At 39.8% G+C, this 144,179-nt stretch overlaps 2 protein-coding genes and 1 gene segment (V, D, J or C); all 3 read right to left on the minus strand.

Annotated features, from left to right (window-relative positions):
• Positions 1–10,265, minus strand: part of LOC103755397 (immunoglobulin kappa light chain) — an 18,995-nt gene extending 8,730 nt beyond the window's left edge. Inside the window, exons 1-3 of the mRNA XM_025895422.1 lie at positions 9,956–10,265; positions 9,529–9,847; positions 64–116 (exon numbers count right to left, since the gene is read on the minus strand). Of these exons, the coding sequence (XP_025751207.1) occupies positions 64–116; positions 9,529–9,847; positions 9,956–9,998 (415 nt within the window). The 5' untranslated portion in view covers positions 9,999–10,265. The remainder of the gene's footprint in view (positions 1–63; positions 117–9,528; positions 9,848–9,955) is intronic.
• Positions 10,266–13,700: 3,435 nt separating this feature from the next.
• On the minus strand, positions 13,701–14,387 carry LOC108640256. The segment is given in 2 exon segments: positions 13,701–14,093; positions 14,203–14,387. Coding segments are annotated over 2 exon segments (372 nt in total).
• Positions 14,388–31,241: 16,854 nt separating this feature from the next.
• Positions 31,242–97,895, minus strand: LOC103755399 (amphiphysin). The gene is made up of 21 exons (XM_029961876.1): positions 97,819–97,895; positions 84,878–84,932; positions 79,064–79,158; positions 76,451–76,546; positions 72,902–73,009; positions 72,439–72,524; positions 70,766–70,841; positions 69,790–69,872; positions 67,045–67,183; positions 65,466–65,594; positions 60,539–60,646; positions 57,238–57,261; positions 55,664–55,687; positions 53,005–53,037; positions 51,588–51,638; positions 49,394–49,513; positions 42,991–43,047; positions 38,864–39,013; positions 37,325–37,591; positions 34,923–35,024; positions 31,242–32,408 (listed from the first exon to the last, which is right to left on the minus strand). The coding sequence occupies exons 3-21, from the start codon at positions 79,154–79,156 to the stop codon at positions 32,301–32,303; spliced, it is 1,854 nt and encodes a 617-aa protein (XP_029817736.1). The 5' UTR covers positions 79,157–79,158; positions 84,878–84,932; positions 97,819–97,895; the 3' UTR covers positions 31,242–32,300.
• Positions 97,896–144,179: the final 46,284 nt, after the last annotated feature.

Genomic DNA, 144,179 nt, shown 5'->3' on the forward strand with positions numbered 1-144,179 from the left:
TATGACCACTCCAGGTTCCTATAGCTTATTGTATGAATTGTATGAATATAACATGCAACTTACCTGACACAACGAGTTTTGTACCTGAGCCAAACACCTTGTTGTAATAACCAATCACAGTGAATAAAGTCTTTACAATATCAGTGCAGCTCTGTTGTGTTTACATGGGTAAATAGTATTCTTTAAAGAAAATCAGATTTGCTATATAATCAATTTTTAGACCCTAGTGAAGTAAAAAAAGGAGCATTCACCTAAAGTAAAGTAAAAAAAAAAAAAAAGGTGTGTAGTTTTTTGAGGGCAGGTATGTTGTTAAATGGACAGGATTCATCTCAACTAATTTGAGTTTTCCCAAAGTATAGGTGGATGATGCAGATTGAGCGCCTTGGCTCCATCTGTTTTCTGGAAAGGGGTATCATCATCAGAAGATCTATTTGATCAGATATTGGCGAAGTAATTTGCTCCTTATACACCCCCCATAAAATCAGACCTAGAAATGGTGAACATTATGCAGAGATCTGCATAGCATGAGACCACCAGCCAATATTTTTGTTGTCCATAACATGAAGCAAGACCCTGCATTGATGGAACCAAAACTCCCACTAACCAGATATACCAGTGGGTCAAAATTAGGCAAACTCTTTTCATCTCAGATGCTTAGCTGAGCCAAATCCCAGGTAAGTATCAGAGCACCTGAAGTTTACTTGAAGCAAAACAGTTCTGATAATTATACCAGAATATTTTGAATTTGGCATTCTTCTTTAATAGCAGTAATAACTACTAGTTTCTGCAAAAGCTAGGAAGAGAGAGCAGCCTGTCAACTATGCCTACTTTAAAACTGTTTTGGACATGCCTCAGATAACACTTTCATTTGGTATAGTCAGATACAGTCCTAAAAGAAAACGTTTTGCTTTTCAAAGAATACGAGTAGCACAAAGGTTGGATACATTTCTTTCAGAATGAATTAGGAATATCACAAAGGTTGAATGTGCATACCTAGAGACAAAAACATCTTTCTGTTCTCCAAATGCTTTCTTTGCTATATTAAAATTCATCTTTGCAAAGAAAATAATACTGGGGTTAGTATACATCTACGCTGCAATAGCCGTTGTACTTCCCCCATTTCAATACAGAAATACAAAACAATTACATTGTGTTCTGCAAATGGAATGCTATTTAAGGGGGAAATCCTGCAAAGAATTCAGAAGGATTAAAACTAGAGGGAATTAAAATAGCAGAGCACTTCATGCCAGCCAATATCTAATTGTATTGAAAAGCATTTCAGAAGTAGTTAAGTTTTATATTTTGTACTTACTTGAAACAGTAAGCTCAGTTCCACTTCCAAATATTTTGACATCAGGATCCCCCACTCTGATAATGCTTAGCAATATCTCCTCTACTGCACTTTTCTTGCGTAGGTTACAGAAAAATTCTCTCTGACCCAGTGCAATAGCTGAATTTTCAACATTTACGAGAGTACCATTTTTAGAAATACTTCAAGTTTTGTAATGAGTAAGAAGTTCAGAAAAATTTTGCTCAAAGTCATGGATAGATAACATTTTAAATTTCCCTGTAACTCTCCTCAGCCGTTTGCAATTTGACTTAATTATAGTCACCTTGATAACACCATGTATTTTCTAGGCATTGTTATATACTTTATGCTGAAACCAGCATTCATCCTATTGGTTGCATAGCTTCACAACAATTAAGAATAATACAAATGCACAAGTAACAAAGTTGCTTTCAGTAGGGCCAGGAACTAGTAATTTATTACATTCAGGGATTTTTTCTTCCCAATCGGTTTAGACTGGACGACTTCTATCAATCAAAAACTCTTTGCATTTCTCACTTGCTGTTCTGAGAGTATACTGTCAAGAAGATTACCAAAACAGAAATTAATCCATTGAAATATTTAAATTTTTACCCCTCCTCATTTTTCCATTCCCCCATCCTTTATAAATATTCAGCACTTGTTCTAAAGGTAATCTATATTAACGAGTTTGATATATTTATGTATCATCAACCCACCCAAATGGGGCACAATGCACAGTTAACAAAACCCCACAATTTATCAGGGAGAAATTAATTTTCCTACAGTCTTTCATTCTTAATTTTCTGAGAATCTGAATGATTCTGCAAAAATCAGTTCAATGATAATGGTACTTACTAGAGACAATAAGCTTTGTTCCCATGCCGAAGTATTTGATCCAGGTGCTCCACGCCATGTTTTGACTTTGCAATAAGCTAGCATGCTCTCTTGATATACCATTGATGAAGAAAATCCCATTTTTTCCCCATCATCCCTGGGAGTCTGCATGAAGGCCCGGCCCTCGGCTGCTGTCAGGAATTTCAGACTTGTATCTGGATGTTCAGCTGGTACCAATGCCCTTCAGAGCAAATCTCTTCCCTGAAGTGTTGCAAATTTGTAAGATAACCCCTCCTCTTAATGCCTTAGAATTAGATGAAGGTTCTTCTTCGATTTTAGACACACAAATAGGTACACAGAGTTCTACATGTAAAAACCCACATACCTTCAGGTGAAAATCCAGCTCTTTCCCAAAGCGTTACACCCCTTCTCACTTGCAATTAAGTGACACCAAGTACTACTAGCATGGAGTTCATTTTTCATTGTCTGAATACAGTTCAGCAGAGGGAAAGGAGGGAGAGAGAGCATCAAAAGCATTGTGAAGGTGTCTGTACGCTGCAGGTTGTGTTTTCTGCCCTCAGGACGTGGTTATTGTCTGCCCGTCTCTGGGAATCACTCCAGACTCTGCTACAGCAACTCACTGGCAGCTTTTCATATACTAGCTGGTGGGAGAAGGACGCTTTTATGCAGAGGTTTCTTATACAACAGTCCAAGATAACATCAGAGGAGTTACCACTTCTGCCAATCAAACAGCCTGCATGCTTAGTTTGACAAATAAAATAAACTGAGTTAGAGTATTTCTGAGATCTCTTGTAGAATACTGACCGCAAAGCTATGTTGAGAAAATACTATTTCAGGTTAGAGGGAGGAACTAGAGGGTGAAGGTCTTTCAGCTGAAGTAGGTGTAAAAAAAAGCAGTGATCTACACTGAAGTCTTCTGGACGGGAACATCCAGATCACAATACAAAACAAGGGCAGGAATGACATAGACAGAGAATAGTGCCAACCAGTGCTTTTCCTGCCTCGTCCTTAGACACACAGTGAAGGAGACCACCACCATATCACCTGCAGTTGCAGGTGCTATTGGATTTATGTTGATGACAGTGAGTAGCTGGAAGGTCTCATTTGAAGTGAAACACTTCATACTGAAGATAGCTTGTCGACTCCCCTGTATGATCTGGGCTTGCAAGTATGAGCAGGATAAAACTGATTTACAGTCATTTGGAGACCTAATACACATTTGAAATTATGTCACTTTTTCATCCCATCAGACTAATATTCTTTAAAGAGTTACACTTCAATGAACCACGAGAGGAGACTTTCAGGGTCTCACAGCAAAAGGAGAATATTAGGGAGAGGCTTAATGGTAGAGAAAAAGCTCTATGGATTAATTCTCAGGCATTAGGGTCAGCATGCACCTTGAGGCAGTAACTAGGATGGATGCATTGCATATGAAACACAAGTAGGAAAAGTTAGTTTTAACTATGGAAAGCCTTGTTTGGTTTTTTTTTCTCCTAACTTTGCTAACTCTATCTCCAATATTTTGGATGATTCAGATCCAACACCAGTGAAACACATACAGTGATAAGCAAGAACATGGGGAAAGGGAATGATACAGCTCCCAAAAAAGAGAACAAAAATGCCCACCTCCAGATCTCAGTCAATAAATAGAAAATCTTCCTCCTCTGACAGCTGCTGACTCGCAAATTAAAAGAACTCTCCTTTTCCTTTGCTTAAAATTTTTAAGAACCTTCAGGCTAAAGCTCTCTATTTCAATTTTCTTTGTCAGGTCAAATTCTTTGAAGAGCCACAGTACAACATGCTAGCCTATTTTCAGGAACAACAATATGGAAAAATGCCCTTTTCCATTAAATAAACCCTTACAACCAGATCACTGATATGACTGAGTGATAAGGAGAAGAATCTGGAATGGAGAGGATAGATTAAGTGTTGAATCTTTACTGTTCCATTTGCCCTTGCTAAGTCAAAATCTTGAGCTTTTGACAGTTGATGCTTCCAAGGGATCAGTCAGCACTGACTATATCCTGTTATTCCACAGCCTGCATCTGCACCAGATGGCTCATCCACACCAAAGGAAGCACACCGGGATCTTTCAAGTTATTTGTTGTTGAGACGCTGAGGGAGCCTCCGATGTCTGAATTTCTACTACAGTGACTGTAACAGTGGGGGCAATAGTCAGTAGCAATGTCATCTGGAACGACATTGTATATTGTTAGAATACAGTTTCTGGCTAGAATTGTTTTCAGTCATGTACCTGTATGCTTGGAAGCCATCATTTACTACTTTTACACCTGAGAAGCAGAAAATCCTATCTGAAGCTTTTTTTGCCTTCTTTTGATACAAACACTGTCATGGTGGTGTGACCAAAATCTTCAGAGTCACCTTTAAAAGGACAATTCCAGGTGTACACTTCGTTTAGACTTGGTGACAGACAGAGAGCTCTCCATGGGAATTTCTTGCACAAAGCCACCTAGAAAAAAAAGAGGAAAAGTTCGTTCATTAACCAGAATTCAGGGATTTGGGAAGATGCCTGTTAGCACAGTCATAGGTGCTGTCAGAGACTGTAACAGTTAATGACTTACACACTCTAAGATCACAAAAGAATTTCACAAACTGACAAGAAGAAACAAAGCCCACCCCTCCCTGAATACTGCCAAAGGACCTTCAGATCAGACAAATGGGTGCCACTGTCCAACTCTCCTGGGTGCAGATGCACACCTGACACTACAAAGTGGATTTCCAGGTAAGGAAAGAGGCTAAGAGGCAAATCCTGCAAGGTGTGAGAAATCCCTCTTATCATGCCAGTGTCCTCCCTTTACATAACTGCCACGGTCCAAGGGGGGATGGGGCCGTGACACAGCACGGATGGGGCCGGAGACAAGGTAGAGGTGCAAATGGAATACTTTATTGAGGGGTGTAGGGGTTTTATGAGTTTCAGGTGGGGAAAGGGCTAGAATATGGGGTGGAGCATGAGACAGACAGACAGGGGAACAAATCGGGTTAGGGACACAGGCAAAGGGGGAGGAACATGGGAGGAATCGGGGAAGGAAAGGGCAAATGGTAACTGTCTCCTCTCTGCAGCTTCTTCAGCCTGTCAGAGAGGAGAGCGGGGAAGCAGGGAAGCGGGCATGCCTGGACATGCCTGGGAGATACAAATCTTGGGAAAACATACAATGTGTATATTTATAAACACATAAGAACTATAAAGTCTGTGCCATAAAGTCCTGTCAATTGCTGTATGTTTTTCTCCATGCCTGGAACCTCTCCCATCCTGAATCTTGTTCCTTCACAGATAACTCTGCGCATCTAGCCTGGGCTATGCATCTCAAATGTCAGACCATGATGGACCATGATTGATGCTGTAGCTGCAGTTGTCTTAGGAGATGCTGAAGACTCAGCGACATGTCCCATGACACTATCCACTGAAAAACTTCCCACCTCGGGGACGCCACAAGGGGTTCCCACCTGAGCTAGAAGTGTGTAATAACTCATAACATCTTTGAGTTTTGTTGGGGGCTTCCCTCAGCCCCAACAGAGCAAGATCATCACTTCAATCAACAGACATTGAAGGTGCAACTACCAACTTTCATCGCTGGATCCAGTGGACAGTGACTATACATATCTTTCCACCCTTATCCTTTCTTTCCCTTTCTCTCCCTTATGCATTTCCTTAAGTGTTATCTTTATGTTTTAATAAGGCCATATTGCTATGTTTTAATACTGTTATGATGCTATAGATGCTTTAATATTGCTATGCTTTAATAGTGCTATATTGCTATGCTCTAATGTTGCTATATTGCTATAGATGATAATACCCAGAACAGCAACATACTTGTTTACCTATGCAACAAAATTTTTCCAAAATAAACCCTACAAACACTGATTATTCAATGCTATTTCACTCTAATCCACCCCAAGAGATTTATTAATAAGAACCTGGGTTGTCCTCCCCTTTCTGGGGCGGGTTGCAACAGGTGCCTTTGAGGAAAGGAAGGAAAATAAGGAATGACTTCCAAGACCAAGCAGCTACGGCTACAAGCATGCCATGCTTTGCTGTTGTTGAGAAAGAGAAGGAAGCCAGCCCTGGAGGAGAGTGAGCAGTGCCACATGAGAAGAAGAGTGGACTCGGTTGTCAGCTAGTGACCCTGTGCATCAAGCCAGAGGGAAGGGAAGGGAAAGGAAGGGAAGGGAAACCGCTGGAAATGGGACTCTTAATGGTCCACATCACTTTCACTATCATATAATGGGTATAGTGATGACACATGTTCTGATGAGGATGAGATCTGCTTCAGAAAGCTTTCTGAGACCATGACAGGACCACAAGGGAAGGTTTCTTGAAAAAAATGGCAATGTTGCCTGCACCACTGCAAGTGCAGTAGTGCTGGATGGTGCAAGCCACTGCATACAGAAGGCAGAAAACAACAGCAAAAAAGTATTCACTGAACTAAGAGAAAACTTTGGAAAGCTGCCATGAGATTCTATGAACAGAGACAGGATGTGGCATTACCAATTCCTGGCTGAGAGCTGTGCATCACACCATTGACTAGCCCTAATGATAACAACAGGATACAGTGAAATATGCCATCCATAGGGATGTGGACAGACTTGAGAAATGAGCCCAGGAGAACAGTATGAGGTTTAACAACTCCAAGTGCAAGGTGCTTATCTGGGTCAGGGCAATCCCAGACATGAGTCCAGACAGAGAGAAAAACGCTTTGAGAGTAGACCTGCAGAGAAAGACTTGAGGTTTCTGATGGACCAATGGCTGGATATAACCCAACAATGTGCACTTGCAGCCCAGAAGGCCAACCATATCCTGTGCTATGAAAACTGCATCCTGTGCTGTATCTAAAGAGGAGTGGCCAGCAAGTCAAGGGAGGTGATTCTCCCCCTCTACTCAGCCCTTGTGAGACCTCAACTGCAATGCTGTGACCAGGTCTAGACTCCTCAGCACAAGAAAGACATGGACCTGCTGCAGTAGGTCCAGAGACTGCAAACATGCTCAGAGGGCTGGAGCATCTCTTCTATGAAAACAGGCTGAGGCAGATGGCATTGTTCAGCCCGGAGAAGGCTCAGGGGAGACCTCATTGCAGCCTTCCAGTACTTGAAGGGGGGGTTACAAAAAAGAGGAAGAGTGGCTTTTTACACAGGCAGATAGTGATAGGACAAGGGGGAACTGTTTTGAACTTGAGAGGAGTTTTAGATTAGATGTTAGGAAGAAATTTGTTACTGTGCAAGATGTGAGGCACTGGAATAGACAGCCAAGGATATCTCTTCCCTGGAAGTGTTTAAGTCCAGACTGGATATCTGTAGAAAAAAAGGTCCCTCACTCTGCACTGTTTGCGGCAAATGAATCCATGGGAGACAGACTTTGTCCAGGAAGAACTCTCTTGTTACTTTATTCATCATCATCATCATGGCTAGGCTTCGCGAACGAAGATTTGGGAAGGCTCTATCCACATTTGATACAGGCACGCTGGTGGCTTATGAGGCCAATACGTGACAGACATATCCGATTGCAAAAGGCACAACAGAAAGACTCCTTAGATGGTGTATTCTGCAATACACGGTTCTTTCTGCGTTGCCTTTTCTCCTCGAGAGTGATCCTGCGTGTGTTCTCGAAGGAGACAGCTGCGTTATAGATGGCGTGTCTCCAGGCCTCCTGATTGGAGGCCAGAGTAGACCAGTTATGTTGATCAATATGGCCAAGGCTGAGATGTTGTTTCAGGGAGTCCTTGTATCTTTTCTTCGGGGCTCCTCTCATGCGGCAGCCAGTGGCAAGTTCACCATAAAGCAGGATCTTAGGGAGGCGGTGGTCCTTCATCCTGGAGACGTGCCCTGCCCAGCGCAGCTGTGTTCTCAGCAACATGGCCTCAATACTTGTGACAGCTGCTTGCTCTAAACAGACTCTATATACAGACTCTCTACCAAGCCCCGGTCTGAACTCTCCAGCCGGCAAGATGTTTCCTTATCTCCCCACATACCACACACCCCCTTGTGACTGCTTCCAGCCACAGAGAACAATCATGCTTCAAGTGGCTTTCCAGCTTGACCTTGTGATTCTTTTCACATACACACTAATCTTAGCTCTGGCTCACTCAGGACCACAATATTTTTGCTTTAGTATTTCCTTCTTCTTTTATCATCCAGGTGGCTGGTGTTGTCCATCCAGCTGCTCCTAGAGATATCATCCTGAGCAACCTGATCAAATGGAAGATGCCCTGTCTATGGTGTGGGGGGGTGGAAACTGGACAACCTTTAAGTTCCCTTTCTACCCAAGCCATTTTATTAGTATATGATTATGTGATTATATGAAATCACTGAGCACTTGTCTGCTTAAACTTTGCATTTAAGACATTCAAGACATGAGGATACTGGTGTGCAGTGTTTATTCACACCTAGCTTGATAGTTCTGAAGTCCCATTGCTCATACTGTGTGATGCCCAGGCATTTCAAGTATCCAATTACGCCCCTCATCAGGAAAAGAAAAGCTGAAGAGTAGGCACACACTTGGCTATAGTCACAAGCAAAAACTATTCCTCTTATGCTTTTCTGTGAAATGCTTGCTGTGCTCAGGGCCATATACTAACTTCATGCAAATTTGAAGTGAGTCCATCATACTTGACAGTTTCAGCAAATATCCTTCTTCAAATAAAATGATGTTTATTCTATTTGTCTTAACACGAAATGAAAGAAGGCAATGGTTATACGTAGCACATCATTAGCTGTGGCGGATAAGAGACTGTAAATCTCTAATTTAAATTGGTCTGTGTGGGATTTTGTGGTATCTGAATTAGGCAAACAGGGCTTACAGTTTTTCCAGGGGCTAACAGTTGCTTACATGTACAACAGGGAAGAATAAAAGGGGGAACTATTTACTCAGATGTGATAGGCAGTGCCAAGTATACAATTTCCATCCGCCAAGGTAGTACTTCCTTCAGTATGTTGTCTTGCTTTTGCTGCCTTCTCTTTCCTAGGGGAGAACAGTGGCTGGACTAGAAAATCAATGTTTCTCTGTTTGCTTCCCTAAAGGCCACCAGACTTCTGCCATGGTGTGCAAACAGCACCAAAGGAGCTGGGAGTGTCCAGCATTTACGTGCTAAGTCCTAAGGCAGTGATGATTTCCTTTGTCCTTAAAATAGTGGATGTGTGTTGAAGACAGGAGTCCTAATGATGACCCAGACTTTGAAAAGAACAGTTGTGCAGGGTTAGCTGCTCTCTTTGGGAAGCAGGAAAGGGTTTGGCCTTTCAGCAGCTCACATCAGATGGAGTGAGAAGACTGGTGGAATGGCACAGTTACAACCTTGTGGTTCAGACGTTGCAGGTGTTTTTTTGCCTTGATGATCTTTGAGTTTCTATCACAGTGAGGATCCCAGTAGGCACAGTAGTAAGTAGCAGCATCAGTTGGAATTACATCTTTTATTGTAAGAACACACCGTCGCTGACCAGAAATTCTTTCAACCATGTATCTGCTTGCTTGAAAGCCAGTTTCAACGGTAGCTTTTCCTCCTGAAAGGAACAAGAGCCTCTTTGGAGCTTCACCCTCCTTCTGCAGATACCAGTGTATGACGGCACCATCAAAATTTGCCCCTAATGTTTGAATTTCACATGTCATTCGTGCACTTTTTTGGAACTTGGTGATGGATATAGGACTCTGCATGGGAATTTCCTGTGCAAATCCACCTAGGAAAAAGGAGAAATAATGTAATTAGCTGGAATTCAGTGAAAGATGCCTGTTAGCATAGCCATGAGTGCCTGTGAGGAAAGGTAGAATAAGAAGGAAGTACTTACAAGACCAAGTGGCTGTGGCAACAAGCACTGCCAGCAGCAGCATGTTTGCTTGCCACACTCTGCTCTTGTTGAGACTCAGAAGAGAGTGAAAGGGATGCCAGCTGGGGAGGGACTGTGTTGTGTGGAAGGAGGAGGTGACTCTTTTGAACGATCTTCAGCAATGGATTTTCTGTGTGCAAGAGGATGGGACGCCTTTTCAGAAAACCCTCTCCAGGCTGCCACATGCTAAAATTGGTTAAAAGCCTGTAGTCCTGTCTGCTTTCCAAGTAAATATGAAAAACATTGGTAAATCCAAGGATGGTGGCCCTATAAAACTCGAGTCAGAGCAACCGAGAAAAGGTTGCAAGTGAGAGCAGCTATGCATTGTGGAGTGAAGGTATCAGCCTGCAGGTCACTCTGGTGGGCAGTGTGTGCGTACCATCACCTGAGGGGTGCAGAGAGGTGCACAATGTCTGAGTGGGTGGGAGGCATTCCCCCATCCTGTTAGGAACCACCCTTTGCTGCTTCACCTTAGTCACGCAGCTGCAGAGTACAAAAGTGCCTGGAGTGCCCCTGTGCAGCTGGTGCCCTCCACCAAGGCAGCTGAGGCCATCAGCCTGCAGCAACCAGGGCAACTGCATGGCAGGGACTTGCCTCCACTTTGGCTTAGGTTGTGGGAGGAAATGCACAGCTGCAGGATTTCAGTTTCTAAGCTCAGCTGAGATGCAAACACTCACTGGAGAAAAGACTGGAAAACAAAAGAGAGAAGCTGCTGTCAACAGCCGTGGCAGAGAGACTTCTTAATGAGATGGTCTGGTGCTGTGAGGGACTCCCCTGTGATTGGTGGGCCTGGGCTGCAACTCACCAGGCACGAAGGAAATGAATTTGTTCAACCTCCCTTCTGCTGGTAGCTGGCTACATGCAGTGAGCTGGTGGTAAGCACACATTGCTAAGTGCTTTGGAAAGGTGCCTGTGAATGCAGGGTTCCAGGAAGAGTCAGGCTAAGAGAGACACCTGTCTCTGTGTGGAGGCAATGGAAAGGGTCCCCTTATTCCCAATAGGAAAGCCTGTTTAATTTTGTGTCTGGCCACCCTGAGGTAGGTGAAGGAGAAATTACTTAAAGACTGGCAGAACACAACAAAGTGACAAGGAAGAGAGAACTGATAAACAGATTTTAAGGTGAAGTGGGGAGGAGGGTCAAGGAAAAGATCATTCATCTCAGCAGCATCCCATGACAGTCTCCTGCGTGGGCAACTGCAGTTAATCAGAGAGAAAACTGCACTGTCAATTGTATGTTGAGGACCTGAAATCAAGCCCGTGTTGCAAAAAACTGCCATGCATGAAACAGTAGCAGTACATTGATATTCTTCTGATCACACAGCAGAATTATCCCAGGTACCTGATCCCAGATGAAGAGTAAAGAAATATGACAGTGATTGCGTCAGTGATTAAATGCCCAATTTACAGACTATCTAGGTTTTGTACTGTAGCTTTCTAACACAGTAAGTCTCCCAGTAGGAATAATTACAGACCAAACATAATGGTGTCTATGCCAAGAGGACACATGCAGTGGCTAGAATAGTGTTCTACAAAATAACTTTCCAGGTTCAAATTATCACTAAATAGACTTGTCAGAGATGAAACGGCCAAAATCCAAGCCTTTGTAGAGTGCTTCAGGATCTAAAGCTATCTAAATAGCTTCCCCTTTGTAAATCAATGCTACTAATCCTGATCAATGAACTAATCCTGTCTGTCTTTATCTTCCTGTGTTTGTAAATGGTTTCCAGAATTAGTTGTTCCATCATCTTCCCAGGGACTGAGATAGGGCTAGCCTGCCTGTAGTTACCCAGGTCTTCCTTTTTATCTTTCTTGAAAATAGGAGTGACATTTGCTTTCTTCTGGTCTTCAAGAACCTGTATTGGTTGTTGTGAGCTTTCAAAGACAAGTGAGAGTCTTTGCAGAGTCATTGGCCAGCTTGCTCAGCACTTGTGGGTGCATCCCATCAGGCGCCAAAAACTTATGTGTGTTCAGTTTAAGTGCTCAGTAACCTCATCCTCCTCCACCAAAGGGTATGTCTTTCTTGCTCCAGACTTTACGTCTGATCTCAGGGGCCTGGGATTCCTGGAGGCCATTCTTAAGTGTGCATACTGAGGCAAACGAAATACTGAGTACCCCAGGCTTTCCCATGTCATTTATCACCAGTTTCCCTGCCCTACTTAGCAGCTTTCCCTCGTCCTTCTTTTGCTGCTGTTGTATTTGTATAATCCTTTCTTGTTCCCTTTTACATCATTTGCCAAATTCAATTCAAGCTGGGCTATTTCTTTCCTGAAATCCCTGCATAGTTGAACAGCAGGCCCTGGATCACCAGCCTATGTTTCTACCTCTTGCACACTTCATTTTTATGCCTAAATTCAGTCAGTAGCTTTTTGCTCATCCATGAGGGAGTCCTACTGCCTCTACTTGATTTTCTAATTCTCAGGATGGACCCTTCTTGAGCTTGGAGGAGACTCTTGAATACCAACCAGCTCTCTTGGACACCTCTTCTCTCCAGGGTTGTATCCAAAGGGATTCTTCCAAGCAGGTCTCTGAAGAACTTTAAAGTCTGCTCCCCTGAAGTCCAGGGTTAAGGTCCTGCCTTTTGCTCTGCTGTCTTCTCTCAGGAGTCTGAGCTCCAGTGGCTCATGGTCACTGCAGCCAAGGCTGGCCCTGACCTTTCCATCCTCAACGAGTTCTCCACTGTCTGTGAGTTGGAGGTCCAGCAAAGCACTTTTCCTTGTTGGCTGCTCAATCACCTGTGTCAGGAAGTTGCTCTCAACTCCGTCCAGAAACCTCTTTGGTTGTGAGAAATCCTCAGATCCAAAGGATACAAAGACAAAAGTTAATATCTGAGTTAATATCTGAGTTAATATCTGAGGTCACATGCAGTCCAACCTGTGTTTCAAATAGTTGAGGAGGACATAAACATCTATAGCAAGACATTATAGACTCAAATCACACAGAAAGTTGAGCAAAAACAGTGTTCAGTTGAGCCTGTGGAGCTGTAAACCCACCACCATGGAGATATTTGGGCTCCATTTTTAAGGTCCAGATGCATTAGAGGAATATCTCAAAGGATATTGAACATGTGCACTCCAACTTAGTTCAGAAACTTGAAGACATAAAAGTATATCAGTGTTCTGACCAGCTGTCAGGAAAATGTCATCTTTCCTAGAACCAATCTGTGATTGTAGAATTTGATTTGTAAAACTCAGTACACTTAACCCAAAGGCTCTGAGAGGCTCTGCTTGCCTGGGGCATAGCTCATGGCTGAGGATTTCAGTTATATCTTGGACACATCAGGTGAGGAATTGTGACAATAAAAATAGGTCTTCTGGGCTATTGTAGAAATTTGTAGTGACTGAAATGCAAAGGAAGACAAAAGAAAAATATGAAGAAGGATGCGCAAGATCATCTGGTCTTCTCTCCCTCTTTCATATTCCTGTCTTTTTTTTCAAAAGAAAGCACTGAGGGGATGGAGACATTGCTCTGCTTGCTAGCATTTTGACAGAGAAGAGATTTATAGCTCCCACACAGAGACTGGCTGTGTTCACTGTCAGGTGAGTGCTTTCAGTAAAATTAAGCCTTCATTTTAAGAGCAGTGTTTCATATATCTACCTTTAAGAGACGGGAAGACTCCAGTTTCTGGATGTTGCAGATACATGTGAGTACTGAAGTGACATAGTGATTGTTAACATTATATATTTAATAGTTTTCATAAGATGCTGTTTTTCCTCTCCTGCTGCAGAGTTCAGAGCTTGTGGTTCAAAGCACGAAGTATCTTTTTGTATGGCTTATCTTTGATCAACTAATGCTGTGGTGTAGTGCCAATATGCACAGTAGTAAGTGCCAGAATCCCTTGGGGTTAAAGATTTTATTGTGAGACCATATAAGGGCTGAGTAGCATCCTTTCGAACTTCAAATCTATTTCTATCATTGCCGTCATCAAAAACAGATGTATGTCCTGACAGGTACAGTATCCTCTTTGGTGGCTCTCCAGGAAGCTGCTTGTACCAGTGCACAATGTCTTCGTTCATCAGTCGGCATGACATGCTGGCAGATCTGCCCTTCATCTGATGGTGCATCTCTGGGGTTTGCACTGGCGCTGACTGCATGTCTCCACCTGGAAGTGGAAGCAGAGAAATTATGTGAGAGATAAGCTCCTGGAGTTTGGAATCAGGACTGTATTCACTGTACACAGGAAGAAGAGGGGAAAGGAAAAAAGAGCTTACGGGACCAAAATAAAGTTGCAAGAAGGACTGGAAGCAGCAACATGCTGCCTGTGCAGATTAAACCTGGAAATAAAATAGAGACAGAATGTTACAGAGCCTTTCAGGTGGAGAGAGCATCAAATGACTGGGAGGAGGAAATGATTCATTCAGCACATCCAATGGTTGTTCTTCAACTCACTACCACCGAGGGTGTTAAATTTACGGACCAGCTAAACCACAGCAGTAACAGTAGAGAAAGGACATAAAATACTCAATCTGAAAAAAATTTCTTCATCTATCTACCTACTACAACTCATATTAGACTTACGTACTGAGCACACACATAAAACCTCAAGTTGTTCAATCTGGTCCATTCCTGGGATGTTGTCCTCTCCTCAGACACCTCAAAACTTCCCAGAAGCATGTTCCATAAGTCTTTCCTAGAATATTATGAAATCATATAATAATAGAATGTTTTGTGTAGAACTTACAGATCATGTAGTTCCCACCTCGACCCCATGGGCAGGGACATCACCTAGCTGGATCAGGTTGCACAGGACCCCATCCAACCTGGCCTTGAATTCTTCCAAGGGATTTGGCATCCACAGCCTCACCACCCTTTCATTAAAGAACTTCTTCCTAGTATCTAATCTAAAGCTCCCCTCTTTTAGTTAAAAACTATTCTTCCTTGTCCTATCACCATCTACCAGCCAGTGTAAAGAGTCACCCTCCATATTTTCATAAGCCCCCTTTAAGTACTGCGAGGCTGCAATAAAGTCTCCCTGGAGCATTTTATAGCCTGTCGCTAGTGGTGTCCCCCAGGGTAAAGTACTGGGCCCAGTATTGTTTAAACTTGTTCATCACTGTCTTGTATGAAGGGACAGAGGCCTCCTCAGCAAGTTCACTGACAGCACAAAGGGGGGAGGAGTTGCTGATATGTAATGATATTTAATGATATCTGTCTATCTATCTATCTATCTGTCTATATGGCTCTTAAAAAGAACATGCAGCTGGTAATTTCACTGTGCGTTGAGGGTTACCAATACATAAAATGCCATATAAATATCCAACTGCACTGACTAGCCATGATCCATTTCTTTTGAAGATCCCTGTGTTCCTTTAACTCTCTCAGGTTATTGCATGAAATAAGGAGTTCCTCTGGCAGTAAGTGACCTGACAACAGCGAGGTGGTTGGGCATGTACTGGATGTAAGTGCCTGCCTTCCTTGATAACAGGACTGTAGCACCAAATAGGAAAAATATAGCTGGTGGCTCTATTGCAAGAGAGTCCCAGTGGCTGTGGCAAAGTCAGGGTGAAGCATGCATTTCCACCAGCCAGCTATTTGCTGCCCCCTGCTTTTTCTTGTGCTTTCCCTCATTTCAGAGCGCTGACAAAATGCCTTGCAAAGACTTTACAGCAGATGGTCCCTTGGATAGCAGCCACCACACATCATACTCTTCCATGAGAAAAATGTCATATTTTCTGACCCAAAAGAGAGAATCCCCTGGATCATTTTTAGGCCTTTGTCAATAGCAGTGTTCACAAATAAATCTCATCTCACAGCTAGTACAGAAAGTTCATATTGTTCTGTTGTCCTTGTGATAAATACATGAATTTGTGTCAGGTCTTGTAGTGCAGACATATCTCTAATGAAAGAACAAAAAAAAGAACCACTTGCATGGACATGGGGTTGTGAATACCACATAAGTGAAATTTCACTTTGGCTCTCCTCACAGCTGTCTGGCTGAGCAGTGCTGTGTTACCATTTCCATATCCCTGCTTCAGTTTGCCATTTTCCATTGTAAAAGGTCTTCGCTATCCTTTCTTGGAACAGTCTTTTCAGGTGTTGCCCAGTGTAACAGATCCTTGCCTATAAGAAGGAGTCATTATATCATAAGCATTAAGATGGGAGTGACTACTGATAAGTATCACCCATATCTGCAGGGTGGTGATGTTCCTGCATGCTGTCAAACACTGCAGGATCTGATTTCGAAAGCAGAGCAGTCTTTGTGCAGGTCCCCTATGGCTTTCTGCTGCTGTGCATCCCACCTAGCGCAGTAGTAGGTGGCGGAGTCTTGTAGAGTTATTTTGCTCACTGTCAGGGTGCAGATAGATTTGCTGAAATCCTTCTCAATACTAAACTTCCCCTCATCCGACTGGTTTTCGAGGAAAATCCTGGAGGACATGTAGGCAACACGTTCTGGAGCTGCATTGGCCCTCTTTCGGTACCAGTGAATGAAAATGTTGCTAAAATCGGAACTGGAGACGTGGCAGTTGATTAGCACTGTTTTGCCTTCTGACCTTGTGATGGATATGGGGCTTTGCTGCAAGTCTTGTGCAGAGCCACCTGTGGCAAAAAAAGAGAAAAATTAGAGGCATGAAGCTGAGATAAGAGAGCATACCCTTTGCCACCGGTGGATGTGCAGGCAGCGGGATGAGCAGGGCACATACAGAAAAAAACAGCTGCCAGGAAGAAAGCGCTTAGCAACCACATTGTCACTGCTCTCCTTAAGGCTTTCTTACAGGGATAGGGTCAGGGCCAGCCTCTGGAGGGGGTGAAGCAGATCTGAGTGGCAGAAAACCATCCAATGAGGCTGTGCCAGCTGCAAGTGTGTTAAATAATTTTGCACACGCCATTTCCTTTGGTTAACACTTAAACCGAAGAGGAAAAAAAATCCAAACCCCACCCTTGTAAGAAGAGAACTCGCTACTGAGAAAAACTTTTTTTATCTTCTTTTTTTCCGCAGAATTTTCAGAATGTCCGGAATTTTCTTGGATGATGAGTAGAGTCACCTTTTTTTTATTTCTTTGCTTGTTTTAGTGTGATCCCTGTTCTCTGAGATGTATTCCCCACATAAGGTACTAGACAGAGATCAGCTTCATTTCTTAACTCTTTTACAGACTGAGCTGATGGAGACTCTAAGTGTAGGATAATTTTTCATCCCATGACAATACCTCTGAAAATCTTCTTCTAACAATTTATCCCATGACTGTACCTCTGAAAATCTTCTTCTAACAATTTGTCCCATTCATTTTGAACCTAGAACATCAAATGTGATCCTGTAATATTGCTTCTACATGAAATCCCTGTTCCTACTGTCAACATTTGGAGTTACCCATTACAGCAAAGAAAGCTCCAGTGTTTTCAAACTTTTACTGATGACTCCAGCAATGAAAAGAACATAAATATACATCAAAAGTATGCCTGACCCCCAAATATCTTCCATTACCTGGCCCTAATGCTGCTGGTTCTCACAGTACCGAAAAGGTGGGATTTTTCTCTGCTTACCAGGGCCACTGTCTTCACACTCAGGCTTTTCTCATGGTCTTGGTACCCTTACAGATTTTAGCAGGAAAGAATGTATGTTTAGCTACCTAGCTTAAATAGTGATGTTTTGCAGTATAAATTTATATGACATCTGCATGCCCTCAGAAGTAATGAGCTCAATTTCCTGTTCTTACATTCTCAAACCTGCAAGACAGCCTTTTTCAGAATATGCTTTCTATGCATCTCATGTAGTTTACTATCTGATTTTTTAATCAAAACAGTGAAGACTCCTCAGGACAAACGCAGCACATGGGCCTAAGTATTTTTATATCAGCTGGCATTAATCAGGCAAACCAGAATCTCTTTTAAAAAAAAAGGTCAATACGGAGATCTGGAAACCTGTTGATGAACAGTCCTCTTCCACAGCTATCTCCCATCTCCACTGCTAACTCATCCATTATACATCCAAATGTATGACAGTTTACTGATACTAGTGCTCTTGGGGTTCTCTTTTTTTAAAGCAGAAATCGGTTGCAAGATATAATTTTCCCAGCACCGCAGAGCAATTCCCATGCCTCCACGCTTCCTATTTCTGCCCCCAAAATTGATTTGAGTTTTACACCAAAAGTCCAAGGAATCTTCTTAAATGTCTCAGTAGGATTTCAAACACACTCAAGTAACTGGAGACAGTCTACACACAGATATTTGTTTTCAGTCTTGCATTACTCCTAATCAGCTTCTTATGAGCAAAAGACTTTCTGCTAAGGAAAGCAACAAACCAACCATTTAAAACCAAACCAAACCAAACCAAACCAAACCATAAAAAAATTTACTCTTTCTTCCTGCAAACTCCAAATTCTAGTAGGGGTTTCTGTCATATATGATATAAAATCATAATTATCATCCATAATGTATGGACCTTCACACAACTCATAGTGTTAAATGACCTATTAGGTACAAGTCTGTCAACAAGCAAGTCTGACTTTGAATAGCTTAATCCAGCTCATTGTTGAGAACCAGCACATGGTTTTGATGAGAACATTTGAGCCTTTTTTGAGACATTAAGGCTCTAGAACAGGTGGAACTGAATTCGGTGTTGGTAGTTGGTCTAAGTTTAGCTTGGAAACTTTAAGTCAACAATTTCATAATACTTTCTGCATTGATACATCTGATAGGTGTATCACAGGAACTATGAAGAGAATGTAAAAGCATTCAAATGCACAGTAATCAATTATAGCGACTAGTAAAAATTTAGGTAGCAAGGATTGCCTTCCAACAGCCTTTTTGTAGATGCTTCTATCTTGACAAAATATTTACCTTCAGGGCTGGATTCTTCCTCTGCTCAAAACTTACAACTTGTTGAGACGACATGAAAATCACATCAGCTGCCTTTCACCAAGGCAGTCAAGATGGGGAGGTGTGCATTGCAAGGAAGGAACTGTAAAGAAATGCATGAGTGCATTCACCAAATTTTAAGAGACTTTACGCCCATCTGGAACACCACCGCCATCTCACGTAAGTAAGGAATCTACTCCACACCTCAGTCACCCCACCCCATTGTTCTCTGCTGCATTGGAGACACCTGAATGCAGGTTCCCACATTCCCTAGTTTTTTGACTGTGTCTTTCTCCCTTCCTCCCTTCCTTCCTTCCTTTCTTTCTCCCTTCCTTCCTTTCTTCCTTCCTTCCTTCCTTTCTTCCTTCCTTCCTCCCTTTTTCTCTTTCTCTTTCTCTTTCTCTTTCTCTTTCTCTTTCTCTTTCTCTTTCTCTTTCTCTTTCTCTCCTTCTCTCTTTCTCTCTCTTTCTCTCCTCTCTTTCTTTTTCTCTCTCTTTCTCTCTCTCTTTTCTTCTCTCTTTCTTTCTTTCTCTTCATCCTTTCAGTTATCTGTATCTGCTACCATTCAGGTCAATACTCAAGACTTCAGCAGAGTCAGCCCAGCCCTTTTCTCAGACCATGAAACAGCCAAGGTGCAGGGAGAGCTGGTCATTTCCACTCCATCTGGAGTTGAACCAAATGGGAGAGTATTGTGGCTGTCTTCTGGCTTACTACAAATGCTACCAAGGTAAGGGGCTCTTCCTCTTATTTCTGCTTGGCTTTGGCTGACTCGTTCACCTTGCAAAGTGCTGAGCATTCTCACTGATGGCAAGTCAGAGAACAGCCTTCAGAAGGGACTCTACCTCCCCTCTGTCATGGTTTGAGATTGCCCCCCCTGGCAGCCGGGGGGCCTAGAGGTGATTGGGTGCCAGGGCAGTCTCCCCTGGAGAGCCAATCACCGTCTTGTTCGCTCCTGCCGAAAAATCGTATAAACACAACCAGCGGAAGTTGTTGGCAATCGGTCTGTCTGTCTGCTGCTCTGTGTGTGTGGGTGAGAGAAGGCCCGGGGGTGGCAGGGCCCCCTTCTTTCCCCTCTGGGGAAGGGGGGCCCTGCAGCCCCACAACTCTGCCTAAGCCAGGGTTGGAGGCAGCATTGGAGTGAGTGTGTTTGTTGTGAGGAAAGAGACTCACAACACAAGGTAAGCGGGAGAGAGAGAGGCAGGCCTTGCAGCCAGGCCCTCTTTCCCCCACCCCACAGAGACAGGCCCGGAGGATGTCCTGCTGTGATTTAAATGCAGGACAGCTGAAAACACGGAGGAGGAATGAAGATTCCAAGACGTGTACTGTGATAAGCTGAACTAAACTACAGCAGCACAGAACCAAGGTATGAGAGAAAGAGAATGACACAGCAGAGATGGCACGGAACCAAGGAGAAAGGACTCAGAGCTATCTTCTTGGACTTCGTGAGGAAGAAAGGACTTCAGCAAACAGCTGGAGGTTGGTGGGGCGAGTGTTCAGGTTCCCCGAACACTCTCATGAGAGAGAGAGACTGGGTGCCTATCAGCCCTGAAGGGCTTTTCCTGGACTGAATTGAAGGAGAAGATTAAAAGGACTGATAGAGGTGTATAATATTATATATATAGTTGCTTTTAGCTTGTATAGTATTTATTTGTGTAAAATAAATGTATATATACTTCCTCTTTCCCCTATAGAAGCCTCTTGCCTGCAAGTTTCTCTTCGGTGTTGAGATAAATTGTGGGAAGGGGTGGGGGAAGCCTGGAAATTGGATTTTGGATTTTTGTGGTGGCTCAAACCACCACACCCTCAGTAGTGAAAATCTCATTACCAATTCAAAGTTTGTGAAAAGTACCTGTTAGAAGTGCAACTACTTCATGTTCGATGCAAGTGTATCAAAACAACTGTTTATTGTTTCATGATGTAGCACTTGGCTTACATAGCTATTAGATCTTTAAAGAAACTTTGCTGGTTTCCTGTATGAATAGCAAAACAGTCGAAAGTAGAGGCCTGTTGCAACTGGAAACGTTTATTGCTTTCTGAGTGGGATGAAAAACAGCCCCAAACCACTTATGTAAGTTTATTTTGTAAGACTACAAAAAGCTGTAGGATCAACGGCAGTGTTGCATTAGTCCAGGGCTTCTGCATCACTGGTGCTGGAGACATAACATGCTAGAATTTTCTTACCTTGACCACTCGTTCCATGTGAGGTGTAAGAGGCAGCATAGGCTGGAAAAAGAAGATGGACTGCTCTAGTAAAGATCCTGATCTACTCTTTGGCTCTTTTTGGTTTATGTAGATGAACACAGGGTACACCTGGGAATGGAGTTCTCTGCAATTCAGCATCTGAAAAACATCCACCCTCTGATGCAAAGAATGATTTTTTCTTTAAATATTTGCTTTATAAACTAATATGCAATAAAGTACTGAATGCTTTGTTCAGAAAGCCTAAATCTACACAGCTCTTAGCAGCTCCAGAGGCATTGACTTCTCTGTTTCTCATCAGTGTCAGTTGTAAATAATATTCAGATAAAGACCCCTTTTTTTGTTAATCTCACAAAGTGCTTTGCATTCTTTAGCTGTTGCAGAAAAAAAAGCTTTTTGCCTGTGGTTCTCGCATGTCCAGACAAAGAAGCTGGCAATTCTCCAAGCAAAAAGTTCATGGTGTTGTGCGATGTTTCCTCTGCAAACACATCGTCATTACCAGTCTTCGTGAACGAAGATCCGGGAAAGGTCTCCACCCACATTCGTTACAAGCGCGCTGGTGACACAGGGCTTTGCAAATGCGGGTTAAGGCCTTCGAACCTGCGCAATGGATTTTTTAGGTGAGACACAGTGTGCACTGAACTGAGCCCACCCTTTAATCCTAAAGTTCATCTTCCAGGGCCGAGCAAGCTTGGACCGTGGCAGCGAGGTCCTCAGGACGTAGGTTTGTTTAGAGTGACCTTCTCTTAGATGGATGGCCTTACAAGGCTGACGAGCTCCATCTGCCCGAGTGCAAACACATTACAGCTGCAGTAAATAGCAGAGGTTAAGGGGATGGTTGTGGGTGCAGCCCCACACTGTGCAGTGATGACTCCTGCTGACTTGGCTGTCCAGCTCATGCACCAGCAGCATGCAAATTTCTTTGTCTGGGTAGACAAGATATTTCTTTTGGAGGAAATCTATGAATCCAGTTAATATCAGACCCAGAAACGCAGATACAGATCAGGGGATGAGGTCCCAGGTGACATTTGGTACCAGTGGATGTAGCTGAACTGAGACCTCCAGTTACTTTGCACATAAATCTGACAGAGTCTTCTGGGAGTGATTGAGCTGTGTGATGGAGGCTGCTCCTGAACAGGTAAAGGGCCCAGAGCACACCTGGAGGGAGAGAAGGGAGACTGTAGCAGGGATGAGATTGAGATTGCATTAAGAAATCCTCATTCTTGGTTTCATGGGGACATCCTCAAATCACAGGGACCCCATCCATGAGGAAGAGTGCCTGAGCTTTACTCCCTACTTCTTCTGGTAAAGGCACAGAATGCTGCACAATGTGAGGAGGAAGAGAAATGCAAAACCTTTTCTCCACTTTGTGGGTTGTATTGCACACATTTCTCAATGATCACATAGGGTAATCAAGATATTTTCCATAAGTTCTGTGCCAAGCATCATTTGAGTTTGGGACTTGGTAATAGGACACTGCAGATATTAAAATGCACGAGTGGGCCAGGGGACAAATGGAAGTGTGATATAAAACCAAAAAGAAATATACTCTGACATCATTAAAAATAACTAATAAATACAAGGCAAGAGACAAGCTTTGAAGGTTTTCAAGATGCCTATAATTTTTTCTAGTTCTCCTGTGGTTCTTCAGAAAAGGAAATTCAGAGGTGCTGGGAGCAGCATCTCAGGGTTCAACCCTAATGACACAAAAAACTGCCAAACCTTGCCCCTTAAAAAAGCAAATGAATTGGTGAAGAGACAAGTAATTTACCATGGCGGCTTAATTTCTTGTTAAAAAAGAGGAAGAGAGGAGTGTGTTGATGTCAAAACTTGGTGATGCCATTCACAAGTGCTGTTTGTACCTGGAAGACTCCAACCAGACCAGGCCACTATGCTCTTGTCCTGCCCATCAGGCACCTCCATCTTTCTCTGCTTTGCCCCTCTGTGCCAGGGTATGGCTAATATCAAGCCCCCTCATGACTGCCCTGGATAATCACAGGCAAGTGACTGAGGGACAGGTTTTTGAGAGCTAGGGAGTACCCACGCAGGTCTCTCTGGGAAAAGATGTGCTCTATTCTCTTGTATCCAGCCATCAAACCTTCCCAAACCAAACCCAGCTACACGCATCTTTGTATGAGCACCATCCTCCTCCCTGTCCTCCAGCCTTTGTCTGTTGTGCTGCCTGAGACTGATTGCTCAGACATACAGACAGCTAGCCTAGGCATTTATTAACATACTTAACACACCTGCAGATCACTATGATACCAAGTGTGACAACATAACAGCAATAAGACATTCTCTGTATCACAATTTGAGTAGAAGAACATAAAAATAGGAACTATGTCCTTATACCAAGTGAGAAATGTTTTGTGCCCAGGATCTTCTTTTTCCACAATACCATTTCACCTCTTCCTGTGAAGATACTGCCTCATCATGGGCAGGAAGGACACAGCTCCAGGTGGCTAATATTCCTTCCATCTTATCAAATAAATCACAGCACAATAAGCAGGCATGGCTTCCCCCAACCCAAGTAAAACTCCTGCACCACCCAGTGTCTGGGACATCAACAGTGAAGACATAAGTGGTGTTTTAGTGAGCAGTAAAACAGCTTTAACAGCTTGGGGGGGTGTTTATTTTTACAGTAAAAAAAAAAGGGGGAAAGATTCACACACACTGTGTAATTGAGGTCTCCATGTGTTGTGTAGGGATGGTTCTCCAGACAACTTTCTCCTCCCAAGGAATGGCTCCATGTTCTGGCTGCTTCCTCCCTGCTAGCACAGGCATGTCTGTGAACAGCCTGGTGAAAGAGCGCTGCTGGAGCCTGACCTCAGCCCCCTCTCCCTATGCCTAGTCTTAGGCTAGTTGCTAAAGCTTGGACTTGCCGTGGTGGAGAATGCCCAGTGAGCTCAGCCAGCACGTAAATGCTTGATGATACCCAGCCAGAAACCACTCTGTGTTGAAGTGCCTGACTTGAAAAAAAAGAGTAATTCTTCACCCTTTCCCTAGTCTTCATCTGTTTCATTTACTGACTGGGAGCATAACTCCCCAGTGATATTGTTTCACAGAGATTACTTCTGAAGCATCTAACACAGCAATGGGTAACTCACAAAGAGACATAAACATGACAGCAATCACAATAAATAATTTCTTGCTAAATGTTAATTTTACTAATATGTAGGATATTGATCAAGAGAGTGGTCCTGTGTTTTGTTTGGAGAGTAATGTGGTTCCTGCCTGGAGTATTGCTAATCAGATTGTATCTAACAGGGCTACTGAGAAAGGGTCAGATTGAACATAAAGAAAATCTTGTGTTCATTGATTGAAAAAAAAATGTTTAGGAAAGCAAAGTTTGGATGTTTTTAGGACTAAAGCAAAATATCTGATCCAGTGCATGTGCTACTTACTCCCTCTGATATAGGAAAAATTTCATTACACCTTAAAGCATGTAAAAGGGTGTAACAAAAGCTTATGCACGTATTTCCAGTCACATTCATAGCTGCAGGGAAAGACAGTAGCATCCTGTGCTAATCTGGGTTCATGAACAGCCATGAGCAATCATGACTATAACATCACTGCCAGCTTCTCCATCAGCACTGAAAGCAAAGGTATTTAACTCTACCCTCTTCAAACCTCTGCAGCCTTCAAGCATTCAAACTGGATGAAAGGAAACAATCAATTTGGAAATCTGTCATGTTAATAAAAACTACCGCAGCATTCCATAAGGTGCTCTCTCCACCTGAATCTACCTCCAGAACCATTGCATTTGGTGGCCACTTGGTAATGGACTCAAAGCAACCGACCACACAAATAAAACTTTCAGTACTTTGAAAGGGCATGAGGGTTTGCTGAAAAGGTAATTTCTAAAGAGTAAAATATTTGATTGAGTAACCAAAGAAATGTTATGTAAAAAAGATGTTGTTTTTATCTGCTCATTCATGATGTGAACATAACTAGATTAAACTTCACTCATTCCGCTTCCTTTCTTTATTAGGTAGAGTTTGAAATCTGTCAAAAAATAGTACCAAGTTGCAAACCTGCTAAGCTCTGCCAAGAGTGTCTAACCCAGAAACCAAGTTACTTTATCAGACTGTCCTTTCCTGTGCTGATAAAACTTGCTGCCCACTGTCTACCAGTGTTCTCAGGCTGATGCAGAACAAAGAGGACTGATGCCAGGCCCCATCTAGGAGCCTGACACTCCTAAGGGGAGCCAGCTGGAAATGTTTTTACTATTCCATCTTCCAGTCTCTGCACCATTGCTTTTCCTAGCCTGCAGAGGCCAGGATGGCTTTCAGGACAGCAGCACTGATCTCTCCCTTTGGCCCCAGCACAGGGAGCTAGGAGAAAAGGGAGCTGTGGAGCTGCCACAATAAGGCTAAGGGAGATGATAGGCTCTGCTGAGCAGAAGGAGACTCGCACAGGTGCCCAGAGAGGCACCCCTTTGGGAACCGGCCCTAAGGATATGTTTGGGGGGGGTCTCTGATGTGTCTCTGATGTGTCCATGGTTGCTTTTTCTGTCTTTTGTATAAAATGCAGAGCAATGCAGGCATTGGGTACTTTAGCATATTTAAATATTTGCAGGATCTTTTGCAGAGGCAGGGCATATTACAGAATCTTGAAGGATAATTTTTTTATTTGCTGTTTTAAAATATTTTCCCACAGTTAATAATTTAGCTATTTACTTAACCACAGGTAGACTATAAACTTATTTCAAGCAGAAGTAGCATATAAAATTACTTTTTCCTCAAACGAACACTGTCACTTCAAACTGAATGAGCTGAATAACTTGTTATTTGGTGCAGATTTACCGTGTTTGGTATACAGCATGAGTTTTAACATGTATGAGATGCAAGGATATGTTGATGTAATGATTTACAATGCAGCTTGACAATATAGTTTTCTGTCTTTGTTTGCCTGTAGGCTGAAGTAGCCAGTTACAAATTGCTTTTGCTTCTGTTATTGCACTGAATTTTCTCTGTGTGTCTGCAGGTATGAGACAACTTCAGATAATGAGAGATATTATTGAAACAAACTCATAGCTGAAGATGGATCCAAATGACAGTTAATTTGGCAAATGCAAATTCTAGCATCTACTACCATCTGCTGGGTATAAAGGAGTAAACCCCTCAGAAGCTCTTTCTGAGCAGCCATGTGATCTGTATAGCATCCATAGGCATGGATGGATGCTAAGAATTCCTACAGTACTCTGAAATTTTTAAGCAAAACAGTTGAACATGGGTCATTTTAATTTTCATGAGTTGTTTTTAGGTGGACAGTAGTGTGATATTCTTTCTTGGGCTGGGAGATACACCAAGATCCTCAGCATTTACACCGCCTCTCCTGTGAAACATATTATAGGCTTAAAATGAAGGGTTCTGAATCTCTACCAATGATTATGGACAATTTCCACTTTCATGTGTATGTCTAAGACACCTTGGGAATCACAGTACCATGCTACGTATGGAGTCTGTCAGATTTTAGCCACTCAGAGAATTCTGCGTGACCTTGTCATTTGGCAACTGTGTGTTAACCTGTAAAGCTTATTCTCAAGATTACATGGGTTTTGGTTTTTTTTTTTCATTCACTGACACACAGCTAGATTCTTTCTTCCATTCCAATTCAATGTCTTTAAATTTAAATACTTTAATATAGAGAATTTGGCTTTCCTATGAATAATTACCTGAATTAAACAAAGTATAGGAAATCTGGAGTACATTCACTTTCTCCATTATAGCATGTACCTTGGAAATGTAATAATTTAAGTACATAACTACTCACCTTTCTGGTGCTTTGATGTTCTTGGTCCAATTATACCTTGTACTGTAAGCAGTCTGTCTAGGAAAATATAGAGACACTATTAGTGATCTGGGGTTAGCCTGGCTTACACCAAAGCCTATGCTCTGATAGCACCAAAAGAAACCCCAGCCTCTTTTTTCCTCTGAAACCGGGTTGAGGACATAGAGGACTTTGCACTTGTTGACTCTCTTCAGCAGATGTGGGTCCCACTAACTCCTGAAGACTCAAGTTTTGATGGCTATGTGGTACTTTGTAGTCCTCTGCATTACATTTAGTGTCTGTGGCTGGACAGAAATCCAGTGGTATTTTTACTACTGTCTGGGTATTTTCTTTCACTAGAGTTTTCTTTAACTGCTGTTAAGCATCTGAATATGGAGCACAATTCTCTTTGGGATAATTTCAGCTTTTCCAATTGATGCTAATTACATGTTTCTGCTGGTTACAGGAGACACCATTCGGAAAATGCTGTAGTTTTCCCCATATGATGCTTCTGTGCTGATTAAACAGGTCAGAATGAAAGAAAAACACAGATGTAATCAAAACACTGACAGAGACATGGTGCACAAAGATAGCATTAGAGCTGAAACCATGTAGATGAACACTTTTGGGAGTAAAGGGTTAAAAGTAGAAGAATGATGAGGAGGATGGTAGATTCACTCAAGTGACCTTGCAGCTAGGAATGCCCAAGGCCTGGAGAGTAACAGTATGGAAAATCAAACATATTATGCCTACTGCTGCTTGTCTTCTGTCTGAGAAGTAGAATATCTGTGTAGAGATAACGCAGGTGTTTTGAGAGACTTGGAGACACTCTCACAGACATGCTTGAGCTCTATGAGAATAGAGTGAAGATCAAAGCTCAGAGATCATAAAAAGCCCAGAGGAGATCAAAGCATGGTGGTAAAATATGCATGCATGAGCCCTTGATTAATCGGTGCAAACAGCAGGCTCACCACCTGCTAGGATGGACTGAGCCTGACGATGTCTGAGTTCCCACTTTTGTGTCTCCGTCTGGGTCTTGCTTTGGAATCATTTGGTTAGCAAGGTAATGAAATAAATTTACTCTGCATTTCAGCTGAGGTTTTGTGGTTGTGGCTGCCTGCCTGTGTCAACTCACACAAACAACTAAGGAAGGAATCTTTGAAAAGTGACTATCTATTACAGATCTATACATCTACATATTTAGTGAGATGCCATGTCCAAAACCATAGTCCACTTCATATTCTCCAATTCTGAACCTGGACAGAGAATGTGCCATTTCCTAAAATTCTTCTTCCCAATTAAACAGGACTTCTTTACTTCAAAAATGACTGGGGTTTAAAGCAGAAGCAAAGGGGCTGCCATGTCGTTTCACAGGCTTGCTTGCACCAAGTCCATTGTAGTTCTCTTATCTGCAACAAATGTCTTGCCTCCAGAAAATACAGAACTCACAGTAACACTGCTTGTTACAGCCAGCTGCAAAAACACCTTCATGCTCTTTTGCACTGCTTTCCCAAATGTGACCTTGCTTGATTAATTGAACTACTCTCTGCACTCGAGGACTGGCTTATCAGGTGGTGTTTCATCAACTGTCATCTTAGTGTCTTAGCTTCCTAAGTACAAAAAGATAGATCTTTTAAATCTGTTGGAAAAGCTAACAAAACCCCCCTGATTTTGTACTTCAAGACGCAACTGGTGTTCTTGAGCTACTGTGGTACTTATGGCTGCTACAGCTTCAATACTTGCTCATGCTCTGCCTGCACATGGGTGTGCAAGAGGGGACAGCCTTCTAAAGGGTCCTAAAGCAAGTGGTTGCTCTTTCCCAGCGCCATCCATCCAACCTACCCATCACAGTGGCTTTCTTTTGATGCTTTTTTCCTTGAGTCAGCAAGACACTAAGTAGTTTTCATTGAGTGACCTTAATGAGACTTTGATTTATTTCAATCAGAACATCCTGGAATCAAATGCCATGCCATCTGAGTAGGACTGTACTCCCCAGTCTCCCCTTCCTCTTCTTGTGGCAGGGACAATTGCACTTAGTAGAAGAGATGAAGCGAGGTAGGGAGGGGAGGAGGAGGTGGAGGACAAGGTGAGAAGGGACAGAAGTGTTGTTCAGCTTATGCATTTTTCATTATTGATGTAAGGTTGTAAACCAGACAGATGAGCTGCAAATACACGATTTATTTGTTCACTCACATGAGATGTTCCTCCATCTTGAGTTATTTTGTCTTTCTTTCAAGGTCACACCATGCATAATCAGTCTGCTGGATCAGGAGATTGGATCCCTAAATCTTTCAAGGGTTTATTTTATGTAGAATTAGAAATTACACCTGCTCTACAAGGTTAGTACTATGTGCTCTCTTAGGCATAAATAAATCTTTAGAGAAACAAAAAGATACAATGGACTATTGTTTCACAATCATTCCAAAAGCAAAAAATTCAGTAATTTGCTAAGTCCAATATAATGTATTAATCCAAAAATCCAAGAAAAGGGAGAAATAATTCTGGGCTAATATAATTTCAGAGGGAAAGGGTATCACTGGTATGTAACAGCAGTACATACTAGAAAGTATTTCCCTTGCTTGTCGTAGAATAAAGTTCTATAGATCACAGAGAAATACACTTACTGTGTTCATCTCAGGAGATGCAGACATAAAAGTGTCTGAGAGATAAGTCTGATTACCTAACAAAATTAGAGTACAAAAAAAATTTTATACAAGAAAAAGATGTCAATCCAAAATGAGAAATACATTTCTATTCATGAGCTCCTTCTGCTAGAAGGGAAAATTAGGAAAATTAACATTCATGGCTAATTTATCAATGCCCTTCCTTTGACATCTATCATCTTAGTATATGGAATTTTGCAAAGAATTTTAAAGATACAACATTAATAATTTTCCTTATCCTTTCTGCAAGACACTTGTTTTGTGGCTCTGGGGTGCATGTGTGAGATGTGAAAACGCACTCGATGTCAGATGTATGGTATGCCATACACACAGTCACCTGCAGCACTTAAATGACACAGACATCATGGGCAATAGCATGGCTTTTGGGACATTATCAGTATGTCCTGTTGCCAGCAAATAATGACAGTCCTTGCAGCAAGATGTGGACATTTTGTAGTTCTTGAATTTATGTTTTTCTTTATACAGAGGTGGAAATAAAAAATGAAGAGTCAAGAGGTATTTCTGAAAAGCATGGCAGAAGAAACTATGAAAGGTCTTTGCTATAGACCAGAGACCTTTCCTGTCTATGTAAAATCTCAAGTGTGCTGCAAACACCTCTGTGGATTTGGCACACTGTGCTGTATCAAGGACATTAGAAGAATCAATGCCAAGGGTGTTGTCTTTGATGTGGATACTTCTAAAACATAATAATGTTAACTGCACACAATTGACACTGGTTAAAGGAATGCTTTGGGTTGATCATAGTGTCCTTAGGGTTAGGACTGTCACACGTGATGGTCTCACTTGATTGTAGGTCCCTTTCAAAGAAGTGGTGACATGGTGTCTACAGGGAAACTGAGATTCCATTGCCCAGTGTTGGTCTCTTGCACTGATCTGAAGAGCATCTATTACTGAAATGCAGTTAAGCAGGAAACTGGCCTAAAGGTCATCAGAGTATCACTGTAAACCAGGTGAAATAGGTTATTATAACCACCTCAAAATGGTGCACTGAAGTCAGGAATTGTAACACGATAGCCAAAGCAAGTTGTATCTCTGGAGAGATTCTTGGCCCTAGATCAAACCTGTTGAGGGCATCAACAGAAAATCAGAGAGCTTTCCTGTAATCTCCTTAGACTCACCGTGACATTTCAAAGCCAAAATCCCAGCTATCACAGTTGAGCCATTCAGCTTTTTCACAAAACACAGCTATCATTAGACTTGCGTTTGAAAGCTATCGTATCCTGAGAAACAGAGAAAAATCAACTTTCTTCTCTTCAAGAGACACAACCCCTCATTTCTTCAAGTGAAATCTAACAGATGGAGTTGGAGTGGAAACAGATATTGTTTGCATACAAATCAAGCATGCAATGAAACTATAATGAAAAATAACTAAATTCTAAGGAAAATATAAAAGTTCCTAAATATTTGCAGCTTCCATTCCTCAGCAAACACAACAGAATAGATTCCAGATTCATGGAGAACTTATTTTCCACATAAAATAAGTGGAAAAGTGAAAAATTACTAAGAGGTAGAGATCTTCAGTTGAGTGATGGTCAAGCACAGACAAGCTCCCTTCCTTAGTGGACAGATATTAGCTGGCGGTCAGAGTCTGGAACAGGAGGAGCAGCAGCTGATCTGGGGTCCAGACCTTTTGGAATTCTGGCCACAACTAGGGTTGAGAGCAGAAATTTAGATGTGCATGTGTTATGCTGTATTTCTTTGGAAAAAGAAGTATTAAATTAAGATTAGATCATATAATACAATGTATAAACAATATGGACTTCAGTGTTAAAAAACTTCGAAAGCACCACAGATGAAACAGGTTCTTTGGACCAAAGGTTTATTTTTAATGACACAGCACTGGAAAACATAAGTTACAGATGACTTTTTGATACAGGATACATTATATATCTTATTTTAAAAGGTAAGCTGCATAAATACATATAGTGAAAATATATTGTGTTTATTTCTTCTCAGAGATTAGTTCTGTTTCTTTTTTTAAAATGTATTCAGCCAATTAAATAAAAAAGTATAGATTAGCATCATAAGAGCTCCTCCTCCAGATTTATCTCATTGTAACTACTGCAGTGAAAGAGGAGACTGAGCCATGCCTTCTCAAAGGTTAGCAGTTTTGAACATGATGTTATTCATTATCTAAGAATGAAAATTTCACATTACAAACACAGATACTGTAATATGTTTTGGCAATGGAGCAGCTAGTTTTGCTTTGAAACAAAACCTTTTCCTGTTATGCCAGACAGTGAAAGAGCAATGCATGTACTGGATGATACTACACAGCCAAAGAACTACCATGAAGTTGTGCAAATGCATATATAGCCATATGCACTTATATATACACATATAAGTTCTTGTGTATATATACTATGCATGTCCAAAAATAACACTGAAAAATGTTGCAGTAGTTAATTATTTTTTTTAAACACATGAAATTTATAATAGTTTGACCTCATAACTACAGGATAATTAATTAAATCTTCTGCAGTGCAACTCAATACAATACACTTAGTGCAGAGAAGTTAAGGTTTTGGTATTCAGGAAGCTAATTTCAGATTTCATGGAAAAGGACCAAATACAGGATCACCATAGCTCTGACAAAGCACAAACAAATCTGTCGCCACATACTTATAAACAAATAAGGACATTTCTTTTTTATTTGATTTTTTTTCCCATGTACTGCTTCAGAAATTGCTAGCTTAACTGTTTGCATTCATGCTCATTTCAGTATGTTCCAACAAGCTTTGTCTGACACCAGTCTGTAAACCATTAACAGCTTAAACTACAAAAAGATGGGCTCCTGTGTTTCAAAGAGGTTAAAAACCTACTGACTGAGCTTCATATCACGGTTCATCTGCCTGGGAGAATTATTCCAGATGGCGTGTGAAGTTCTCTGGGAAAAGTCCTTTATAACTATTTGCATCTCTGTACTGAAGCCATTCAGATTCCTTAATGCCAGTCAACCAGCCAGCCTCCTGCAAAGAAAAAGACAGTCTTAAATTTCATGTCAACCCCATTCCTCACTACGAGCTTCAGACTTGAAGATGTTTCAGAGTGACACGGCTAAAAGATTTGGTGCTTATAATTGTTAGCACATGGTATGGCCTTTAGCCCCATCTAACTCCTAGCTGAACTCAGTATCATAGATGGTGGAAAAATAGTTTTGAATCTTAATTTTTTCCTCACAGATTTTTTTTTCTCTTACTCATGTATTAGCAGTCAGAAGAAATAACAGCTCTTGCAAACTCTGGAGTTACTATCTCTAGAAAATATGTAATAATTTTTCCAAAAACTCCTGGAAACCCAAACCAGAAGTTGACAAGCAAAACTGTAAACAAATCACCAGCAGTCCAAGCAACCAAACCAGAGATTTTTTTTATTGGAAAGGACTGGGTTCTCTTAAGTGTGATAAATTCTACCTGGAATAAAATCAATTTGGTATTTTTAAAAATGATCAACCTAACTCAGTAACTCTGTATCTTTTTCCTTTTAAGAACAGGAGCCAGAGCAAAGCCATGACAAACAGAACTTGTAATGCAGTCATATTATTATTGCACAAACTGTACATCTGGACACAGAGTAGCTTGAACAGATCATCACATACACCATCGAGTCATTATTGCTTAGTGGCTGCATGTGCTGCAGTATACTAGCTGTCTGCCCCCAGATAAGCAGATCATTAAAGCAGATTCAGCTTTATATATGGCACTGGCTGGATACAATTAACTGGGGACATGTTTTTGAAGCACATGAAATATCTGAGAGATAGAGGAACTACAGCTCTCTAGAATAGGCAGCATAGGTTGTATGAAGGAATATACAGTTTTACTGGGTAAACTTCAACTAAAGACTAGTGGAAAAAGCCACTGGACGGGACTGGTTTGCTTTAAACGGAGAACACAGGCTGATGTTACCAGCTGCATTAGAATTATGGCTTTAGATAGGTCAATTTTGAAGGAGAATAAAGACTAACAAAGAATAACAAAGATAAACCCCTCTATATAAATCAAGAATTTGTACCAGTACCTGGCAAAATACAAAAATATTAAGCTTTATGGTGATGTTAAACATGAAGGGCAAAGATGTACTGAGTAATAAAGATATGAACAGAATGGTTTCAGAAACATGAATACATACAGGTTTATTTTCTCCATCATTGCACACAATTTACTTCAATTAATTCTATTGGAATTATGATGCACACCAGAAGAAGAATATACTTCATAGACTCACCAAGTGAAGATAAAGCATATTTAACACCTAATATCCTAGGAAAAACAGTCTGAAGACAGAGATCGTATTTTGCTATCCTAAGAGCAGTGTCCTATTCTGCGAACACTGATAATGAAATCAAGTAAACTACTGATGAGGCAACACATAGCATAATTTGAGTAAGGATAATAGACTCTATCCCTATAAAAAGAGCTAAGTGCCTGCTGAATTAAAAGTATTTTGTTCTGAAATAAGAAAAAAAAAAACCCACCCACAAAAAACAATTAGTTGTCTCTTGAATTAAAAGAATGCTCATCTGAGATTATGAACATTGATTATTATCTGCCTTTGGACAGCATCAATCAGCAAAACAACTTCAAAGACAGTTCCCAGCACTCAAATATGCTTAGGGCATTAGTATTTAGGCCTATTTTAAGAAATATTCTTCATTCAGAGCAGTGCTCTTAGCTACCTGATTAGGCAGAATCCAGTCCTCCACCTCCCAACCCCCAAATCGATGGACAAATTTTCACCAACACCACAGGCATTAACTGATGCCCATGGGGTTGCTGGTGCTAATAGTGTGCAGTACAGTATTCTCTTTTAAAGCAGTGGCCAAAATCAATACACTTCTCTGGAATTCAGTTTAACATATGGAATGCAACTGTTTAAATGTTCACCTGAAATACATTGTTAAAACAAAATTAGATGCCTTAAATGAAATCAAAGTGTTGTTTAATTCAGGTTCAGGCTTCCAGAGAGCAAAGTTATCTTTATCAGAGGCATAGCAGCATCACTATACCTTAAGGCTATAGGACAGCACAATCTGTGTATGTTCTCAGTGCTCTCTGTGGGTGAATTTGTATTATTTCTCCAAATCCACACATAAAAACTCTGAACATCTAGGGAGCATGTAATCAGTTCTACTGCAATGTTATGACAAAATTATATAGAACAACATTACGCACAATTTGTAAGTCATCCTCTGCATTTGAGTACCTCTGTCTGTATAAAATCAATTACAACGTAGCATAAAAAAAGCCCTAGAAAATAAGCTGAGGTCACATCCTGCTAATAGCATATATCTGGGACTTCAAGTGTAGTCAACTTTGCCATTTAGTGTCAAATGACACCAAGTAAAAAGCCAAAATTAAAATCTTTGTGTTTTCTTACAGTAATGACATTTTGAATATGCAGTCTCATTAACTATAATCTGTGAGAAAATAAAGTTGAGACAAAGAAAAATGTCAACAAAAGCAAGAACCACATGTTTTTACCTGATCAGCTGTGGTCTCAGAAGGAATTACTAGTACAATATCTCCTCGTTTTAAATTGAGCTCATCACTGTTAGCTGCCTCGAAATCATGTAGAACTTCAACCTGAAGAAAATAACACCAAACATATAGATGTGATCTAAGGGAGATATATTTTCTCAACAAAATTACCTGTTAGATCTTGACCAAAAATAAAAAAGAAGCCACCTTTATGCAAACATATGGCTATAGACAGGTACGTTCAAATTATCACAGAATCACAGAATGTTAAGGGGTTGGAATGGACCTTAATGATCCTCTAGTCCCAACCTCCCTGCCACAGGCAGGGGCACCTCCCACTAGACCAAGTTGCTCAAGGCCTTATCCAACCTGGTCTTGAACACTGATGCCAGGATTGGGGCATCCACTACCTCTCTGGGCAATCTGTTCCTGTGTCTCACCACCCTTACAGTAAAAAATTTCTTCCTAATATCCAATCTAAATTTCCCCTCTTTCAATTTGTACCCATTACTCCTCATCCTATCACTACAATTCCTGACAAAGAGTCCCTCTCCATCTTCCCTGCAGGCCACCTTCAGACACTGGAAGGTTGCTATGAGGTCTCCACACAACCTCCTCTTCTCCAGGCCTAACAGCCCCAACTCTCTCAGCCTGCCTTTGTAGGGCAGGTGCTCCAGTCCTCTTATCATCTTTGTGGCCATCTTCTACACTTGCTCCAACAGTTTCACATCCTTCTTATGTTGGGGACATCAGAACTGTACACAGTACTTTAGGTGGAGTCTCATGAGAGCAGAGTGGAGTAGATCATCTGCTTTGACCTGGCATAAATTGTTCATGTTGTCATTAATTTATATCAAAGTTTTCTATGCATTTCCTTGGAAGCAGGGACAGCTTAAGTCTTCCTAAGACCATCCAAGGAAAATTAAGGTCCTTTCCCAAGGTTACAGGATCTCAAGGCCAGATGATACTGCAATATCTCACAAATCCTGCCACTTGGACTAGTCCTGCCACCATCATTCCTCCTGTGTAAGGAATTTCCTTTCATTCCCCACTATCATTACGATATCTGAGAGAGAGATTTTGGGAGGATTTTGCAAATAAAATTCAGAAAGACTCCCAGGAACTAATGACTTCAGATTCTCTCACTGTCTTGTTGTGGCCACTGATTTTATTCTTCTTGTGAACATCTGCGGAAATTTGAGTTGGTTGTACGGCACAGGTCATCAAAAAGGTGAGTAACAGGAACCCTACTTAATGCTTGCCCTGGAAGGAGCTCTCACATACTGGCACATGGGTATGCCAAAAATATCTGCCTTTCAAAGGGGTGATTATTAAAACATTGGCATGATCAGCATGTCATTGTGAACAGACCATTTTAAGTAAATGCTATCACTCCTTGAGAGAGAGCTAGTCTAATTTTCTCAAAGCACAGACAGTTCCATGTGAAATGAAAGAAAGTGGCATTGTGAACCAGATGGCAACCATATATTCTGCTTCTCCTTATTTACATCTGACCCAAGAGAGTGTGATGAAAAACAAAAGATGAACTATGTCAGCATGTCTGTCAGAGTTACACGATAATGTCCACCCTCACCTTAACATTACTCTCAAAAAAATACCTGAGCAATGAGAATAGACCAAGAAGAATGGCATACTTATGGAGTGCTATGGGACTAATTAGTCTGAACTATGCAAATTATAATAGGAAGTATGTAAAGTTCATCCATCCTCAAGGAGCTTTTCTGCTGCTCAGTGATTCTGAAGTGAGAGGAATTATCCAAGAACCTTGTGAACCAGGAAACCCTGGGGGTCTTGCCAGCCAAGGAAAGAATTTCTCTAATGGCTCATTAAATTTTTCTGTTTGATTACCCTAACAGTTTATAATTTTACTAAAGTTACAGAATGACATTTTGCCGTCATTATCATGAATTGTAAGTCCCACTGGTTTCAATAGAACAGTACTTCCACTATAGATTTTCAGGCCAGAAAAATGCCATTTTTTAATGTTCATAGATTCATAGAATGGTTTGTTTGGAAGAGACCTTAGCGATCAAATATATTGTTAGCATATCAAATATATAATTAGCATATATCAACAATATTCCTGACTAACTCCATGGCAGAGCAGTTTTTTTCAATATATTAATTTACAGCAGTTGATTGGTGAGATTAATGGTTTCTTGTACTTTGTGAGTCTTATAGCTACATAAGGGTGTGCACAGCAACAACAGTGTGCAGAAAATGTATCTTCTCAGACTTCATTTATGAAGCAACATGTGCATGTATCTTGTTGATAAATTAAGTATCCTTTGACCTCAAGAAATCCTCACACTACCTCTGCAGACAGACATATCCACAGAAGTTAGATCTAAAGGGATATCTAAAAGAAGAACGAAGAAGCAGACCTTATAGAGAAAGCCAGGTGGCATCACAGAACCTGCATCTTCTTCTGGAACAGGCTGATCTTTAGGCGGTACAGATTGGATTTCTTCAGTAGGTTTCTGATCACTTCCAACTTGGGAAATTTCACCAGGAGAAGTGTCAGTGTCCTGAGTGCCCATCTCTGCTGTGGCATCTTTGGACTCATTCATGATGACTTCATGTTCTTCTCCCTCCCCTTCGTTGTTTGATGCCGGCTCTATTACTACTGAAGGGATGTTGCTGACCTTTTCCTGGGGAAAAACAAACAAACAAATGACTCACCCCCCCTGCAAAGAAATGCAAGACTATTTAGTACTTTATTTCAAGCAGGAAAACACTATTGTTGGTATATTGCATGTGGCACATACTGGGATGGGAATTTCTTTTTTCTCCACAGTGGATTCTTAAGACAGAAAACAGTATTTGTGCAAGAACATAAAGGAGTAATCCCTTCCCCGTTTTCACTGTTCCCCTTAGTTCTCTTAAGTCTACTTTCTATGACCAAAAATTATTGCAATAAATACTAAAAGTGCTCTGCGGGTAGGGTTTCATTTTCAGTGTGCATGGAAATTAACAGACCTTTCTCCTCCACTGTGCTCTTAATTTTGGGCAGGTTTGGGTAAAGGCCCTAGTTCCAGTAGTCACTGTCCTGTATTTCTCTGGAAATTCAAGTCAGCAGGATAATAGTGATACAAAGGTGATGAAAGGAGGAAACATGACCTATTTCTTTGACTGATTGAGGGGATTTCTCCTGATTTGCAGCCGTGTAACTGGGAGCAGAGAAAGCAAAGAGGCTAAGTAGGTAGCATCTCACCAGTAATGAAACCTAGTACAAAAAGCATTTAATAAGTGTTATTGGAGCATCCAACCTGAAAAAAACATGTTCACTGATCCCCTGCCAGACCATCTTATTCTGGAGTACAGAAGAAATACAACATGCAATGACAAAAGGTGGCAGCTGGTGCCCAGTTGTAGGGTCTGCTCTAGTAGATGTTCACCAGCTCCTCAGAAACTGCAGAACAAAAGGTGGCAGGCCAGATCTGCCTGATGGCTTGACCACCACGACTTACATAAAACAAAGTAATGCTATTAATATGACATGGTGCCAGGACACAAGAAAAATCCAATCCTTTTTCTGTCTATTTCTCATGAAAGCCCTGTTATGTTATGTGATAAATCTCATCTCCACAGAGGGCCACAGAGAGACAACAGCAGGAGGGGGAGCTCAAACAATACACTGTCCATACTTGCTCCTGTGCCCCACACAGGAGCCATCAACCCATCAAGTCCCATCTCCACAAGCCCAGGGAAACACAGGGGCACAAAGGCAGGTACAACCCAAATTAAGGACTCAGAAGAAGGCATACCCTGTGTGGGCCCCTTCCAGGGCTATCCCAGGAGAACATCAGCCTTGCCACTGGTCAGACTTGGAGGCACAGACATTCAGGAGCCTTGCCTCCCTAAGGCTGCTGAATCTGTCCCAGTTCCCCTAACACTCTCTTCCATGCACTGACATGAGTTACCTGAGACACGTTAGACTCCTTTTCTTCTCCCTGAGGTTTGTCACCTTCAGCAATATCCTCCCGCTCAGTGGGAGCAGTGCCATCACCAGCTCCTGCTGCCATGGCCACACTGTTTTCTGATGCCGCAGCCCCCTCACCAACAGGTACCACCTAAAAACAACAGGAGGGAGGGACTTTTCAGGATATGAGTTACAATGTTTGCTGGAGAGACCATGGACCAGTCTCTGCTCTGTGTCCTCCCTGGGTGATGCTGACCTATGGTCTTCACTGGTGTTCCTCCTGATTTATGGAGGAGATCAGTGCTGGGGGCAAGCTTGTGCAGAGAAGCCAAGTAACAGGCAGGAGAAAGAAATTTATGAAACCTCACTAGGCAACACTTAAAAGAGTCCCCAGGTGGACTAGTTACTAGTGGAGTAACTGTTTGCCAAGGCTGTAGTATTTTTTCCTTCTCTTGTCACCAAGCTGTATTGTGGAAGAAATTTACCACTGGTTTCTGCTGAGGAGGAGGAGCTTGCAAGCTGTCCAAGGGGTCCACAGGACCCTGCTAATGGAAATGTGTTCTTGGTAAGAGGCTCCAAGCCTTCTCCAGCTAGTCAGCTACCTCTGGATCTGGGTTGGCTTCAAAAATCTTGTAATCTTAATTACACACTCCTTTCTAACAGAGAGACTAATAAATCAGGTTATGTCAGGAAAAGTAAATATATTCTGCAGCTGGATAAAGATCAGGAAAAATGTAACTGCAAAGATCTATCGTTATGTCAGTATAAAAAGATACATAAAAGCCCATTCAGTCTGGATATGACTGAACCATTTCTGATCAATCCACGTTGAAAAGATAACGCATGATTTCTTCCAGTTCTTGAAAGATGAATGGAAAAATACCTGCCTATTACTAGATCAATGTTGAATCCTTCATCCAGCAGAAATTGTTACTATAATTTATGTATCACCCTAACATTTGTATTGCTATATACTGCTTACAGTAGCATATTGGGTATATACTTACAATGGATTAGTCTTAAGGTTCAAAGGGTGGGAAGTAAATGAAAAACTTGTTCTTTTAATCTAATTAATTTCTAGATGGAATTTTTAACTTACAGCAGATAGTTTCAGGAAAAACACTCAAGGAAAACTGTTTTAGAGGTACCAGTGTCAAGCCACAGTTAGCTCGATCTCTTTGATCTCCAGTTAACAGTCTGATGCTCTTTGTTTCCTCAGTTTGATCTCTCCCCCATGGATGATGCTAACTCTGCTATCTGAACTCAGCAACTGTTCATGGGCACTCTTTAGGCATTGTTTTTTAGCAACATTTAATATTCAGCACTACTCCTATTCACCGTTATTAACTGATGGGATAAAGAAATTCTCCTAGAGTCCTTGAAGGCAGAAAATACTATATGGATTTGTAGAAATTACTGGGGAACATTAATTTAAATTGAAAATGCTGCTGATGAAGGATGCTCTATTGTAAAAAGAAGTAACATCAAAAGACACGGGCAGATGTTGACATCTTCTCCTATAACGCATGCAAGTCTGACACTTACAGTATTAACAATTTTAGTGGCTTTGACTCAAGAAGAGATACAAATAAATGATGAGTGTAAAAATCCTGGAAGAGGCTAGTAGGAAAGACTGGGAATAGAGTGTACATCAGATTGATTTTATACTATGCATCTCTAACAGCGTGCTGCAAAAATTGATCTTGCTATCTGTTGTGATTAGGATCAACCATTTCTTTTCTATTGATTGGATTTGTATAGCCCATTTTATTTCATGAAGGAGGAGAATACTAATTTACATGAATCAGCTTGCAAATGTCCCATAGTAATGCTCTCACAGCGTGTAGCCATGAGTCACTAAATGCATACCACAGCTTACAATTGCATAATCATTTGTTCTTGTGTCTTAGAGTGCAAAACCAATGCAAGCTAGAAGACTAAACACATCTTTTACGAAAAGGCACGTGAAGTAGCACAGGATGAACCTTACATTCAGCCTCAAATATATTTGATTAGTACAGAAGAGAAAAGAAAAAAAAAAGAAGGAAGCTGAATTCATTTCCAGCTATGCTGAACCACATACTTGCAGATACAAGTATATTACCTTACTTCGTACTGAAAATCAGTCCTACAAATGCCTTTTATATAGGTCATAAATAAAATTAGACATTCTTAGATTATTCCAAGTCAGCTACCTCTAGCAGTATTATTGAAATTTGGACAGTTGTCCCATTATACCAACCACAGAGGGGACAAAGAACAGATTATCCAGGATAACGAGGGCTATGATAGAACCACTTGACTATTTAATTGCACAGATGTGAATTCTTCTTTAGACAGGATGCAGTCAATTCACACTGTTGTACTCCCATTAACATTGCTCAGTACAATGCCACAGATTCAGCAGCAGCAAGAACAAGCCTAGGGTGAGGAGAAGGGGGGGTACCAAACCTGCCACTGGGGTCTGCCAGAGGAGGTCCCTGAGCTATGCTGGTCTTCCAGAGCTGAAGTTCCTGCCCCAAGGCTGCATTTAGAACAGGAACAGGTAATTTTTATGACAGTTGGTTATAATCACAGCTAAGCTAGCTAATGTCAAGAGGAACCAATCATCACGCTTTAGGGAATGCATCAATTACAAAGTCTTGGAAGATTCTGGGGTAGTACTGCAGAATTTGTAGGCAACTTAGAGTACCAAAGGGACCACCCTCCACTGGCAGTCAGATATCAGCTTAGCAAATAGCTTGATCTCTTATGCCAGCTCTTCTGCATACAGTAATACAGTTTTAAACAGCTATTTTAAACAGAACACAGGGTCAAATTCACTCTCAGATAAGAGACCTCAACTTTATAAGAACAAGTAGTATTAGAATAAAGGAAAAAGATTTCAAAGACTTAGCCTTGCTGCTCACAGAACAGTGAGGCATTTCTTGCATGTTTCTTCTTGGACCAGACTTCTTGGGAGTGACGAGCCAATGCTAGAAGAGCAACACAGCACTCTATTGCACTGTGTCAACACAAAGTTGGGCTTGATCTACCACCCTGGACTTTCTTGCTATGCAATTCCACTGTTTTCCACATGGATGTGACAGTGCTGCTGAGGAGCATGGCACCACTGAGTCCTAAATTCACTTCCCAGTGACACTGGCATACTCTAGAGCCACAGATACCTCCTCTACTCTAGAAGAGTTAGTGCTATTTTACAGCAGGATAACAAACCTAAGCTTGGACAGCTGAATTTACTATGTTCTAAAACCAGTGAACAGAGACTAGTTCATGATCTTTTCGTATACACCGTGGCACCAAAACAAATAACAACAAAAATAGGAGGCTGCCAGCACCTTGAGATACAAATCCTGAATGATTAGTAACTAGGAGTTACAATCTTTTTCCCAGTCCTTACTTCTATCCCTGTGTTTAATATGCAACCATTCCTCCTGTGTACATCTGAACACATCATAGTTTCATTTTAGTATACGAAGATTCAGGGTAAGTACTTTTATCACTCCTGAAGAAATATAAGCAAAATGCAATCATTCAAGTCCACACATGCACAGCTTAAAGTATGTCACTGAGCTTTTCATTTGCTTTGTAATTTGATTTTAACTGTATCTAATGATGCCAGATTGCGCTTTAGCAAACCAACTCATAACATGATTATTTTCAAGTATCTGTTTTAGCTTAGGGCATATTGTGGTAGGAAAAAGAAATGATATTCAAAGGGTTTTTTACTTTTTATAAAGAAGTTTTCAGGAAGGCGAGGTAAAAAAATTTACAGAAACTGCAAAAGCTACTAGGAATCTATGCAGTGTACTTCCAAATGTCAAGAGAAACAGTTCCCTCTGCCATGGAACTGCTTTGTTTGCTGCCCTGAAATATTCATCACTCTATACTGCTGCAACAGGCAGTTTCTCAGGCAAATCCTGCATTGAATGAGAAGTGATCTGTTAGAACATATGCCATGGATATAGATATATCTGTGCAGTGCTAGACTAGATACCACAGCTAGGTTGCAGTTGTATTGTATTGGTCTGCCTATTGATGACATGCAAATGACAAATCAATTTTTTTGACATTATTCTCTTGAAGACATTAAAGCACAACCACACTCTTGAGGCTATTCATATGTACCTCATTTTCTTTCTCAGCAACTCCTGTAGTCTCCTTATTCCCCGCCTCGACACTCTCCTGCATGAAGAGGAAATATGGTCATCACTATGGTCATGCTGAGGCAATGGCTGCAGAGGAATTGGTATTAATCAAGCTAATGGAAGCATGCTAGGTATGGGATGCAATGAAATGATCTAAATGGGGTAGTATATAGCAAGCAGGAAGATTCTTTCTGCCACATATAATCTGAAATAGAAGTAGTTACATGCTAAACAAATAAAACCTTTAAGTATGTCATCATCATCATGCTCCAAGAGCTAAGGACAATTTTATTTTTTTTTATTACAGGTATTTTCATAATAGCACCAGCTTTGAAAAATTGTTTATTAAAAAACCTTGCAGTTTCCATCAAGCTCAAATTTTTCCCTATGACTCAATCTGTTTCCATTATGACCTGCTGCTGCTATTGCAACTCACCAGAGCTTCAAGGTAGACTTTGTAAAACACTTACTTCTATCGATGGTGCACTACAACTCAGGCAAAGGAGCTGTTCAAAACAGGTAGGTCACAAAGTTCAGAATTTTTTTTGCCCAATCACCTTTCTTTAGGTCCTTATTCAGCTGGTACCTGACATTAAAAAAATTAGACATCTAGTGGTTTTCCAAAACTGACACCCATTGAGGTGTTCAAAAGATTGAATGCACCGAATGGTAACAAACAGTACTTGTTACTGCACAGATGCCATCCAGCACTAGGTCCTTTTCTATAGAAGGTCAACAGACAAAATCACTAAAATTAAGGCTTTGTTTGGAAAAGCTGGAAGTGTTTTTTTTGCTGTTCAGGTTTGACTCTCTGCAGACACAGGCTATTTCTAAAGATGCACTGCTAAGCAAAAACAAGTCAAAGATATGTTACGGAAACCCACTTTGCTAATAAATTTTGAGGCTGCTTTGCAAACATAGCTAGGTCAGATTTTTCTAAAGAGCTGTAAGGGTGAAAAGAAGTTATGCAAACATATGTGGGGGGCATGGTAGACTGGACCACCTGCTTTAGCAATCAGAAATTCGGAGACCTCAAGTACTCAGGCTCTAGTCACCTGCCTTCACACACCTACAACTGTCACTCCAAAATTTCTTAAAGTTTCAGCTGAAATGGTTGCATGTCTCTTTTTTAATAAAAGAATGCTGAGTTCTATGTAAACTTCATATCACTCATTTTTTTTCTACTCTAATCTTCTAGTATTACTTGCGGTCACCTCATAAGCCCCAAACATGCCCAGATGCCAGGGAAAGGCAGCTGCTGACAATGGTGTTGCCATAGAAACCTCTTACAGCCTTATCACCATTAAAATTGCACTGTTATATAACTTTCTTTTAAAATTATTAATTCCAACCGTTTTGAAGATGCCAAGCCTCTGCCATGGGGTCTTCAATTTTATAGTAAGTTTGAGGAGACTGTAGAGGGTCTTAAATAGAACAAAACAAATATCAACAAAAGCAATATAAATATTTCATACTCTATAGTGATGTATGCATGCACACAACCATCCAGAGAAACTTTTTTCTTTTGTACAGCAGAAAGGTACTGTTGCCTGTAAAGGCTTTATATCCAACTGCAAGTCAGTAGACAGATGCTTTCCCTACTTGTACCATTAAAAAGTGCTGAATTTCTGCCATCAGTTGTATTTACAATTTACCTTCAGAAATTATCATAATCTTACACTTTAAAGTCAGGAATTTTGACACTTTCTTAAAAATTCCCTGGCAATATTCTCTAGTAAGAATCCCATCACCCCAGCTTTGGGTATCTTTGCAGAAGAATCTAATATATACATATACATATTTTTAAATGAGAAGTGGTTTCCAGGCTAACTGAAAGCACAGTTTTGGTTGGAAAGGTGAAAGTAAGGAGAGCTTCTCTTCCTTCCCAAAGCTTGTGCTTTCCCGAAGTTAATGTCACTAGTCAAATTAGTAGCATTTTGCTTTTCTGATTAGCTGGAAATTGGGATTCTGTGGATAGTGAAGTTTGAGAAGAGAGGCATGGTAGCATAAACTGTATAATTTTTAGAGCATGAAAGCCTACTAAAATGGATGACTAAATAACATGTTAGTAAACTAACACCTTGGTTCCAGAGAGAAAAATCTTCTGCTGACTTCAACAGAATGACACTATGCTACATCAGTTCTCTCCTGTATACAAGAGCTGTATACAGCTCTCCTGTATACAATATTTTTAATAGCCTTATGCTGCAATTGTGCACCTGCACTTAGTTTCACCCCCAGAATCTGGACACAGTTGACTGCTCTTCTGTATCTAACCATTGTACTGCACTCTGAAACAATACATGCTCCACTATTTGGGCACTGTGAATTGTACCTACAGTGGGATTCAACCGTAATTAGATACTCTTGAAGTTGCAGGTTGTTTTCCTGGCCTCTGCTGTACTTGCTCGGTGTCTGCAAAGAGCTTATCAGAAGGTATGCTTATACACAGCTTTGACAGTATTTAGCTGTGTGTCTGATTGCTTTAATGGGAGAACTTCAGAGTCCAGGCAGGCATCAGACCCAAAGTACTGAGAGGTCCTTTCCAAACTAATGGAAGTAATGGAAGTAGAAAAGTTGATCTCTAAACAGTGCTCTGAACTGCAAGCACTATGTCTCACATGTAGTTGAAGAAGAAAGGGAAATAACATTTCATAAGCTTTCACTTTATTATGATGTCCTCACGTCATCTTCGCTTGAATGTGAAAAACTGATGTGTTGAGAGGGGTAGTATTATTTGAAAAAGCAATAAATCAGTGGTTAATGCATTATATCCTTTAGACTATCCTTCGGATGTTACAGTTGCCTTTGGGGATGCTATGGGAAAAAGGAAACAACTGTTTCTGTGTGTAGAATTCCGTGCACGAACGTTTTACCATGGTCAACTTTTTTCTGTCGGCACACATGGTCATCCTGTGCCTTTAATTACCAAACATTTTATCCCCTCCCCAAGAAAGATCAAGTGCTGACAGAGACTAATAAAAACTTTATTTGTTCTATGGCATTTGAGACCTAAAGAATCAAGACAAAAATATACAATGAGAACACAGGCAGCAGTTCTGACAAGCTCTTCTAATGGCATTTTGGCAATCTTGATCAGGCAGACTATGAAACAGCACGTAATTGAATTCAAAATACCCTGAGAGGCAAGTGGTGCTCTATCCCCTGGACCATTTTCTCCATAACTTAAATGAACATCCTACCAGAAAATTTACTGTGAAGTTCCTACAATGAAGAATATATGTCATAAATTTCCTGGATTAACAGGATGTGACAAGAAACTTACCATAGAAAAGTGAAACTGAGTAGCGGCTGTCACTCCAAACTGGAAGTAACTAAACTTGATAAAAGATTCCCCACGAGGCAGCATCTATCAGTATTTTACAACTTCCCTTTTAAAGTAAATTGTCATTCATAAAGCAAACAAACACAGAACATTGAGAAATTATGTTTTAATCTTTTGCAACTCAGTGTACTTTTCCTTAGCTTTGATCATATTTGTCATTAATCCTAATCTTCAAAACTCTTCTTTGCAAGTCCTGGAAAGCCCTTCCTGAAATAACTACCTTTCAGAGCCAAATGCAGAATGACTCAATTTTAGGCATCTTTAAAATCGGCACTTCTAGCTTATTTTCCCAAATTAGAAAGGACAACTTCACTTTTAATAAGCAACAAAAAACCAAGAACAAACCTAATCTAAATTCTTTAACTTCTATTTAATGCCTACGTTATTTCTTCTGGGTTGCTCTTAAATTGCCTGTGTCTTGCACTGTGTTTCTCTCTGCCTCTTTCACAACAGCTCTGCAGTCCTGCGACTCAGCCAGAGCAGCTGATGACAGATCATGGACCCAGAACTCCTCAGCAGCAAAATGGATCACCTGAAAAGGTCATGTCAACCAATGAGCAAATGCATGGTGCTGCAGTCACAGTCTGTTTAATTAGTGCTTAAGATGTGCAACAGGCTTCAGAGCATTGCTTTGTCTTTACTGTAAGACAAAAAGGAGCTGGTTTCCTCTTAGAAAAATGGGGAACTTCTTTTACATTTTTTTTTCTCCTTAAATCCTTAGAGATAATCAAAATAAAACCACCTTTTCACCTTCATTAATATCTGTTCTTCCACGTTATTCCCTGACATTCACTCACAGGAAGAAAAGAAATCATCAGTGACTGATTTCCTATCCCTTCCCTCTCCACCTTCCCTCCCTCTTTCTTTATTCCAAACTATCAAATTTACATGGGGCACTCTGCACAACAGTTTGACAAAAACAATGTGCTTCACATAGAAAATTTCATTCTTTGCCTTACTATGGAGTTAACAAGTTATTATTGTGATTTATATCAAGTAAAAAGGAAACGCACAGGAGGGGAGAGCCTGGTCTCCATAGACCACTAAGTTATGTTACTAGAAGGGGATGATCCTGAAGTAATTTGCTCCAGTGTGTACCATGGAATCAAGCAAAAGTGAATTAAAAATATGAAACAAATACTCAAAGTTCATGCAAATGTAATCAGAATTAAACCCTAAACATAGTTTTAGGGAACACACTGGGACTGCTTTCCTCCATACGCGCATTGTTGCTAGGAGTCCACAGAGAAAGGGTAGGGTTGGACAGAGACAGGTATTATCTGCTCTTTTCCCCAAAGTCCTGCAGAACAGCCCACGTAGCACTGCCCACCTTTCCTCACACAATAAATTATTTTTCCTCCATTAGAAAGATAGGACCAAGGGAAGAATGAATTAGGCAGGTGTTACAGCTGAAGTTTTACCTTTCTCTTTGTATCATTTGTGCTGGATACCATTTTTTAACCCTGTGATACAGATAGTTGAAACCACTCAGGCAAACTCATCAATTCATCTTTAAGAAAGTCTTCAATAAACTACTTCTGCACTTGCAACCAATGCTAGTACCTAATTCCTTCTGCTGAAGACATTTTCCATAATATCACATGTGGCTTTTGCGCAGGTCTAACACTGCCAGCAGACAACCAGCCTGTCCTTAGCAGGTAGAGCTAGTGGGCTTAATGCTATCCTCCTAAGTCAACAACACTACCCAACCTGGAGTCATCAATAAATGTCACCATCAGCCTCGTGGTGTTGAAGCCATTGCCATTAATAAAAATGAGTTCCAGAGATGCTCCGAGAAATGCTACAGTAGCTTCATATCTGATAAGTGGATATCTATCCATGCTCTCTGCTGCCACATCTGTATGTGCATCTATAGCTACTTCCACTTTCTTCAGCTAACTTGCATCTACATTAGCTTAATATTGTTTTCCATGCGGCAATGTATCAAGGGCTTACTGAAAACCACCTAATTTTACAGTGAATTGGGTATCATCATCCCTGCTTCGCAGCTGAAGACACGTACGGACTTTCTCAAGGCCAAGTGCAGCTGAGCAAGCTTAAACCTTGTTCTTCTGAGAACACTTACAGCACCAAACTGTGCTCAGCAGTCAAAAAAGCACAGCTATACATCTTCCACCAGCTTCTGTAGCAGAAGAACTCACAAAACCCAACCTCTTTTTTTCATCCAGTAATCTGCATATTCTACCAGCAGCAAGCACTCATTAGAGCCTTTGAACATGTTATTGTCTTGAGGAAAGTATGAAAGCTGTCAGACTACAAAAACAGATGCATTTTTCCTCCAGGGTTTCTTAGCCTGTGGGTATATCCACCACCAAGACCTTCTGACAACAGTATGTAGAAGAGGAACCTCAGACAAAAAGGATATTCACTGAGATACCTGTATAAAAAGGGATGCTAGTTAGCAGTAAAACCCCATGCCTACTGCCTCAGACCACCTCTTAATTTGTAGTGATATTGTGTGCTCTGCTTTGTTCTTCATGCAGACCTGTAATTTCTTCTCCTCTCATCATTTCCTGAATGCTGGCATGTAAAAAATCTCCAAACTGGTATTTGGAGTTCCCTCTTTGATTCACAACTGGCTTCTAAAACCATGAGTCTTGTAGACATTTATATTACAGTCACTTTTTTCTCTGGAATTTTCATGCTCTAGTAAGGACCATACAAGACATACATTGGCTTAGAGCTTGAAACGAAATGAGAAAACTGTTAATAAGGTAGTTTAAAAATGGCATCAGTTCTTTTCCCTTCTGAAGTTCATCTGGAATCAAACCACCTGTGAAACTACAATCACTCAGCTGAACTTCAGTCTAAAATGTGAAACATAAGAGGAATGACATTTTAGGGCTGAAAGGAGGATGAGTGCTGGAGAGGCATGCTGTGACACAGTCAGGCACTGGGGAAACCAGCCAAGGAGGGTGACAATGGAAAGGATGGCTAAAATGCAGCAGGCACATTCACCGTGATGAAAGGTGTCTCAGATGAGGGCCGAGAGGTGGCATCAGGAGAGATTACTCACCACAGCCTGCTCTGCTGGTTCGGCAAGCTCACCAGGGACAGCCTCCTTTTCCATAACAGCAGCAGGGGCAGGGGTTTCCTCGACCTTAAGTTCCCCAGGTGGCGCTTCTTCAGCCTCGGCCTTTTGTTATTGATTTTTAAGCAGACAGTGGAAAAATTGTTGAGGAGCACATGATAGTGGGAATGGAGGAGGGGAAAGGGAACTGTGCCTGGCACAGTACTGCTTCAGGCTCAATCTTACCGAGCTTTGCCCCTGGCAAAGGACAACATCTAAAGGACATTTTCATCCTCCATGTTCTATATGTAAAATGTGCCAGTTTTACATCCCTCCCTCACAAGTAAAGAAAGCATAGCTTTCTGAGCTAAAGTAATAGGTCATGGAAGGGGGAGAAGGCACCCAGAGTTTGCTCCAAAATGCTCCAGAAACACAGCAAGGCCAGAAGTTGAAACTGGCACCCATATGTACCAACTCTGGTTTTCAAATATGAGTTTTCAAAATTATCTTCTACTCCCTAGTTCCATCTGCTCTTGGAAAATACAGTCCCTCCTCCAGTGAAGGTAAGAAGCAATTAGCAGACACTCAAACAGTTTTTATATGCACAAGGGCAAACACTAACTGACTAAATTCTAGCACTTTGAAAATCATCCCTGGTCTTTTATTAAAATGCATTTTCTCTTGAACTCTCAATCGCCTCTCAATCTCAACCCACTATTGGGATTTCCACCCTTTTAAATTCTGGCCTCAGCTTGTTTTTGAGCAAGAGGATCTATCAAATATCACCAGCCCTGAAACAAGTTCAGTTTTGTGGCAAAATAGCTCACAGCAGAAGTGCAATGTCCAATGGAAACATCACCTTGCGAAACATCACATGCACATACACAGGGAAAGCTCCAAGTAGTGCTCAGCATATTCCATTTATAAAGATGACTGACTCAACCAGATAAAATAACCCCAATAGATTAATTTGCCATGAACAAATTGCTCAGCATAATATGGAGCTCAAAAGCAATTGCTTCGCAGTTGATAACAGGCAGCTGGCTAGAATGTGATGTGTCCTGTGAGACATGAAGGGATAGCTTTCATGAAATTCTTTAAAATACTAAAATCTCCTCCTGGTATTTTTCAGGAAAAAACCCATAACATATCAATTCTTTACTCACATATACCTTAAGCAGACTAATTTTTAATGAGGTACAGAGAAGTTCGCCTATGCAAGACCTTCAGGATTTGGTGTAGCATAAAGAAGCATTCACTATATTGTGTCAAGCTGTGCAAAAATCCCTCTGTGCAGTGTATAATTACAGCTCTAGAAAATTTCACAAAGAAGAAATAGGACTGAAATAAGAAACACAAAGTAGATTTATCCCAAGTAAGGTGACTAATGAGTTTCGTGAGATTTAATGCTGGAAGATTCTTTCAGGCTTAAAATCACAGGTAATGTTATAAAGCAGATTGCATTGATGTACTTCAAGTCATTTGTTGACAAGCAGACTTCAGACGAGGTACCACATTTCAGCTACAAGTAAAAATACTCTCACCGTATTTAGTAACCATCATGAACACAAACACCACCAGAGGCATTATACAAAAGCCACATTAAATAATATTGAACATCACTCTGCTGCTATTAAGTAACTATAGCACTCACCTAGCAATGCTGCTATTCACATCCTTACTTCAGGCTAACCAAAGATTGTAAGAGGAGCTAAGAAACTGCCCAGGTGTGATGACTTTCAAAAATATTGTCCAGTCCTTAGAAGTAGATCATTCCTACTATTAATATGTGGTGAGTGGGTAAAACTACAGCAATATTGTAGATATTTAAACAGTCATCACATAGTATCACCTGCTTGCTCTACACTGGACCATAGTATTTATTCTAGTAATTTCTTAAACGCAATAAATGAACAAACGGTTTAATTACATCTTTTTAGAGTAAATATATCTTAGAATATTCTGGTTTTCTTTTCTTTTGCTCTGTGCTATCCTTGTAAAAGATTGGTTCAGTGAGTATGGATTTACAAACTACAATCATATCACCCACCAGCTCTTCCAGGTAGAAGAGTTGTATAAGCTTTTGTGATTTAAAGGATGGAAAGCACACAAAAACCAGAAAATCTCTTCGCCCAAAGGAAGAATAAAAAATGCCTTTTCTTACAAGGCATTTAAAAAGTAACCAAAAGCCACCACTTACCAAAGGCTCTGTCACATTCTCACTTGATTGCACTGTAAATACAGACATATCCTAGATATGGAAATGAAAAACAAATGCAAAAAGTATTTGAGACAGGATATTTGCAGATGTCTATCAAAGTACATTTACACAGAATAAGATGACAAATACAACCTAACTAATAATTATTTTTAATACTTAGATTATCTAAGTACTATTAATATTAAAGACATTCTCTTTTCAAATATATTCAATTATATTCAATCCTTCTAAACCAAGAAGTTTTTCACCTCACTAGAGGAAGTGAAAAACCCTTCATTAAATACATGTGATTTGCAAGGACTTTGTTTCAGGTACAATGCAATTCCCAGTTGTGAAACTTTTTGCAGACAACACATGGCTGTGCTTGGAGATTACACTAGCTCTAAGCTACTTTCTTATGTTCCTGGGCTTTTATTTGAATAATAACTAGAGTAATTACAGATACAAAATTTTACCTGCATTAAGGAAGTAGAAATATGGAGGTGTTTTCCAACACCTCGCTCATTCAGAACCAATTAATTTGCAAAATATTGTTGGGCCAAATTATTTTCCTACTGCAGTGGGGGCAGCAGATATTTATTTCCTCCAGACCAACATTTTGCCTTAATTACTAGAGGTTGTGCTTTGTGGTTTTCCCCTTCCTTCCAGATCCTTTACTAAACTAAATGTCCTGGAGCAGACTGTTAAGCACTGGAAGACTCATATCTGTCCTTGTATAAGCTGAGTCTTTTTGGGTGCTTTTAAAATATGGTGTACAGCGTGTGCTGTGGATGAGCCAGTCTCTAAAAGGATGCTGGAAAACACTGAGGTCCCAGGTTATCCACCTGAAATTTGGGATCTTGACACAGCCCTGAAATTTGAAAGCATAAACATGGTGTCTTCATGTGCTGTATCTCAGTGATGGGTAACAGTCTCACTATCAGCACAGCAGCAAACAAATACTTTACATTTAACTTTGAGAGTAAAATATATCCTAACTGAAAGTAAAGATGGAGGAAAAAAAACCCTCATTATATATATACCTACAGAATCACTGAAACTATGTGAAACTGGGGAAACTGTTCTTTACAGGATTTGGGGATTGTGAGAAAAATTCAAAAAAGAGTGCAATAATAACACTAAATCAGTCCTTTTAGGAGGAAAAAAATCCATCCCAGAAAGGTAGTCAGATTTTTTGCTATTAAATTCAGTGAGGTCAAGAGTCCTAAGAGTATTAGAATCATTCTAGTAACATCTAAGTAGAATTTCCGAGAACAGACAAGGTCTGGATTTGAGACAGTATGACACTGCTATGCAGCTTGTCTGTAGAACAGACTTCCTGAAATTGTATAGCCAGTTCTAATCCCCTCCTAATAGCACAGAAAAAAAATTATCTTAACACCTTTTTATTTCTTACCTGTGCAAATCCATTAAATGCTGTGGTGGATGCCTAAGTAGAAGCGAAGATCGGAACAAATTATAATTTCTTTACTAGATCAGAACATGAGTCAAAACATTTTTATTTGCAAAATAAAAATGTAGGCCAAACATAAAAAAAAAAAAAAAAAGGGTATGGCAGCAAGAAATTTGTCAACCGTGCTATTTTACAACAGGCATCACAGGTTTAAAGAAAACAACAAAAATAAAGAGAAAAAGCAGAGTAACTTAAGCATTTTTACAAAACGATAATAAAAAAAGACTAGGTGCATTTAAAGATATACAGATAAAACACAAAAGCTGCAAGACACAATGTGCCTTCACAGTTCAAAGTTTCATTCACCATTTTGAAATGCATTTTTGTCAGCCTGCTTCATTACATGGCTGAAGGGTACCACACTATGAACAGTTGCATGGCAATTTTTCAAAAAAAGAATAGCACAGGCTTAGGAAGGGCAGTGGGAAACACACAAATGGAATGTTTTTAAACGACAAGGTTATGCATGGCCTAAGGAACTCTTTGTCTAGACTAAGCTACACACTGGGGTAGGTACCTCTTCTTTATCAGCCTCAATTTCCTGGTACAACAATCCATATCTCCGGTTAGCAATTTCATCTTCAGATAAATCTGAGTTGTTGGTCTCATTGTCTTTAGGACTAGTTGAACTCTCGGTGCTAGCATTTCTGGAATTTCCCATTTGAAACAGAGCCAAGGGTCTAGCTATCTCCTTGCTCAGTCCTGGATTGTTAATGCCTGCCTGCTCCCCAGGATGACCTTGTTTTACTGGTGTCTCCTGAATTTTATTGCCTGTGCTTGCACCTATTTCTCCCCAGCTGTTATCAGTACCTCCTAAGTCTTGTGTAGACCATTTATTACTAATGCCCAACCAAATATTTTCCATGTTACCTTCCTCTGAGTCTTGCTGCTTGGGGAAAAAGGGCCAATTATCCAGTCCATTGGCTTGGCTATCTGACAGATTAGAAAAACCCCAGGAATCATTAGTAACTGTTGGATCCCAGTTTGCCTGCCAGGGATCAGTTTCCAAGGCTTCAGGAACACCACTGCCACTAGGATGCTCTTCAGTGACTGCTGCTGCTGCCCTACCTGTCACTTGGTCTTCTGCATTATCTAGGCAAGGATTACCACAGCCTGTGCTAGCAGCATCGGCTGTCTTGGGTTGCAGTGCCCAAGACATTTGGGCATGTTCAGCATCAGCTTGACCTTCAGTACCAGGACTACCATTTGGGAGGTGGATGATGCTATTGTCTTCAGTTCCTTTACCAGACTCTTCTGCACTGAATAATTCAGCATGACACAGATTGCTCACAGTATCTGTAGAGTACTTTCCTGTGTCGTAAGTTATCTGTAGGTCAACACATGTCCTCATGTTTATACACTCTATGGATGTATTCTCTCCAGCACCACTGTCAGTTTGGTCTAAGGCATCCTTAGATGTTCTTTCATGGTCCTGATCCCAGATACCAAGGATTCTCTCAGGTTCAGTGCCAGTGCTTTCTATAGTTTTACAGTTGTACACTACTATTTTGTCCCCGCTTTCCAGCCCCGTGCTCAACAATGGTATTTCTCCATCTGCCTCCTCAGTGACATTGACCTGTTTGAATTCTTCTTCTCTAGGGTTTTCTAGGTTAGCACCACTAGCTCTCCCAGAATCCCCATCATTATCTTCAAGCGCATGTAAATTTTCTACCTCTGTGCTGACTATAATTTCAAGATCTGATTTTGCTAAACCCTTATGAAGTTCTGCCTCCCTGTTTCCTTTGGTTTCACAACCCTGCTCTTCCAGTTCCTCTGTACCTTCTACCTCCTTGTAGTTAGCTCCGGTCTCTACCTTTTCACTTGGCTTGACACCTGCCCACTCGTCTTCCTCATGCTCTTCCTCTGCCTTTTGCACATCACACGGGAGGGATTCATCCAACAAGCTATCAGTTCCCAGGATGGGTGTCTCAAAACTGGTTATGTTCTCTAAAGGCTGATTGGTCACCACATCTTCCCACAGGACATTTTTGGCATCCAACTGGTCCTCCAGTGAAGTCCTCTGGTTTTCGTTTACAGAAGCTGACCCTGGTGCAGCATCCTCCTGCTCACCTACTGCAGGCCAAACACTAGCAGGCAGAGTACCCATGGATTCGCTTGAGGTTTGCTCTGCCCCATGGGAAAGCAAAGAACCGCCTGCAGTAATTTCCTGGCTGACACTGGGTGTGCTAACATCTAGGCCCCAGCTGAGTGAACCTAGATTAGTTTGAGATCTGTTAATATCTTCTGATGACCCACTGTTTGGGGTTTCCTCCATGACCAGGTTACACAGGGAAAGACTTTTTGAAGAGTCAGGCTTTAAGCAGACAGAAAAGCAAAGAAAAAACACAAGATGAAAAAGATAAAGGCGGACTTGATGAAAAAACACAAAATTTATATTTTACATGAGCAAATTTAATTTAAAGAATGAAGTGACTAAATTAAGCCATTTAAGGAAAAGCTATGTGGTTTTCAACATTTGGAGGCAATAGATTATAATGCAAAAGAGCAGCACTGATAGACAAAACCAGAAAACTATATATTACACCACACTGATTAAGCATGTCTCTAGAGTGGTTGCAGTTTTGGGGGGAGGTTTGCTTACCGGCTGCACCAATTCACTGCTTGTCTGTATAGAATAAAGTCATACATATAAAGTCATGAATATAAAGATATACGTATAAATATATACATATACAGAAAAGAAGACCATGATGTACTTTGTTACAGCAGCAGTTCATTAATTAGCAGTTCCCTAACCAGGAGTTACCAGTGTGGGGAAGGAGCAACAGGTTCTTTCCTTCCACTCCACAGAAGACTAATCCCAGGCCCTTGAATTTTAACCCTCTGCATTACATTATTAAAAAAGTCACATCTTGCTTTCCTCTGTGAGCCACTGACATTTTTATCGCAGGAATCCTATTACATCTCTATTGAAAAGAGAAGTTGCTCTGTGAGACAGTGACAAGGAAGGAAGCAATGCAAGTAGTAGTGGGGCTTGTATTTACACTCAGGCATCACTGCATCACTCAGGCAATAGCGAGGACCCTGAGCATGCAGCTCTGATTCTCCATTATCTATTATTTACATCCACACAGAGTAAGGCATTGAGTCACAAACCTGCTGTCTACATTGCCACTTTGAACAGATACAAATGTTCCCAGGAAGTTCAACAACTACTATGCACTCAACTTATTAAGAGAAACTTTGCAATGAGTATCCCTAATTTCAAACATTTAGCTGTGAAGTCCACTACTTTTTTTTTTAAACTAAAGCAAAGATGAAAAATAATTACAATCTAGAATACTTACACAATATTAAAATATTATAAATAAAACTGCAAAAAGAAGACATTGTTAAAGCTATCTAATGTAAGATTAGAGCAATACATTCACAACACTTCTCAATATTTTAGCTGATCTAGATATTTGCAGCCTTGAAATTCTGGGTAGTCTACATATGTGATTTTTTTTCAGGCTTTATTTAACCTGACTCGATAGAAAGAGACGAACATTTAATATACATCACATATGGTATTTGTTCACAAAACAGTGCTGCAAATCTTAATATATGACAAGCATTCACAGATTTCTGTGCTGGTTGAAGCTACAAAAGGTCAAAAATGAAAGTACCAGACTCCATGTCAAGTCAACCCAGCTAACTCCATGACATAAAGTCAAAAGAAAGCTCACAAAAATGAGTTGTTTCCTTCCTGCAGATCATTGTATCTGATTTGGCACGAGGAGGAAGAAGGAAGAATTCATACAATTTCCTACAGTAGCAGGTTTTTTCTGTGAATAAGTCCAGTTCACTGTATGCACACAAACAAAATTCTCACTTCCTTCCTGAATTTTGAGAAAATGGTTGTCCATTGGATTAAAGTCCTGAGGAACTACACCTTCAGGTAATTAAAACAAGTGATTAACATCCATTATTACACTCTAATACCTGTAATTCAGGCATAGTAAAAGCAACACACTTAGCTATAATGACTGAGAATTTTACTAGCCTAGATTACTGACATCACTTAGGTTTTGTAGGCCAAGCAACAGTGGCTTCATATACTTGAAAATATCATCCTCCATAAATTCTTTATCTTGTCTTTTGGTAGAATCATTGCAAATTTGACTTCAGGTTATTACAAAATCAGAGGCACGGAAATATATACGTCAGGCTTACCGTCCATAGATCCCATGGCAATGTCTGCAAAAAGGAGTGGATAAAAGAGGCTGTGAGAAAAATATAATTCATACACTGTATATCCAAACATTGTGCATTAACTAAGAAGATAATACTTATTTATATGCATATTTATAATACATACATATTACATATTACATATTAGCACATGCGTGCACATGTGTGTGCATGTATCTGCATAATACTCTTTTTGGTTATACATGATGGGCAGTATGCAATGCATTGTGTTATTTCCTATTTCAAAGTAGTTGTTGCTTTCCAGCAAATTCACATTGTCACGTGCATGAGTAATGGCCAGATTCCGAGCTGGTGACTGAATGACTTTCAACACGTACAGGAGCCTCTGCAAGGTGTCAGCTTTAACAAGCTTACATAGGTCAAGTTTTCTAGCCAGTAAAAAAATGATCCAACTATCCACTGGTGTTTTTTCTCACTACTCTGGCACCAGAAAGGAAAACAGTATACTTTTGGGGAAAGAAAACAAGAAAGTTAACCAATATTTTCTTTTTGTCCAGTTGGTTAATTAATGTTAGTGACTTTTAACAGAAGAGCTAAATAGGCAGATGAAAGAAAAGCAGCAGACTTCATGCCAAGTATTTATATCCCACCGCATAAGAAGGAGTTCTGCTGGTTGGCCCCAAAAGCTGTCTGAGATGCTTCAAAATGTATCTACTATATTCACACATAGGTTAAAGCCCACAAAACCTCAAAACCTAAAGATATTCATAAAATAAAATGTGAAACTGAAACATTTGCAAATGTTGAATGTAACATCTAACATTTGTGTGAGAGAAAGGATTGATGCATTTAGCTTCTTTTCTCTCCTGCTTCATATTTTATAAGGACAGAATGGTTCTCTGAACAACTGCTTTGATGAGCAAAAGACACAGTAATAATTCACTACTCAGATTTACAGCATATTAACATCAAGAGCCATTTCACATTCATTTTAAATTGGTTTAAGTCCAGGTATGTGCTGCTTCTGCAGATGCAATTCAAAAGTGTGTGTTCTTACTTTGCTGTAACAGTATTAGCTGAGCATTCCAGCTTTAAGGAAAAATGACAGGTCTGTTCTTAAAGGGCTAAATGGTACAAACCCTAAATGTCTAACTAACTTCCATGAAAAGAGAGATTGCTCATTTTCCATTTTTTCATTTTCCTTTCAACTTTGAGCACAAGGGGGAAGGAACAAACTGAGGAAAGGTGAGACAGAGCACAGCTAGAAAACAGAGAAGAGAGCCAGGCAGGTTTAGAAAGGTCACTTCTGAAGCAGCCATAGAAACAGAAAAGCAATCGAGGAAGGGCTTGCCAGGGCTCAGTTACTGTGGTTTGATCACCCTGGCAGAGCAGTGGAGGGAGGTAATTAATTAAATTATTAATAGAGAAGTCACACCAGGCCTCCCAAGGCATCATGCACAGATGACTACTCGTGTCTTCACATCACTTCTTCAGCAGTTTGCTGAATGGAAAATATCCATGACTGAGGCAAAAGCTACACACACACAAAATATATACACACCACTTAATCTCTTCTTAATCTCTCTATAAGCTCAGGCTCTCCAAAGTCTGCAACCACAGGTTTCATTCTGTCTATGTTGCCACAGCACTGACCCTGTCAAATCCAGTGAGACCAAGACCCAGACACAGGGTTGTCTTCCTTTCTAAAGACATGGTGCTCTGACTCATTCATATGCTCTTGTGGATGCAGACCATCCTTTCTCATATACATACGTTAGGGGGAAAGGTGAAAGAAGAGGAGAGACTGAAGGGGCTCAGTGAATGCTTCTTATGTACCTAGATGAAAACTTACAATGTACTTTTCTATACAGAATTATATGGTACAGTTGAATCTAAAATAACTGTTTTTCACTAAACCAATAAACTCTTCTACAATCTGTACAATATGATGTCGGAACAAATGTGTTCTGTCACAAAAGTTAAATATCTTTTGTTTAACAATCCCACTGCTCAAATAAGCGTTATTACAAAACATGCTGAAAGGGTAGTTAGCAAAGCTACACCTAAAGGTTTTTTGTCACCGGTAAATGCCAAGGAAATTCATTCTCCTTCCCCATTCTCTTCCCTGTTTAGAGGGAGAAAAAAAAAAACCCAAGTAAAATGCACAAAGCTTCTGCTAGAATGACACTTCTAGCAAATCTCAGTGAGAAATTTCAGATAGCATTTGGAATGCTGACAATGCATCATTTTTCTGATAGTGCATATCCCATGAGAGATCACTACAGACCTCATTACATAACTAGCACTGCATGCCAAATAAGAAATTAATTAACTGAGGAAGAGATCAGCAGAGAATCAGGACTATCTCAGCCCTAAACCTGCTTGTCTTCTCACTCCTTTCCCAATGCTGCACTCCTGAACAGCTGATTAGTCCTCTCACATCTCACAGAACAAGCCAGATTAGTGATAGCCACAGGGATAATAGGTCTTGCTAATGATGTATTAATATTGTCTCTTTGAGTACAAGACAGGGATACAGCGATTCTGGCCAGGAGATCTTCCCCACTTTACTATCTGCCCCCTGGGCAGTGAGGGTGAATTCTGGACTTTAAAACAGCAGGTCCTGTAGGGTAAGCCACTGAATACCAGCAACTTAATATATCAGCCTTTTTTATTAATTTTCACATTTTTTCTTTTTTTTTTTTTTTTTTTTTTTTTTTTTATATTGCTGCAAGAAACTACCATGGCAAATATTACTACTAAATGCAGAATTTCTATAATACAACATTCTACAAGGAAACACCCTATTCCATATCCTCAATTTCCTTGAGGTTAGGTCTAAATAGATTTATAGTAAAACCATTCAGATCATTCCACTGCCTGGTACAGAAACTCCATCACAGCAAAGCAATTGCGTGCTGACTCCACGAGACCTAGGTCCCCCGAGGCATCTCTCCAGACATGAAGAATCAAGGTCAGGTCAGAGAAGTTGTCAGAAAAACAAGTACTGGAGAATTATAATGTTTGCACTAAGAGTTATTCTATAGATGGAAAATAACAGCATGCCAAAGTCCAGGCCAAGGTACCAGCAACCATTCTCATCGGCAGACATCTCATTTTACCACCTGACAATTTACTCTCATTCCAGTACATTATCAAGTACAAGGTTACTGAGGGGGAAATATAGATGGTTGAACAGAGCCTCTGAGGAAGATAAAGTTTTTCAGACACTGCAGATACACTGTTAATACACAAGACAAATCTTTGCTACCAAACACAGCATGTTGCATTCATGTGCTTTTGCCTCCAGGCAAAGAGATACCTGAGACATGGGTGAATGACTAACTCCTGTTGGTACAACTTCTGGCTTGAAAGGGTCAAAGTCCAAATCTAGCAAAGATTCCTCTTTCTTAGCTTCAGGTACTTCGTTCTGTTAGAAGAGAAACATAATTCTTGAAAAACTTATCTTTCAAAAGCTTCCCTGGGCAGTAAAATATTAAGAGGCGCAAGAAGAAAATAATTATATCACAGACTTACTAGCTGTTGTGCATGTCAGGAGGGGAGAAGCTCTGAAGATTATCCTGAGCTTTAGTATAATTTTTAATTTTAGGAGATTAACTCTTATGATGCCTTTGATTTCTCTGCAGTACAGCTTTGCCTTTCCAGCCTAAACAATCACAATCCTTTCAAAAAAGTGCTGAGTGTACACTATTTGACTGTGAAGGTCCTTTTAAAGTGCTTTGAGACAGATACCAAAACTAAAGACTACATAAATGGCACACAGTGTTCATACATTCTAATAAGTGAATCTCCCCCCAAACACAAACATTAATAAAAAGCCAATACAGAAGGACATAAATGCCTTTGAATTAAATTTCAATTCTGAACATGAGCACTTACTTACATTTAATGTTGCCCTTAGCTCTAAACTTTAGGAAATATCTCTTTAGAACAGTGAGGCACTGGAACAGGTTACCCAAAGAAGTGTGGATGACCCATCCCTGGAAGTGTTCAAGGCCAGGTTGGATGGGGCTCTGAGCAACCTGGATAAGTGAAAGGTGTCCTTGCCCACAGCAGGTGGGTTGAAACTAGAGGATTTTTAAGGTCCCTTCCAATCCCTTCCAACCCATACCATTCTATGATTCTACGATACGTTCTCACTAAACTGGATTACATGGTAGAGTCTTTTTTTGTTAGCAATTAATAAATTAGCCAAGGCCTCTCAGGTCAACAGAAATATATATATTTTGTTTCAATGGGATACAGGTCTTTCCTGCTGTAAAGTAACCTGAACAAACCTGTGCTTCGATGTAAAATATTAATTAGCTTGAAACTGTAGCTGAGACGCAATTATCACTAATTAAAAATATTCTAGGTAAGCATCTTGGTCTTGGTAAGGAGGCTGGTACTGCTAGTTGTTCAGTTTTTATTAAATAGTGAGAGAAGCTTGTACAACAGGGCAAGTCTGCAACAACAGGGCAGTAAACCAGTAAAATTAGGAGATAATAATAATGATGATGATGACAATGATAGTAAAATAAATGAACAAAGCCTTTCTATTATTAAAACACTTAAGAATATAAACTTTCCAAATTAGTTTTACTATTGGTAAATAGATGTTCAGAGTTAGGTAATAAATGGCTTCCATTATGCCACAAAACACCCAAGCTCTCTGTGTCACCTACAAGCATAGTCAAAATAGCTCCTCAGCCCCTATGTTAGGAAAGACAGAGTAACCTGGAACTTTTCAGTCTGGAAGAGGTGTGCTAGGGATGATATGAGCAGGGTCTATACAAGCGCGAGAGGCACACGGGTTTGGCTGCTCGCTGATTCTTCCAAAGCAGGAAGGCTGATGGCAGCAAAGTTGATGGGGACAGATGCAGAATAAAGAAAGGTGGTGGTGCTTCATGTGGCACAGAGTTCAGCTGGGGATCTCCTTGTCTTCAGGCAGTGTGAATGCGAAAAATGTACACATGCTGAAAGATTGAATAAATTTGTGGCAAAATAGTCTGTTGAGGCTTACTACATACGTAAAAATCATGTTGAAGAAGCCCCTGAGTTGCAAATGACCAGAGGCTGGGAGAATATAGTAGAAGGGCGGGTCAAGAGTATCAACTTTGCTTGCCTTTTTTTATCTTCTTCCCTTGGCCTCTGCTTTTGGCCACAAGTGATGAGGGATAACTGCTCTGACAAACTGAAGCCAGTGTGATAGTGTAGCACTTTAAAAAGTCAAACCCACCATTCCCACCAGTAACCCTCATTATATTCATTCTGACATGCCTTCCATCCAGTGCATTTAGACTTCATCACATACACCCTTGGGGCACTAATGCTCATATGATCATACACCCTGATGAAACAACACAGCATTTGCTGACATATAGTCAGAAATGGATGGAGACATGTTATTTATCTTTCAATGAGGTCTGAGAAAGAAGTTGCTACTTTTGAGGACTGAATCCAATGAATGGTCTTACTTAGGCCATGCGTGATGACAGGTAAGGTATCTGTAGTGACAGGGTATTGACTGCAAAAATTATCATCACCCATAACCCTCAGAACAAAATGAAGAGAACACTTCTCTTAATTTTAGTGACAAAGGCCCAAATAAACATATAGAGTACCTAAGATATCACATTACATGGAGATGTAGGAGAAACAGGAACCTTGGGAAATCCCTCAGTAAGGGAAAAAGCTGTGTCAGGGAGGTCTGCGAAACATCCTGTATTTATTCCACCATAGCATGACAAAGCATGAATAAATGAAACATTCGAAAGAGGTGGCTGTGGCAGAAGCAAAGTTGTACACCTGCGAGGTATGTGCAAGGAATGGAGAAGGCACAAGAAACCTGCAGGAAGTACCAGAACTGCTACCCCCTCTCTGCACACAGTCTGTAAAAGGTTTAAAATAGCCTTAGCAGTTCCCTTCAGAGGAGTCTGACACACTCAGACATGTTAAGTATCTGTAGAGGGCATATAGAGGCCTACAATGTCCAAGCTAGTAACTGGACACTAGGGAGAAACGTGAAGAAAATGAAAGAAAAACAAGGAACACTCATTTCCAAATGACTCTTTCATCCAGTCAACCAGATATCTCATCTTCTCACCTCTTTCTTTTATTTAGCAGTAATTAAATCCATTCTTGACAGTGAATAACCTGGACATGTGAGTTTCTTTGTTGAATCGGTGCAAAAATATTCAACAGCATCAAGCAGAACTGTCTTTCAGCATCTTGCACAACAGCAAATGCATTAGTACTGCTTGGTAAAGAAGGAGGAACAACAAAAATTACAGAATATTTATGTTCCAGAGAAGAAAAGTCTTCTGCCTGTTCGTAATCTGCTCTGAAACACTGGATTAAAGCAGCAAAGCTCTATTCTTCAGCCTGTTGGGTTTGTGTCTCTGCATGAGCAGTGTCTGGGACACCAATAGTGGTCCTTCGGGAAGTCCTGCACCATTAGCGGGCTTCTGCAGGCTTAAGCGCTTCTTCCATACTGCCCAACAGGGGCTTTGGGAGTATAGGAGAAGCCATAAGCACCAAGAGGAATCAGTCAATGTTTCCTGTGGATTCCATGCTATATATTTTCAATAACTGGTTCTCTTACAGTAGGATACAAAATCTATACATCATTTTATTTGGGTATGTCTGTACATACTCAGGGACCTCAGATACACTAAGGATGTTTTAGTGATGGGGGTGGGTTTTGTGGGGAGAGATATGCAGATGATTCACAAGAAGGTGGCCAGGGAATGAACAGTTTAGGTCATTCCCAAGTCATTGACTGCAGAGGAGGGAAGGACATAAATTACTCACTGAAGGGAGATCCATTTTTCCTTGAGAGACAAGGAAAAGATTTCAGTTCTCAGAAGCATGCCCCACCTTTATCATCCCATTCCATTTTTATGCCAATCTCTTATAGAAAGGATGTAAATATTCTGGAAATGTGACTTACACTCATTTAAAGCCCTGTTCCAGTGTCATCTCTTAATGGAAAAGAAAACCAGTTCCATTTCTGCTTCCCCAGCCGGTCTGACATATGAATGTTAGTTGGATACAGTATTTAATGCAGGGAGACACATTTAGCACAGGTTACACCAACTCTTTACCACTGATGTCCAGGCTCATGCGAACAGAGTAGTCAACTCAGGGTACAATGGTGCAACAGAGCTGCCATCTCCCTTCAGAAGGAATGCCTAGCAGCAGCTGCATTCTAGGAGTTGCCTTTAATTCTTTAATTGCATGGGGACTTTACTATAAATAACTTTTTTCTCTTCCAAATAGATCCCTACAGACAGCAATGCCTCTTTCTCCCCTCCCCAAGAAAACAAAGCAGCATATAGTCAATTTGTATAAAATAACTTTTTCATTGCTGTGCCTACATTCTCCTGTGTTGTCAAACAAATTTGTACAAAACCAATGATTCACATGAAAATAAAAATTCATAAACATTCTGAATAAGCTTCAGATCTACATATTTCTCCACAGTCTATCAGACACAAGCTCAGATTTCAGAGTTGCAATTACCATAACAGAAAGGGTCCATTATTGAACAACCAGCAATTAACCATAACTATGTAAAAGCTGAACAGTTGAATACAAATTTTACAGACTTACTTGACACAACTCTGGCTTTTCTGTTTGTTATATGCAACTTTTAAAAATTTTGGAATAATGAGATAAAACTAATTTTGATTACTTCTCGTCTGTGTAATGTTTCAATGAACAAAACTAAGTGAATGAATAAGCCAGCTGAAGCAGCCTTTTATGCCTCTAAAAACCAGCCAAGTTCCATTTTTAAAAAAACACTCAAAAGAAAAAAGGAATATTTTTAATGATTTTGATGAAGGAAACAGAAATAAAGAAGGATCACTGTAAAGTTCCATTGAGATGCTTAGGATTAGAAAAAAGCATTTTAGATAAACTCTCAGCTTATAATGCCACCTGGATGTATTTAAATCTCAAACACAACTGTTTCACAGTATTTTTAGTCAAGCCTCTCAGGAGATGTCTCATTTTTTTCAGTATGCTAGCAGTGTTAGCCCTTTTGAGTGATAATGTGTGACTTGTTCAAAGATAAAACACCATATGGTAAAACACCCTTTCAAGAATACAGAAAATGATAATTATGCCTCTGTCTTCTACTTGCACCCTCGTCCTCCCTTCTACTGAAGATCAGCCCCAAGGGCACTACCTTGGAGAACTTAGGGTGATTACAAGGTTGGACCTGTAAACCATTCACTGAAGCTTACCTGTGATGGGGTTGTCACATTGATTTCTGGGACAAAATTGTCATCAAATAAATTAATGATGTTCTCCTGTTGCAACTCCTTCGTGGGTGTGAGCTTAGGCAGTGGTGGGACTGGCGGACCTTTCCTCAGCTAGGCAGACAGCAAAAATGTCACAGATTAGTTCAGGGATAAAAGCTATAAGATAGGCCTAAACAAAGTGTTTTAGGTTTTTATCTCCACTGCTTCACCCTAAATAAACCATGGGAATAAGCCATATGTTGAAAGGAACTGTTTAGTTGTTCACCACCAAATGCCTTGAAATAAACATTGTGGGAAGAGCAAAACAACTCTATATTTCAAACTGCTTCAGACTCAAAGTATCAGAGTTCATATAAAAGCAATTCTTGGTTTTTTTTTCTGCTGCAATAGGGCACACAGTGCAAAACACTTGCTCTCCTATGCAGCCCACAGCTGGAAGGATGATACTGCACAGAATCAAGTCTCTGCAGCTTTTCAGCTTCTTGAGTTCATTTGTGTTTAGCTTTGGTATTTTGTCCCTGCCCACCTGTTGCTACTTTTAAAGCATACTTAATGCTAAGACCATATAATTTCTAGGAACCAAAGGTGCTTAGTTTACTAATTCTCCCTGCTCTCCAGAGATTCGCATAACTGTGACAAACTAATTGCTTGGAATAATACCAAATAGTATTGGATAATTTTTAAATCTATCAAAATATCAAGAAAATAAATCCATAAAATAATCCTCAGGTGGTATGGTGATATAACACCATTGGCACCAATGAGACTGAGTCCTACCAGATGAATATTCAGACAGTCTCTTTTGGGAGACCAGAGAAAAGAAGCATGCTCATGAATGCAAAATTAAACCTCTTCTGATGTGTGCCCAGCATAGAAATAGCATTCATCACAGAAGCTATCCCAATTCCAAAAACATCTGCAACAACAACACAAGTCTTTGATGAAGTATCACATGTACACTATAGATGAAACTGATGCATGAAACTGATTATTCTTTTACCAGTACTGGTGAGAATAGTGATTCCAACAGTGTCAAACTTCTCAATCCAGTTAATAACAACAAGTATGACTTTAATTATCAGTATTTAGCACAGCAGTATTTAAGCTAGCTTTATTATTTACTGTTTTAGAGGTTGGCCAGACCAGTGATATCATTGGCTAATTTTTCAGAGGGTAAGCATAAATTTGAAGATGAATGAAGAGTAGAAATATATAATGGACAGAAATTCACAAGGAGGTTTTAGAAACAGGCTTTTCCAACTGTCACTGCTGGGATATGGGTCCTTAGAGACAATGCAACTTTTAATGAAGTATTTTGCTTTGTCACCGCAAGTCCCACCAATTCACCAGGCACCTTAAAAATTCTTCATTCCCCCTTATATAAAAACCATTTTCCATTCACGTCATGACACAGGCATGAACAACTAATGAACAGAACAGACTGCAACAGAACCAGTGGCCTCCCTGTCATTACTCGGTCACAGCCTAGATAAAAAGTCCACCATCTCAGCTATCTTTCACTGCACAACAGGCCAGCTTCTCCTGCTAGGTATTCGCTTACCTGTGTGGGTGACTTAGGTCGGGCTGGTGCCGGAGATGCTGGTGCCAGCATATGATTGGGACTAGCAGTAGGGCTAGGCAGGGGAGAGACCTCCTCTGGTGGTGACGGTGTTTTTGCAAAGCGGAGTGGACCTGAATCACTAGACAGAAGCAAAGCAATATATATCTTGCTGATTTATCCTTGACAATTTGATGCAACAGTTGAACTGCATCCCTGATGTAATGCCAGTGACCACAAGAGGCAGTACACGCTGGAGATGAACTAAGTAATTTTATAATGATTGAAACTAAAATTGCAATTAAATGCAATTAAAAATCAGTTATCTACAGTGTCAAAGGAAGCTTTAATTTTGAATCATCTTGATTTTTGGAACATCTGTTTACCTGATCATTATAACTTGAAGGAAAAAGCATACCTGCATTTTTTCAGATTCTGTACTTGAAATACCATTTCATTTATAAGTTTATAACTATCATAAAATGTGAGAAAGATTTATTGTCTTCATTTCACACGGTTCTCAGAATAAAAGACTCTAAAGATTAAAAAGCCCATAGGAAGGCATAACAATGAATAATGCAAATAATTTTAAAAGCTCAGCAACTTCAGAAAGGTTTCAATAAAACACAGCCAAGATTACTATAAACATATCACAATTTAGAAGAACAACTCACCACAACTATAAACAAGCAGCAAAGTGACTTCAACAGAGCTCTGCTGATACTAAGAAAAGATCTGATGAAGTCCTAAGAACACATCTGCTCCTTCTAATGAAAGAACCTGGTGCAAACACTGAGATAATGTTGAGCTACCTAAAAATGCTGAAAGCTTATACTCAGGGAGGCTATAAACTACAGCACTCAATGTGTACTTGGTAAGAGTGACTTCTACACATCTTCAGGGAAAGCAGAAGCACTACCTGACTGAGACCACAGCATAAACATAAGTCTAACACAAAAAATTTGTTCTTTGAAAGGACAAGCTTAGCTCACACTCACCACCTCTTTCTGTGGAAATATTAAAAGAGAAAAAATAATCAGTCATTAAGAAATTTCTTTCCCAGATACAATATTTACCTTCAGGACATTCAGTAGCATACAAGTTTTTAGGATCTTTCTTTTTATACAGTTCTTTAAAGGAAATATTACTGTACTTGTCTAGTATCCAATTCTCATGCATCTAAAAAGGAAAGCTGTTTTATCTTATGAAGACCCACTCCATAATAGACTTTTAGAGAGTCATCACTAATAATGGAAGTCAAAATCTATCCAGAGTTTCACATAAGGCTCTGTGAATGGTACAGCAAAAGAGAGTAACATAGAAACTGAAAAAATAATGCATTTTTAAAAAGCATTTTTAAAGTAAGTTGAGATAACACTGCGTTAATGTATGTCTAGTTATTTGCAGCAAAAATTATCTTCTCATTAATGGAATAAGTAATTCAGTAGGAACAAGCATGTGCATGTTGGACGTGGTCTAGGAGACAGGTGGACAAAATATCTGTTTTTTTACAAAAACTGTTTGAAATCTCTCAACACTACATTATTTTACATCTCACAAAAGTATTTTACAAATCCTTTATGGAAACATAGTCCAGTTTGTGAATCCATCCTAAAGGGGCTGGAAGTGTTTATGCATGAGCTAACAGCTCTGGAGGCACTATGTAAACACATATTATCATGGATTACCACTGAAATAATCCAAAACACAAATTTTTGTCATGTCCTTATAAAGTAGTTCTAAATTTTGCATTAGGGAGGAAGGTTCAATATTTCACTCTTTGTTCTTCCAAAGTGAGATTAAAACAAATGTAGGAATAACTGCCATATGTTTGAGGCAGATGTTATGTTGTTTGGTCAGTCTTAATTGTTGCTAATTTAAATACAGTTTGAGAGCAAATTAGCAGTAGCTATAACACTGTTCTGGTTGCTTCTGATTAGCTGAGATTGAATGGAAATTCAGGCCTTATGTATTAACTCCAAATACCACTGCGTCTTGGTAAGTCTCACTGTTTTACAATTTTAACCTTTTCTGCATATCACTATTAGAGTACTGCAAGATCAAATTATGGCAGAAAGGCTATTTGTCAAAAGCAAAAAATCAAAATACTGTACTGGCATCCACTGACCTCAAGAAAGCACCATCTTATTTTAAACTCTTTTTGCTCATGTGCTTTAAGATAAGATTTCTCTTGAAAGCCTTTAAAAATATGGTATTTTGTGACATTCTCTTTACTTCAGCTTTTCTGCTTTTATGATGCACCCTCAGATCTTGACTTTTCCCCATGAGCAAAAGAGATAAAAGCTGACTTTCAAAGGTTGGGATTCTCACCTATAATAGGAGCTATAAACACATCTAAATATTTCAAGGCTTTAAAAAACTGTAAGAGTTAGCAACATTGCTGTAAACCAAGTATCTGAGAATAAATAAGCTGCACACTTGGTTGCTGCAAAATTGGTGTAACAGTCTACAATGAATTAGGCTATATTGAAACAGCTTTCATTCCTTTTTTTTTTTTTTGGTGAAAGGCCTTTTTCAAAAAAAAGTTGGTGAGAAAGTGTGCTTTGCATTTTTACTCCTATTGATAAGAACTTCATCCAAGGTACCTTCATCTATCATCCTGAACAAACAACACTCATCACCACATTGTGCAGCAATCGCTACACATGGTGTAGGTGATTGCTACATATGCTGAAACCCACAAAGCCTACTGCAATGTAATTCATTAAAAAAAAGCAGTAAATTCACCTTGGTGCCCCTTGAATGGTGAAGGCCTTGTCTGCATGCTGATCCCCCAGCTTTGTCATCACTTCATATAGTTTGTGACATAGCTGTGAAAACAAAACACTTGCCTGAGTTTACGTGAATGACTACAGTCATGATTAAAAACACAGGTGATAAATCTGGTCTGATAACTCATAACCTGGTAATATATAATCTGATGGCTTTACACTATAGTATAAATCCTTTCAAAAATTCTCAGTGCCATGTACAACAAAAGCCTAAATGGAAACCTAGCAAAATCCATAGAATCAAAAATAATAGCAGTTCTTCAAAAACATAAGTTGTTTTTCAGCAAACAAGTTCATAAGTGTGCCTGACTGCTATGTGAAGTCTGATGAAGGAGGTCACTGGAAATTTAGAGCAACATGGGTAGCCAAGAAAATTCATGTTTTCCGGTCAAAAACCTAATCCCAATTTACATAGCACTTCCGTAAAGCCAGTTTTTAAAAAAAATTTTGGTTCCAATTAGTAGGTTACTATAGATAATACACTGCCACTTAGCCAGGCACATTCAAAAGATCCTCACTGAAACCACCTGATTTGCCTAACAGTCACAGATATAATGCTGCACTGCTGACAATATATATAGCAGACTTGAAGGGAATGCTTGACATGTTTTTCTTGTACTGATTAAAGCAAAGAGGTGATTAGAAATTGGACATGGTAAAAATACTGAAGGCAACAATAAATTAGCAAAGTAGAAAGTGAATTTAGTGCTACAAGTGATAAGGCACTATAATCCAAAATTGTAGGGGCTGCTCTTCCCTTAAGGAGAGAACAAATATGACACATAGAAATAAATACAATGGTTATACTACAAATCTGTACTTACGGCAAATTCGCACATGTGCCTCTGCTAGATTTTTACCACAAGACATCTGTTTGCTGTCATGCATATATATCATAATCCATTATACATGAGATAGTAATTTTTACTCACTAAAGCTATTTCCTTGTGAAACTTGGCTTCAAGGCTGGATACATTTTTGAAGGTGTTCACATAGAAGCCAATTCGTCTATAAAGGATAGCACAAAGAAAGGTAAAAGAGAATAAAAGATATGAGTGGGAGGCCCACAAAGGTAAATTAATTTCCAGATTACAAGCAACATTCTTGACTATTACTCTCAGCAAAGTAAATAACTGAATGAAATGTCAAAATTTCAGACTAGTTTGTTCATGATTATTTCTGTTCATGTTGAGAAACATCATATTTCACACCAAACAGTAAACCAAGTTGAGACTACTACAGACTGGGAGGCCTTCAGCGTGTTTTAGAGAAGGGAAGAGTGGAAAAGGATGGTCACAAGTGCAGTATGAGCACATGGGAGGCAAGGTGCTCTGGGCAGCCCATCTCCCACCAGACAGCACACTAGATGCTATTGCAGCACCAAGGTGATGAAGTTGCTTCTGGGGTCAGCTTTAATGTATACAGCTCAGTATAGCCCAGGGCTGGGTGTCCCATGCTCAGTCCTCCTTAAAGAAATCAGCCCTGAAACACATGCACACGTATGAAAGAGAAAATACTTTAATACAGATTAGACATTTTTGCACATATAGTCAAAAATCTTCTACCTTTCAGAAGCAGAAGGTGTTTTCTTAGGTTTTGTATTATTCTTTTTCCTATTTAAAACTTTCATGTGTGATTTCCCTCAACTTTTATTAAAAAAGTAATCTTTGGAATAAAAATAAGCCTGAAAAATGTCAACTCAATTTTCTTCCTGAAGAATTGTAATAACTAAAATAAAGGACTCTGAAAGCAACTGGTTTCTAAATTATGCCTATTGCTCAAATTAAATTGTACCTTTCCCTGAGACTAGTTAGTGGGCAACACATATTGAAACAAAAGGGTCCTTACTCTAAATCATTCATATGCAGTTTTACTCTTAGTAGGCCCATAAAACAAATATCTTGAAGTGCTAAGAAGATTTTCAACTGAAATAGGCAGAAACACAGCAGGAAAACACTCTATTGATCTGAAATTAAACAGGATTTCATTTAGAAGGCATAAAAGACAAAGGATACTTCAGTGACTCACAATACATTTCCATTCCAGATTGTCAACTGTTAAAGAACACAGGACACTAATGAGATGCTTCTTTTTCTACCAATTTTGTTCTCCCATTCATATTGTCTGCACTTTCTGAATAAACACAATTCATGACTAAACATCTTGAACGAATGATCTATGCCATCAAATCCTTTTACATCACAGACATAATCAGTGCAAAAGTATGACGTGTATTCTGACGTAGTTATAACAAAAAGTGACCTGTAAGTAGACCCAAATCACCGTAGACTATTCTGTGCTCTATCATAGTTATTTACTCACAAAACGTAGACCCTTTTGCACCTCAGAATGAAGATATGGTAATGAATGTGAAGTGATGATGAATCTGAAATGTGAATTCAGTGATACACTGAAGAAAATCAGCACTTACAGTAAGTATATTTTGGAGCACTTACATACAGTTTTCCTTTTATTATTTCAAAAAGACAATGGATGCAATCTTTAAGAATCCAGCAATGCATTTTCTATCGGCTCATTAAAATCCCCTCATTCCCTTTCCTTAGTCCACGTTTAGGCCTTGCAGACAATATCTGTCTAGGCTTACCGTGACCACAGAGATGGTAACTCTTCTTGTAAGTCAGTGTTAAAGTCTTCAAACACTTTCTGTGCTTTTTGAAATTCTTCTTCTGCCTAAACCAAAATGAAAAGCGTTACTTCTGCAATCACTACAACATAGCAAAACCTGCCAAAATTACTTTTGTCTGTTTTTTTTTGGTGGGTCTTTTAAAATTTTTATTTAAAAAGGATGTGATTCAGTCTCATGCCATAGAGGCCAACATAGGATTTGCTGTGCCCTCAGTCTCATCAAGAGAGACAGTTAAGGCTCAAACAGGACTCATTTGTAGAAGACATTGTGTCCACAACATGCACTGAAGTTTTCAATATACATTTACACTTCAAGATATCATTTCCACTTCTAAGAGAGCAAATTGTTCTGTCTCTGCACAGACAAAAAAAGCCACCGAAGTTCCCTAAGTCTTTTGCCAGCATGTTTCTGTTCGTGCTACCTTGGTAATTCTGCCTTCGTCTTTTCTTTTTGAACTCTGTAGGGCTTCTAGATGATGCCTTGCACTGTCATAGTCCACTAGCTTCCTGCTTCGTTTTGCAATGCGAGTCTGCACAGGGATAGAAACGAAAGTAAGGATGAAGAGCACTTTTTTAAAAGCTACTTTACTTACGTTGTCAATTAAATTTTAGACTTACTTTTATTCTCCCTTATTTGCTGTTCATATCAGAATTATTATCACAGAATATGCCCAGTTGGAAGGGACCACAAGGATCATTGAGCCCAACTCTTACCCCACAGAGGACCATCCCCGAAGTCACACCATGTGCCTGAGAGTATTGTTTGAACGCTTCCTGAACTCTGTCAGGCTTGGTGCTGTGACTACTTTCCTGGAGAACCTGTTCCAGCACCCAACTACACTCTGAGTAAAGAACCATTTCCTAATATCCAACCTAAACCTCCCCTGACACAACTTCAGGCCATTCCCTCAGGTCCTGTCACTGGTCACCAGAGAAAAGATCAGTTCCTGCCCCTCCTGTTACCCTCATGAAGAAGTTGTAGACTGTGATGAGGTCTCCCCTCAGACTCCTTTCTCCAGGCTGAATGGACCAAGTGACCTCAGCCACTCCTCATACAGCTTTCCCTCAAGGCCCTTCACCATTCCTTGCCCTCCTCTGGACACTCTCAAACAGCTTAATATCTTTCCTATATTGAGGTGCCCCAACTGCACACAATATTCAAGGTGAGGTCACACCAGAGCAGAGCAGGACAATCCTGTCCCTGGACCAGCTGGTGATGCTTTGTCTGATGGCCCCCAGGACATAGTTGGCCCTCCTGGCTGCCAGGGCACTGCTGACTCATATTCAACTGGTCACTGACCAGGACCCCCAGGTCCCTTTCTGTGGCACTGCTTTCCAGCATCTCATTCCCCAGTCTGTATGGACATCTAAGATTGCCCCATCCCAAATGCAGAATCCAGCACTTTCCCTTGTTGAACTTCATATGGTTGGTGATTGCCCAGTCCTCTCATTTGTCGAGGTGTCACTGCGGGGCTTCCCAGCCTTCAAGGGAGCCAACAGCTCCTCCCAGTTTTGTGTCATCTGCAGACTTGCTCAGTATCTCTTCCAGTCCTGCATCCAAGTCATTTATAAAGATGTTGAGGAGCACAGGGCCTAAGACGGAGCCCTGTGGAACCCCACTAGTGACAGGTCACCAGTCTGATGTTACCCCATTCACTATCACCCTCTGTGCTTGACCCATGAGCCAATTGCTCACCCACCACATGATGTGTTTATCCAGCTGCGGGCTGGACATTTTGTCCAGAAGGATACTGTGAGAGACAGTATCGAAAGCTTTACTGGAATCCAAAAAGATGACATCAACTGGCTTCCCTTGATCATCTAGGTGGGTTACCTTGTCATAGAAGGAAATCAGGTTCTTTTCATGAAGCCATGCTGGCTGTAACCAATGACTGCATTGTCCTCCAGGTGTTTTTTCAATACCTCCCAGAATAATCTTCTCCATAACTTTACCAGGCACTGAAGTGAGACTGACAGGCTTGTAGTTTCCAGGGTCCTGCTTCTTGCCCCTCTTGAAAATTGGGACAACATTTGCCAGCTTCTACTCAAGCTGGGACCTCTCTGGATTGCCAAGACTGCTCAAAAGTCATCAAGAGAGGTTTTGTGATGACATCAGGTAGCTCTTTTAGGATTCTTGGATGAATCCCGTCAGGGCCCAAAGGGATCCAGCTGGAGCAGGAGATCCTGCACAATTTTAGCATTGATCGTTCTTGCAGTCATGGTGCTCCAGCTCAGGGCACTGAGATCCCGTTGGTCTGTCACCCACGTTGAAGACAAAGTGTTAAACACCTCTGCCTTGTCTCTGTCCCTGTTTGTGAGGTGACCATCTTGATCCTGTAATGGGCCAATGATATTTCTGTACTGCCTATTGACATTAATATATTTGAAAAAACTCTTTTTAGTGTCACCAACATTTCTGTCCAGCTTCAACTCCAGTTGAGCTTTGGTCACATGAACTTTCTTCTCATGTCACTTGACCTTGCTACCTTTTTGCCTTATTTCCATGAGAAGATTCCTGTTCAGCCAAGCCGGCCTTCTGCCTCACCTGCCTGACTTTCAACATTTGGGAATTGCCTGCTCCTGTGCCCTTATGAGGTGATGTTTGAAAAGAGACCAGTGCTGATGAACCCCAGCATCTGCAAAAACATTTTCCAGGGGACCTTACTAATTCCCTGAGCAGCCTGAATCATGCAGGAATATGGAACAGTAAAAGAGACAAACTAATCACCTTATTTTAACTAATCAATTTATAGACAGTTTGGAATGGGGGTTTTGTGGGTGTAGGGCTTATAGGCCTTAGAACTAAGATTCCAACGTTATGTAAGACTTTTCATTCTCCCGAACAAGTGAACCTGGTAAACTCATGGTAATACAATCTTTTTCCCTTATATATAGTGTGGAAAATTAGTAATTAATGCATTTTTTTTAGAGTTGGAAAAATGCTAAAATATTATCCCAGAATATTTTGAATTGGAAGAGATCCACAAGGATCATCAAGTCCAACTCATACAGAGACTGAACACACAACCCTGGTATTATTAGAACCATGCTCTAACCAACTGAGCTAATCTCAGGGTATACTTCTAACTTTAGTTGTTTTGACACATAACTAAGACAATTGGAGTTTATTGTATATATATACTTTGATATAGACTTTACAAAGCTATATATTATACGCAAATTTCACATGCTGAGAGGGCATAAGCACAGTTGGATTTAAAAGCGAGTTTAGGACTGTACATCAGTAATATTAGTATTTTTTAATTAATTTTTCATTAGTCCCTGATGTACAAGACAAATGTGATGACTGTGTGATACCTATTCAATCACAAACCATCATAAAAAATTTCCAGCTATGTCCATAAAGTCATATTCAAATATAAAAGTATCTAACTGTCACCTCTAATAATTCTTTATCCCCACACATTTAATTTACAAGTCATTTAGCTGGTCTGTATGCCAGACAGGCATCTGGGAGAGGCTAGAATCTGCATAACATTCTCTACTGATGTGTATTACAAAATCTTTTGATCACTAATTAGAAGATAGAAACCATGGCTTAGATGCGTGAAAGATACTTGCAGGTGCATCTAGCCAATAACAAAAAGCCTGTTTGCCATATAATTTGTCTAGCATTTTAACAGCTGAACAGCTTAATGTGTCCCTATTAAAGTCAGTAAAAATTATGTCATACCAAAGAAACAGGAGCAGGAAAAAAACATAAAAGTTTCCTCTACAAAGGTTAATTTACTTCCAGGTACTAATGCATGAAAAATATTTTTGTTCACTTGAAAAATCAGCATGGCCTAATATCAGGGATTTACTTACAGAACATCTTGTACATTACAGGAGAGAATGATTTTAGTCTTCCCCCCTTTCTCATTTTTCTTTTCTTGTAATCTCATCTTCTATTTATTTTGCAACTCAACAGCAATTTTACAAATTGTCTTTATAGAAAATCATTACTCTACTTTGATATCAGGAAATTGTCCTAGATATGTATCCAAGGTTAACAGCGACCCATCCACCAGTTTTTGATGGAAGTCTTCCCAAAGTTCATCACATTTCTGAAAAGGCAGAGAGAAAAATGTACTTAGTATTTTAATGTCACTTTAAGCCCAGGAGAAATAAAAAATGTAATTGGCAAAGATAAATATTTCTGAAGTTTTAGAATCTTCTTTATGGCAATAAATCAGAGCACACTCATAAGATGAATGAAAAGGAATACCTTGACATTGAAAATGTAATTCACAACAAAGTAAGATTTAGCTTAATAATTAGTTTGTGTTTTCATTACTTCAAATAATAACTGCTATGTGAAAATAAGGATATCACGAGTTCAAGGTGTTCCTCAGGGTTTCCTGAGGATTCCTGAGGTCAAAGGCGCAGATTCTGAACCTGCCATAGTTCTTGCATCTAAGTATATTTGCTGATCGTGAACCTTCCTTACAGAGAAAGGAAGTACAACTAAAAATAGAAGAGTAAATAAAATAAAGGGAAAGGTCTTTCCAGTTCTTACTTTCTTGGCCATTATGGTTCATATGATGATATGGTTGATGCATAGACAAGAACTCTACTTCGCACTACTGGAGAACTGGGATGACAGATATGAAATATCCCAACATCAGCAGGCAAAATAAACAAAATTCACACCCTGCCCAGCACTATCCACATCCTCGCCTCCCCCAGGCCCTGAAGGTATTGTTCTTTTCCCCAGTTCCCAGCCCCCTTTGGAGCTCTGGGGTAGTCACCAAGAGAAATCCCTTGTAGTTTTCTGGTTTTTAAGAGTATGTTAATGCAGCTCATGTGACAAGGACTTATTCCTTACTAGAAGCAAATTCTGTTACATGGACATAGTGCTTGGGTTCTCAATTGAACAAGTCATTAGCACGCATGAAACATCCTGATTCCCCCTTCTTTGCACATTTCTAAAATCACTCAACATCCTCCTTTGATGGGAGGAAGGTTAAAGGGTGTGAGCACTGCTCTGCAGTGCTGGGAGTCTGGGAGGCTATTCCCTAGTGTTCATTTTATCATAAGCTACTATAGGGCATATTTTAAATACTGTGTGATGCCAGTCTTCAGTTCATTTATCTCCTACTCTAAAGGAGTCCCTAATGAATTTTTACAATCTATTAAACATGCTTAAAAGAAATACCTAATTTATTAACACAATATTTAATCAAAGTGGCCTACAGAGTAGCATAGCATTAGATCATAGCAAGCAACTGCCAGTTTTGAGCATTTGCCTTTGTACCTTGCTGATACATATTTTGGACAAATTAAAGTAATGAAGGTTTTCTGAAAGCTAATGGACTCAAACAACATTGCTGAAGGGTCCTTTAAGCTATCATCCTTCCTACCATACAGAATAAGGTCAATTATGTGGATCCCTTTTGGAATGATCATTTATATCCTAGACTGAACAGATACATAATTCTTCTGTACTCTAGGTTGAAGGATGCATAAATTCGCATTTGTGACTATGTAGGTAAAAAAAATCAAGAGATTTTGTAATATTGCTCATGAGTTTCTTATTAAGAAGACATACCTAACATTTATCTTTACATCTAATAGAGCTTAAGATCCAAATTATGGTCCTTTCACACACAGCTACAAATTTCTGAGTGCAAAATCTAGTAGTCTCCAGACACAAGATGAGGTGCTACAGCAAGATGCAGCATGAGATTTTCCAGCTGTTTAATCTAAAAAAATATAAATGGTATGGGATCTAAAATTATACAGTTTGGAAGTTGTGTGCTTTTCAAATCAAAAACACGTCATGTCTTCAGCAGCAGGGAAAGGTAGGAGATGGCAGCCACAGAGAAGCAAAGCTTACAGATAAGCAGATTTGGTAAGACTGTAAGTTCTGTACTGCAGTTTCTTGTTAACTATATTATCAAGGAGGCCTTGCAAACTGAATGCCAGTTGGCTAAAAGCTTCACTGACAAACTGTTTCAACTTCCTTGTCACCACCAGCACATTTGCTGACAGGTTTCCCCCAGAATTAAGGCTGTTTAAGCAAGCAATTCAGAGCACCTCAAGTCAAATTCCTGCAGTGTCATCTAGAAAAGCCTCTTCTCTAATCACTGGAGGAAGTTACAAAGGTGAAAATGAATAATGTCCTGCAGCCTAATTTACCCTTTAATTCCATAGTCTTTTCAGAGACAGGTGAGTATCTCATCAGATATCCTGTTTAGTGCCACTAGCTCAAAAGCTGTTACACACCACACAAGGATAAGCAGATTTGATTATTTTAAACATTCATTTGAATTGAGAATCCTGATTGTAAAACTGCACATAAGATACCTCTGTCAATCAGATGCTATCAGGACCAACTCTGCGCACACTGACGTTGACCTCAGTGGGAGCTTATATGAGCTAGTTTGTAAAACAGACACTTCAAGTGCTGCTTCTGGTCAGCAGGAGCTGCATTTCACAAGACCAACAATTTATATGCTGAGAAAACAGGATTTAACATGCAACAAAGAATTAAGGTGACTTTCAGATACACACTTCTCCTCAACAGCTCAGATAATCCATTTGCAGCTGAAGTACCTTTTCCCTCTTTTCATGCATCTTACCTCTCCAATCATTTTCACATCTTCACGCCCGTACCAGTCTGGCTCATAAACTTCATGAAGAGACTCTGTAAGCTTCTTTGAGGCATCTTGCATCCCTGCAATCAGACAGAAGGAGGAACATATAACTGCAAACTACAAGAAACAGTTGCTAAATATCTTTATTTTCACCCACATGTACCACTATTCTATTCCCTCTGGCAAATTAAGAAAGAAATGCCTGAAGTTGGGGAGAGTACTGTAATGGACCAGATTTTATTAAGAATCTTGTATGCTCACCCAGTAGCTTTACAAGTTTTTGGAGCCCAGTGCTTATTTAGGCTTGCAGTGAGGTGGTGCTTGCAGAGAAGCACCACATGCTAAGCCAAACTGATCAGTCACTTTTGGAGCTTTTGCTACCACAGGTGGAACAAGGACAAGGACTACTGATGATAATCACTCTGTAATACACAGAGGAGCTGGCTTAAATATGAAATGGTTTCAATGAAATTATGAGAAGGAGCCTAAGTCTATCTTCAGTGAGATCCATTTGACCCCAATGAATATAAAAAACACCCTCAGTAAAGGCACTGCCTTTCTATTTTCATGGAGCACCAATCCATCAGATGCTGAATATGTTTCTGAACCCAGTGAAACCAAACAGATCTCACCTAACTTGAAAAGAATTCAGAATCAGTAATTTTAAAATGATGTCTTTTATTTCAACTTCTTTGCAAAATCCGAACAACGCTGTTAAATTTTTTACTTAGCATTAACTTTTTTTAAAAAGGTACATTTTTTTATCTAACCAAAAAGGATTCCTGAATAAAGGGGATTTTTTTTCCTTAACAGATGCCAAATTACAGTAAAATACAGATGATCGCATATTTCCAGGCAGAACTCATTTAAAATCTTTAATGACACTGCAAATTAATCAACTCAAGAAGTAAGACAAAACCAGCACAGCATCACCATGTTTAAAAAGGCTGTTTCTCTCCACTCAGGGTGAACACACAGACCAGGAGGGTTCACTCATCCCTGTTTGCGCTCAATCTTTTATGATACCTGAACTTCTGCCCTTCAGCACTGTGTGATAAACCTGCCATGTATTGTGGCAGGCAGGCTGGCACAGCTGCTAGATAATCCCTCCTGCAGCTTCCACTCAGCTCGGTCACAGACCAGGCTGGCACAGAGCACCTTTCCTCTGCACACTTTCTTTCTGAAGTACTACAGGGCTTGGCCATATATCTGCTTAAGAGAATAAGTAAAAGACACTTAATACCCCGTGCTTGAGTCATATCAAAACTGCACCAACTTTTACACTTTTTTCAGTTCTGAGAATCGGGTAATCCTCCATTCCACTACATTCCCGTAAAAAACATCAGCCAAATCCAGCTGCAGTTTAAAGCAAGTGGGCATTATAGTACTTGGTTTCTTCAGTCAGAGCCTTCAGTCTGAAATTTCCAGGCCAAGATCATCCATTGCACTCCTTTCCAACTGCACCCATACCAGGTTTACTGCACTACCCCAAATGAGTGCAAAGATAAATACCAATCCAATGAATTCCTGTTCTTTTTCATGTCTGTGGGCATAAACTTATAATGCCCAATGATATTTTTATCTGGCTTGTTTTCATATAGAATTATTTCTTATAAACTGATATGCATTATTCAGCACTAAAATAGAGGATTAGTGTCTCAGTCATAGACTGCAGGCTGTTTCTGCTGGTTTTAACTGCTATCATTGAGAAAGATAAATTGTTACAAGCAAGTCATTAAAGTACTAAGAAATGTGAAAAGAATTTTTACTGCTGATGAACAGTTAGAAATTTATACTTAATATCAATTGTTTCATTCAGTACTGCTTCTTGGTAATTGGATCATTTATTCAATAACTAAAAATGCCAAAATATTTTAATTGCTTAGGAAAAATTGCTAAATAACCCAATTACTGAAGTCTGAGCCTCTTGGATTAAATCACCCTCTTTCTCTGGCAAAGAGTCCCTGTTTCCAGAACCCCAAAAAACTTCTAGAGGCCCCCATGTGATAGGTGGTGGCAGTGCAGAGACATCCCCACTAAACACTCTAGGGGTAGCAGAGGGTAGGCAACTCTTTACCATCACAATTCCAATGTACTCAAGCTCCCGTTTAGACTGGCCTGGGACAGCATGTGGCTGTAGAACTTATATACTGTGGGGTCTCCTTACTCACCCTCAGGGTAATCTAGGTTGAATCACGAAGAAACTTCCATTTTCCTAATGGGGTGAGGCATCTTGGACTGGCTCTTAATATTTAATTACTTACGTGGTTCTCCAGGAAAATTACCCATCCTGCCATAAGGGATTATTTTAACAATAATTTGTTATTGTTACTAACCCATTAGACTTTCCACTGGAACAATTCAATTATTTCATAATTCATGAATAAATTTTGCAGAAAGATGATAAATAGTTTTATTGCTTTCAAGAAATTACATGAGTGACTTTAAGATTCATGTGTCTGGAGGATACATGTAGTTCTGTCAGCCACAGACTGACACAACTAGGCAGGAAAACTGCTTACAGACTTGCAAAACCTACCCTCTCCTTCCTGTAGACTAGTTACTACATTAAGCTACCTGAAAGGTATGGTGTTTCTTTTTAATCATGCAGGATTCCTTTTAATCTTTGTCACCTTGCCACATGCATGAAGATCAAGGTTTTTATCTCCCCATCTGCACTGGTACTTGCAAAGAGCTTGGGGTAGAGGACAGGAGATTGATTTAGGGTTTCTATAACAATTGGTCCATAAAACCATTCAAGTCACTTACAACTCTCAATAGATTAAAAATTAATCAAGAAGTAGAGAACCCCGATACATATTGCCAAGGAGACTGGGAAAGACAGAAGACTGAGGCATGAGATGACTAAAGCTATGGGGGATAGTATACAATCTTGTCAGTACAAACAGCATATATTAAACTATCATGCAGGCGAAATAAAACATCACATAAAAGCCATTCACAAGTTCAACAGCTTTATGACATGGTTCCTCCAAGTCCTTGAATAACCAACAGGAAAGATCAATGTCCAGCTAAAACTAAGAAGCACCAATGAACAAAAGAAAGAGTCTGAATACAGCAAAAATTCTTTTAAGGATGTGTGATACTAAACCTCAAATTGTCAAGTTTATTAAAATGAAGGGACAGAGAGTCATAATAAGGCTGAACTGATCATTCTTTGCTTAAATCCCCACCTGGAGTACTGTGCCAAGTACTCAGCACAAGAAAGACATGGATCTGTTAGAGCAGGTCTAGAGAAGGCCACAATGATGCTCAGAGGAATGGAGAACCTCTTCTATGAAGACAGGCTGAGACAGCTGGGGTTGTTCAGTCTGGTGAAAAGAAGGCTCTGGGGACACCTCACTGTGGCTGATAGTACTTAAAGGGAGCTTCTGAGAAAGAGGGAAAGCAACTTTTCACACGGGCAGACAAAGGTAGGACACAGTGGTAGGACAAAGGGGAATGAATGGTTTGAAACTAAAAGAGGAGAGCTTTAGATTAGATGTTAGGGAGAAATTCTCTGAGGGTGGTGAGGCACTGGAACAGGCTGCCCAGAGAAGTTGTAGACGCCCTGCCCCTGGAAGTGTTCAAGGCCAGGTTGGACGCAGCTTGGAGCAACTTGGTCTACTGGATGGTATCCCTGCCCATGTCAGGGGTGTTGGAACTAGGTGATCTATAAGGTCCCTTCCAACCCAAACATTCTGTGATTCTATGAAATCGTGCCTGGATTTCTACTTTTAACTTCCAATATTGAGTCACTTAGAAGTCATGCAGTGAAATGAAGTTTGTTACTGGAGTTCAATTCCTGAACCCCCTTAAAATGAACTGCTTCTCTCATACCTCTAAGAGTATAAGGATGTCAAGTGTATTATTTTCCAGTAATTCAAATATATGCAATTATATGATTGTCCTTTTTTCCTGCAAAATGAGCCCCTGATGACAGCATGACTCCAAGGCTCTGATGTCCTTGGCACAAAAATATCACTCCAGTGCCTAAATATGGGGGTTCCCATGCTTTTGTGCATAGACACCCCAAAATCTTCTAATGATGGCAGTCCTTCAAAGAATATCAACAAAGAGACTGTAGCAGCTGCTTCTGTCATCTAAAATCTGGAAAGGTCTTTAGCATTGCTGACCTAGTCAGCTTTGAGGAAGCCCCAACCAGAGCTGTGTATTGTGGTCTACTGTCTCAGGTTGTGTGCTCTCTCCACAGCACCAACATGTGTGCCAAGGATGCCCACTGGTGGCTTGTTGACTTTGAAGAATAACGTTTTAAGGCTCTTGTGAGTTCCTTATGACCGGATCTTTTCAAAGACATGTAGATAATATGGTGTTAGCAAGCACTTTTCATTCTCAGTAAGAAGGTCAGTCTGAATGAATTACAGGCTGAACAAGAGAAAGGTGCTGAACAGAAAAGCATGGCTATAAAGGTAAAACCTGAACAATGAAATATTTTACACAGAGATAAAAACAAAATTTGATGCAAAGAGCAGCCCAATAAAGGGAAAATGAGCAAAAGGATCATGAGTGTAGAACACTAGGAAGAGAAAGAGAGAAAGAAAATGAAACTGAGAGGAGTGTTGTTGTCACCTACATGGAAATCAAAGTATCATGTAAACAGTCAGCCTACATGACAGATAAGTCATCCAGCCAACAAACAGCCTTATCATGCTGCTTCTGAGTAACCATCATATAATGTGTGTGGGGAAAAGTGAAAAATAAGAGAACAAAATAAGCATTCAGTGGGTCCCCAAAAATGACTGATGCTAAAATTTCCTCTAAGAATAAGAGACATTGCTCAAATTTGTCTGGTATGGTATTTTCTTTGGCCAGTCCATCCAGAAAATAATACATGGTCAAAGACATTAAGCTACTGCTTTGCTCCCCATTTTACATTTCCTATCAAAAAGAGCTTTCTTACCTGTCTGTGAACAGCTGCTGAAGCCTTATTATGACAGTGATTTCCAGGGATGTTAACACTCATTTGCAACATTTTCCCTACTGGACTGGAGCCAGGTTAAAAATACATACACACATATATATCTATCATATATATATATATATATATATATAAATATATATATATTTATCTCAAGAAGCCACTGTCTCTCTATCAGTCACCAACTCCCATTCCCTTCCCTTAGCACCTCCAACTCCTCCAGAGAGAGGTGGCATGAGAAAGAGAACACTTTGCATACAGTGTGCAGTTGAGTGCTGGATTTACAAATGTCTAGTAGGATTTAAATGCTATTTACTTATCTCTAATATTTAAGCTCTGACCAGTGAAATTCTACTACTTGGATTTTCAATGTAGTATCAAAAGACATCATATTTGAGTTTTAAACTTAAAAAAAATGGATTAAGCACTCAGAAATATATGAGAAATCACATCATTGCAGGGAGTATGGTTTTGGAGGAAGATCGTCATCCAACTAGTAATACATGGCAACGTTACAGTTGCAGAGATAAAGCAATCCCTTGATTGGGATGCCTTGCACGGGGTATTTAACATTACAGCATTTGCAAAGATGAATAACAAGATGTGTAGATTTTGTGGGTGCTGAAAATGCATGCAACATGAGAATCTGAGCAGTGCTTCTGCACACAAAGGACAGTCAAGGATAAGCTGTACATGCAAGACTGTACCCACGAGTTGATGTTGAAGCTGCAGAATACCTAGCAACAGGCTAAAGAGAATTTTATGTGTATTTATCTTTGCATAACTTAAACAAGCCTACTTGACTCAACTTTTAAAAAAACTTTGCTTTATGAAAGCATGATGTAAAACTTAAAAATCACCTTTAATGGCTGCTAAATATCCTCTCAGTTCTCTCTGGAGTCTGGAACCCTCTGCCTGGAAAAGAAAAAGAAAGGAAGTGAAAACACATTTCAGTTATGTTTAATGCCTTGAAACATGCATACAGGATGAAAACATAACTACAAAAAGCAATTTCAGGAGTTATCTGATACATAGTGTCACATGTTGCAAGCATGCACAGATTCACACAGAAAAGGAGTCCTGGCAAAGATGTTATGCATAGTGTACTGTCTAGGCTAGAATTTCTGGGTTTATTTTATCAGTCATCTGCACAGGAAGAATTCCACACAAAGAAAACCAGGTATATTTTACAGCCAAGATCCAGTTCAAGTCAGCCTGGCCAATGGCCTAACCTGAAACACAAAGAGAAAGGTGCACTTCCACTGGAAACCACTCAAATGAGGCCACTCTAGACTTGCAGAAAATCTATGGTCTTACATAAATTGCTTACTATCTTTGCAAACAATTTACCAAGAACTTTAACATTTTAACATTTTGCAAGTAAATAACTCCTAAAATACAATAATTTTAGTTACTTGTTTTGTTTAGCTAGTGTATGTTGCAGTTTATTGTGAAAATTCAACTGTTTCTTTGGCAAATACATCAAAATTGTCTTTCTCATATAAATGGCCTTTGAAAAACTCAGAACAGACAAAGCACTTATCTTTGACTGTATCACAAGTTGGACTTCACAGCTCCTAGGATTTGCAAAGAAATCTGTGCTACACACATCCTTTATTGCTAAAAAGCTGCTGTCCAGGTCACCTTCAATAGCTTGAAGATTTTTTAAACACTCTACATTTACCAGTTCCCAATATTTTTCAAATTATTTATTTAAGCAATTGGAAACTACAGGAATTTCAGCTTGCAGTCACATTTTGTCTCTTACAGCTACACCATATGGAAAAATCAGCTGCAAAATATGACTGACTGCTTTGGAGTTTATCTTGTATTTTCATGTGAAAGTCAGAACATGAAGGTTGCATGTGAATAGTGTGAATACTTGAGAAGGCAGAAGGTGTAAGATGTTATAATCCCACTTAAGTCAAAGGACTTCTGATGTCAGTAAAGTCTGCATCAGCGACTGCAATGCTCAGAGCATTCAGACACAGAATCATAAGAAATTCAGGTTGAAAGGGGCTATCTGGCACTTAGAATCCACCTACCAGCAGCCACTTGAAAGTCCAAGTTATGGTTCTGAAAAAGACTTACCTCACCAGTACACACACTGCAATGCAGAAAACATCCACCAAACTCACTTGCTTCTCCCAGCTTCCTGAAGGGAACTGAAGGCTTTTAGAATGGGATCAACACTATTCTTTACCCCTCTCCCTCAAATTGTATTGATAATATGGACCTTGGTGATATGGATTGATGATATGGACCTTGATGTTCAAGGTCCTGGAAATAGTAAGGAATTTGGAAGGTAAAAATGCCGGAGTGGGTCTAGAAAGTAGACTGAATTTACTTTTCAGATTCAACAAAGAGAAGAGAGTTTTTACACTAATTTGATCTGGAGCAAGTCACCTACAGCTCTCAAAGCCATTAATCGACTAAATTCCAAGCACAGGCATAGACCACCTGAGAAGCTGCTGAGTAACAGCAAGTGCACAGGAGCAGCCAGCCCACCAACCTTTCTCTGGTTTGGGACCATATTCGATGCTCCAAAGAAAGGCAACCCATTCCCTTGCTTTGGGATCAATGCTGCATATCAAAACAAGGGCCAGACAGGTGCAGGTTGAGTATCAGTGGATTAAACCTCAGGCTTAATTACCTATAAAGCAACTGAAAGTTCTGAAGTAGTAGCTTGATGTTGTGTCCTTTGAGAAAATATACATGCATACATCTTAATACTCCTTAGTGAAAAGTACTACCCTAACGCATCATTACAACACATTATATCATCTCACGTAACACAGTAGTTGCTGACCTCTTTCTACTTCATTCTGTGCTAGAAGGGGAGGAAAGGATATGACTGCTTTTCATGGACCAAGGCATTAAGTCATCACTGTTGCTACAGACAAAAGAAGATTGTACCTGGGAGCAAATTTCTCAATCTTGTGTCTGAAGAAGAGTATCAGCAAACTTTAGGCAGAAAGAGAAGTTCCCCTTTTATGCATGTCAGTCTCCTCCTGGAAGGATCCCTTATACTCTGAGAAGTCACATGAAGGTACAGAAATTATCTTTCCAGTTTATACCTTCTTTAACCTGAGCACTTGTGGTGAAAACAGAAGATACAGCAACTTTGTTCTTCACCATGCTCCAGCTGAACAGGTGCTCATACAATAAAAATTTTTAGTTACTAAAAAATTTCTGGTGCTTCAGGAGCAGAAAACTGCAGCTGGAAGGTTGAGAAACTTATTAGCTGACCTCATGTCCAGTAAGAGGTCTACATTTACTCATACAAATGTGGTTTTGTCTCTAGGACTAACTAGCACACCACAAATGGCATGTCTGGGAAACACTGCTGGAACACTATGCTTATAACAGAACTGCCGTGCAGTTTTATGACTGGTACCCTAACCCACTATGAGATCTATTGTGCTTGGTTAGCATCATTCATCACTAGCAACCGCTGCTCAGGAAAACGTGTAAGAAAAAGTCAAAGTATGATGCAAATATCTTGCCATATGTGCTGTTATGAGTTCTGACACTTCATTCAAAAGAATAATTATAACATGCATCTCTTTCAGTCTAGGTTATTAACAGGCCAAAAACCACTGAAATATCCAAGCACGATAGAGCCATAAGAATTTTTCCTTGTTAGCAAATGTTGTGTGACGTGACATTAAAGCACCCATGAACAAGGGTCAGCTCCCACTGAATTTGAGAGATAATATCTCAATTTCAATGGCAACAGAACTAGACCTTTCTAAAAATACCAGAAATAAAAATTAGCATCAAAAGTCCTCAGCCCTGTGAATTCTGCAAAATGTGCTTCTGGTCTACACACTTTCTATAGTAAACTCACTATTACAGAAGACAGATATACTTTACGGCCTAATTTAATATTCACAGGATGAAAATACTGCACTGTTGGTTTTGCACATCTTGCAAACTGTGATATAAAGGTTTTAAAAAGTACTATTTTGAAGATTGTCACATATTTAATGTTGCCTCTTTGTGGTGTTTACTGGTACATTCTTTCTACTTTCTGGTCTATCAGATGAAAGCATCTGGTGGCTCTGAAACCACTACTTCAAGTATTTTAATTAAAGCCATGAATTTTGTTAAATGAGATGCAGCTTCTTGAGGGAGAATGAAAAGTAGGTGCCATTTCGCCAATGTCATGTTCCTTTGAAATGGAATTTCCCAAGACAGCACTGATGCTCTGTTCTACGTGAGGAAGCAAAATGAGTTAGAGTTTCATAATATGTAAGAAACTCCAGAGAGAAATCTCAATAGCATACTTAATAGCAAACTTTTCACAATCAGGTTGTTTGATAACAATATGCAAGTTCCAGCAGACTCCAGCACCAAAAATCAGTGCTCTTACCTCACCTGGTCAAATTCAATATACAAATTTCCAAAAATCTACTACGTAATCCTATTAAACTGCACATGTGAGCAAGGGAAGCATGCTAACAGCCTAAACCAACATCCACCTTTAGGAAAGTCGACACATCTCTTCACAGCAATGTTCCAAACAACAGTTTGTTGCTTTGAACATGGTAGCATATCACCTTTCTACTCTCTAGTCTCATTACATGGTCAGTATTATATAGTTGTTAAAGACACATGCACTCAGTGAGATAACGAGGTTCAGTGTTTCAGAATCTTGTCCTCTACAGCCACAGGTCTTACATACCCTTACAGCAGCACTAAGCCTTTTCAGCACTACTGATTCTTGCGTATGTTTGGTTTTGGTTTTCTTTTCAAATAATAGCATTTGGATCAGCTCTATTATGTCACAGAATATTCTGAGTTGGAAGGGACCCACAAGGATCACTGAGTCCAACTCTTAAGTGAATGGCCCATACAGGGATCGAACCCACAACCTTGGCATTATTATTTAAGCATATCTTAGCACTGGAATTAAGACAAAGAGAGCCATATCACTGTTGGCTGTGAGACTGATGAGATCTAAAAAAAAGTTAATGACTAAAACCATAAAAATCATGGTTTCTGTCTATCACCTTTTGCCTCCTGATGCATTAGAAAAATTGTTGCATCCACTCAGAAATTAAAGGCCACCTTGCCTCCACAAAAGTTGGAATGAATGACCTATTTGCCAGGAATCATTTATTTATTGCTTTCCAGTCAGAACAGAAGAGTTTGGTTTTTCTATCATGTCACATACAGGATGTAAATACAATACATCTTTACAGGAAAGGTCACCACAGCATGTCCTTGATACAAAAATCAAATATATCACTCCAATTTAGTGAGAGTCAAGAGCATTAAAAATGTTGAACCTGAAGTATAGGCTAATTAATTACCTGGCCCCTAGAAAAATGATCATTATTACTGCATCTCTAATACTGGAATTTTTTCATTCCATTATGAAGACATCAGGGAAATAGATAAAAAGAAAGCATTTTCTGTATCACCTGGAAGACATGCTTTACTGTAATGTGCTGTTACTTGCCACAAGTGCTGTCTCTCTGTTCATAAACACTTCAGGTACTATTTACTGGTAGGTCTTTTAGAGAACTCTGATGTAGGAATGAAAAGGACTATTGCATTAAGAGAAGCTTAACAAAATAAGAGGTTATTTGGACAAATCTTTCAGTAATTCAGTAAGAAATCTATCTGCTTACCAGATTACCCTATTTTACCATTTATCAGGTTCCTTATAGTTCCTAGAACCGTCTCCCAAATTTTGGAATCTTTTCCTTAAAGAAATGGATTTTTTCTTTTCTCTCACTACAATCTGTAAGAGATTTGGGGTTTGAAATATTTCTCTAGAGCATCACTTGAAAAAAGTTGAGTTTGCAACCTTCTCTGGAAACACAGAGGTTTTAGGCATGCCAGTATCTTCCAGGACAGTGCCAAATTTGCAGCCCAGTCAACTAAAAAGGTTCAAAAGTAAGAATTTCATTGTTCTAGTTACTAAGTAACATGATGAATTGAAGTAAACTGCATCAAACTGGCTTCTCAGATGATCTGGACGAATCCAAAAAGAGTTAACTCTAAAGGTAAGAAATAGGGAGCTCTGTCTTGTGTTAGGAATGACTCCCAGTAGGCAGGGGAGAACGCTCTGTGCCTGCAGGGACACTAAACTAACTAACCCATTCACTGAACCATTGGTTTCTGTTTCAGATGAAGACTGAACAGAAAATACCTGGTACTCACCGTAAATGAAATTCCAACCTCGCCTCACAGCTAAACCTCCCCCTCCCCTAAACTGGGATTCTATATTCACACCTATTGCATCCTCCTACAAGCATACTCATGTCCTCAAATTAGGGTCCAAACTAACGGTTTCAATGAAAATTTTGGATCTGCAAAGGTAGTAAGTGTAGAGTCTACAGGTCCTATGCCTAAAAGTAATCTATGCAAGCTTAATGTTGAGCTAAACTTTCTGAACTTTTTTGGGCCTCTGTTTATGCCTATAGCTGCATATCCATACCAAGATTTTTAAATAACATATATAAGTTATGTATTAATAGATCTAGTATAAAACTGTCCAGAACTGTTGTGAACTGCTCAATCCATACGTTAAATCCCAGAGCTGGGCTATGTCAACTATCCTCAGGGTCAGTTATCCCAAACGGTTCCTGAAGAAACTTATACCAGTCTCCTTTAAAAATAGTCAGAAACAACTTGAACATTCAACTTCACTGCCTGGAAGAAAACAACTAGTACAGTTACTATAGCTCCAGAGGCATAACAGTTTATGTCCAAGGGGCCATCAAAACCAGCACAGTGTGACAATGGTTTAGACTTTGGATTTGGAGCAATTAATAGGCAGAATCAAAAAGGCAAAACATCAGATCACTCGCTCTCTCCTTTGAAGTGAGGAATTAGTTGGAATGGATCTAGGCTGTCCCTGCAGAGATAATTTTGTAGCATAAAACAGAGAAACTCACCTTCCTGCATATCCTGCCTGATCAGAAATTAATGAGGTTGAGATGAGATCTAATAGTACACTATTTTTGTTTTGGGAAAAATGGTTCTTCATACATAAGATAATTATTAAACACACATATCAGGACGGAATGATAATGAGCAGAGAAATCCCTCCCACAGCCCCAAAATAGTTTGCACATTGTATAGCTTATGTTTGGCTTAGTGATCATCCAGTATCTGAAGTACACTTTTGGATTGCCCCAAATTGCTCAGTCTCCCTGAATGCAAACACTTGTTGGCTTGCAGAAAAAAAAGCTCCATCACACTAGCCTAGACTGTGTTTTCCTATGTCTGTTTTACTTCGGAATATCTACCAGGGACAACGCTTGACATCATCTTTATTTAGCAAAGGAGTCTCCTATGGACAGAACTATATTGAACACATAGTATGTTGCAGCTTAACAAGTACCAAGAATCCCCTGCAGTTTAATATGAGATTCTACAGACAGTCAAGAAAATCTGAGTATCAGCTAAGTAGTAATGGAGTCTCCTATTCATAGTAATTTTAAAGTTCACACTTTTTGTTTTATTGCCTGGATTCTTTTATCTGTCTCAAGACCACGCGCAAGACAGTAAAATGAGGGGAGTCTAAGAGGAGGACGTAAGGTAGGTTTAAAGATGTTCAAACAGATACACAAGATACCTAATAATTCCCAGAGAAAATAAGATTTTGCAGAATACAGATTGAATTTCACATTATTATTTGTAATACATATTGAAGCTCCCTTTCTTCATCATGTCTTTCATTCAGCTCTAGATTAAGACACCTATTACTGTCTACATGAGTTGGGTGTCTCTCCTTGTCATAGAGCCAATTAATATCTCTTCAGTGCAACCTGTGGAGTCAGGAGAGCAATTAAGAAAATCCAATAGTTAAAACCATTCACTTAGCATAGCCATCTACAAATGACATCTACAAATGACAAAAGCAATTGGTCCTTAGGGACCTGACAGCTTTGGTGAGCAACATTTGGAAGCCAAGGAGGACACACTATGGCCTTGCAAATGGCAACCAATGCAACATTTAGACTTACAACCCTCACAGCAGTTGGTGGGGCTGTACCAGGAGCCACAGTGCAGGCTATGCCCTCACTGATGAGTGCCATCCTGTGGGGTCTGGGACAGGTTGGCAGAGACAGGGACTGGTAAGAGGCTTCACTGACAGCCCCCAACATAGCAAGGGTTTGAATCAGATCCAGAGTCTGTCTGAGAGATCCAAAAGGAGTAGCAGGAGATGCAACTGAAACATGGGTCTCCTAGGCATGGGGATGAGCCTACGATATAACTTTTGCCAAGGGCTGAGCTTATTTAGGACTCCTGGGTCCATGTGCAGGATTAGGGGACCCAGATAGGGCTGATTAGAGACATTAAGGCCTACAGATGCCCCCAGGAAACTGATGGGTTTCTGTCTTGCACTCCAGACCCCACTGCCCAGTTCTGCACAAGCACTGGGAAACCTCCAACTCCTGGAAACAAAGACAATCTGAAACTGGATCTCTCTCCAGGCACGGGGCTCAGCAGCCAAAATACATGTCTATTGCAGCTGGAGACCACAGACTCACAGAATCACACAATACACCCAGTTGGAAGGGACCCACAAGGATCATTGAGTCCAACTTCTAGTCCTGCATATGACCATCACCAAGAGTCACACCACGTGCCTGAGAGTATTGTCCAAAGGCTTCCTGAACTCTGTCAAAGGCTTGGTGCTGTGACTACTTTCCTGGGGAGCCTGTTCCAGCACCCAAACACTCTCTGAGTGAAAAACCTTTTTCTAATATCCAACCCAGACCCCCCCACCACAACTTCTGGCCACTCCCTCGGATCCTGTCACTGGTCACCACAGAGAAAGATCAGTTCCTGCCCCTCTTCTTTCCCTCATGAGAAAGTTGTAGACTGCAGTGAGGTCTCCTCTCAGTCTCCTCTTTCTCCAGGCTGAACAGACCAAGCGACCTCAGCCGCTCCTCATACAACTTCCCCTCAAGGCCCTTCACCATCTTTGCTGCCCTCCTTTGGATGCCACAAGGTGTTCAAGAGAATCACTGAGCCAGTTTGTATGATACAGGACTGTGGTCAAAGCCATGTGTCTCTGTCTGAGCAACAGCTGGGGGCCAGTGGGATACTGTGAGGCATATCTGCTGCTTATGTGTAGGTGGTGAATCTCATCTTGGGTATCTAAATTCATGAATCAGTTTTAAAAAACCAGTGTAACAGCTGATGCAAAAAGAGCACTTCAATAAATGTTAACTATGTCAGAGACCAACTTTTACACAGTGTCATGACAGAGCTGTAAGGCATCTGAGCATGCTTGTGTGAAATGAAGATCTGGCCAGGATCAATCTTTTCAGGACCTCTAAGAATTACACCCAAGGAGCAGCCCTTACTACGAGGTATGTGGGAGGCGTGTCTGAAGGCACGAGGGATATGCCAGGGCAATGGGCCTGAGAGAACATGTGCGGTCACATATAACTCTATTGGCTGAAGAAGTCACATGGTACACAGGGATATAAAGAGTGGGAATTTTGAAATAAAGTCTCTTTGTCCACACCACCACGAGGAGCTGACTTATTCCTTGTTATACAAGGGCCTCGCCGTTACACATGGCGCTCAAACAGGGACTCTTTTAGCTTATATTAAGCCAGATATTTATCCTGAATCAGGAAATCAGCCGGTGGTTCTGGTATCGTCTCATTTCTCAGAGACGGGAGCCTTTACCGCAAAAAACTTTGACGTCAATAATCCCGTGGTCTTAGTGGCATCTAAGAAACGGAAAGTTAGTTTAGGAGCTCCAAAAATTAGGATAGTGCACGGAAGAAGAGAAGAAAGAAGTTGAAGAAGAAACCGAGAGGTCAAAGCAGCCACCGGATAGAGTGGAGAGGGTTCAACGCAACATCAAAAGCGGTGAGTCTGATTGGGACGCATTCCGCATGCCTAAGACTGCTCCCTGGGCGATAGCGTGCCTGCAGCTCGGAGACTCAGGCCGCGGAGCACCTTAGGATCGTCAGGGAAAAGCCTGTTGGTTCCCTGTGCATCGGTCATCTGGTAAAGGCGGTCTGCCGCTGCCGACTGCTCCGGACCACGTGCGAGAAGCGGCTTGCCGCTGCCGCGTCTTAACAGCCCCAGCCACCGCTGACCCCCACGGAGCCCCCGTGCCAGTTTTTCTGTCCAGCAGAAACTGGCCACGGCTCCCTGTCTGCTTGCCGCCGCTGAGGTACACATTAAATAAAGCAGTTCACAGAAGCAGGTTCTGCTCACTCAACAACAGCAAAAAAGGGCTCTTCATTTTCACCTAATTCTATAAACTAGCAACAACAGCACTTGACATTTTGCTTTTTTCTAACAACATGCCATACGCAGCTGCTTTTGTAGTAGCAATCACTGTATCTCTTGTGTGTACAATACAGTACATAAAGTTATTGGGTTTAAACACTACTACTGTAAAGTAGAAGAAGTCTCATAACTACATACATAAAAATAAGAGGAAAATATGGATATACATGAAATAGAATATTGCTCTCAGAAAAATAAAGCCAGTACTGTGAGTCATTAAAATATACATGGGCATAAAGGAAATTGCTACTTTCTGTCAAAAAAAGAACGTGTAAGATGCTTAAGCCTCAAGAAATTTCTTGCAATACACTGAAAATCTGTGTCATACTGCCATATATGAGTTTATACATTTTGTTTGTTCCACAAGCTTTGATTTAGAGTGGCAATTTGCAGTTTTCAACCTAAGTGGAAGGTGAAAAACAGCTGTATTCACTGCTTAAAATCTAAATGTTTTTATTGTTGGCATCAGCTGCAGCAGCTTATTGCTTCTGATAGAGAAAGTCCTGAGGCTCTGCAAAGCAACCATGCTCTGTTCTCTCTGGACATGGGATGACTCAATTTCTCCATGGTGATTCATCTGGGTAAATCAACTCCGAGTTGTCAAGTCCAGAAGGAGCTCTTACCTAACTGTATTCAGAAGGAGATGGGAATGGATCACTGGGGAATCTAAATGAGCTTTTTATCCAGATAGATCTGCTGCATGCATCCTTACACATAGCCTTCTGCTGAATTTGGTACCTAACCACCAACTGATCTGCTATTCAGGCATCATGTTAAGATTTAAGGTTTTCAACTATCTATTTCCTGGATAATGAGCACTTTCCTTTCTCTATCTTTTCTCTAGCTGAAGTGAGAGTCCCAATTTATTATCTTTGGAGAGTATTAATAAAAACATCATTCTATACTTAAGATCAGCTGACCCCCCAAGTGTTGCAGGCTCAATATGGCAGGGGAACAAGAGAAACAGACCATTTTCACATCTTCCAGCTTACCAAGGTGCCCAGAGCACACAGGGTACCAGTTGCAACAAAGAACTTGCAAAGAGACACAGAACTGAAGTGATAGTGTTTCTGAAAATGAACCGTGGGTAGGTGAGATGGTCAGGGAACTCACTGCTAAGTGAGATTGCAAGAAAAAAGGAAAGTTTGGATGTCCTCTCAAACTGCCTCTGCCATGGCCTTGTTTGTCAGTGACCACCATGGAGACAAATAATCCTAGAGGGAAGTGAAATAAATGGGAAGCCTCTACCAGGGGTGGTTCTGCTTGCAAGCCTCCTGATTGGCCACATCAACAGTTTGGTGAACCTCAGCTCAAGGATCATTCAACCAGACAGCCTTTTTACTCTTCAGTATCTAGAATTTAACTTTTCTTTTTCCAAAGGCTCTAGAGTATCAAACTAACCTTGAAAGCAGAACTGAATGTAAAGCAAGAAGAGATGGCTGCCTGAGTTCACAGAAGACAGCAGTTCTGCAAGGCATTCATTAGTAAAGTAATAATTCAGATGCACATTTTAATGTTTCATATCTTTGCATTGCTAATTAGTTGTATATCAAAGCATGGACTAAACGTAGAAAATTTAAGCTATTTATATGCTTCCTATTGGTGACCATGGCAGAAAGAGTACTTTTGCAGCATTTCCCCCCCTTGTACTGGAAGAGTTGAGCACAACTGAACTCTTTGAAAGCACAGTAACCATGTGCAACTAGTTCAATAAATACAGAAACAGTCTCTCTCATTTTGTGCCAGTGGAACTAGCCTAATCTGCATGTGCCTCTCCCAAGAGTTGTAGTGGTTCCCTCTGCGCTCCCTACACAATTGTCTCTCTGGTCTCAAGTCACATTTGCATCTAGATTTAACATCATACAGTTCCTGCAGAGTCCTTGACTGTTTATTACTGTCTCTCTGTACATCAAAGGAGGAAGAAATAAAATAAAAGTAATACTAAGATCCTCCTTAGCCCTAGGCAAGACTTTCAGCTGAAAATCACCATTACAGAAAATTTTCTCTAAAGGACAGAAAAAAACCAATACTTGAGACATAATTTTGCTTAAAAAAGATGTGTTTTCTCTTTCACCTCTTTTTTTCTAAATTTCTCTCAGAATTTTGAACTAAAAAAAAAAAATCCCACAAACTCTGTTTCTTCATGGGGATGCTCAAGTTGATCCTTTTACACCCAAAATACCCTTACAGATGTACCTTTCTAAAAACACAGCTACTAGCTGCGCAAAGAGCTGAGATACCAACAGCAAGGATAAGCAACAACATAAGGACAATCAAGAAGTCAAGAAGACTTGGAAAAGTGGAAGGGGAAGAAAAGGGAAAATATAATATGTCTGCAGAGTTTCAAAGCTTCTTCAGACCTATTAATTCCCACTACCTTCCTGACCTCAAGAAATTTGAGGGAGGAAAAATAGATTCTTTTACTCTCAGAAAAATAGATTCTTTACTTCCCAGCATTTTCCTCTTTGCTGAAGAGGAAAGATCTAGACAACAGCTCAGTGGCAGCTGAAACTTCCCTCTCTACTACACTGAGAGAGGAAAATAAAGGCTAAGTGACCATAAGATGCAAAAGAGTTAATAATAGCAGTCAGGATGCACGGTTTGTGTTTACATGAAAAGGAGAAAAGTGCACGCAATGGATAGGACTGATTCAGAGGAGACATTGCAAAAAGTGACATCGGCCAATTTTTACATTGTGTAAAATATGTGGGAGTAGTTCTTACCCTCCAGTGCCTTTGTACAGGAGCTCTCAATGACAGCTCACAAAGATGACAGATACAACAGTTCATACTTACATAAAAAGACTATTTTCTTGGTGGTATTACTGCAGTTCGGGCTAGGTATTAATTTGTACTAGAAAGGCACTATATAATTAGTTCCAATTTATCACCTTGAAGCCAAAAAGTCTGTCCAACAAAGCAATAAATAATTGGGGTTAGAATTTAGGATTGCATTGGAAGTAGATTATGAACTCTTTGGGGTACCTTTTTTTCGTGTATTGTGTTTACAACACTAAGAGGAATTGAGCACTGCCTCCTTGTAATGCTTCATCAGCACTGCCACCACAGACCCCAGCACCTACAGGGAATGTTACAACACACATGCATACTGAAACTACTAAACTATTCACTTCTTATAAAGTATTATGATGTAGCACTGATGAAAGTAATCCACAAAACGAAACCAAGGAAATACTTCTCTTCTTTGTAAGAAGGCAAACACTAGGCTGCATTTAGTTTGGGTTAGGTTCTGTTCTCAATTATATTGGTGAAAATCTGCTGTCACTCTGTTAATCTCAAGTAGATCAAGAATGATGTTGCTACAAGTGATTACAATACATCCTTTTATTATCAGACTGTTTTTAGCCCTCTGCATGCACAAATCCAACCGTTATTTCTGTTTGAAAACAGCAGAACGAAATCTTCCACCCACCAAAAAAAAATCCTACCTGTTACCTTGTAATACCTTCAAAATCAGCAATTCTTAAGACACAATTAAAGAAACTGAAAAAGTAACTGACCTCTTGCCGTTTGAAATTTTGAACGTATTCTTCAAATTGTTCATCTTTAGTTTCATCTGCTTTTCCTAGTTTTTGAAGTACCTATATTGAAAGGAAAAAGGAATAATTTAATATTTATGTCACAGAACAGAAATTCTGCTACTTTCAACACTTCTTTTCTTACAGTTAGGCTTAAATAGCATTTTATTTTTGGGTGTGTTCATGCACTACAGTTTCTACAGTTCACACAAGAAACTATTTTGTCAAAATAAAAAAAGATAAAAGCAGGAATATGGGGGGTGTGTGGAAATATACTTCAAAGTATAGAGTCCTCGGTGGGATGTGGTTTTTCGTAGTGAAGTAACTTTTCTTTTAGCAAAGAATTCCATGGTTTCAAAGCAAGGAAGAATGAGAGAATTTTGCTGGCACTGCAAGTTTTTCTTCAATTCAGACAAACAAAGAAAAAAAAATCATTAGGTTTTTCTTCTTTTTATGTTTCATTACATCGAACAGTATTAACATTATTCTTATCTGCATGATTTTCAACACAAAGTCATAGAAAATAAAGAAGTGTAAGGTTGCATGAGAAATTGTTACAGCTGATGCTCATTTAAAACTTGGTGTTCATTTTTTCTCACCTCATTAATTCAGAAGTGGATTGTCATCCACTAGATAATAAACATACTGTAAGAGAGAGTCAATCAGCAATCTCAAACGTAATTTGACACAGCTACACTTTACACTGTATTTAACTACAATACATGCATTCTATTATTAAATCCCATCGCTATCCTCTCATTTTAATACTAAAGACTTACACACAGTTGCAAATAGGCTTCACCCTGCTTATTAAGCAACCCCTTAATCTTTATAGAGTACATGTATGTGGGACTGAACCATGTCACAGAGCGATGTTCAGATTGCTCTTCTATGACAAGTTGACCAAACTTTCAATTTTCACAGGAAAAACCAAACCCAAACAAATGCAATCAAAACAAAACTCACCAACCCCAGGAAATTGAAACAGTAGTAATTAACAGATACTATGAATAACGATATAAGCATCACATCATCTGTTCTTCTCAAAACAAAGAACATGCAGCTCCAGTACTGTTACATTCTCTATCTGACCACCTTCCTCTCCCAAGCCCAGCCAGCCCCACACCACAAAATCAGTCTGCACAAAGGTGTGGTGAGCATTGCTACAGTGGAAACCCGGGGTCAGGGTGATCGTGAAGGTGATACAATGCCACCTTGTAAGACCCTAAGACTGGAGCTACAAGTTCTCCCAGGGAGTTTTACTTTAAAAATATATAAGGTTCCAAAAATTAGACCACCAAATCTTCAGAAGAACCCTCAGCTCTTTAACCATGTTAAGACAGAGCGTAAAGGAGAAAAGCTCCACATTTTCTCACAGGGTGCTTTTACTGGTAAACTTTTGGCAAAAGTTTAAAGGGTAACAGGCAACCGAAACAAACCATTCCACAAAGCATTGATTTAGCACATGCTAACCCATACAACTTAGCAAAGTCCAACCCATTCAGTCCCAAGTTACCCAAAATATTAAGAAAGTAGTAAAGAAAGAGCAGCAGTAAGAAGAAAGAAGAAAAGAGCTACCACCAGGAGTCCTGTGTAAGTCCAGCTTCCACGAGGTCAGGTCGTAGGTCTCAAGCCAAAATGGAGACCAGGTTGCTGCTGTTTTTATATGCTCTGGTCCCCTGTGGCCACCCCCCCAGATGGGACTCCCAGCCCACTGGCCACTCTGGGGCTCCGAGGTGAGGTAAGGAGCGGTGCTCCCACTGTGCCAGCCAATCCTGGGCTAGGTCAGGGGCCCTGAGGTGGGATGCGGGCAGTGCTCCAGGGCTGCCTTTGACTGACAAGTGCTCGGGGGTTGCCCACTGACTGCAGGGGCTGGGACAGGGCATCACCTCACTTCTGTGAAATTCGACCTGTCCTTCCCCCCCTACATACACACACTTGAGTTGGTCCGAGCCAATAATTAATATAATAATCCAGTCTCTCACATACCTGTGGACATGGTATGTGAAACATCGAGGAAGTTTTGACATATTTACAGTAGAAAGATAGAAAGAATGATATCTGAGAAGAAAAAAAGGTAAAGACCAGCCTTTTGCTGCCAATAGAGATGTTCATTTTCTGGCATATATGGGCATTTTGGGTTGCTTCTACAACTGCTGACTAGTCCCAGAAACCTCATGCACTATCATGACCAACTTCTTCATAAAATATTAATAAATATCACAGATAGTTTTACAGAGGAATCATTTAATTTAATATTTTGAATCACCACATTGCTCCTTGTCACCAGCAAGACTAACAGTCTGCCCGCAACTTTGATCTGCATCAGGTGGCTTTCTGAAAATCCAACATCTCCTCTTCAAAGAGCTGGCTGCTAGGTAAGCCTCCTGATCACGGCAATACATTCAAACTATGTTCACAGTAAGAAGTAGCAGGCATGTTAACTGTAGTCTGAGCAATTCATAACATAGATAACAAACTAAAGCAAGAAAAGTTGTCATGATAGACTCTTTTTTACCCAAAATATCAACAACACACATCCATGTCTCCAAATGCGCACTCAGGCCCAACAGTGAAAGGCTCAGAAGGGAATAACCTCTTACAGCACCTACCTCCTACGGTTTGGGTTTTTTTTTTTTATCCTATCTACAACTTACAATTTCTCTACAGGTATTTAGCTGAACTGAGACTAAGACGCAGTGTTACAATTTAGCCTCTGCAAACACCAACCCTAATCTTAAACCAGAGCTCCATTAAACAATCATTAATAACATAGTTTCTCAATTTTCCTAATGCAGATCAGAACTACAGATATGTCATATGGTTGGAAATATAAGTTCCAAGCCAGAGGCTTGGAATTAGCTAAAGAAACTTACTCTCATGGAAGTCCTGTAGCCCATGCCATGTACACAGATAACTGGGGTTCACTTACTCTTTTCCTAAATGCAATCCTAATCCCATGCCCACAATTCCATATGGAGACAGTGAAGCAGACTGGGGCTAAAATAAACTATTCCTCACAGGTCCATCCCATCCATATAACTCCATGCACCACTGAATGTATAGCTCAGCTTTTTACAACCAACCCAATTGCAACCACAACTTTATCACTTGTAGTCTAAACAGAGAAGTTGCCAGGCTGAAGGTAAGTCTCAGAAACTGACCCACCTTCCAGCAGTTGTTTGTGCACTTCTTTCTCAAAGTGGAAGTCTCTTGTCAAGAGAAGTCTATAGTTAGTTTATTTTTGTTTAGTTAGGCGAACACCTATAGGGTGTCTCTGGAGTAGAGTTAAGGCCAAGTGAAGGCTTGTCTGGCCTACATATGGGTTCCTCCAACTGAAGGGGTTAATAGCAGGTCTACAACTCCACCCATCGTAGACAGGCTGAAATAAATTTCAAACACATTCATCTTGTTACATAGAGTACCTCAGTTAGAGTCAAGGTTTGGTCTAGGACAAGGATTAGGAAAAGGACAAGGATTAGGAAAAGGCAAGTAGACAGCCTACTAGCACTAAGTTTAGAACAAGAGAACTAAGTTTAGAACAAGAGAAAACAGACTTGAAACACTCAAGTTATTGGAAAGCATCTTATGGCTCTTAATGGTAAAAGGAAGACTGTGCTCAGGAGCAGCACATGCCTAACCTCCCCCTTAAGCCTCACTTCAACCACCCTTATAGATAAGCATTAGCTTTAGTAACAGGAATAGCTCAGTTCATTGTGGCCTATGAGGACAGGAGAAGGGTAGACAGACAGTACCAAAGAAAGGGGATCTGTACCGATAAGTGGCAAATATTTTATTTTAGACTCATGTGGTAGGTAACCCATATTATGGATTTGTATGCAAGTATTGGAAAACAAAAGCAGAGGAACCAAAGATGTTGCTAAACATTCCGTGGCCTGTAGGGCTTGAATGAGGCCAGAACTTGTGAAGGTAGGTGGCTAGCATTTTTTTTTCTTAGCATGCCCATACAGAGAAAAAACATTTGAGGTTAGGTTTGAGAACATTTATCAATGTGTAGGAACAGCCTGTACCATTTACAATAAAATAAATTTTAAAAATTAAAGAAACAGACACGAACGGAATCTCAATAGTCAAGTTTTCTGTAGTCTTATGAAGATTGTTTAAAAAGCCGATCATTCTATCAAAAAAAAAATCCAGGATAAAAGTTGCCTCATTTAATATAATGAAACTAAATCAGCTACCAGTAAGTTTTCCCTTAAAATAACATAAAAAGATTTAAAAACCAAAAGTATCTAAAATGGGTATCAGTGTTGACCCAGGTATATATTATATATATTGCTAAGAATACAGTTGAGTTCAATTAGCATTGAGAATGAAGTAAAAGCTAAATTTGATATGATAATAAACCTAGATGCTGTCAGGTAAATACATGTAGAGAGAAATTGCTAGACAATGTGGTACTGACATAACATGGCAGATTCCACACTAACACATAACATTTTGAGTAAGAACATCAAGCATGTCTGATATCATTTATAAATGTCATCAAGAGTACACTTCTAGATACAAAATGCAAGAATCCCCATTTGGGGATGCTGCATCTTCAACAAACTTTCAGAAGATATAAGACTAAACAGTTCCCCTTTAGTCTTTTAAGTGCTTTTATTTATCAAATAATACATTCAGTTCTATGAGGAACTTGAATTCAAATGATCAACTTCAGAGTGATTGTAATGTGAATGTTTCCAAAGAAAGGAAACTAATACAATAAAATAAATTACAGATTAGCTTGAGAAAGCTTGATTGCATTGAAAACTCTTGTTTTGAGGCAAGAACGACAGTGTTTAATAGCTGCTGAGACTAGCACCCTGACAGGCCTACCCATCCTCCCCTAAAAAAGTTTTCAAGACTATCGCAATTCAGGGAAAGGAAAAAACAAAAATAAATAAATAAATAAATGAACAAAAGCCCAAACCCAAAACCAATGCAAAAAATCCTCCAAGCCCCCCCAAAAAACCCCAAACCAACATCAACCAAAAAACCCTGAAACGTATTCTCTGATGTAGCCTGTGGCCACCCAGGAGCTGCCTCAAGAGCAGCTCAGCTTCCAGCAGAGCAGCAGCTGGCTGGACAGGAGCTGACCTCATCAGCCATCCCAACATACCTCATCTCCAGTCACACATCACACACAACCAACACGTTCAAAACCACTCAGGTTAGGAAGACATGACTGCTCAGACATGGCTATCAAGGAGAAGACTTCATCAGAAATTCCCAGGACTGTTAAAATACTGAAAAAATTAAGCTAATCTAACTTGCCACAAGTAGCACTATTTAAGGGAATTTAACGGAATAACGCCCTCATGAAAAGCAAAACAAACACTCACAACAGTCCAAAAACATTGTCATGGACTCCCTGTCCAAAATCTTTTGAAAACAGCAAAGTGCTCTGGATCTCAATAGATGCAAACTCATGCATCTATAACACTATTCTGTAATACTTTGACAATACCATTCCACAACATATTTTTTTTCCTAGTACTTTACTCTTCTACAGCCTGTAAAAGAAATACTAGGGCTGCACGACTAACGTGCAGTTTTCCAGGGACACCCATGATTAAAAAGACAATTTTTTTTCATGTGATGAGATGTTATACAAAGCATCCAATACCACAAAACCATAAAAAAAAGTGTCAAAATAGAAAAGTTAAGCATGATCCATGATACGCAGCCGGTATTTGAGAACTGTAGAAGCAAAGTTTAAGAAACCTTGTTTATTCCAGAAATAAAAGCTAGCTAGGAGGACAACATATTGAAGTATGAAGCCTGGTGCAGAACTAATTTCAAAACTTATCTACTGTCTCTCACCCAAGCATGACAGCAGGGTGTTAAGCACAAGAAATAGAATACTCAAGACTTACTGAAGCCACATAAGATTACCACCTCCTCATTGTTAGCACAAGGGTAGTTGAAGTGAAATCAGAGAGAGAATCATTACAAGGATGCTACTTGGTTGTTCCACTGCAAAGAGGGGCAGGAAGAGACAGCGGAGTGGATTAAAGATATGTAAGTATAGAGCTTATCAAACTATTTGTTTAGTCCAGTTAATACAAAGTCTCCTCTCCAAAGAGGTAACATTCATATCTAACTACTCAAGATCTACTTGGGTGGCATTTACTAACAAAACAAATCATTTTTTTTGTCATGATGTCACCTTCATTTCACTTCAGCACTGAAATCTCAAAATATGGTCTGCAATAAAAGATGGGCAATGAGATATTTTTCAGTATTGTTACATAGTAGGATTAAAAATTAGATGGAATTTATAATTAGAAAAATAATAATATAGGATTTTTATAAAAACTGCTTATTTTTTCTCTAGTGCTAAACACACCCAATAAGTATAAATTAGCATTATATAATGGAATTAAGATGCCTGTATCTGAGATAGGGTAGTGTATTACTCAGTTTCAATTCTGCTATGAATATTTCAATCCCAACATAGTTCTGGTGCAACAGGCTCAATTGCTTCTATTTTCCAAGTGGTTGACTAAATTTCATATTTTCCATGCTATACAGTCATATACTTCCAAGAACTCAGCCTTACACTTGTACTGCTGTTGCTATTCTACCCTTGTGTTCCTGCAGAAACAACAGCTGAAGGTGACAAATGTTTGCCTGAGCCTCTATTCTCATTAATATCTGTTGCAGGGTTGTGAAAAAAAAATTCTTTTGTCATTGACAGACTCGAAAAAGCCCGAAAACCTGATTAATACAGAACACTGAGCATTTTACTAAGAGATTTTTACTACAGAAAATGCAGAAAGACACTGTAATAAAGGTCATGACTGATAAGCAATTACTTTGTGTGGTGTTGGTTTCTGTAACTGATCTTATAAAATGACTAAACTTAGCTGAGGCTTCCAGATCAGCTTTAGGTCATCTGTAGTTACCACTCCTTTTTTCTGTCCACACTTGCATTACTAATGCCATATAGAACAACTGATCATTCATCAAATTACAGGTAATCTTCACTGTCACATAATGTATTTTATATCTTTATTATTGTACTGGTAATTGTGCCCCAGCCTCCTTCAAAGTCTTCTCTTACATTGGGCACAATAATGCTAATTTGCCCATCATTTACAGTTGAATTTCATTGCTCAAGTTTGACACAGTGGATCACATACTAGAAAAAAGGCCATCACAGTAAACTGCAGTTGGGAGTGTAGAGGACTGCAACTCCACAATTGCTATCGTAATATATAACATAGCCAATTTCTGTTGTACAGTGTCACAAAGCCAAAGAGAAGTCATATCCTGAACTGCATGAATGCATGAAATATGGCCCAAGCAATAGAAAAGGGCAGCTGCTAGGTACCAGGCACTTTCCAGTACAGAAGAGCATAGAGATGGCTCTACAGGCCAGACCAATTGTCCATGTAATATACTAACCTCTCTCCAAACCCCCTCAAAAGAAGATTCCTAGGGAAGATACATGACAAGAGCGCAGTGATGCTCCTCCAGAACCCTCTCCCAACCACTAACAAACTGCATTTCAATGAATTCCTGATGTTGCCTCTTTACATTTTATAGATCTGATGGATTTTTCTTATTGATGGATTGTCCTGGTTCCTGTCCTGGGGAAGCTCTGATAAAGTATTTGATGTTTAAAGAAGCATGAAGGTGCACTTCTCTTATAAATGCTTTTCTTTTGTTAAGTTTTTGTGAGCTTTCGCTTGCTGATGCTTTGAGTATTGTAAAATACCATGACACATGGGAACAGTTTGCTTAACAAACAAGAAGAGTATTGAATAACATCCAGACAAGCATAAAACACTGTGATAAGCTATATTCTCTTAATCAAAATTGAAAGAGGTAAATGTGGTCTTTCTAATGCAGCCTAAATGACAGATGTGAACACTATGCCATGAGAGATGATTATAGTAACCTTTCCACGAATTACAGAATCTAATTGTACATCATTGCCCAGGTAATGTAAAAAAGCTCTAAAGTGAGCCGCAAAATAAACAAGATTACGACTGCTTTCAGAATGAAGCCACAGACTTCTACATTAGTCCTTGGTCATTTGGTTAAAACCAGAAAGTACTTTACAGAGTACACTGACTTGCACATTGTAGTGTGCCACAGTGTCTAGGCAGACCTTTGCTCACCCTTTTCTTTGCAACATCCAGCAAATTTGGTCTACTAGAAGTATGCACCCTTGCAAAATTTAACACAGTAGTAGGTGGCTACTGTTCTGCATTAAGTGTGATCCTAAGAAGCCCAGAGCAAAACTTAGCTGGGCAGTAAAAATTTAAGGAGACTGAAGGATGAGCTTTCAAGTTCGCAAAGGCCTCATTTCACTTATGAGAAGGGAAGGAATACTAACAGCTACGACAATGTACTGCTAGGGACTTCTCCTGCTTTGTGTCTTAGGAACTTCACATGGCTTAATGCTATGAGGCTCTCCCACGTGATAAGGTGGTTCATCAGACACTCTCTGCATGTATTCTGAAAGGTGCTTATCCCCAGTGGATGTGAAAACCTGGCAGAGCTTCAAAGAACTGCCATGTATTTCAAAAAATTAACAAGCTGTTCCCTAGACTATACAACAGAGGACCAGTCAATATAACATAGGACAGAATCAAAGTAGAGATGCTGGAATGGTGCTCTTCATGGAAAGTAGCTTAAATAGGAAAACAGAATGGAAAGAAACAATAAACAACACAGACCAAGGTGTAGAGAGAAAAAAAGAGTGAGAAATCAAAGGAAGAACTAAGAGGGAGTCAAACTATTATGAGAGAATAGGGACCAAGCTAAAACCAAAGAATCAACTTGAGAAAACATGGGTTTGATTCGTTTGTCTTCCCGTAGGCATCTCAGATGGCACAGGATGTCTCAAACACGTCTGTGCAGATGGAAAACACGACATAGGACCTGTGAAAGTGTCTTCTGGAATAGCAGCTTGAAGCAAGACAGGATACAACTCAAGTAGCCTACAACTCAGGCTGCTGAATTGAACTACGCTATTAGCATAGCAACATCTATGATCCTCAAACTTTTGAATGTTCTTTTTCCTCACAAAATTGCTTAAGGGTTCATTCTTTGTTCACTTTACCATCGGGTAAAAAAAGTACAGGAAAGGTTAGTAACTTCTACACCAAGTTCAGAGGATATTAATTGTAAACCAAAATCTGATTATTATAGACTAGTATCTTAACCTCTGGGCTGTCCTCCTCTGAATAGTTTTGTAGTACAAAAATTTGCTGTGCTCAGAATATTTGCACTAGAGCTAGACAGAAGAGCTAGACAAAAAGGCTGCTTAAAGAACTGGAAAGACAATCTCTTTGCCCTTCTCTGGCTATTGTTGCTCTCATACTTCTTGGAAACATTGATTAGTTCTTTTGGTTGAACACGATCTAAATTTAACTGCCTGAACAATTAGCAGTAATATCTTTGGCTGAATTTCTGTGTCCTTTACTGCATCCCAAAGTAATCAAAACACCACTCTGCTGAATTAAAAAAAAATAATCCTGCCAGTTTTTATTTCTGCCTATACTTTACTCATCTAGTTGAAAAGTACCTGAATAACTTTCTAGTAGTGACCAGCATGTCTCAGCCTTCTGGAAACAAGCTGTGCACTCAGGCTTACTTACATTTTCCTCATTATGTTTTATTTCCCTCTTTCTTACTAGTTCCTTCGCTTCCTTACTCCCCTTTGGTTTACCCTCTATACTTACTGTAAAGCAGACACTTTCCTTAATACTGTTCCCTCCAAAAAACATCAACAATCAAAGAAATATTTGATTTACTGCCTTGATAGTATTTCACTTTGATAGCATGTCACTTCATGTGACAACTTCATTTACCCAATCTTCTACTTTGGGCCCCATCTGGGTTGCAAGCTTTTCAAAGCAAGAGACTATTTAACTCTCTGCCCTTCAAAGCACTGAAGACAAGGGGACGATCATTTTGAGTTGTTTGAAGATCCTACCAAAAAGCCGTGATTAATAATTTAACCTCTGATACCTATATTCACCTGGTGACCAGCTAGTTCTTTTGCTGTCTATTTACTTGATAGTCCTGGTCCCTAAGAACTAGGGAAAAAAGGCTAAAGCAGCCACTTGAAAAATTTTTTTCACCATATTTCCAAGGAAAAAAAACCCCATAGAATCAAATATAAAACAATTGCATTAACAAAACTTCAATTTGAAAGTATTCAAACTAGATGTGGAACATTATCTAAAAATGGAGTAGATTGCCTATAGAACTTCTTAAAAATTAACTTTTGAGATCTCATCAATAGAACATTAAAATCAACTACAAAAACATTTAGCACAACAACCTTCTTAAGCTGGAAGCAGCCACAACACAATAAACAGTTTTTCTCCTGTACAGAAAGGCCACTAAAGTTCATTCTTCCAGAAGGAAACTAATATGATTTATGGTACCAAAATCCTCAGCAGTCATCCCTGAAAGGCAATCTGTTATCTCAAAATTAATCAAATTTTTCCTGGGCCAAGAAGAGAGATATCAAATATAAATTTGTAATTTATTTGTTGCTACTACAGTTTCATTTCTTAATCAAACATTTAAATTCTACCTGGAAAAAGACAACTTTGTCTTTTACACACTGTCTCTCTGGATTTTTCACAGCAATTATATGATGTTCTTCCTGGCTGCTGGCAGTCAAAAAAAATAAAAAAGACAAAAAGTTTTTAAGTCACATGACCAAATATAAAGATCACATTCATTATAAAGGACTTTGAATTCAAAAGTGCACATGCATTTTCCCACTGTCTAGTTCCATGGGTTATATATAGCAAAGTCTTGTTTATTTAGCTCTGATGATATGATTTCATTGGATCAGAAAATTTAAGTAAATTAGACTTTAAGTAGTTATGTTTTTCAAGCTATTTCCCCTTATATTCCCACTGCTGCATCTGATTTTCTCAGTTCCAAGATCCAGTGACAATATTTCCTATTGGTGTTGATTAAAATCAAATGGAACCAATTTGTAATAAAATATATGGATTTTGGCACTAAGTAGATAAAGAGCATTAGTGGCAAAATATAATGTCCCCTCAGTAGGATGATATGAAGATGATAAGTCTCATTTGATAGCTTTATAGGTATCTCTAGGCTACTTCTCATCACAGAAGGCAGATAAAGATAATTTATAAATTAAAACGATTTCTTCAATGTGGAGGAAAATCAGATAAAAGCTTTAAAATATTTATCAGAGTTGCTGGGAAGAAAGAAAAAACCCTGATAAAGGAGATATTTTTATTTGATATGTTTTTCTAATGATTGCCTGTGAGATTGTAATCCACATCCTTAAACACAAAATTTCATTTATATCAGGAATTGTGCAGACGTGATAACAAACAGAGACAAGGGTACAACCATCCATGACATGGGTAATTAACAGAGCTCACTTATTTCTTATCTCACAGTGTCAGAGAGTTAACAGGTGAATATACTTTCCTTCCACTTACACCACTATATCTACAAGATAGGCTACTAGTGTTTTTGTGTCTTCTCAGTTTGGCTTCTAAATTAGTCCATATGCTCTAAGTAGCAATACAGATGCCTAATCTTGACTGCCTCCTCCAGTCTGAGCTGTGACATTTTCACAGATACTTCTTGGAAAGGAATTGTCAGAGGCTAGAGACACCCACATTTCATCCAGCACGCACTGAGGTGCAGATGCTGCCCACCCTGAGGCTTCTTCATGTTCAGCAGGGATAGGATTTCTCTCTGCAGACTCAGGTCAACCTTCATTACAGGACTGATATAATGGAGCCCTGGGGAAACAAAACCAAAAGTTTCCAGCATGGTTTGGTGGCTTGCCAACAGAATATTTCACCACCTGTTAAGACAGTCTCATGTCCTGCCACTCATAGCAACACAGTACATGAAGATAACTTTGTCTAGCACTTTGCAAAACATTTTCCAGATTGATGCTCATCTGTGGAGGATGAATTTTACTGTTTCTTCACAGATAAAGAGTATACTGCACACTAAATATCAGCGATGTGCCTGACATAGCAACAGTTGCTGATGAGACACTTTTCACCTTTGGGATGCTCCAAATCTCTCTCATCTCTCCTCATCTGAGGGATGTCAGTGACACTGACATAACACTTCCACATGAATTCACTCTTCTCTAGATGGAAGGATAAATAAGTTTGTTTCAAAAAACTGAGCTCCCAAAAGCAAGAAAATTTAGATAGAGCATATACACTTGGTTCAACAAACCTAACTTAGGAAAATTTTGAAGCCACGCAGGTCTTTCTTTTTAAAAAATAGCTTTGTCAGAAATTTAGTGATGCAAAAGAGATATATTTCAGACTTATTGGAAGAATTTGTGAACACATAACCTCCTAACAATCACAAGTTTCCCAAGGCCATCTCTATAAAGAAATAATTAAACCAGCATAATATGGTTACTATTATGTGCTAGTCAGATATTTCTGAAGAAAGTTACCATGTTTCCTTCTCATTGCTATTCAGAATTATTCATCATTTTTGCGTTACTGAAGGTCAAACAGTATCTCATAACACTAAAGTATTCTAAAGCTGCTCAGCTAACACACTGTATTTCTACTTTTGTTCTGAAGTGCTACTAAGGATAAGTCTGACTGTTCTCAGAACTTTATATGCATCATTTCTTCATGCTCGCCACAAGTCATGGCCTTTTAGTTATTGAAAAGGAAAAAAGTTCTTAACTGAAGCTGAGGTCATCAAGGACTACCAGCAGTGGTTGTGCCAGTGCTCCTACTTTGACACCTGAGACATCCTAAACAAGTAGGGTTTCATCCTCTCTTGCAGGGCTTGGGAAATGAAACTCCAGAATTAGCCCTCAGAGCTGCTGAACATGGAAATAGATGTGTTGCTCCCTAGCACATGTTAGGTTCCTCTTTCCAGGGAAGTATATTCTTTGCTGAGCCAACATCAGTCCCCTTCCACTCAATGTGCTGCTACGAAAACAACCCGTTTAAGAACTCTGTAACAGTCACACTTTCCAGGTAAAAAGATGTCCAGAAAAGGAGCCTGTCTGCCAATGCTAGAAAATAAATGGCAGATGAGCACTGTTTTAATGCAAGACAAGCCATGTTCTTCTGAAGGTACTATTCATCTGAAGTAAGATTCTTATGTCTTTCAATGGTCCTCATTAAGATAAACACCAAATCAGGGAAATGTATCACTGTGAGAGGAAGATTGACAAGGAGAAAAATTCAGCATCAGGACAAAGAACAGTTTCAATACGGAAAGAGCATTAGGACAGGTAGGAAAAAATATCACAAACTCTGTTAGGTGTAAGAAGATTTAGAAAACAGCACTTCCAGAACTGAGAGAAAATAACAGTGGGATGCTGTGGCCATACAACCTGTTAGTGTAGTTACGAAGGCATGCTGGAGAAACAGCAGCAGCAAAGACAAGCTGGAGGGACCTTCATCAGCAAGTCCAGTGCTGTGAGGCCTGTCATACTCTTCAGTAGCAAACTGTTTCCACTGAGGTTGAAGCCATACTTCAACAGAAATCTTTCATTGCACATAACATGGAAGGAAGGCCTTCCACAGGAAACCAACACATGTAACAGACTATGAAAATCACTGGGATACAGCACATAGCAGAATTCAGCTGAAACAAAGTGAACGCTAACTTGACAGTCTTTCACGCATTAAGTGTCACGGAACAGCATGGCAAACAATTCTAGTCTTTCTCTTGAAGATCAGCTGTTCTGGCATCCAGTGACAAAAATGTAAAAATATCACCATTCTCTTTTAATAAGTGTTATCATTCCCACCTTCAGTCTACTTCTTTCTACACTGGCCAAACACCATGACTTCAATATTCCCTTATGGTCAAATTTTCTAATGTTCAGTTATTTTCTTTGCTTTTCTCTAGACACTTTCCAGCTTCTCTTATAAGATGTCCAAAAACACTTGATATATTTTAAAATCGGTGGTAGAAAGAAATGTTTTAAGCACTGAAAATCAGCTTACATGTGGAAATGGATCTGAAAATGTTGCTGGACATGAAAAAGCAGCAAAGGAGATTAAACTGCAACAATTTGGTACCCAGGACTTAATCATATGAAAAAAACTCTTAGCACATCTCCCATCAAAAAGTTACACATTCCTCAGTGTCTTGCTACATTTGGAGCTCAAATGTACAGTCAGCCTAAATACTCCTATCCACCATGATCACAGTAAATAGCTATCTTCCAAGCACCTCTTAAAATCACTTCAGGATTGGATTATAACACCTCCATTTCTATGGGGAGAAAACTGAGGCACAGGAATTGATTAAGCAGCTGTGCCAGCCTTTAATTAATCATGCAGTATGCCAAAAGGACAGTTTTAATCTGAATATGTAGATGTTGTGCCTTAACACTGTGCCTAAACAACTACTGAGCAACACAAAGAAGTAAAAAAGCACATATAACAGAGTACAAGAATATAAAAAGGTCCAAATCTCATTTATTTCACTCAGGTAATTAGATTTGTGGATCTGAATGTGTGAGAAAGATGAGTAGGATTAGTTTCTCTACCATTTCCAAAAATAAACTGATACATATGGCAACTATTACTTAAAATTGTCTATCATAGCTACTCAAGCTGTCATATTTCTTGTAGCAAAAGTTAAAATTTAAAGATACTGGTGCAAAAATAAGTAAATCAAAACTTACCGGGAATAGTTCTTTAAGTGTAAAGATTGATTTTTTTTTCCTTTGTGTCAAATGCAGTCCCTGAAACTTTCAGCTGTGTAAAATATCTTCTGCAGCAATTTCAGAACAAAGACATGTTTTAAGTGATTTTTATTATATGCTTTCATAAAAGAGGTTTTTCAGATAATGAACCATATTGACTTTAAAAGGCAAGTAGAACAGTAGGTATTAATAAATTTAACTTCTGGCAGCAACTAACAGATTAGAAAGGCACCACAGCCATAACATTTTGTTCATTTATGTGAATATAAATGAGATCTTCTAGGAATACAGAAGTATTTGACACCCACAGGAGCACTTTAGGAAACTTGTGATGTTCTTAAGTGTCTTAAAAAACATATTGTTTTTGTTATTTAAATGTACAGAGACACTGTTTCTGACAAAGAAAGATCACTCCGTGCATTTTAATAGCACACAAGCTTGTTTAATGAAATAACTGAAGTTGCAGGGATAAATTGTCTGTCCAGAGATGTTAGGTAGCTTCAGGATTCCCTTGATCGAGCAAGATCATATCTTTAATAATGTAAATCTCTTCAAAGTCAACCAGATTTGTCATGTAGGGGGAAGTATACTGTGGTGTTTAGGCCTTGGCCCACGTGCAGCAGAATCATAGTCTGCTAGTCTTGTTGGAGAGCTTTTGGAAAATCCAGTCTGCCACCAAAGACTTTCTAGCATTTACACTCAGGGTGCTCCTCTTTATAAAAACCTAGGGCTCTACATCAAAAGCTCATAATATGCAAAGTAATAACAGGACAGAGTTATTACTCTTAGCTTTGTGTCTTTTTATAACTTTTAGCCATTTATTTTCCTTGGGAGATGAATTTTATGAACTAGATCGATAGTCACAATGGAAATTCTGGATGCTACAAGAAATCATGTTAGCTCTTCAGTAGATGCAATTGCTTCCGCAGATTTAAACTGACGCCATTAGAGATGCTACATTTCCATAAAAGTAGCAAAGTGAAATCTTACTAGTCCCAGGTATTGGTCACAATGTATTTTTCACAGCAGGAAGAATAAACCCATTCAAGTAGTTCTGTTCTACCTTTTTTAACTTTGTCCTTTCTCCTCTTCCAGCCCTTGGCTGTTGTCAGCACTGTTACGGACTATGATACATTTGCCACATCCTTCAAAAGGAAGCTGCATTTCAGTAGTGCCTGAAATTATTTATGCATAAAACACTGCAGTCCGCACAGATGAAAAAGCAATATAAATTCAATGCTGGTGACTAATGTAAAACTGTGTGATTAAGTGCAAGCCAGTGTGATTAACAGGGCTACAAATACGAGTTCTATGTTTTCTCTTCCCGTAACTACCTTAATTGTTTCTAAATCTGCTCTGAAATTAAGATGAGATGACATTATTTAAAGTGAGTTTTTCAGATAGAAAGTACCACGTTGGTACAGAATTTATCATTTTAATCCTCAACTATTTATACTTTTGTTTCAGAATAAATATGCATCCATGAATGCTTGAAGATCTCTCTTGGTGTCATAGTGGCAGGTTTCTGGGGAAATCACTGTGCATGGATTACAATACTGGTCTAAATATAAACATTTCAGAGATTTTGGGGTCACATTTGGGTGAGAAGAAAATAGACAGTTTTACCACAGTGATACTGTGGTAATACTCCTTATGAATATGGACAAGGAAGGTTTTTCATTATGAGCTATGAAAGCAGCATCTGAAAGCATATAAAATCTATTAAAAAAACCAGACCAGAGCAAGAATTTCTCAGCATCTGGAGAAAGACAGAGAAGAATCCAACTTGAGCATTCAGAAATCAAGTTAATGGACAGACATATACTACTTGAAGCAGTATCCTTCTAAAAACCAATTATACTTAACAGGAGTCAAGCTTGGTCAACCAAAAAGATTTTTTTTTTTCCTTACAACCACTTTCCCTACATCCAGCAGGCTCTCCACACAGAGGGAAAACACTAAAAGGTTACTCTGCTGCAGGCAGCACCGGGCACCACTGGGCTCCTCGCTCACATGACATAAGTCAGAGGCAGCTTTGCTGAACCCAAATCACTGCGGACTCAGAGCCTTAGTTAATGGCATCAAGAGACCTTCCCATCCCTACCTGCTCACCCTCACCCTTCTGAACAGGACCTCTCATCACAGCACCCACAGTCAAGTATTAACAGCCCAAATCAATAGAAAGAATCAGTAGAACACAGACCAGAAACATAAAAGAGATCCCAAGAGGGGCTGCCTTTCCTTCCCCTTCCCTGTTTTCCCCTTCTTTTTTTCTTCTTTCTTTTTCTTTTTTCACCCTCTTTTTTCTTCCCCATTCCCTCTTTTTCCTTTTTCCCCCCTTCTTTTTTCTTTTTTCCCTTCTTTCCTTTTGTTATAGGTTATAAATCCAATAGGGGAATTTTTCTTCCCTTGCTCCACTGTAAGAAAATGGAGTGAGTAGGGGGAAGGGGGTCAATTAGCCTTACAAAAGAACCTAGCTGGCCAGACTGCATTCCTAATGGATGGCCCATCAGAGGTTGGGAGGAGAGGGGAGGAGATTTGGGAGGGGGTGGCTGGTTCTTTTCAGAGGAGAGAGATCAGACTGCAGAGTTCTCTCTCTGGGACAGAGACAGGGTCTGTCTCTGGGTATTTTTGGAGAAAAGGCCTGGAATCCGGTCTTTCTGGCTTTTTGTCCTGGTGAGGCCTGACCACCAGCCTCGATCGGCTCGCACACTGCCTCGTGACTCCAGCCGGGACCTACTGGGTTTTTTTCATCGGAGAGTTGTGTGCTTACTGGGAGAGAAGGGAGGAGCCTTGAAACACCGTCATCTGAGAACAACAGTGAGTCCCGTGGGGGTGGACTGTTTTTTTCCTTCTGCCCTTCTCCCATTGGGGGAAGGGTCTCTTTCTTTTCAGCTTCTCCCCCGATCCAAGACCGCCCCCCAGATCCCCCCCCCCCGGGAGGTGACCACCAGAGCCCAACAGCGCCCCCTGAAGGTCAACACAGAGTACTGCAGGCCCTGCACCTCCAGTGATCCAACAGGGTCCCCTGCCGACCATGATTAGAACTGCGCTAAAGACAGAGAAGTATTCAGACCTTTTTCTTTTGTTTGAAGGGGACTTTTTGGGTACAGGACTATTGTCTAGTTATTTTTTTTGTGTTCTGTTACTATTCTTGCCAACATACATATATCTTTTAATAAAGGGTTGCTATTTCTTCTTTTTTTTCCCCCTTGATTAAAGCCCCCTTAATTTTGAATTCACAATTGCTGAGAGAGAGGAGTTTGGTCTACCTCATAACTCATCCTCTTTAGCAAACTCATCCTCCAGTCTCTTCAAACTGAGACACCTTTTTTTTTTTTTCTTATTTTCCTTCCCTGTTCTTCCCTTCCCTTTCCTTCAATGCGGAACTTAAGACACATGAATAAATCATGACTGTGCAACTGCATAAAAATCAGTGCAAGTAAATCACATTTATTGAGAAACAGTATGAGAAGTGTGGAGATAAGAACAATTTAATGCAAAATGCAGGACCCTGCATCCTAGATAGCATTAAGCATTTGCAATACCACAAGAATTTGCACTTCGAATGCAATACATAGGATCAGTGCAAAGATTTTAATACATGAAGATAGATCCTGGTCTTTGCACTGTATTTTCATTACAAAATCAAGCACTCTGCATCCAGAGTACCTAGACTAAATTACCTGTCTCAGACTCAGTCCCCCAGAAGGGTTTTTTCTGGAGAGAAATGGCTCTTGTGCTGTCCTACCATCTTGCTCGTGCTGCTCAGGAGCAGTTGGGAAGTGCTGAGCATATTCAATGATATGATGAATAACTCCTAGGAAATCTGCTAGTCTCTGGTCAGAGCAGATTTTTTCTAACACTCCCACACTGCCCCTTGCTAGTATGCAGTGCATGCTCAACGCTATTTTATACTTTCAGAAGGAAAAAAGTAGTTAAGAATATCTGGGTATTTTTCACAGCGGTGAGTCTGTCCATTCTGATAAAGAATTGGGAAAAAAAATGGAGAAAAAAAATCTCTGAGGGATATTGTTTAAATTTAAAAGAGAACACAAAAACCCCCCAGTAAATCCATTTTTAGCATAGAGGGGACTCTGCAAAACTTTCCCTCTAAATCAGGACAACTTGGAAAGCTATCACTATTACACTTAAGGGATATCAGAAGGGAATCAATCAAGTAATCAAAGAGATTAAGAATATGAATGCAACTCTGCCATCAGGACAATTTAGAGAAGAATTTGAAGTAGCTACAGGGGAGTTTACCCTGTTACCTTGTACAGAGTAGAAAGCACAGGAAGTAGTGGAAAGATTATTGCACAAGTGAAAGAATAAAGAGTTTTTTCCACAACATGCCATAAAATGTAGGGGTTTAACTTTACAACACTTTACCCTACCTACTTTCTGCCCAAACAACCATGCAATCACTGCCAGTTACTTTGAATGCAATTATTTCTCCTGTGAGCAGATTTTACATTACAAAAATGCCAATAAAGATACCAACAAAAAGAGATGAGGACTGAAACATAATTAGACACAGTTTTATAATTAGGTCACAGTTCAATAACCCTAAAGTTGAGCTGCATTAAGAAATATTTAGGCATTAAACTGCAAGGTACCTTAATTTCATTATGGACAGAAAAACCTCATCTTCGCATAAACTGGAATCTTTTAGCCTGTCCAAAAGCTATAACATCTTTTGCCAGTTTTCTATGTCACAAGGCAAATTATACTCAAAAGGATTTTTCTATCAGTTTCATTTCAGAACATACTGCAGCAGAACTTACTGTAGATAACCAGCCATAGAGAAAGTTAATAGTCTGTGAACAGAGATTTTTAACAAGGGTTAATCTGAACCAACAGGGCCATTCTAAACACTTCCTTCAAAAAACCTATTATTTGAGGAACTTTCTTTCCTCTTCCCCATATCATTCCAAATCACAAAGTTGGAAGCTCATACACAGCTTTCAAATAGCTGAAGAACCTTAGCAGTAGCTGTGATATGAAAAGTAATGAGCATTCAACTTTTCAGCGTTGTCACTTTGTACCTTGCTTAACTTAAAGGAAATAGATATTCCTGAAGAGAGTCAGGAGATGTCCACATCAGGAGAATACATTGTATACTACTCATAGCAAGGGACAGGGCAGGAAAAACTCTAGCTTGCTCCTTGTACACCAACGGCAGTGACATTTCTTTCAAGTTTGCAGGACCTAGATCTCCTTTTGTAGCCAGAGTTCCTCCTTTCTCTTTTTGGGAAGTATTACAGTGTACCATAGATCAAATATAAATATGCTGTCACATCCCAAGCACACCACAGTCTAAAAAAAAAGCTCCCTTTGCCTCTCAAACACAAGGATAGAACAATTTTCATTAAATAAAAGAGATATGATGGATATGGTACTGTTCTGAAGTACCAGCTCACACTGCTTCATTGCTGTGTGTTTTAATTTTTTTCTGTGGGATCCAGAAAGCCTGATCTTTGTATGCTGCACAAACAGGCCATTACGTTGACATCTCCAAATTTTAACTGGAATTTGAGGTGAGAGTTGAGTTATTCATGGATGAAATTCTTTTGAGAACAACTAATCTGCTCAGTTAACTGATTTCATACAGCTTAATAATCTACGCAAGAAACTGAGCAAGAACTAAGAAGAACCAAAATTCCCCAATTCCCCTATTCAATGATGGAAAATGTTTTTTTCTTGCCTGTCTCCTAGGTTTGCACTTTTGAAGTCCACTTTTGCTTAAACTGACCTTTTATTCAGTAAGTACAGCTTCTGTGTAGTTAAAAACCCATTATATAAAAATACTCCCTTACTTAGCAGAATAATTTCCAATGACTTTTAAGGCGTGTGTCTACTATTGGTCTTTAAAATACAGTTATTACACCTCATTTTGTTAGAATTGCTGTGCCAATAGGGAACTGGATTTTATTTACATTACAATTCCCCACAGAGAGATGAATTCTGGTTGAAAAGTCCTTGATCGAGTATGACAGCAAGAACTAATTTAATTCTTACATTTTGGGTTGTGTATGCCAAGATATCAGAACAGAAAAATTTTTGTGGTTTTTACCTTTCTGAAATTGTAAATTGAAACACTTCACCCTTGAGAAGTATAGTGAAAGACTTTGCCATTTCTAGAATTTATTTCTTATCCAGATTACTTCAAATTTACAAGCTTTTCACATGTAGAGGGGAAAAAAATAAATACAGGAGAATGTTACTGGAAAACTGAAAACGTATCTGGGCATACAATGAAACTTCTATTATGTGTTCTCACCATTTACTGGGTAATTTACAGGACCTTGCTTGCAGTCATCAGATTAGAAGGGTCCTCTGATATTTCTGTAGTGTTTGAGCTGGTATCAGAACAGTGTAACTTAATTTTCTTTATCTTTTCCTTAGAGATCACAGAAATGCTTCCCAGATAATAATATAGTCTCCAATAGGAAGATGTGGTTGCTTCTGTAAGTCAAATGTACTCTTGGAAAAGAAATTTTGTTGGACTGAAGCATCTGTTTAGTTGGTTTTCCCCTTGAAAAATAAAAGGGCTTTTTGTAAATAAACATTTTTTCACAACCATGCACACCCAGGATCTGCTGCTCTGCACTGAGCTGTTCTGCTGACTCACAGCGTCCCTGGGCAAGGTGAGTCCCCTTACTGCCAGCTCAGGAAAAGGCTGAGCATGGAAATGGAAATACACGCTCACTATCACTGCTTGAGAAAGTGGTGGGAAGGAGGATGCTGCCAGAAAGAAAATTTATGAGCAGCTGAGTTTAGCTGGAAGCCCTTGCTGAAGGTTACCTGTGTCTTATGTGTGTTTAATATAGCACAGGGGAGCACAAAGACACATACTGAGAGCTCTGTGCACCTAGGCATACCAGTGACCCACAGGATGGACTATTTACACTGACTTTTGGCAAGAACATAGAGTATTTTCATCCTAAAAAAACGTACTGGCTGCACTGTTAACAATATGTAGCATTCAATTTATAGTCATCCATTAAGTATATATAGTTATATTACTATATATAGCTAATGGACTATATTTAAAAAAATCCCCCAAACCATTTCAGCTATTGGAAAGACCAGATTGCTGCAGAAAATTACAATCCGAAAGATAAATAATTTTTTAAAATTTCTTATAATTTGATATTTTAATTATCCTGCTGTCAAATGTCTGAAGTTATTGCTTAATTTATAGGATTGGAAGCTGTTGCAGCAAAGCAAGGAGGCAGATACGACAGCTAAATGAATACCAGATGCCTGGTCAAAAACTGTAAGTGTAGGGATGTGCAGAGACATCAGACCTGGGTGGATTTGTGTGGTTTTGCTGGAGCAGGAGCTCCATCCTGACTAATGAAACCCCTCTTCAGCACTAGTGGGCATGCTAACATGGCTATATAGCTATTGCAGACATAATTTTGGTATCACTGCATTGAGTTTATTTTACCACATAGACACACTTGGCTACAAATTTGGTTGAGTGTTAGCAATAGAAGCACTTCCAAAAAGGACTGGCAATTGTAAAAAGCAAAGGCAACCTTAACCAGATAGAAAAACACCCTTGGGAAATTAATACTGTCATTCTCTGTGTTGTAACAGGCTTTAAAGGAAATTATGAGGACTGGGGTTTTTGCTAAGTTACCTTTGCTAACTCAGAAAATTATATTTCAAGGAGCCCTTAACAATACAGCACACAAATTGTTCCTGTGAATCGTGGCTTTATTTGTTAAAAGTCTCATTGACAACAAACAGTGTAAGAGGTTACATCAGGATGTTTTATCCTTTTATAAATACCCCTATGCAAGAGTGAAACACTGCATCAAGCCCCTAAAGTATATCACGTGAGAAAACAGCAAAACTAGTCAGCATTTCTCAGAGAAAAAACCTGTTATTCTCCCAAATTAAACATGCGTACATTAATCAGTGATGTGCAAGTGATGTACAGCTCTGCTTTCTGCCCCTTTCTGTGCACCTGCAGCTCCATTATCACTGTCACTTTCCTTTGAAACATTCCCTTTGGGTTTTCACTTTTATTCTTTGTTTTACCCTTTTATTCTGTACCAGCATTTCTAAGATTTCTGGTTTCATGCTCTGTCCTTAGTCCAACTCATTCCTTTCTCTCTGAAGAAGTTGTCTCCTCAACTTCTTTTCCCTCCATCAACTTGTAATCACCTCTTCTTTTACGATAAGTGCTCTTGACCTCCAACTAAAAACCTCTACTGCGCAATCTACTTTGGCACTACCTCTTAGATCCACTGTCTCAATTAAATAGAAGCTTTGGTCATGACCAGAGACATAATTTTTTAGCTCTTAGTTACACACGCAGCTCAATGAACTTCTCTTTCCAGTTTAAATCCACGATATTTTTGTTTCCTACTGATAATTTATTCAAGCTACCTGATAAATTAATGATAATTAAAAAAGCTGTATGACCACTTAAATTACCTTCTTAATTCATTTTTTAAAAAATATAGTCTGTGTATAGACCAGGCAGAGTGACAACAGAATACAACAAAAGAGAGAAATTCAATCTGGAGGTTAGCAAATCTGAAAGAAAAATAACTGAAGAGCTATTTAAAAAGTGCACTAGAGTAACAACTAACTTCAATAAACTACAAACTGTTCTAAAACATGCAAGAATAAGATAGATTAAATTTAGAAATAAATATTATTTCCACATGAATAATTCCTTCAGCTGTAACTAGACACCTGCTCATGCTTTGGTATCATCATCTCCAGCTACGTAGAGACTTCCTTATGCAGTCACAGCAACCGTATCCAGCCTCTCATGACTGGGAATCACTCCCATATTGATGCAAGAGTTAAACAGTTTCATATTCCTAAGGTCTCTCTTGGGAATAAGTCGCAGGAGGCTCATATTTTTTCAGGAAAAGCCTGCCAGTGTTTGATTTGATTAACTTTCAGGAGGAAACCTTGCTTTAGTGGTTTTCTTTCTTTGCATCTCTCACAAGAGATACTTGGGCAGGACAGTGAAGACAACTCTAAAAAGAACAGCTTCAGCATTAATCCCCCCCAGTAACAATCAGTACTAATAGCATCAAATAATAAAAACTACCTGATCTGGAAATTGCATTACAAACTGTGGTGAAAACTTTAATCAAAGAATTGATTTGCATTATTTTTTATCTTCTGCACCATTCCTTTTTTTTTCCCTCCTCTGAATATGAGGCTATGAATAAATAAAATCAGGGCTTGAGGCTCTTCATCTTGAACTTAGCAGACCTCAGAATGATCAAGGCTGGCTGTTCATAATGCTTTCAAATCCCTGGTAGTGATATTCAGCTTCTACTCTTCATTACGTTATGGAGCACTAATAACTAGTTCATCACATGAAATGTTTATTACCAGTGTATAAATCAGTCAGGAGCGGCTTGGAAAAAGTAACCATAATAAATAAAAAATAAATGTTCCAATTAACTTATCTCAGTTTTCCTTGTTTATCTCAACATTTTACTATTTTACTGTTAAAAAGCCTATACTACTTCTCGAAAAGCATTTATTTCTTTAAATATAACCTCAACCTAAAGTAAACGCAGAGGAGTATCTAAACCTATTTAAAACAGAATTTCAAAATACTGTTGTTTGTTGGTAATGTAACCAACATTTGTTTGTTTGTCTATGCATTAACCTTTCACATACTATATTTTTACAAATATTTTTCATGTAATTACATCTAGGTATAAGTGATCAGTCCTTTCTGAGGAATGCATATATGGTTTCTTGGCAAGTTTTCTTCCTTCATGTAAATTAAAATTTAGCAAAAAACCAACAGGAACACATCAAGGTGAGCAGAATGTCTCACAAGGCAATGCACATCAGAGTCCAAGGCTTTGAGGAACATGGAAGAGAGGGTAGGGAAGACAGTCAGACCTGTGACTCAAATTTATATACTTTCAGATAACAGTTTTGCTTTTGAGGAATTGACAAAGGATATGAGCCAATACTATAAAAGTGTAAGCCTTTTGCCATCAATGAAGGATTATACTAACCAGAATATACGGGCAGCTGTGTAACTCCACTCTGATATTTCAGCCATGAATTGTAAGAATTGCTCAAAAATATGAATTTGAGTGAGTTTTCTTCTGTGCCTAACAGTGTGTTTCTCCTGCTTACAGAAAGGGTGCACTTACCAAGCATATTGCAGAGCTGTACAGAAGTACTTCGGCAAACCTAGAGAACCAGAAGCACGGGGACTCATCCCCATAGCTCATGCAATGCTCAAGAGCACAGAACAGATATGCCTAAATGGACTAGTTCACTTGATCTCCCAGTGCAGATGCTTCCTCCAGAGAAACCTGCAGCTAAAATCACTCCTTTATATTAAAACTCACTAAACAATGTGTTAAAGGCCTTAAAAAAACCAATCCCAATCAGGTATTAGGAACACACTCCTGAAATACCAAGCTTGGACTCCTGTGTTTGGTACACACATATCTGCAAGCACAACTTTGGACCACCTGCTCTGGAAGCTAGTAAGTGTGAAAATATTGAAGAAAGACTTCAATATCCTTCATCTGAATACAGTTTAAAAAAATTGTATTTCCAGCCATAAGCTTACTAGAGATGCTTTGATACATGCAGAACCTTGGATGTTTCTAAGCTCCTGGAAAAACACTGATGACAAGGTGCCAGATAATTCAACTTTGTGATGCCAGGTGGAGAGAGAGCTTGATATGAGGAGATTGTAGAAGGTGACACTTTCCTCTTCCGTTTATCTCCACCAGTTCCAGTCTTTGTGCTTTACACCTCTGATTTCAGGCACAAGAGAACCACAGTACTCCAGGCAGAGCCATATAGCCCAGTCAGCACACAGTACTGATTCAAGAGTGTGTATCTGAACTCCAAATGCATTCCACGAATGAACTGTTATTCCTCCTTATTTTCTATTGGATTCTGAATATTTCTGGTTAAAAACAGAAAGAAAACTCAGATAAATCAAATTGAGGAAGACCTGGGCATTTGAAAAGAGGCATACAAAATTATTCAAACTACTGGCAAATGAATCATCATTTATATAGATAGCTGTTTCAAGATTATCAGATTCAAGATTTTATTCAGATACACTCTGAAAGTTTGACTCACTTTGCTTTGATGTTTAAAAGAAAGGGGAAGAAAGTGGCAAGTACTGTAAACTACAGTGTAAAAATTAACACTTCTGATTCTATTTCACTTCAGTAAATATATACAGTAACATAAGACTCACAGAGTTTCTCCACAAACCATTGCTCAAAGCATAATTGTTCCATTATGTTTACTATTTCCACCTGATTTCTACCATGGTATTTTTACTCAATCTCTTTTTCCATTCAGGAGGAGATCATCTAGGGATGCTAGAAAAATATCTTATGAGTAACAGGGAGCTGTGAAATAAACCTCGTTTGGAGGGGACCTGAGTTAGCAAGACCATACTGTGGTCAGGAAGCAAGCATGCCTAGTCCTTAAGCAAGCTGGTACTGGGAAAACATGTTAGTTTAGTGCCTGGAGCATGTTTGCTAGCTAAGATCACAGCCATTTAGCAACTTTCAGCATGGGGTCATCAGCTGGACCCTCATAACTACATCACTCCACTGTGCTTCAGTGAAGCAGCATACGTATGTCTGAGCAAAGCAAGACTCATTACAGGCATGTATTTAGTAATCTATCACACACTTTTCCTCAGCTTATCCCATGGTCTTTACAACAAAGGGAGTATTTGTTCAATAAATATCTCAGCTGGCTGTGTCTACAGATTATGCATTTAGGTGCATCCTGTTCCTGCTGCCCACGCACTGCTCTCTGGGAGTTAACACATTCATTGAAATTAAAGTATGTTCCCTGGATTCAGACATCACAATCAAAGCTTGAGAGCAAAACTGTAAGAAGTCAACAGATAAATTCATTCCAGCCTTGGTAGAAGACAATGGAGTTCAAGTCAAGAAATAATTAATATTCAAAATAAATAATTAGGGGTTGTATTGTGCTTTGAGGTAGAGTCCTATCCTAGGAGTAACTCACAGATACACCACCAAGCCTGGTGTCTTCTGCGGCCTCCAAGGGCTGTCAGAGCATGGCAAGCTGATACCAGGCTTGGATAAGTCCTTTTCTCCCCATAATTTCCTTCCAGAAAGCTAGAATCTTACCATTAGCAGTGCTACACTCTGTTCTGTGATAGGAAACCAAGTGTATGCCACCTGCAAACTACACAGGCTGGTTGTAAGTGAAGATAGCACTTGTAGCAAATGATACCTTGAGCTCGGAAATTTCTATTTGGAACCTCCCAGTGGTCCCCTGAAGAGGTCCAAAAGTCAAATCTTGACATCATGATTATGTCATGTCACAACAGATCAAGTTCAGTGACATTTCTCTAGCTTTGCATAGCAACAAGTAGTGAGAGACATTAATATTGCCTAACAGAACAAAATTTAGGGAGCAATAAGTGTTATTACAGTCTGTCTCTAAATGAAAAAAATGTCATAAATGACAGGGTATTTTATGTTATTGTTCTATTCCTCTCCCTTCTACAGGAGCACGGGAAGCTACAGTCTCCCTGGGGATGCTCAAAAGTCTGGTCTAGCAGGAAAGAGCATTGCATCCAAGGAAGGAAACAGTTCAGAAAAAGTCAAGAACTTGAAAAATATTTAAAAATGTTTCTCTGCAGGCATTAATGATTCCAGTGGCTCATATTTTGCCTAAAAGCAGCAAAAATTTAATTTTGTTCATAAACAAGTTTATGCTGGGATTCAGATTCAGGACTGAGCAAGATAAATATTTATAAACTGGCTTTTGCAACTTGTCATATTCTAGAACAGACCTTCATTCGCAAACCACATCAGTGCTTCAGGGAACAAAGAATCCAGAGCTTCAGAAGATACAACAATCCCCCTTCCATTAATATGGCAGTTGCTCTATTTTGGATTTTAAATCCATCAAATGCACACAACTGTTCATGCTATGGGATGAAATCCAATCTTATTTCAGTCTCAAATTGGTGAGATTTAAGTCCTTCCCATTTAAATCACTTCAGTGAATTCACAGGCCTTATGTAAATATCCTTAAGTCATGACACAACTTATGGACCAAAATTTTAATATGTGATGATTAAACTTTACATATATGCTCTTAAATAAATGATAATCTAGAAGAGAGTTTCTATGAGTTGAATGGACACCAAGCTCTCTCCAGACATACCAAGTAGCCTGTAAAAAGTGTACAATAAAGGTGCCAAATTTTAGGGAGGATAGGTTTTTAATTTCTATTCTGGTTTAAAAATTGCTTCCAGAAGAAAACCAGAAAACTTCTCAGAAAGCACAATAAGCAGAGATACTACTTATAAAATGAAAATATTCCCAAATTCATTATGACAGAAGACACAAACTTTACAATGCTCCTAAGGGACTAAAGAGCATATGCAGCTGTGCCTCTTAGAAACAGACAGCAAAGAATCGATACTAACATAGAAAAGCATTTTTCTCCCTGAACCTCTGTGTACATCTTCTATGTATTTTCAAAGAATTGTTGCCAAAAGCTATACAAGGGACAACAGCTGAGATCTCAATATCTGTGGCTTGAGAAATTTATTTCCTACATTTCCATAAAAATTTCTCCACTAGCTCTTGGACATGTGACATGTGTTGGTCAGGCCTGTTGTATAAAACACAAGTAAATAAAACACAGCCTAGGAAATTCCATACTCAGTAGCCCATTTCAGTGCTTTGTTATCATTAAAGGAAACATTTTTCTGAATAAACATCCCAAATTTTTCTTTCTTCTCATAAGCTGTTCGCACCTTGTCCTACAGCCAGATGTTCATCACCACCATCTTTAAAAGTAAGCAAACGCAAGTAGTCTCACACATGAGACTTATCATATCTGTACTTAGTATTTTCTGTTCTAGACTAAGAAAACTCAATTTCCTCAATTCCTTATTAAGTGTCATTTTTCTCCCTGAACCTCTGTGTACATCTTCACGTATTTTCAAAGAATCGTTGCCAAAAGCTATACGAAGGACAACAGCTGAGATCTCAATATCTCTGGCTTGAGTAATTTATTTCCTACATTTCCATAAAAGTTTCCCCACTAGCTCTTGGACATGAAAAAGTGGAGGTCTTCCTTGGACTGGCCTTTTACTGTTGGCTTTGGTTAATTTTTACTTAATTTGACCTTGTGGGTTCTGTTTGCAAGATTACTTTGGCTTATCATCCCATCCTCCATTCCGCCCTGGGAAACCCAGACCAGTCTGAAGTCAGTCAAACACATTGTCTATTCCATTAAGGACTGATAGCTGCAGGGCCAAGTTAGCATGATGTTGGAGATATTTGCCAGAGCCTTTCTTCTGTATTTGCATCTTATCAGTGAACGTCTGCACCAAACTTCTCTTCATACAGATATGCTCTTTGATTTGACTTGCTCTTCCTTAAAACCACGATTTTCTGATATCCCTACTTCCTGTAACACAATTACGTCTTCTTTACAGTTCAGTAACCAATACACTTTCATATATCCTTTTAGGGCTGCATTTCATAGGTACAGGGTGTCAATGTAGTTCGTTTCTCTTGTTTCTCTCATTGAGTTGTTGTATTCCAAACAAATCCAACTTCTCTGTCAGTTATTTTCAGTACTACTATACATAGGTGGATTTCAAAAATATTGGTGTGATATTCAGACACTGTTCCCCTACACTACCTTTCCACCTGTCCCCCATAACTCATAAATTGAAGCAAAGTCATCTTCTGAGTATTCATAGCAAAAGTGCTCTAGAAGCAGCAGGTGTATTTGCCCAAGATTCTGCATACATTAGGACATTTGTTTGATTCATTATGTTGCAACTCAGCATTTGATTAATCTTTCTTTTTTTCTGCTTGAAACTCCCTTATCGTATCTACACTTTTTTTATGAACTTCCCTTGAAGTTGCAGCTGGATTCCTCTGTGGAACAGCTGTGATGGGCAAGCCTCCTGACTGAACACTACTCAGAACCGTCTCCTAAGCCAAGCACTTCAAAGTTTCATTGGAAGTGTTAGAAACAGTAAAGATCAAGGAGCTGAGCATATTGCAAAAGAAACATAGAAATATTGTTTTTAAAAATGTAAGACAAATAATCAGTAGGGGCAGAATGGCAGACCTTGCTTCACAATATTACGTAAGATAGCAGAAAAGAGAGAGCTACTTATATTTTGAAGTAGGCATTTGTTGAGCTTCTACTACTTCCCTAAAAATGTCTTATTTGAAAAAAATCAGCAGCTTTTCTTCAAAACTTTCTGACTTAAAAGGGGGAAATGATTTTATTATTAGTTTTGATAATTGATGTTATTCTGCTTTATGTCAATTAGGCTGCTGAAGTATTTTGTTTAATGCATAGAAGTTAAATGGAAAATTAACTTCCAGTAGAAATGTTTAATAAAAGTTACAAAAATGAAATGCTCTGACTTTATGCTGGAGACTCAGACTTTTTAAATAAGAGGCTCACTAAACAGTAAGAAGTAAAATTAGTTTTGTTGATTTTGGTGGGAATTAAAAGTACAATGAAAATAATTTCAGGACAGGATGAAAGTAATCGACAAACAAATTATTCTCAATGCTTTATTCATTAAGGGGAACATTGCAGTAGAAACTTCATTTTGTTCTCAACTTAGAAAGGAATTTCAATGGGAAAATTTCTACCACCGATAATACTTTTATTTGTGTTCCTCACAATTTATACCAGAGGAATTACTTGTAGAATATTCAAATTACTTTGTCACTGTGCTGTGTGACTAGAAAATGCAATTAAAAAGATTTGCACATCCCAAAAGATGACCTACAGAACATTACAAAAATAGGGCTCACAGCTAGGGGGGAAAAAAAGTGACAAAGATGTCTTTCTAAAGTTGATGAGATCTAAAGATTTCCGCACATCCCTGCACTGTAAGGGCAGAATTGCTGACATTAGCTTTTTATCATCTGGGCTGTGTAAGGTTAACAGATTTCTGTTGCCTCTTTTGTTCTGTCCATAGAGAAAAACATTGAACCCTAATGAAAAATGGTTGCAAGCACACAATACCAGAGGTATTTTTGGATTGTCACTGGACTCAACCTGAGCTTTTCATATGAAACTTCAGAGAAGGACTGACAGCATTCCTTAACAGAGGAGATAAAAGAAGTTTCAAACATTGTTTTCTGTGCTACCCTAGTCTTAAGGGTCTTGTGCCCACTCTTTCCTATCCTCATATACTTTGAGAGTGGAGAAAAAATAGAAGATAGATATGACCTACCCAGGAAAAAGAAATTAAATGCTATGTTCTGTTTTATGCTTTCATCAAAGGGGCAAAAATATGTATAGCATGCACTTAACAAATCTTTGGAACAGTTTCAGAGATGACATATAGACATTTTTATTTGTAAACATCCTAAAGGTGAAAGGATACCACAGACTACTTAAATGCAGATCTATCCTACAGCAGAAGAGAGCTTTACCAGTGGATTTACAGTTGGTCTTTATTTTGCCATTTAATATGCTAACTGAATATTTAACACCAGAAACACCAGAAACTGCAAAGTACATGCTGCCTGTGAAGTCAGTTAGTAAAAAATTATTAAATAAAGAACATATGGAGTCTATCATATGCTTTAGAATATCTATTTGATCAGGAAAATAAAATAAAATAAATCAAAAGAAAAGAAAAGGAACACAGAAGTGAGAAAAATATGCTGCAAAAGCACGAATATATTAAAAATCTAAACATATAGATAAAAATACATAGTTAAAAGTCTATCAAGGTCTATTAAACAGGAGGTTATACTATCTGTCACAGGGGAATGGTGGAGGGGGAAGTACAAGCATTCTAATACCCTTCGCATATGTTTGCTCAGGCACCTATTAAAGACATAAGTATTGTGAGCCATAAAGTCTTGGTACAGAAAAACCCTTCAGATTGTGCTTAGCTTTAAACGAATCAGATGAGCATAGACTAATTTTTGTTTTGTGGTTCTTTTGTTTGTTTTTGGTTGGTTGTTTTTTTAGTATTTTGATTTATTATTCCTAAGCTGAAGGCAAAGCACATCTTACTAAGGCTATGCTTAGGACCCATATAAGAAAGCAGAGGAATATGAATTTTTGCTGTCTCAGGTTCACCCTTAATCATGATCTGGAGTCCTTCCTGGGATTGGCACCTTCCAGAGAAGACTTCTCCGTAAGAGGCTACAGGTATATCAAGAGCAGCTCTGTATGACAATTGCAGGTAACACTCCCTCCCTGGATGGCTGAAGTAACATGCAATCCACTGCCATATTGTAAAGTATAATCAGCCACATATCAAGTACCACTGCAACTGCATTAAATATTGTAAATCCCTTGTCAATAAAGAAGACAAAGAAGAGATGGCCCAGATCCTACATGTGTAAGATGAAAATAATACAAGTAGCAGTAGACACACATAAAAGATGGATAAAAATGTTTTCAAAGCCTTTAATCAGATTTTGTTTCTGCCCAGGCGGTGCTCCCACCTCTAAGGGAGTTTGGTGGTGTCAGGGCAAACAGGGTACGCCATGAAGAGGTCTGGGCATGCACAGAAGCAGGCTGGGCAAGGACTGTAAGGTCCCCCCAGGACCCTGACAGTGTGAATTACACTGAAACAGCAACTAAAATTTTAGTTTGGATGCCTACTTTTTGAATTTCCTTTTTTTTTTTTCCCCAATGCTTTTGGAATCAGGAACATCTCTTGCCTCAAATGGAATGTCTTTGTCTACCTCTCAAGGCAGCATAATCCTTAGAAAGCAGGTAAGCAGGTCATATGTAAAATGATACATGCTGTATTTGCATATGGGATGCTTAAATACATTTTCAGCAAGGCTCCACATGTACATGGAACTCTGCCAGGGCACATGAGCTTACAGCAGCTGAGAATAAATCCTTGTATTTCCACTTCATTTGCACCACATTACCTTCAAATTACTAGTTTTGATACACAGGAAAAGTTTCCATAGCATAAACTTGGCATCACAGCAGGTAAGGGCAAGATCTAAAGAAACACTTGATCTTTCCAGGTCCAGAGTTTCAAGGCAAGAAGGTATGTGCTCCTGAGTTGAATACATCAATACAGCTTACATTTATCAATCAGTCATACAGTACACATGGAAAAAAAGTCCAGCCTGAAATTACTCCCACACAGTAAATGCTTCCAGGAAATTTCAAATAAAATGTAAAAAATCTAACATTCTCCATATAAAGTATGTCTCTATGGAAAAAGAAGGGTGTCTGGGGAGAGCCCTTCCTCCCAGCTATGGGAAACAATAATATTTCTACCAGGTATATCACATGTGCAAGGATGTTACTTCTTGTTATTGGACTCTCCAGAAACCTTATGAGAGCGTAAGACACCAGAAAGTTGATAGGAGCTGCAAACATGTTTAAGTAATTCCTAAGTTTGCCTAGTCAGTGTACAAAGCAGGGTTCTGGTATTTACTCAGTCACTCCATATAGTCTGTCCACTTAGAAATTTGACCACACAATGGAGTGTGGGTCTGAATCCTGATCTTTTCTACACAGGCATTGCTATTGCTTTGCTTCTCAACAGAACTGTTTAGGAGGCCACTAATAAAGAAGGACCAACTCAGGTTTTTAAGCAAAAGCTGTTGTGGAGATCAATCAACATGAAAAAAAAAACAAACCACAAAACCCCAAAACAAAACAACAACCTAGAAAAAATAAAACCAAACCAACCCACCCCCCAAACCCACAAACACTATCAGCTAAACTGTCGTCCCGAACTGTGTCCAGAGAACTGGCATACCTGAGCCAAAAGCTTGGTCAAGGGGCAGCACAGCACTTGAATTTCACTTAGGCATTTCAGGGACCTATCTTAGGAAGTCAGCCCTAAAACCATGAATGACAAAGAGGTATTGAGGTACCCAGTAGCTTTTGCCCTTCTCCATGTTTGTGTCTCCTTACTCCCAGTTCTTCCAACCAAGGAAAACTGCTGCTGTTCTCCACTGCTGTGGATCACACCCCAAGAGTCACGTGCTCCCTTGCAGGGACAAAAGTCAGAACTAGACTCTAGACACAGGTCAAGGGCAATGATTCTCCTTCAGTATTTGGAGTATATGAGCCTGCATTGGGAGAGCTGTCGCTTCCACTTCTGGGCTACCCAGTGAAAGAAACACATGGGAAACCTAGAAGGAAACCAGCAGAAGACCACTGAAATGCTCAGTAGGCTGGACCAGTGGGCATGAGAAGGGAGTTTTGCTTCTTCACCCAGGAAATGATGAAGATAAGGCAATGAACCCTGATTTCTATTTCCAAACACCTAACTAGTCATTACAGAGAAGACCAAGCCAAGCCCTACTCAGAGGTTCACAAGAGAAAGGGACAGAGCAAGTCATAAGCTGCAACAAGCAAATATGGAGTACGAAACAAAGCACCATGAGATGATGAAATGCTACAACAGGCTGCTCAGAGAGGTTGGGCAATCTCCAGCCTTGGAGGTATTTGAGACACAACTGGATACAGCCTTTAGCAACCTGACCTAGCTTTGACATTGTCCCGGCTCTGAGTTGGAGGTGGATGAGTCAGCATCCACAAGTCTCTTCCAACATATATTATTCTACATTCTACTCTATTCTTAAATGAAGGATCAGTTGCTGATTTGAATGGAAGAGAGAGGAAGGGGCAGGAATGGGAATGGGGACTGTACAGGCTGTATATGTGATTGAGGAATGCACTGAGAAATGCTCATGAAAGGGAAAGGAGGGGGAAAACATTTGCTCTCATTTTTATTAAACCAATGTTCGGTCTTTTTATTTTGTAAGATAAAACAATTCCAACCTCACTTTTTTTTTTGAAAATATGAAAAAACCAGCCTGCTACACTGTCCTTTTCTGCTTTGATAACAATCATGGGAGGTTATGTGGGTTTTCTATTATTTTTAATTGAACAAATCAACATGAACAATTTGCATTTATTCTTAAAAAAAATCAAAGCAAGGGAAGAAGGACTGTCTTTTAGGCTGATGACTGGGTCTGGCATACATATTACACACCTTCAGCCAGGCCTCAAATGAAATGGAACAGATAAAATAAGGTATTGATGTACAGAAAAAGAAAAGGGAACAATCAAACTGCATCGACATTCCAACTGATTGGTACAAACAGGCAAGTAAAAATTAGCAAGATTAAAACCAGTGACAGACAGTTCCAGTCTGATCTATTAAGACCTCTGTATTTGTACATAGGTGTTTGTTGCAAAGGGAGCAAGAAAACAGCTTGAGCAAGTGAACTCCTGCAAAACATTGGCACAAGTCAGTGTCAGGCATTTCCCCCCAGTTGGATGCAGTAGCTGTGCAGGTTTCCTCAAATTTGTTGAAAGAGTTAAAATTAGCCACAAAACTCATAGTATCAGTAACTTAGAAGTATTGATTTATGCAGGCCAGGGAAGGTCAAACAAGAAGTTTATGATCCCACAATAGACTTGCTGCTGGCATAGCCAGGAAAACTCTCTCAAAGCAAGGAGAAACCCCAGCTTATAACTGCTCAAGATGTCACAATGTGGCTTCACAACATTTACTTCCTCAAAGTAAAAATTCCTCTTGCCTTGGAATATATGTACGCACATTACTAGACCTATAAGCACAGGTGTAATTTGCAGAAAGCTATGCAACCAGCTACAATTTAAATCCAGTCCAATGTACAGCCAGTACAGAGAGTACATGTAGTATTAAATCCTGTTAACACAGTGAACTGGATTATATTTAATCTGCAGAGCCTCATCCTGCTGCAAATAAAATCAACATGAGTAGAATCAGATCTTTAAAAGATTTGATTTGATAGTGAATTCATCACCATTTGCAAGAGGCACAAATACTAAATACTACGATGGATGTAATTGGCGTTTCTTAAGAAGAGTCTCTGATCTGAATTCTTTTTTAAAAGAAGTGTTTTGTATTAAAACAACTTAAAATATTAAAAAAAGGCAAAGGGAATAAATGGAGCCTTACTGGAAAGCTGGTTGATATTGTATTTTTGCACATTTCTTCCTGCTATATGTACATAGAAGTAATCTGCATAGTTCCATATATTTCCATAAGATTATTGATAGAGTAAAATACCTCTTGGTACAAGTGTGAATCACAGAAAGACTTATGTCAATGAAAGATCATTCCCCTGATTTTTCCAATACAAGTCAACCACAGCCTTTTCTTTTGAGGAGGTGAGGAAGGAAAAACATCATTCCTATGCTCATCAGAGACCAAAGGATCAGTCAGACCCCAGATGGGAGGACAGGTATTTTTTCATGTCTCTGGTAAAATTAGCTATTGCATATGTTAGGGACCAAGCAACAATACACACTCACACACCCAGGTTTAGAAAAAAAATACTGCTTTGAAATTATTATGCTCTTTCCTATAGCTCATGTTTACATAACACAAACAATAACTGGATTTTATATTCTACAACAGATATGGTCTTATGAAAAATATGAGATATTAATCATAAATTTTAAAAATTTTGTCATTTTTTTCTCTAAAACATTTTACGTCAGACACATCAGTGTTGATTTTTGTCCAGATTTGAACGACCAATTCTCTCTTTTCTTATTTTTTAGCACGTGGAAAGATAGTAAGAAGCTACCAATTTTCCCTTTAATTTTAAATAGGTAGCCCCATCAAAATTTAAATTCTCACATGGAGGCACAGGCCTTTGTTAACCATTAGTCCTGTTTCAGTACAAACTTGTGGTATCGTACCCAGCTTCTTTATTGTTTACTAGAATAACAATGCTTTAATGTTGAGTTCTTTAATTCTCATAGCATCACACAGTTACCGAGCCATCTGTCTAGGTTCATTTTATAGGATTATATGATAGACATTTATCATGTTTACATGAGTGTGCTTACTCTCCATACTGGAATAAAGTTATGACAAAATTCTCTTAGGACTGCAAATATGAAAGACAATTTTTTTAATCTTAATACCTAAATAATATGAAAAAGGTCATTGTACAGGACGTGTAATGTTCTCCTAAAACTTTAGATAGAAGTTACACTTTGTTGTGGAAGATCTATGAAGAAAATCTCTGTGTATCCCTTTCAGGATAGGCAGACCCTCAGAGCAAATGTGGTAAAGCACAAACAGACCAGTGTTCAATTAAGTTTCCCAATGATTACTCTCTTTGACTACAATGGATGCCCAGCCTGACCATGTGTCAGTGTCAAGTGTATGGCTTTTACACGTCTCTAGTTTGTAACTGTTCAGCAACTTTATTGTTCATGCATCAAAACAGTCTGGTCCTAAAGTCTCTGTGCACAAAAGCATTAGGTTAGGGATAGAAAACAATGTGCTCTCAGTTTATTTTGCTAATACTGTAAGGACCAGGCTGTGTTTAAGATGCAGATCTGGGTGAATACAAATGCAATCCCTATCTCCTGCAATGCAGAGAGATACATCCGGCTCAGGCATGGGACTTTACATCCTTCAGGTGAGACCTCACCTCATGCTACACCAAATGAAGGCTTGGAGAGCTTCTGCTTTGGTAGAGGAGAGACTGAACGGAGATGAGAATGCAAAGAACACAGCATGTTTTGCCAAAGTAACCTAAAACTGTACTCTTTGAGTCTCCCCAGAGTCATAATTTCTAGATAACTGAGGGGTACAAGGTGGAAACCCTTCACACCACAATTAAAGAGGTGCTAGCAGTGCAGAAAGGCATGTTTGTGAATGAGGAACTGAGTTACCAACAACTTGAAATTAAATGAGGAAGTCAGTGAGAACTGAGTTCTTTTGGAAGTCTTAGAGCTAAAACCCTTGGATGAAACTTACTCTATTTTTAACATGTTTTAGTAGTTCAACAAGTAATTTTGCTGTGATCAGCAACATCCTGCTCAGTACTGGTATAGCTACAGCTGGTTTAGATGTACACATAACCTGTTGGTATACATATCTTAGAGTGGAAATGAGTTCGTGACACTTTTAGAAAGCCTTCCCCCACCCTTCTCCTATTTCCACTTTTTTTTAATAAGACTTAAAAAGAACCCAAAAAATGGGGATCCAGTACAATTCTCCGGAAGTGTTTGGGTATTTTTTTTTCAACATGTAATGATAGCACCTTCTCTGAAGAAAATCTGAAAATACTCTGAGTTTCAGAAAGACAGAAGTGCTTTACATTTGAGAATGACTTCACATTGCCTTTTTTTTTAGATTCATTAAATGTGAAAAAAATTCTAAGATGCATTAATGCATAATCAAATTTGCTTGATCTGTGACTGCTTTCACACAAGTAAGGAATCTTTCTGTATAAGAGAGTGTAAAAAATATCCTTCTTTGAGTCAGAGAAGAGTTTATATGGCTACTTCAATCCCACCAACACTTCTGATAATAGATGCTACTGAGCACCACTATTAATCAGCATATTTCATGATAAGCCTTTGGTAGGATGGGGACCAGTCTTTTTACTTCTTTTCCAGATAAACGTTGCCTATAGAAACCAGCCCTCACTATAGAAACCAGAACTGAACAGCACAATCCGAGTTGAAACACTAAGAAAAACACACTGTATTCAAGTTTGTATTCATCCTGCAGTCTGTAAACACGTGTTCTTGATCCAAAATATTTTTCAGTCCATATTTGAACCATATTTGACAAAGCTGGTTCCTCCCCATCGTCCCATGTTGCCAGTCATGACTCTGGGAGGAGTGACTCATTTAGGAGTTAAGATGCCCTTCAAATAGCATGCGTTTGTCATCTAAGGGTTGCCTAAATTTCTTCCTGATTTGTTTCTCAGCTTGGCTGTCAAATCAATCTAGATTCTCAGCCACCTTCTGAATTACTATTTATTTTTACCCTACTATGAAACTTTGCATAAAAGATGTTGGCACTATGCTTGCAACAAATATGTTCTTCGATTGATGCTACAGGAAAATATGCCAGGGTGGTGTTAAGAATAAAACCCTCTTCAGCTCTGCAAAACATCAGTGAGGTTTGCCTTCTCTGAAACAGGCTTTTCAGACCCTGGAAGCACAAATTTCATAGGAGGGTTTTTTTTTAGGACAAGAACAGAAAGCAGGAGTAAGTTCAAAAGCCCTGGGATACATACAGCACCTTGACTTCACTGAATCTGGAGTGACAGCACTGCTGGACTAAATCCTAAGGCTACCATTTGGATGAAGTTCCTGTGGACTCAGCTGAATCTCCTAGTAAAAACACAGCTAATGAATGCATCCCATTGCAGGCTCCTTCAGCTTTCACATTTGCACTTCTGGCACTGTTGTCTTAATTACCAGGCAATTTTGCTCTCCGTTTCTCCTTTCCTGTCTTTCAGTTTTTCTACAGGTACTTAGCACTGACTATGTGGGGTGCTGTCACTTTATTCCCAGCTTTCCCATACACAGGGAGGACCTTGGTCAGCGCTGCAGACCCTGAGGGAATAGAGCCCTCTTCCAGCGGTACCATCTGTCCCTCCTCTCATGCACAACAGGAGACAAAGAAAACAAAACAAACATTCAGTATTCTTTGATAGCCTACAACATTTGGAGGCCGAGTACTGATTTTTAAACCTCTGATGTGTGCAGCTAGGTTCACCTATGAAGTAAAAGAAGTCAAATAATTTTCTAAATGTCTTTCCTGATTATGTCTGCAACAACTTGTTTGGTTAGACATACAAGAGAGGAAGGGAAATAATAAGCATCAAGTAATGTGTTGCGTGCATCTAACACAGGCCTAAATTGTACCATACCCTCTGCTTAAGATTAGTAAACTCCAACTAGCAGAGACTCAAAACAACAAAATGACACAATTGCTTTTCCAAGCTGGTCACTGGTTTATGATTCTGGCAACTATTAACTAACTAGCTACTCATTAAATCTGGAATAAATAATTTTGCATTTGAGAACAGCAAAGATTCAGTGATGCACAGCAGTGATGCTGGTGCTGCAGAACATTTAGGGAAGAGTGACACAGCATTGGAAACCCTTTGGATTGTAGATTATCATAGAATGATAGAATCAACTGGGTTGGAAAAGACCTCCAAGATTATCAAGTCCAACCCTTGATCCAACACTGCTGCGGTTACTAGACCATGGCACTAAGTACCACATCCAGTCTCATCTTAAAAACATTCAGAGATGGTGAATCCACCACCTCCCTGAGCAGCCCATTCCAATGCCTGATTACTCTCCCTGTAAAAAATGTCTTCCTAATATTCCACCTAAACCTCCCCTGGCACAGCTTAAGACCATGCCCTCTTGTCCCTCTTGTAGGCTCCAAGTAGCTGACTTTGCAGCAGAGCTCAGTGAACTAAAGCAAATGACAGTTCTCTAGGGAAAATGCCCTCCATGGTGAAGCAGCAGAGCCATCTGCTACTCCTTCTCACCACACTCTGCAGTCCTCGAGGTAAATGAGTGGACTGGCATAGCGGGTAGTGACTTTTGCCTGATCAGAGGTTTTGGTAGGGGTGCATCCCTTTGGCTATATTTTAGGCAGGTGAAAAAATCCCTCTGACATCTTCAGGCGAGTTCAAGGAGCTATAGTCCTCTTCATGTACACAAAAAAAACTGTTAAAGGGCATCTTTCACTCTTTATTTTCATTTTCTCCCAAACTCAGTATACTGTCTGCCATCCCACACCTGCTTTTACTACTTTGCAAGCCAGTAAGAGAGGCTCCCCACAGCCTGGACAACTGTGCTGCAGGAAGGGCACAGGCATGCTGATCTCCCCTCCATGCTCACCCCCACCTCATACTTACCCTGCTTTTCTCTGCCATTTATCCCCACTGAAATATTCTGATATGACAGATGGGCACTTTTCTTCACAGTTCCTCCTAGCCAGTGCATAAAACTTGGGCCACTGAGGTGAAAGTCACTCTGTATTCTCCTTTCCTGCCCTAATTCACTGCTCTCTTACCCTCACTGTCTACAAAGCTAGTTGCACCAGGGTCCAGTAGTACATCCTAATCGAGGAGGCAGGCATTGGTGATCAGTCCAGACCACGAATTCCTGTATTTTCCAGATACACAGGTTATCACCACCCCAACATCTCTCCACTATGAAGTCACAGTCTTAATTGTGCCACAACAGGAAGGTGGCATTCACTGTGGAGTGGCTGCAGACCACTGATGACAGCTTCACTGACAGCCAGCATGGGGCACTCCTTGAGTCAGAAACATTAGGGCTTAGAAAATACGACAGTGCAAAACAGATGATCTTCTAAAGGGGCAAGATGTAGTGAAGAAAGCAGTCCAGACCCAAACCTAACAAATTAACAGTAGATTTTTTAAAGAATTATTTTATTTTAAAGAGAGAGTCTAAGTGAAGTGTAAAGAGAAGAGCAGAGGAAGGGACATGTGTTCAAGAACTAAAAAGGAGATAGGAAAGAATAAAAGAGAAAAGATAAAATTGTCAAGTAGGCACAGAGGAGGAGGCCACTTTGATACTAATAATGCTTTGATAAGTAAACACAGAGCTGGTTCCCCATAAAACTTAAGAAACAGCACTTTCTTGACCTGTGGAAGCTAAGTGACAATGAGGAAGAGTGTATTACATAGTAACTTACAGGATCATGGTTAATATTGCATATGGGGGGGGAAACTGGAACAGGAGAGACAGATGATCTTTCTTTATGAAGCAGGGAAAATACCATATAAGAACGTAAAAGGAAGGAGCCCTGGGGCTTTTCTCTCCCCTTTTTTTCCCACGCTTGGCACCCAGACAACCAGAATCTACCTTTATCTTTTAATATGTACATTAAAAAACTAAAATAATTGAAAGCAATCAAAAATAATTGAAAGCAATCAATATTTTAATAAGAGCTACTTTTTACTAAGAGTTTGGCCAAATTGGGAGGGTCATGTAATAACTCCAGTTAGATCATAGGGAATGCTGACAATAGAGGAAAACCACTTATAAATTTTGAGGCAAAAAGAAAGAAAACATTCCTCTACAACGAGGAAAGCTAGAAAAGGGAACAAGGGACTTGAACTGCGAAAAAAAAAAAAAAAAAATTTATATTCAATGAGAAGAGAACTTTCTGACCAGAGATGCCTAAGCACAGGCATAGATCAATTTAGGGAAGCTGTAAAATCTCCACCATTATAAACTTAAAAAGGCTGGCTAGAAAAATCACTCCTAACATATAATTTTAAGTACAGTTGATTCTCCTTTCGCTTGGAAAAAGGGCCAGATGGCCACTTGCACTCCTTTTCTACAGTTTCTATTAAAAAAAAAAATAACTAAAGAACAAAATTCAAGTTTTCATTACACTGACACCTGAAGCTAGAAAATTCTGATCTGCATAGTTTAGACCATACCATTCACATGAGAAATTATTGTCTTGTAATTGGTTTTGTTTGTAAACTCAGAGATTAAGAATTAGCTCTTCAGAGATGAAGTTGCCACATCATTGTGTGTGCTTGCACCAGCAGGGCCTCAAATACTGAGGTCTGTTAGAATACTGTAATGACTTCAGCGTAATGGATTTTGTAATATCTGTGGGGTCAGTTTTAAATCATTAGACTAATTTGCTTTTATGAACCGAGGTTGCTAGAACCATATCATCACATTGCAAACAGGTCAGCACAGGTGTAATGTATGTAACATGCCTTTCACAAGTATATTCTTGCAGATACCTATCTCCTACCCCAGAGCAGACATCAGTTACAAAACATGACCTGTATAGAATCACAAAATTCCCTCCCAGACAGAAGTTTACCTTTTCCCTTTAGGGAATCTCCTCCTTTACAACATTTTAAACCCTAGTTACATCTCCAAAGTTCTCATAAATTGGAGTACTTACAGTTTAACTTTCAGATGAAACCAAATATACTGCTGACTTAGAAGTTAAACATAAAAAAATGTATTAGTTGGATTTTCAAGAGCTACACAAGAAAGGTCCAGGAATAAGCCTTACTGGAACAGAGTTTCAGAAGCATTGTGACAGCAGCAGCTGGGTTTATTATGAGAAGGTGGTCAAACCCTGGAACAGACCTACTGCAGAGGTGGTCAATGACCCATGTATGTCATCTCAGTGTTGAAGAGGCAATCGGACAGTGCCCTTAAAGCCATGCTTTAACTTTTGGTCAGCCCTGACATGGTCAGGCAGTGGGACCAGATCATTGTAGGTCTCTTTTAGCTGAACTATTCTATTCTACTCAAATATAGTCTTCTTCCTACCTGCTTCTTTCTCTTCTAGTACATGCTGAGGAAATCTCTGATGACTTTTCTTTCCAGCCCTGCACTAGCAGAAGGCAGTAAATACCCATAACCATCTCCCAGGCTAGGCATTGGCTCTGTCACCTTGTGGGAACGAGGCATGGGTCTTCTGAGGGAGGCGGGAGCTCTGGATCACCTCAAGACAATGGGACCATCTGCACAAATTTGCAAAAACCAAGCGTGACGTGGTTTTCGAAAGTCTTCTGAGTTTATCCAGCTGAGATGAGTTTTCACAGGATGGCAAAACCCACCATTCCTGACATTAGCAAGGCTCAAAGATCAAAACCTCAGTCTGATGTAGGATATGTTTCTCATCTAAATGCAAATTGTCTTACAGTTGAGCAATACCTGTTCATTTTCCCATGGATTGTTTTTCCTCTCTTTGTGCTCATTTTTTGAGATGCCTGAGCTGTTTCCCTTGGAAAAACATACTAAAACAAAATAGTCTACGAACAACAGTACTCCATCAGTGAAAAGGTCCCTGTGGCCCAACACTCCGTCTCCAAAGTGGCCAACCATCAATATCTAAAGGAGAGTACATGAGCAGTGCAAGTCTTTCTCTATCAGGGTCCTGGGAGCGCTCACAGGCCTCAGTGGCTGCCACTGGACTCCCCTGGGATGCCCACCCCCACCAGCTCCTGCCAAGGGGCCAGTGGACGTATTCCAGCTCAGCATGGGGCCTTCAGTGCCTGCCTGAGCCATGCTGGCAGTGTGCCCCTTCCTATCCCTGTCTCCTGGATTGGTCTGGGACCTGTACTGCAGAGAGCAGCTCTCTGGGATGGAGCCCTCAGACCTGGGTCATAGCTTGTTGTGCAGAACTCTGGGTGTAACATAGCATAACTGTTCTATTTGCTGTACTTAGCATGAGTCAAATAACAATGAGTCTGTCATTTGTCTGACACAACAGGGGGCTTTCAGCTGCAAAAACATTTACAAGGACACATAACAGGTTACAGGTTACAGCTGGAAACATGATATTTTAATTTTTATTTTTCTCCATCTGTTTCAGAGTTGATGTTCACAAGCACTAACACAACATGCATGTGTAGCCAGAAGCAGGCTGATGCATTTCTTAGTTTAGCTTGAAAATACATCCTCTGCAGTCTGGCAAACACAAGAGACACAAAAAGCAGCAGCAGGAATATAGGTCAGAAGAAGAGTATGTAGTACTGTGAGGTATTTTCCAGTGTATGACATGTATCAACGACAGGCACAATTTTGCCTTCCAAAACTTGCTTTGTTGCTGTGCTTCCTGGCTAGGGATGCATGAAAAGCATTCTTGTGTCTGCCCTGTGCTTGTGTTGCAGGCAGGGAGAGCTGAAAAGTGGCAGCTCTGGATGGGGCAGCAAGCCTGGAGTCCTTCCAAGCACAGGCTGTTTTGCACAGGCAAGAACCCCTGGGGAAATGGAGCCAAGGGAAGAGCAGAGCTCGCTCCCACTCCAAGCTTACAATGAGCAAGAGGCCAGAGAGAGATAGGGCATGAGTGGTGCCTTGGAGGTATGAGGCAAGAAGAACGAAGCTGCAGGGGCCCAGAGGAGCCCTGACAAGGGGCTGTGCTCAGTGCTACGAAGGACAAGAAGCAACATCCAGGGACCACACTTGGGGTCCACCCTGGGAGTCTAGAAAGCTTCCTCCCTCTGGATGAGGGGCACGAGGGCCATCTTCACGGTGCAGGAGTAGTCAGCACCTGGTCAAAATGGCCCGAAGGAGCCCTGGCAATAGGCTGTGCTCCAGGCTGCAGAGGAAGGTAAAAAACTCCCTAAGACACTTGCAGCTCACCATGGCAGGGAAAAAAAGCCTTCCTCCCCTCATCTACAGGCCATCTTCGTGGTGCATGAGCAGCAGGCAGCAACCCACCTAAAAGGGACTGGAGAGCCCTGACAAGTGGTCATGCTCAATGCTGCAGAGGAAGGTAAAAAAACCTTGGGGACTAGCATCAATCTGCCTGGGGGAAAACTCCTTCCTGATCATAGTGTCAGCAATCAGCTGCCCTGAGCATATCAGCAAGACCCGTCTCCTGTCCCACAGGCTGGTCACACCTTCCAGGATATCACAGAATCAACTAGGTTGGAAAAGACCTCTGAGATCATTGAGTTCAACCTTAAGCCTAAGCCCAATCTCCCTCAACCTGGAGTCATCTCAGGGGTTTCTGAGAGTGGTCAAATGTCCTCAGCCTGATCAACCTGAGGGTCTAGAATCCTTTCTGCACCTGGCAGGGCACCGGTGGGTGCTACAAAGCCCTAGGACGGCTGGCAACATCTCTGTATACCCCTACTTACAGCAGCTGCCCCTGGTTCCATGGAAGCTGAGGACAGCAAGCTCTGCAGTGCTCCTCAAGAAGGTATTCACTTGAACTTACTACAGCTATCCATCTGAAGAGGCCTGACAGCCTCAGACACCTCCAGGGGTTGGTGGTTCTTCTCCTTATGTGAGGGGCCTATATCTGTTTCCCAAAGGCTGAGTGCCACTGACAGCTGGCCTTGCTTCCAGTTTTCCTCCTTCCAAGTAATTCCACCGGCTCCTCGAGGACTTCCTCGTGGATGTCTATGGGCTGGCTCCATGCCAGCTTTGACAGTGGGACATGGGAGTATGTTCCCTTTTATCCTGCTCCCAGAGCACTGCTGCATTGCAGGGTGGTAACACTGTGACATGAGGGTGAGAGAATCCCCCATGTGCAGCCCTGCCTGCCACTTCCCCACTCACCAGCACTCCACACAGCATCCTTCGGAGGAAAGCCTTTGGGGTCCTGGCCCCAAGAAAGTCCTGTGCCCAGGGTGCTGCCCCTGCCCTTGGTTGCCATGCACTGGGCAAAGCTGCTGAGCATCCCTGACACAGCCTCTGACACTTGGCTTCCAAGAACAAACCTCGTGCTGTTACTTTTCTCTCAGGCCATGGAGGAAACCAACCCGGTAGCCCAGAAACCACCCATAATAGTGGTCCTCTCTGTGTGACGGAGCTAATGTCCATGATGCTACCTTGGGTTTTCAGAGGACCATGACTGCAGGAACACTAACTTTCCATTTGTGGACACTGAAATTGTAAGGGACCAGTTGTATCAACTGAATGTTACTAAGTCCATTGGGCCTGATGGGATTTATCCCAGAGTACTGAAGGAGTTAGCAGATGTTACAGCAGGACCACTCAGTCATCTACCAAAGGTCTTGGGAGGCCCCACCAACTGGAAGTTAGCCAATGTTACATCCGTTTACAAGAAGAGCATGAGAGAAGACCAAGGAAACTACATACCTGCTAGTCTAACGGTTCCTGGAAAAAAATATGGAGAAAATCATACCAGATTCTACTGAAAGACATTTAAAGAACAATGGAGGCATGGTTAACATGGGTTCACAAAGGGAAAGTCCTGTTTAATTTAATAACCTTCTACAATAAGGTCACCTGCCTGGATGAAGGGAAGATGGTAGATGTAGTTCTTCTGGGTTTTAGAAAGGCTTTTGATACTGTTCTTCCCAGCATCCTTCTGGAT

Source organism: Manacus vitellinus, unplaced genomic scaffold, assembly GCF_001715985.3.
Source record: "Manacus vitellinus isolate BGI_N305 unplaced genomic scaffold, ASM171598v3 scaffold_3_pilon, whole genome shotgun sequence".
Classification (NCBI taxonomy): domain Eukaryota; kingdom Metazoa; phylum Chordata; class Aves; order Passeriformes; family Pipridae; genus Manacus; species Manacus vitellinus.

Bases quoted from the DNA above. Each gene is read 5' to 3' on its own strand.
- LOC103755399 (XM_029961876.1), bottom strand. From the start codon at position 79,156: ATGCAAGATGCCTCAAAGAAGCTTACAGAGTCTCTTCATGAAGTTTAT. The intron at 57,262-60,538 runs GTATCTCTTTGC...TCCTTTTTGCAG, and splicing joins GTCATTCACCCATGTCTCAG to ACATTGCCATGGGATCTATG. The intron at 43,048-49,393 runs GTGAGTAATCTC...CTCTTCATGCAG, and splicing joins AACCAGCAGAGCAGGCTGTG to GAGAGTGTCGAGGCGGGGAA.